The sequence below is a fragment of the Barbatula barbatula genome (genome assembly GCF_947034865.1).
Source record: "Barbatula barbatula genome assembly, chromosome: 6".
Taxonomy (NCBI): domain Eukaryota; kingdom Metazoa; phylum Chordata; class Actinopteri; order Cypriniformes; family Nemacheilidae; genus Barbatula; species Barbatula barbatula.
In genome coordinates this window covers 15,181,489-15,325,667 of record NC_136765.1, presented here as the reverse complement: position 1 = coordinate 15,325,667, position 144,179 = coordinate 15,181,489, and the positions used below count along the sequence as shown (strand labels likewise).

The window sequence follows — 144,179 nt, the reverse complement described above, 5'->3', positions numbered from 1 at the left end:
ATTTCAAGATTTATATGTTCTATTGGTAATACTTTGTGTACTTTCTGAGTATTTGAAAACGGACATAAAATAAAATGTAAAATAAAATGTGTTCTTTGTAATAATAAAAAAAAGTTTATTGAAATCATATCATTTCATTTTTCAATTACACTAAATGAAAAAAGTATATTGAAATGAGAGAATTTAATTAAAAATTATTTTAAACAGTTTATAACCTTTTAAAAACAGCAGATTTCAATACAGTATAAGCAATAAATAAAAACATCCCGTTTTACATCAATCAGTTATGACATCCTGCTGTGCGTCTTATCAAAATCACTCGACTTGTGAAGCGCAAATATAGTCTATGCAATATAGCTGCCAATTCCAGTGTGTCAAACGATCTTTTAATTAGTCCTTTTCACTTGTTGAGAGCAATTAAAATGAGGAAGACATCCCGCCAGTCAATCTCTGAATCCCTCACCGAACACAGCGCTGCTCTGGGGGAAGTCATGGCACAGTTGGACAATGCAGATGTCTGTGTCACACCCCAATTAAAGCGTTCTCACACGCTTCAAGTATGACAGTCTTACCAAAACTGTGTGCCTATCGCTTTGTGTAATTTCTATGACATCACTGTGCAATCTACATCGTAGCGCATGCCAAGTCATCCGCTGAAGCCTCATTTGAACAGAGTCAGCATCCTGCTGAACAGCTCATAAATAAACTGTGTTGAGTTTTATTGCCAGTCAATTGCTTGTGTTGTTCATACGATCCATCTCATTTGAGCTCTAATCCCTATAAGGAGGATATTAGCGGTTTCTGACATGTCTGGTGAGATCTCATACCCCAAGGACTATCAGAAGGCTCTAAGGGTGGTCCAGGAGGTCAAGGTCAAGGACCATGCCACTAACAAAGTTCACGCCTTGAGCATAGATGGGCGATGGGTGTTTCAAAATAGGCCCACGTGTAACACGTCACTTCTTTGCTCACCAAATGATGTCATCGCTGTATGTTCAGGACAGGATTAAATACCTTTTGACTACAATCAAATTTGATCACAACACCTCTACCTCAGTTTTCCCACGCGACTGCTTTGTTTGATGAAAGTGCTGAGCTCCATGTAAAAATACCCCTTAGTCTCGTCGTGCGGCAAGGCGCTTTGGGAGCTGCTAAAATTAAGCGATGTCACTTCTCAATGACACTTTAATGATACCGGAGCTCAATGAAAGAGTTGGGATGCTTTGGAGCATCTGCTGGAGATATTCAAATACACACACACATATGCACACGCATCCAAATGACAGAAACTTCCTTTGTCCCTGCTGCCGTGAGACCGTGGGGGACGAGGCCGGTCTAATTAAGTCAATCCGTGGGGAGAGCCGGTGTCATTTCTACTTGGCATCACCGCCGTGGCGCTGGCAGGATGGTTGGCATTGAGGATCTCGGAGGAGAGATGGAGAGACAGATTTGAGGAGATAGATAAGTAGGAGACATGTAACTGGTTTGGCACGCGCCAAGCGCCTTGGCATGTCTTTGGTTCGACGGCTCCTGTAACTCTCCATCTCCCCGGGCTCCTCAGTGTGTTTGAGTAAGCACTTTGTGTTTCTGCAACCCATGCCAGCGGAGCAGGTACAACATGTCTTAATTGAGTCAACAGTTTGGCCAACGGGAAGCCTGATGATCCATCAAAGACGACCATCTATTAAAATGTCAATGATTTAAAAGCAATGGACCTTATTTATGAAACAGTAGCAGAGCAAATTGATTTTACAACCTTCATTGTAAAAGAAAGATTGTTAAGTGGAATTAAATTGGTGTTTTATGAAGACCAAATGAAAATATACTTAAGAACAGAAGCATCCACTTAATGAAACTTAAATGGGTTTGCTCACATTGGTAGATGTCCATGGGCTTTTTAAATGGAAAACAAATTCACACTATAGCTTCAAAACAATATCTTATTTTTCCTTACCGAAAGGTGGATGCCGTTATGTTTGTTTCTAGGGAAAAACTCTTTTAAAAAGGTCAGTTTAACCAAGAAGAAAAATAAATGATGTTCTAAACCCTTAACCTTCTTGTGAAACTAAATATGAAGTTAGAAAAATGCGGCCTCAGTCACCATTCACTTTCATTGCATGGAACTAAAATGGAAATAAAATGGAAAATACATGTCCTCCTTTTAAAAGAAAGCTGTATTGGAAACAACACAAGGACGAGTAAAAGAAAGACTTTTTTTTCATTTTATTTCATTTATTATATAATTAATAGTTTATATTATTGCTGTCCTTCTGAAACTTCGGATATCCAAATTTGCTGTTTTCTTGGAAATTGAAAAAACGATTTCTTTTTAATTATTAAATACTGTGTTGTCAAACGTTTTAATACTTTTAATTGGTTGGATATTTCCAAAACCTAGTGACAAACATAAAGGGTGACTGATAATGATGATTTATAAAAATATCACGAAATTATGAAATATAGAGATACTATGTTTTCAGATGGACAGCAGTAAAATATATTTGAATATATTATTACTGTTATCATTATTAATAACAGTTATTATCCATAACTCATTTAAATTTTTGGTGAAATATCCCTGAAACAACATTCTACAGAGATCTGGTTTGTAACTTCTTTTCTGTTGGACGTGACAAATTTGTTTTTTCAGAGTCTGAAAAAAACTTTAATATCCAGTGCCACAATGTGCATGATATCCAACAAGAAGTCAAAGTGATGTATATTCCCCCTGAACGAGTATTAATAAGGGTGTAAGTAGGCTTGACCCCAGAGTGCACTCATATGGTATCTACCCGATGCGTGGTGAATGAAATAGGAAAGGGAGGGAAGGCTCCTGCCAGCCTGATAACATGAGGGTGTTGGGCAGGGTGAGCAGGGAGCAGGGCCCAGGGGCTAAAGCAGGCCAGCAGCCTGGTGGATCGCACTAGCCCGGGGAAAAAGGGTGGCACGGCCGAGGTGCTGTCCAGCAGGAGATGACAGGATTGGACAGAATGTCACAGCCAGAATGCCTGCCTTCATCGCAGCGATTCTTCTCAATCTGGCAGCTGGCCCGCACAGACACAATGTAAAGAGACAAGCCAGAGATGTTCTCTTTTCTAAATGTCACATGAACTCGCGGACAGAGAAAATCGTGGCCTCCGAGTCCTCGTGTCACATTTCGTGAGTTTACGCATACACAAACACTTCGCTTTTCTGCGTTTTGAGGCTTGTCGTCTCCTTTTTCACATCTGTGCTAGTGTTGTGATGGCAGCGCTACAGGTAGAGTATAGCCAAAAGCCCTTTTCAAGGCTCCTTGCGCCGTGGAAGTGGATGTTAGCTTAAACTGTTTGTAAATTGAGAGTTCAGATAAGATAAAGGCAGGGGTGCCGCAAGGGTTTCTAGGCCCTCTGGCTAATTTGTACTCCGGGCCCCCAAAGAGTTATTGCATAATGCTTTCAATAAGAGACAAAAAAATGATACATTTGAACGGTTTATTACAATAATAATAAATAAACAAATAATTATAACTGTCATAAGTTATAAGTCATTACAAATGTTGTATCCTCTCCCTTTCCTGCAATATCAAAACTGCCTGAAAGTCTTTAAAAGCAGTCAACTTCTGGCCATTTCTTATTCTTAAAGTGCCAAGCACCGTGTTTTTCTCCCAGAAAAATCTTTGATCAGATCTTTGAAATCAATCAGTCTTGCTAAATCACGTTCAATAGATAGCATGGCAAAACCATTAAGTCTTTCCTGACACATTGTGGATCTGAGGTAGTTCTTCACTAAATTGAGCTCACTTTCTCTCTTAAATAAATTATTGGCCAAAGCTTGTATAGCTTTTGTTAGTATTATTATCATCATATTCATAACAGGTGTCAAGCACCAGTAGCTTCAGTAAAGCAGAAATAACGACAGATCATCAAATCGGTGAACTTGAGAAAACAGCTATACTCTTAAATGTAATGTCAGTGCCGCTTCTGTGAATGATCTGCTTACATTATTTTAAGGGGACACAAACACAGCATACGTCTTACGGGGACACCCACATACACGCGGGCTCTGCAGGGCCCCCAGTGAAGCAAGGGCCCTTGGAATCATCCTCAAACCCCCAATCTCCCACTTTACGGCACCCCTGGGTAAGGGCAAGGTTGAACTAAACTAAGACGACAGGTAGGGCTCAGGGAGCAATGTGTGGAATCAAAGTCACAGCTTAATTCTCCAAAACACAGACAACAATGCTTGCAAAATGTGCTTAAAAATACACAACAACAGAAATTATAGAGAATAACATGTAGGGGGAGTTATGGTAAGATGTGCCCCTTTTAACCTCCAAGGAGTATTTTTAACCTTGCCAGTGCACTAAAATGTTTATTATTTATATTTTAATACACAGATACTTTAACGTTAAATCCAACTTACTTAAAGTTTTAAAATCATTTTTTTATCTGACAATCACAAGCAGATAAAGTCACAGATAAAGAGTGTGGCACAGTTCACCCAGATTTTTTTGGGGGGGGCACAATTACTTAAGCTGCGATTGCATAGGCCCACAAGTACAGTATACTCGCATCACGCGAACACTGTAGTGACAATGACGCCAACAGGTTTACATGCTCTCATAAAGCATGTGACATTTTTTCAAGATCCCAAAGGCTTTCCCTGCCAGTGGCATGAGGTTACACATTTTAATGGAAATGTTTTCCTTGGGTACCACTCTATCCTCATTTCTATTGCAAAGAAATTTGTCTTTGCATCCCAGTGCGTATAAAGTAGTCAATCACTGAGGGAAAGAATGATTAATTTATGGTCCTTTCATGCCTTTGAATCCAGGGGAGCTATATGAAACTTCCTGGCAGGATGTACTGCTGACCTGAATCTGTTACCGGTATAAGAAAGCGCTCAACAGGTCTAAGACAAAATGTAACGTAACAGTGTGCTAAACAAATAATATTTTATTTATTATTTATTATGATTGCTATAAACAATAATTATTTAGGGTTTTTAATGCTGATTAATACAATGGCAAACTAAGTACATTTGAATGTTGCGGCACATTTAATAGCTCTACAAAGGGAGATTTCTAGGTGAATATGTACAATATGTATGTTTTTTAGTGAAAAAGATTAAATAACTTAATTAAATTTTTTAATGCTGTAATTAAAATACACCATGGACTAATCTCTATGTATATTATTTTTAAATTACAAATACACCTACTTTGACTTTGACTAATATTGATGCAGCAAACTATCGCAAACATTTTTCATGACAGTGTATCAACAGTCCAACCTCTACTATCGCTACATTTGTTTTTAATCACATTTATTGCATGTACTGTACACACGGCCATTGTCTCAAGCATGAGCAAGCTCCAGCTTCCATAGCTGACACGTAGGTTACAATGGGAATTGTATTGTACCCGAGGTGGTCCACAGCAAGCAGTATTTTCAGCTTTATTTTCTTTTTACATTTTTTATTTTAAAAAGTGTTGCAATATATTGTTTCGTGACATCGTTATATGTATCGTATCGCAAGGCCCTTGCCAATACACAGCCCTACTTTTGACAGTGTCAACAGCAAGTGATCTGTGCTGCACCAGTACTGTAACATGACTAAAGTGTTCGATTGACACTCTCAACCTTGATGTCTTCCTAATTTACAGTGGGAGAAGGTGATTGGAGGGGAACAAGGTTTAATGAAACACACTTCACAGGACATGCTAAAAATAGCATTGAGTTTCTGTCATGTTCAGAGGTCAGTGCCAAAGTTATAAATATATTATTAATTATGTTGCCTATTGGCACCCTTCTGCAGTTGAGGAAGGAAACAGGCTGATCAATTTACAGTAAAATACAATGAGAGACGAAACTCACCTTGAAAGGAGTTTGACGTGTTTCTATGAGGCATTACAAATGTAAAGACACTTAATAATGTACTGCTGTTAAAACTGCAATCGCTTGAATATTGCTGTTAGAAACTATGTAAATATATGAAGTAAATGTGACTTGTGAAAATTGTGAATTTCAGTTTAACAAGTCAAAATCAGAATTCATCAGAATTGAAATAGTCAAATTGTTTAAATATGTCAAACGCATTCTAAAGCTACAAGAAATGAAAGATGTGATATTTTTGAACGCTTGTCTGCAGTCTTTGTGTTTCACAAGATCAGTTTCAGGGGTATTTTGGGGCATTTGACTGTGTTAGTCACAAGTGTTCTTTTGAGACTAGCGTTTGAGTGACAGAGTAAAGGACTGTTTATTAAAACATTGTGATCGCTCTGGTTGCTACAATCCCAACGCTTCATCTTTACCTGAAGCCTTCAAGGACACAGCAGTGACACAAAAACTCAGCTACAAGTTACATGGCTTTAGGCCAGATATCTGCTGTGCTCGGTTTCTCTGTTTGTGTAGATTAAATATGACATCTACTCTATTCTCTTTCTCTCTCTGCTCTTTGCACTCTGTTAGATTTGAAAGTTTCCAGTTGTCAAGAAGTGGCCACAGAGAAAAAGCAGAGCTTGTGTTAATTCTTCTTGATGGCTTTATATGGAGTGAACACTTATTATGTTCTTCTTAATAATAGAAAAAGATTTCTGATATTACACAGGGTATACAAAACAGAAAATAACTTAACTAAAAACAAAATAAAAGTTATCTTCAAAACATTTTATTGGATGCTTTCACATAGGTATATCTGTGAAAAACTACAATGTAATAAAATGAGTTTGGTTCCAAAGTGAGATAACACTTTTTGAAATATAATGTTTTCTTGTAGTGCATTACAATTACTAACAATCAAACTGCAGTTGGTTTATTTTGATTTAAAACATGATTTAATTTTTTTTTTCTTGAGGTCTCATTTTGAACCCAAACTCTTCTGATTGAAATGCATTTTTTATTTTCTTATTCTTTTCTTGTTGTATTATTTAGGTCACAGAAATGTAAAATTTCTATGAAGGTAAATATCCACTATCACAAAATTGGTATACGAGTTTCTAAAGAAAACGTTCACAATTTTTAACGTTTAATGAACAAAGTTCAGAAGAAAACTGACATAGATTCACAGACATATTATTTCTCCAGGTTCACCAAAGCATTTAGCACAGATGTTGCAACACGTTGCATTTCAGTACCTTAAAATCCAACAATTTCCACAAGAAATCTCTTACACTTCTCTCGCTGTCTCTCTCTCTCTACAACACCAGTCCAAACTGAAACTTGCTCTACACTCCACACAAGGACGGCTGAAAGTCAGCGAGTGGAGTGTCACATGAAGTCTGCGTTGTGGCAGCTACGCGCAGCGGCCTGTGGCTGTGGCTGCAAGTACAGGCAAAAATAGATTGAACGTGCCGGTGCTGCGTTTGTTCCATGGCTTTGTGTTTGGTACTTTTTTCCTGCAGTGTTAGACCGGGCTGGGACAAAAGGAGAGACAGAGTGGAAAAAGGTGCGATTTTGACGGATGAATCGTGTTGGCTGAAGGGGAGCCCAAAAGAGAGACTAAATCAGCACGGGAGGGAAACGCGGGCGAGTGATTGCTTGCATTATGTTGTAGCTCTGAGCAGAGCAGAGGAGACTCATCTCATACCTGAAGTCATCAGGGAGTCTATATGTGCGAAGCTTTTTGTGGTCACATCAGGGGTGCGTTTTATCTCATTCTGTGTTTTGTGATAACCTTGTACCGTCTACGCAGAACGCCCTTCATAAGCATGCCTCTATTTGACAAACAAACTTTCTTCTGTGATACAGTATTGGCACTTTGTGGTGAAAATACTTGAAACAATAGTTTGAAAAACATGGCAGGGGCAATGTTATGTCAGGCAACGTAAAAAAAATATTTTATGTAATAGCGCCTAAACAATTGGTTTAATTCGTGTAAAAATATTATGCAGTATGGCAAAGTCAACTCGATAGGTAACACTTAACACTTAACAGATCTATGAATGCATTATAAAAGGGTTATTAAAGGGTATGATGCATTACAATTGTTCATAATGTTTGTTGTAATACATAAAGAATTAAAACCAAATTAAAAAGTGTAACAATGAATTGATAAGTGTTACAATGTTTTGACTGTATATAAAATGATTCATAAGACATTAAAATGCATTATAAGGTGCATTACAATTTCATAATTAACACTTGGCTGTGCAATGAATGACTTGTGACCAAAAACACAAATTCTCTCAAATGGACATTAGTCTGAGCTTTTCACTTTTCAAGCAAGGATCACCTTTAAATCATGTCCTAATAACCTTACTGGAAAGTGGAGCGCTCAGATTTAAATGAACCCCTTTCTGAAATATTAAAATGAAATGGGTATTGTAAGGTGCAGTACAAAGTATGTTTATACTTGATTTATATTTGAATATTGTAAGAATATAACAAACTACAAAGTATCTCTTTATATTTACAATATGTTATGATTTATATTTGTGTTTAACAGTGAGTTTAATTTGATAATTTCAAGTATACATTCATTTATTCTTTATCGCGTTTACTGTATCTGCACATACAGTTTTTTTTACAATTTAATGAAACATCGTTTACAGTGTAAATAAAGCAACAGGGAAATTAACCTCAAGCCTGGCTAGTTTGAAAGCACAGGGGTCTTTGACTGCTTTTTATTAGTAGCACGCAGAAATAAAAATGACATTATTCTATAAATTACTTTTTTGAATCCTCAACTTTAAAAAGATGTTGGTCCATTAAACCATGGCAATTAAGTTGCTCAAAACTCCCCCCACATGCCATTAACTGCAATATCTAATTAAAACTAAAAAAGGGAGTAGTCTTTGATTGATTGGATCTCTTTTTACTATTCTGCATTTTAATGTTCATTAATAAACTTTTATTGTTTCGCTAATTATAATACCCCCTTTTAGATAATGACTTTTTGCCTTTTGTTGTAAAGTGCACTCAGTTACATATGGGGATCCTAAAGTAGTCCGAAAAATAGAAATCAACTTTACTACTAAATAATTAACGACTTGTTTTTAGTCAGTATTATTTGTCTCGCATTTCACATTTAGTTTGACTTGCAAATGAAAAGAAATCTTTCTCATGCTTAATCATTCACAGTACAGAAATCTAAGAGCTTGCCAATCACTTTTACAACTAAATAATATATAAACAATAATAATCGACTATGAAGCACTCAACGTTTATTTTTTTGCCTAGCATTAGCTTTACAAACCCCACCAACATTAGCTCATTGTTTGGATTTTGCCGTCTCTGATAATAAGACAAACATTTTCGGCAGTCAAAAGAACCGATAAAAGATGTTTTGCAAGTGCACATGAGTTCTTCTTTCTGTGTTCATGTATACCTCAGATTGAAAAATGTTTAAGTCTTAAAACAGCCAATAACCTGTAGATCATGTCACGGTCATGAACCAAAATTAGATCTATGCTATTATCAGTCGGAGATGGACGGAATTAGGGTGAGGGACATTTTTATCCTAGAGCTTTTTACTGGGCAAAAATGTATAGTATTAGTAAGTGCAAGAGTCATTAATATTTCTGCTCAGTTTCGTCATGAAGCAAAAATCATTTAAAATGTGTCTCTTATACGGGAAAGGTACTGGAACAAACAATGCAACTATTAAACTTCTTTAACAGTATAAAAGAGAACTAAAACAATAGAGGGCCCAGTGGAAGAGTAGATTGATCAGGGTTTGTAAGGGGGCAGTGATAACCTTGTGTAATGATATGTTGCTGTGCTTGTGATTCCTGTGCTGGCTGTGGCCGCTGTGCATGATGGATCACAACGGCGAGCTGATAGTGCCATTACTCACTGACACGCGCACCTGCCTGACACCCATCCCCTCTGGACACAACAGCCCCCCAGAACCCGGTCCATAGAGACCCTTCACTGCAAATTCTGCACTCCAGCAAATCCCACAAAGTTCCCAGGCTACTTCCATGTACCTCTTTTGTAGGACATTTCCTTTTTCTCTCACTAAATAATGTTTTCTCCTGTTAGTCTTTGCCTTTATGACCATCTCTTGTGTGTGTGAGAGAGAGAGAGAGAGAGAGAGAGAGAGAGACCTTTGATAATCATTTCAGGACTTTTTTGTTATTTCCAAATCAACTAACTATAAAAAAACACGAACAGTGATAATTTTTATCATGGCATTTTATAAATATATATTTGGTGGTTACAGTACAGAAGTGCACGAGAAAATCCAGCTGCTGCAGTTTTGGAGAAATTTGCAATGGAAATGTCTTCGTGTGAAGCTGGTGTCTCCAGAGGCTGCCGGCTCTTCTTGACTTCTCCGATTGAATTTGGCTACTCTCTAAGGGGAGCTCTGATACAGATGCACATCTGCACAACTGTTTTACAAAAGTCATCACTCGCTACCACAGCAACCAAGCCCTCCAGCATGGACCTTCACGGTTCAAATTACACATGGGACAAAATGGAAATACACTTCTTAGAATAGACGTTAATATTATAAAAACATGTTTTTAAAGCTGCTTTGTACTAAACCAGAGTTTTATGTCATATTTTGAAGTGAGTCAGGTTTGTTGTGATTTTGTCAGTGTCCTGCTCACAAGAATTAACCAATTTTATTAAAAATTCCTAAAATCGAAGTTGAATATTTGTGACTCTTTATCAAGAAGTGTCCTTATGACATAATCCCAGCAAGGGGTTCTTACTTCCGTAATGTGGCACCCCACCATGTGCCTTAAGCTTGCAAACGTGTTGACCCTCCTGATAACTGCACCCTTGTTAAGCCACCCATACCGCAGCGGCCCCTAGTCTATCAATCATGATGGGCCCGCATAGAGAACTTGCCTCCCCTGCCAGTAAATGATGGAGGAGGAGAGAACCAGCTCTCCATGCATATCATCTGCTGCATTTGAACCCCTCCAAGAAAAGTGAAGAGCTGGAAGAAGACAGAGGAAGAGTGCTGAAAAACATACTTATGATATATCCTCTGAAACAGACGTTTTTGCCGTTTCTAAATCTGATTTTACTTTCTCTTGTATCAGCAAAGATTTGTATGAAACATAATTGCAACAATTTGATCCAACACAGAAAAAATATATATGTATTTCCCTGAAATTCAGACTCTTCTTGCTCATTTTGAATCTCAAAAGTGAAAGTCTTTTAATTTTGATTAAAGCAAAGTTTTGAAAACAGTCCTTGTAGGAAAGTTATTAAGTCTACAGTAAGTTACTGGCAAAACTGATGCAAAACTACAGAAAAGTAAGGCTAGGGCTAATCGATTAATCGTTTTTTAAAATGCAGTCGTTTCAATATCGATTCTAAAAAGCTGTGAATCGTTTTTTTTCTTTCATATTTCAGCAAGCACTGAACATTCATTAACGTGAATGTTACTACTACTACTATCCACTACAAGTCACTTGAAGTGGATGTTACAACAGGGGGATATCGTTCAATCAGTGCTTTGTTAACTTGGCGGATGTAGGTGTCCTCAAATTTAACAACACCTACACATAAAAGGTTCATATGGTTGCAACCCGTCTATAACAAAAAAAACTTCCCAAAATTAGCTGTAAACTTAAATGTAAAATAACCTGTTCTGCTTCAATATACCCAAGCATGTTTAAATTTTAATATACAGGTTTGTGGTTCTTCATTTTATTTTTTAATTCACCATTGTAATGGGATATTTACTGATCTTTTGGAAATATCTATAGGAATTTTATTAAATCTATTCTCGAATCGAATCAATAGCTTGAGTATCGGAATCGACAATGAACATCAGAATCGATAGCCTAAGGCTCCCCACTTTTGTTTTTACCCGACAGTGCGATCAGGACACGACGAGAAGCGCGTAATATTAAACTGTGCCTGTCGAAATGAATTTCAGCACTGGGTGTTATTAGTTTTGAGCGGTTTTTATCTGGGAATATCAAACCTTGGAACGTGGCGATTGGCCAATCAGAATGAAGTATTCCAGAGTGCCGTGTAATAATATTCAATAAAAAACAAATATAATTCAATAAAACTTTTTGATAATTTGTACCTTTTTACCAATTTATTTATTTTTGCCTTTTTAAGTGTAGTTAGCAGATGGGTTATTATCTTTACATAGATCCACATTTAAAGGTAAAGTTGATTAAGTTTATCAATCCATTACATCTGTCAAGTCAAACGCTTAAATCCTGCATACTTTAAGGATAACTACAATAATAACCACTGCCCATATTATTTAATACCCAGAAGTTCTCACTTAACTGAAACTCACTGCTCAGATTCATGGCGTTTCTAAATGTCAAAACATTGTGCTCATTCTCTCTTGCTTTCACACTGGCAGTGTTAAGCCAGCTGCGAGCCAGACAAGAGCAGGATTACGTTTTATTGGGTGAAAGCTGGGAAAATTACTCGAAAACTGTTGGCAAGCCATCAAAAACTCCTCCAGAAGAATTACCATATGACTCTTCAGCGCTGCCTGCCAAGTGAAAATAGCTCCAGCGGAATACCGAAGGAGTGTTTCACATGTCTGAAGGCACATGCTACAACTGCTCGGCTCCATCAAACACTTGAATAAGCATGCATTAGTATGCTTGTTTTAATCTTGGATGGCTCCGCGGAATTCCCAGCACCTATTGTGAAAATGTCAAGTGGTGAAATTTAACCGGGTTTCAGATATCTGCGGCTGTCACAAATCTGTCTAAGCGGGTTCTGAGATTCTGGAAAGAACCGTTTACCATCTTGGCTATTGACGGCTTAAATTACATCTGTCAGTATAAGTCAGATAATATTTGACTTTTTTGATGACTTTCATAAGTATATGTCGGGGGTTGACTCTTGCTGTTAATATGAAAATGATATTTATTTCAGCTTTCATAATGGGACAAGAAGCTAAAAGGAAGTGACAATTGTCGAGGTGAGAATGATACCCAAAGACTCCGGCTGGAGAATGAAAGTGTGCTGTGATATAAAGACTGTCTGCATTTCCTAGATGTCTTTCATATATTAAGATCAGTCTCAACTCTGCAAGTCTCAGTGGTTGATGCTCTTGCAAAGTGAAATGTTTGTGAATATCTCGCAACAGATTGTCTGTTGATGGTATGTTTCGCTGTAACTAATGTACGACTGCGGAGAACGTTCAAAAAGAGTGAATAACGTGACACAAATTGAAGTTTAGTGGCTAATTAGCTGTAAATGGGCCACTTAATTGGTCTCGAACGCAATGAGAAAAACATCCACATTTCACTTTGTCTTCATTAACACGGTGGAAAGTGCTCGTTTGATTTATAATAATGAAGTTAAATAGCATTTATTTATTTCTTGGCTTTAAACATTTCCCGAAGCATTTAACAAGATAAACCGAGGAAACAAACATGTAAATACCGAAATGAAACGTTGCCATGTTGAGTCCACACTGTGATAAGACTTTATATTCTCATTAAGCTATTAAAAGCCTTACAGAATAAACAGCATTCAATCACTCCAAACCTGTCATATGTCTGTTGCCAGATGACAACTCTGGATGTACAAGTACATCCAAAAACAGTTCTGGGAGAGGTTTGAGAAGGCCTTGGAACTAGAGGTCTTCTCGGGTCCAAAGATATTTACCCGACCCGAAATGACCCGAATCACTTTTTACCCGAACCCGAGACAGACCGATAAGGTTTTTATTTTAAAGCCCCGACCCTAGACAGACCCGATAACGTTAGACCCGAGTCCGACCCATCGTATATATTTTTTAAACCCGACTAGACCTGAATGTAAACCAACGTGTATTAATGAAATTGATATGGCAATGAACACGTTGATCCTCTTATTTTGCTCTGGCAAAATTGCGCAAACTGAGGCTAAATGGGTTGTGCCAGTTTTAGCTGAATCAAATCTAAATAAGTGACGACATGGCAACCACTCGCGCGAACATTCTGTCTCAACAATGTGTCCCAAACCGCGTAGTACTAAAATATTGTGCACGTCTTTAAATATCTACTTCTGGTCGCCTGGTGGAAGTATGTTTTTCCTGAATACGATGGTAACTACATCGAGTGCAAACCCCTGCAGCGTTGGAAACTTAGGGATTACAATTCTTAGGTGATTTCAGATCACCGCGACTTTCGGTAGATTTGTGTGGCTTTCAACCGATCGGCTGAGGGTTGGAGGAGAGTTGGTATCTACACGCACACACACAAGCGACGTGCTGTTATTGTACAGGATAGTTCGGGTCTTCCTCGGGTCAATTAAGCAAAACAATTTTTACTTTATATTACCCGAGACCCGAAGACACTAATAATATACCCGACCTGTGTCCGAAGCTCCTGTGAATCTTTTAGACCCGAACCCGCTCGGGTCTCGGGCCGGACCTCGGGTTTTCGGATCTAAGTGGACCCGTGAAGACCTCTACTTGGAACACCATTGAGACTGGATCGTATAAAGGCCTTCTTAAAGATCACACCAGGGGGATTTTGGCCATATGTTTAAGCCTTGTCTTGTCCTAGTTAGTCCGCCCTTCATCATGCTTCATCAAGTAAATGTTCGCTACAACATGAAGAATATGGGATACCAGAGAGTGAGAAAACCCAAAGATTTCTTCTGGCTGCGTTTAAAGAGGGTCAAATGCTGAACTGATGGCACAATTAAAGCAGTAAAGGCGTGAGATTATCCACCTGGTTATGTGCTCAAGACTCTTCACTAATAGAGCAAATGAGAAGCTCCAGCTTGCGGGCTCGAGCCAGACGCACAGCGAATTAATTTGGTTTATTGAGATCTGTTAAAAGCATTATGTAAAGACAGGAGCAGTAATTCGTCATGTTTAAGAGCAACAAAATTAAATCATATCAGAGGGAAATGAGCATAGATAAAGCAAAAATGCTCTTTTAGAGGTTACCTGTTTGCAAGCCGAGTACATCGTACCCCTCCCCTCCGCGAGCCTCCTGGTGGACCACTTTCATTCTCCTTTAAGTGGGTAAATTGGAAATAATTGCCTCAACCGTAAACAGAATTTGATTAAAGGACAAAAGATACCTGGGAGAGCATATGAGAGGGAATAAAATTTGATTTGCGTAACTGCTAAGTGTGGCAGAAGCTGCAAAGCTCACTTTCTCATTCCCCCTCACTCTCAACACTGCTTGATATACAGCAACATTTTCATAGGACACGCTATACACGTCTATTATTATTATTATTATTGAACTTGAACATATTTGCCCTTCCAATATGCTGCATTTTATTTGTGCAGTGTAGCATGCTTTATAATATAGACCACTTCCGATGACATAAACAACGCTGGCTCAGAAGAACTCCCGTTTCATCACTGCACATGTTTACACACAATACAACCAACGGAATATAACCGAATCAAATTATTAAACAAATATATTTAAGATTATCCTATATGTTAGATTTAAAAATAAGAAGAATAAAAATGAAACCAGAAGTGCTTCTGGATCAGTGTTTACATCTTGCAAAGTGGTCTATAATACCATGAAAAATATAAGTATATTCCTATTTTGCCTTTCTGACTACACATTGTTACATCTCTGCATTCAAGATTAAAAAGAATTAAGCACCAGCAAATATTAAATATGCTCTACGACATTACGTTGTCCCACTTCTGACATCCGAGTGACATCCCTATTAGGGAGCCCAAACTGGTAAAAACACAAAAGCAACACTGAAAACAATTGACTAGTTATTCATTTACATAAACATGTGCAGCACGTTGTAGCCTTGCCAGGCATGCATGTGTTATTTTACCACAGAAGAGAACAATGCTTAATCTTTAATGGAAAGAGAACCTCACAATTAGATTCTGAAAGACTGCAGTAACTGCATGAAATATAAATGCTAGAAGAAAGATCGAGTAAAAGTTTTTTTTTATTGTCCGAATCAAATGTCATACAAATGCCACTGATGTCTCTGGATTCTGTATCGGTATGTTACCATAAATACCAACCCTACTACAATTCAAAGAAGAAAATAATGTGATAATACGAAGTAAAACTGATTCTGTAGTCAGCATAACTGGGTTAAAAGTGGTCTGATTAGTAGAAGGACAAAACTAAGGCACATGTGGTGTGTCGTTTTGAAAGCTTGCATATTTTCACTAATTAATTTTCCAAGGACAAAAGACAGGAGTTTGCTACACTTCATAAATTATTACAAAAGACATGATAGTCGCAACATGCTCTTAAACAACAGTTTTGTTTTTCTGAATTGCTTCTGTATTCGAGGTGCTTAAGGAAAAACTTCCATCTCATGGTAGACGGGGCCATCTGCTGGTCATATTACACAAAAGATTTTTACAGTTCATCTTGATCCAAGTATACATTTGGTTTAATAGTTTTGTAACATTTAATGTAGGTAGATTCTGTGCCATGCATATTAAATGTATATTATTAGAGAATTTAGAAAATAAACTTTCCGTAATGTCACCAAATGATTCAGAAGTGACTTAAGAATGACGCTAACAGTCTTGCTCTAAAAAAAAGATCCATACAGTAGCTCATTTCATGTGTGTGGACTAAGCTTGGCTGTATGTGCTGCTTGTGTGTTCAAACACAACAGCTTTTGTTTGTACACTAAAAACAAAGAGGAGGTAACTTGGAGGAAAGTGATGAATAGGTGTGCTGGCGCCATCGCTCGTACAATGGAAGTGCCAGGGCCAGGTGAAGAAATGTTCAAAGTCATTGTTCCCCTGGAGACGGGTCAGCGTTTTGGTCAAAGCCTGATGCGACTCTGCTGTACTCTATCCTCATGTGCACCCAACCACCTCGATCCAGAACCAAGCACTCTTTCATTTGTTTAATGTAAATTCTCTCTCAACTGCAGCGTTTGCACAATGTTTGCAATGCGTTTTCTGATGTTCCCCTGGATAAATAAACGCCTTTGGGGTGCCTTTGCAGAAGAGATCATGTGTAAAATGTTATTCTGAATCCGATAAATCAGTAGTAGGGTAGAATAGTTAGACTTGGCATTATGCACCCTGTCTGATTGTCCCAGTAATTCATTTATTGATAGGATAAAAGCTATACTTTTGCTTTGGTGACGGAAGTCTGGTTTTAAATCATCAACACTGGGAAAAGAAAGTGTGCGATTTTAACTAGAAGGATGTATTACTACCTGGTCTAACCCTAATTAATTACTTTTGTATTTTTTTCAGATTAGACATTATTTGAAATAAACTAGTTCATTTAAGCCATTATTGTATTCGTTTATTAAATGAAACAGTATTATTCATGTCAAAATAATCTTTAAAAATACCCTCATAGATGTTTTTATTTGAGATCAAATAGAAACAGTTTCTTAAAAAACAAATGCAGTCCAAGTTTTTAATTGATCATTCTTTCACATGCAAAAATTGTTACAGGAGTTAGAATTTGTCACTGAGTAATGCATCTAAAGCAGTGTTTCTCAACCAGGGGGCCGGCATAATTTCAAAGGGGCCTCAAGATAATCTAAAATGATTTGTATATAAAGCTCTAGAATGTTTTGTTGGGCAGGAGGGGGCTTCAAAGGGTGGTGGAAGATCGGGGAACCTTGAAGAAGTCAAAAAGGTTGAGGACCACTAATACAAAGACACATTAAAGGGCATTTAATGCATCCATCTGATATTATAAAGAATTGAATATACATATTTAATCAAAATGGTGAATTGTAATACAACACTTAAACATTTTTGGTAAAAGTCGTTTAATTGGAATCCAATCTGAATCTCTTGAACCTTTCACAAGTGGTGAAGTCCAGTTATCGATGACATTTTTCATATGGCTCGACTAACCTTTATAAATGCAGTCTCCCTTTAAAACTCAAACGCGAGGAACAGAAATTAAGCGGGTGTGCGCTTGTGCGAAACTGTCAAAGACACGGCAAGCGCTCCGCGAATCCCAACGCAAGACACACCTTATTAAACACTGCCTGATAGGGTCAATAGCCCGCTCTCCCAACATCACCCTAGAACAATTTCAATTTTAATAGCTTTTACTATGTATTTCACAGGCAAGCCCTCATTGAAATAGAGCCATCAAAAAGTCCCGGCGACAGATTCGAGCCCGGGAGCTTGGCGTAATTATCCCAGCGGACGCGCGCCTGTATAAGGTAGTTCAACCTCGTTCATCATCTCCAGCAGGCCCCGGACCCTGCCTGCTAATTTCATCCCTAGGATTAGCTTTGCTCACTTGTCTATCTTGTTATATTTCTTGGGGGTGAAATATCGCCTTCCACTTTTAATAAGGCTGAGCGGGGCCACGCACCGTCGCCTGCGCGTGCCGTACGCGCGGAAAACGGGGCAGAGGGGGAGAAAAACTTTGCCGTGCTCTTCTGGGGAGTGACCGGAGAGAAAGAGTGAAGGTGAAAGCGTATGCCTGCGATACCTGCGGGGCAATGCAAGCTGTTTTCTCTCCGAATAGAAAAGAAAAGAGGTGCGCGAGAGCTCCGGGCCGTGCGCGTTGATACACCTCCAGAGAATGCCCGCGTGCTCCGAAATTAGCAGACGCTCGCGAGGCGGAGAATGAGCGTGACATCTTATTAAACTTGTGGATCAAATCCGCGTATCCCTCAGATCATTTCCCATCCGCTCGTCACCTTCACCCTCCACCCCGCGCGCCCTGTGCTTAATTACAATGTATTGTGTTTAAAGGGGCAATTAAAGCCATCACACCAATGGCGTGTTGGACTTTAATTACCCATTGACAATAAAGCAGACTGCTGTGTGGTGCTCTTCTAATGGCTTATATGCCTCATTCGTGCACCGCTTTACTCTTGGTGTGTTGCCCATTTTGCAAGTCTTGAAAAGTAGCTTTCACAAATAAAATTAAAACTATATAAAAAGAATGCATAATGTCGGCCACGCGTGTGGCTTCAAAGTGCATTTTGAATCGGTCATAAGTGATAGTTCACCCAAAAAATACATTTCTGTCATCAATCGCTCACCCTCATGTCATGTCATACCTGTTCGAATTATAAATAACAATTATAAATTGTTCTGATGAACACGGAGAAAGATGTTTGGAAGAATCTTAGCAAATTTCAATTCAGTGACATCATTGACTGCCATTGCAGGAAAAATGTAATGGTATTCAAAGGGGCCCCAGAACTGTTCCTAAATTATTCAAAATATCTCACTTTGTGTTCAACAGAACAACAAAATAAACAACATTTTTCTTCCCTACTATGGTAGTGGATGATGTCACCGAACTGAAAATCGCCAACGTTACACAACTGAAAATGGCTTGTTAATATTAAATGTATATAGGTTTGAAACAACCTGAGGGTGAGTAAATGATGACAGAGTTTTTATTTTTGGGTGAACTATCGCTTTAAGCATTGCATATATTAATTAAATGGTTGATTTAAGTTGAGATTCAAGTATTACTTTACATACAGTGAAGGGAAAAAGTATTTGATACCCTGCTGATTTTGTATGTTTGCCCATAGTAACAAAGAAATCCAGAACAATGCATGAATTTAAAAAGATATGAACTGAATTGCATTTTAATGAATTAAATAAGTGTTTGATCCACCATCAATCAGCAGGATTTCTGGCTATCAGGTGTCTCTTATACAGGTAAAAACTGAGATTAGAAGCATAAGGGAGTGGTGCTAATCTCAGTTAGCTGTATGAAAGACACCTGTCCACAGAAGCAATCAATCAGATTCCAAACTCTCCAGTGGGCAAACATACAAAATCAGCAGGGGATCCAATAATTTTTTCCTTCCCGTTATATAGCAATGACCATTGTAATGACTTGTGTCTTTGGACGAACGAAAATTGACTTATATATTTAACCCTTAAATAGCTAGAACATATTTGCAGATGTTGTGTGCCTGGCAGTCAAAGCTAGAAAAAACTAGACCTAATTACATTCCCATCACACTGACATGAGGTATTTCAAAACACTGCTAGCTATTATTCTGTTTCTGCTCACCTTGAAAAATTCAAGAGCTCACATATCACTCATTCATCGAGCAGAAAAATTGAAAAGAGAGACTGCGAAATATAATTAACCTTGTTACAGCCAGGTCAAACAACCAATTGTTATTCCTTTCATATGACAGCGCTTTGAGGCAATATTTTTCCAGGGAGACTCATGCCATACTACGTAAATTGGGAAAAAATGAAAACAAGAAACCTGAATTAATACTACTGTACTGTATCAAATGAAAAGCTTCTTGGCACCTGTGAGATACCCTTAAGCAGTTTAGAAGTAAATCACTATTGAACCTGATCCCTTTAGCTACCCAAGTTTATTGCTTTAGACTTTCATCACAGAAGCCGGCTAACATTTGATACTTCATCATCGGCCCGTGGCCTCACCAGAGCCACTGAGTGAACCTTACACACATTGCTTACGGTTACAATATCTCAATTCTAAAATAAAAAGCCACTTTGCAGTTTTTTTAACAAATTGCACAGATATTTAGATATGGTGGTTGAACTACATATTATTTTTTCTCTGACAGGGCACTAATTTGGGAAGCTAAGTGGACCTAGTACACTATATAAAATGTCTTGTCAGCTAACCTGAAAAGAAATTCCTTAATGTGGAAGAATCAAAATGAACGTGTGTTATTTACGTCAAAATTTGTGTTAGATATTATAATATGTCCAATCAATATGTTCTACATGTACAATATTTACAAACACTTGAAGAGATGAACAAAAGTCATTAAAATGAATCACGTATAATGTGTGCGTTGCTTTTTTTGCAGCAATATATCAATGCTATTATTTTGAATGAAGGGATGAATATGCATGTATGAGTTTAAAGATGGTCAGACGCATGATTACTTGGTGTTATTGAACGGTTTCTCTTGGTGGCTACTACTTAAGACTAAACTGTCATGTTGTTCATTATATTTGCAACCTTGAATTGCCTCCGTCCAATTAAAAGCCTAATATCTTCTTTACTCATTTCAGCCAGAGAAGTCACAGCAATCAAATTATATGGCAGATAATTAAAAGAATAGTTATGAATGGTCAGCAAGGTATGGTTCATATTTCATAGATGATTGTGTATTTATTGTACATTTTTCACGGTTTAAACATAGTTTTATGCAAATAAGACCAGGGCACTCTTAAAATTATCAATGATGAGGGGCATTATGAGCGACCTGTTTGTAATAAAACATTTTTGCATTTATCATGCATCCACTCAACAGCACACAGAAGTATGGGTTAAATATTATGCATCATTATCCTAGACATAGTATTACCTTCATTTAAATTCAATTCATTAGCTCTTCGTATTCATTAGCTTTTATAAGTAACAATAATGACAAGCCTTTTGTTTTAACTCTCTAATTGACATTAGTGTCATTCAGATTTCTGATGAATACTCTTGATGAAACAAGTACATCATCATAGATTCTTTCAATTATACAAACGCAATCCATAACAGTGATTTTATTTGCACCATTAACATAATGTATCTCTCATGCTATCCCATATAATCTGCCACGCCTTACCTTAGATGTTCATTAATTGAATCACGTTTTCCTCACTGCCTACCACAAAAGGCCACTTGCAACTTCAGATTTGCTGAATAATGGGGGATTATATTTATATCCAACAATGCCAAGGGCAGACTTTGATAATTGTCTCTTCTGAAGGTAAAAGTTAGATAACCTGCCTTTGGCATTTAATCAGCTACTTGTTAAATACTCTTTGGGTAATAAAATAATATAAATTTGATTGCCTCTCAAATAAGGCTCTTTTAAATTAATTTAATGACTTTAAGGCTTTGCCAACTGCATCTCTACTTAGAACCAGTGTGTATAAGAAATAACGCTATGCTTTACAGCTTGCAAGAACTCTACGCAATTCATTAAAAAAACTTTGGTAATCACTGTGTATATTAGATATACCTGTCAAATCTGCAGGCATTTAAACTGATGTTATTCTGCTACATGTTATTTAAGAACTGAAGGATTTATGCTTTAAAAATAAAGAATAGAAATAGACCGTAGACTTTTGTTGTTCTAAAATAAAGTTTTAATTTGTTAATCTATGTATGTTATTACATTTTATTAAAATTACATATAATTTGCCTGTATTGAAGTGTACTTAAAGAAAAACAATGGCAAATTGCTAAATCAATACTGGTACAGGTATCAAACGGTCAAATTAGCGATGCACAATTAATAGAATTTTAATCATGGTAACGATTTCTGCCTCCCACGATTAATTGAGCATAATCGTGGGGATAATAATGTCTTGATAGCAAGCACAAAACATCATCATGATAAGATCAGAAATTATGAAAGGTTTAGAGCGGAGCATAAAGATGAGTGCTTTGAAATTGAGCGTAAAGATGATAGAGCACTTTGAGGGCTGCACAATTAATTCGAAAAACTAATCGGGATTACAATTACGGTAAAACAATTACATAATCGGCAAAAGCCTCAATCACAGCTGTCCATTTCCATAATTTCTGTGCATTTTGGCAGTGTGTGGGGAACCGGGTACAGTGGCGAAATGGAGACCTTCAAATTAATTATCCTTCGTTTTTTTACCAACAACATAACTCCCTTACTTACTTAAGAATATGGCATGCAGCAGCTTCACAGAAAGTCATAAAACATTTCAAATCTTCAATATAAAATCTATCAATCAAAATAATAATTGCAATGACAATATCGAGGTGCATAATTGACGATTATGATTTTTGTCATAAATCGTGCAGGCCTAGCAGAAGTTAAACAGCAGCAGATTATATCTTTAAACTGTAAAGAATATCTGGAACCAAAATTAAAAACTGACTCGCAATAATGAATCGTGATCACATTTTGGAGCGTTATTGTGCGGCCATACATCTAATGTCCCAAAAAAATATTTTTCCTTTCTCGAGATTTGTCTAGCCTGCCCTTCAGAGTCCAGATATGGTCATGCTTCCTGTCCCATGATGCCCATATAAATGACCTTATTATCTCCCCTTGAAGTTGGGAAACCTATGGCCTGGCCCAATGAATCACTAGCAAGACCTCCTTTGCTGGCCCAGCTCCAGCTCTCGTTTTCACATTAGAAGCCGGTGCCTATTAATGCCAAAGTAACAATAACTCACCTGGATTAAAAGCCTAAACCTCCAGTTGAGTGACAACATGACCAGCTAATGAGGTGCATTGTTGACCATGCTCTTCATAAAAAGGGGGTATCTTTAATTTAGAAATGCCATGACGACAACAGAATGAGCAAACTCACGCAGATGAAGATGAATTCACAGGTTCGGTCCCCGGAAACTTTCACATTAGTCCATGACAACCTAAAATGCTCTTGTCATCAATGAGCGTCAGATTCGCCTTCAGGCACTTAGTGGGGGAATAAGAAGCCGTCAGGATGACAGATTGCTAAAGAGGGGGACTTGTGGGAAAATGAAAATTGAACATAAGCAGCAGCAGAACCACCATGATAGGCGACAGTTAGGTGATACGCTCATGTCAATTTAATAATTCTGTCACCAAACAAGAGGAAATAAGGGAATGTATCAGTAGTCATTAATGTTATACGGGCCTCAATATTTTGCAAATACTTATGTTATATCAACAACCCTGTAAAAACTTTATGTAAACAGCTTCATTACATTTTTAAGTTAAATCAAATTATCTTAATGAGGCAATTCAATTTAAATTATATTGAACTGAGTTAATTGTAAAATATCAATCAAGAATATTTGTTTTCTTAATACTTAGCCCAAAGATTTTTCCTTTACTCAGTTATTTTTAGAAAAGTATTGAAAAATAAAAGAATCATGAATAATCATTAATAAGCTGGTGAATTTCATTGTGATCTTGGGATTCTTAACTAATGTGGTTTAGTAAAAAAAAAAAAAATTACAACACAAGTGAAGTTAAATCTTCCAACCCCTATAGGACAGCAGATGACTGTTGTTCTGGGGTATATCATAAGAGCAACTTTAATTTGTCAAAGCACTAAATGCTTTTATTGTCTGACATCAGTCCTGATACTTAGCTTGGCCATATGTCATAAATAAACACAGGCAACCACAAATACCAGAGCACAAAACAATTTTTCTTTATTTGATTTTTGTTTCTACCTCTACCTAAATTTCGTGTGGCCCTTTGCTTAGAAAATGAATACATATTTGTTGTTTTAATTCTATTTGCAAACCTCTTATCCACAAACTGTGTTGGAACTCTCAGTGTCCAGCAGGTGGCAGACTTGGTGAAGTCACGTGAACAGCACAAGCAGGAGTTTGTACGCCGCCTATAAATAAGAAAAGACGGTCATGATATTTTTCCATTTCGTCCACATAATGATGCTATATTTGGTTGCAATTCTCTCTTTATCCAGCAGATGGCGATAAAGATTTGATAGTGACACAAACATGCGTTTGTAGGCATGTTGAATGTAACATGCGTTTGTAGGCATGCTGAATGTATATTGTATATGTACTTATGTGTTTGTAGCAAACGTGTATAGTTCAAGAGGAACCGCTCAAGTGGGTCACTATATACACAATTAATCATTTTACTGTCCGAAGTACCGGCAAACTTACAGAACACATCACTTTTTTCGCAAAATGTGGGTTGAATATTCAAAGGGTACGCTTTAAAATATATATATTTAAAGCATATTGACAATAAATTCTATAGTTAACAGTAGCACCTTACCTCTTTATCCAACTGACATGTTTTAAAGGCACATTCATGAACACGTTTCAACAAACTCGAGCAGTTTTTGCGCAAAAACGCTGCTGTGATATTGGGCGATACCACATTTAGAAAGGTCGGATGGGGGGGCGTACCATCTGCGCAGAGTCTGTAGGGGTGTTCGGTTTCTTAAAACAAATCTCACATGCTTCCAGTCTTTCACAACAGGGTCTAACCGCACGCATTCAACCCAGCCGGAGGAATCGCGCATTTTGGAGATATGTAGATATACTGATGCCATAAAATCACCTTTGGATTATCTGAGTTTGTTTCACTTAATTTAAGGTAAATTCTTACTTGTCTTTAATGTATTTCTATAAATTGCGCTTATTGCAATGCTCGGTTACATAGACAACATAGACTGTTGTTATCATAAAGGGTTACATAAGTTACCTTGATCTCAACATGTATTTAAAGTTAAAAAACGATGTCTCTTTTTCTTAATAACAGTTCTTTATATTGAGCCTTAGAAGGCTTTTATTAACAGCATTGCTATAAGATCCAATACACATTTTGTCACAATGTAACTTTTGTCAGGGAAAGAAATCATTGAAATCAAGGAAAGTCAAAAGTCTTTTATTTGTAATTTGTTGAGAAAAAAAGCGACTACTAAAATACATTGAATTATATTTGCTGCAGGGGAAATATACAGGATACATGTTTTGGATATATATTTTTCAGGCAATGCATTTGTCTTTTACTCTTTAAGTTTATACATTCTGGCAATTTATTAAACAATGCTCGCTTAACCTGTTGGCAACAGACTGTTGGTCTCTGCCCAAGAGTTAAGTTTCCATGTAATGCTTCATTCTGGTCCTAGACTGGTCCTGGTCCTTTTATTCCTGACAGCTTACAATCCGTGATTATTTACATTTGATCAAATTATTCTATACGTGTACTCGATTACAAACTTTTTGCATTGCATCTTTTTGTATTTTAAGCAGTGTCCAATACAAGTGCAGGTTATGACTGTTACGTATATATTATATAATACAATATTGTAAAAGAGTAAGTTAAAATGTACACTCTGATTATGTTTTCCCTCCTTTTCCCACAGCAGACACAAACAGACACTTTATCTCTTTATTTCCCTCAAGGACAAACATTGCCTGTTGCTTTCACAGTCCGACAGTTTCCTAAAGTATAGCTGTAAACAGCAGTGCAATTTGCAGCGAAACGAATTATTGTCGAACGTAAAGTCTGCATCTTCCAAAACCTTTTTGCAGGCACCATTTATTGTTTTTGACTTTTTACATATAAATAAGCTAAGTTATACTTGTATAATTATACTTGTACAACTTATGCATTATATAACAGACAGATTTTTCTCTAGTAACTAAAAGTGGAAAATAATCACAGACAGATTGTGTGAAAGCTGAATTTTAATATGATTTCATGAAGAATATTTTGTCTGTTAAGATGTTTTTGTTACTAATTATTACTACTAATTTGTGGATATAATTTGTATCCAATGTAACAGAATATATAGCAAACATAGCGATACATGATACATAATACAGCTATATCATGATAAGAGTTTAGTACATAATTTAGGGTTTTTTGTCAATGGTTTAAATTTATATTAGTTAGGTGTTAGTATGAGTAATCATCTCTATGAAAGCTGATTGGTTTATTGATAAAAAATCATGTTGATCCCGATCCTCAAAAGGATAAAACTGTCAGACTTAAGCTGTTATTATTAGAAATACGTAACAGGAGCATCAGGTGTTGAACAGAACAAAGGGCATCTTGAATCGCAGGACTGACCACTTACTCAGCTGTCAAATATGACCATGTATCTTGTAAGAAACCATCATAAGAGAGGGTATTTTTTGTAAAAACAGCTGGTGCTATCTGACTGATCGCAGTGTTCATGACTAGCGGGTATTTTCATCACACTTTACAATGGACAAGTATTAATAATGTAGGACTGAGGGCATTAGTTGAACTGTATGTGGAGTTATTTACGACGAGTGGCCTGTGTACAGACTAAATGGGTATTAAACACGGCTCGGGGGAACAGAATGTGAAAATAATGCTTCAGATATTTACAACATTGTGGCAAAAAAAACCCAGGCATCGAATATATCATCGAAATCTTATATATTTTATAATATCCAGAGATTTAGAGACCATAGCAGTTGTATTAATAAATTTAAGAACCTGAAGCATTTGACATAAACGGAAAGCGTGGTTTTGTTATTTGCTCTCATAAGGATAATTTCTTGTACTTACTCCTCAGGCCAAAAAGATCTGTGAATGACACCCAGTTGACTGCTATGTGATAGGCTATGCATTGCTGTATACTCGATGTATATTTTTTCATACAGTATTTCCCTAAAAAGCTTATATCATGCACGTTTAAAAAAATCAAGCAAAATCTTCCCGTCAAGTCTTCAGACTGGACAAAAAGAAACCTATCTGAAAGCAACTGGCCATCCTTGAAATGTGATCTCTCGTAGGGGTGCAGGGGTCAAAGGCTAGAGGTGATGGGAAGAATGGAGCGCTGCTATCTCACTGGCCTTCTCAGCCTCTTTGTGTGCATTCAGCCTCTGGCTGGACCATGCCTGAGCACATCAAAGCACTGCCCAAACATTGTTTGCCAGCCCTGACCTTTGGCCTGTTGCTATGTGCCGAGCTCCACGGAGGAGCGTGTTTGTGTGTGCGCTGGTAGAAGGACAGTGGGCAGAGACTCAGAGGAAACCTGCTGTGTCACCCACTCGCTGCTCTATAAGTTTCCTCTCTCTTTTTTAGAGGAACTTCTGCTGCTCGTCTGCTAGGTTTTATTGTATGTGTGAAGCAAGGAATGACAGAAGGCCCAGCCCCCTCTTATACACACAGCTCCCAAGGCTAAAATCTTAAAAGCTGACAAACTCCTCTTCATTCCTCTTTAGAGAAAAGTAGTGGAAGTTTCATTCTGGCTTCAGAGGGTCATTTTACAGACAGCGGGAGTGACTTTGCTGCCAGGCTGTACTGATTGAACAGAAAATTCAAATTATTTACCCAAACGCCTGCCTGGGATATGGTTTGGGGCACTTTCATTCTTAGTTTGGCCTTTACTTTACTTTACTTGCACAATTTAATGAATACATTTTTTAAAGTTATATTTCTCAAAGTTTCAAGTTGATGCAGAGCAACTGTGTCTGATGTGTGAAAGATGATCAATAATCAGGAACAATATGAAAAAAAATTTAAATTATATTTTAATATATTATTGAATCGCATACCGTACATCACATTAGTTGGCAAGTTACTATAACCCTAGTACATGTTTATAATATTTTTGTTAACTTATAATGTTGTGGTGGATTGTTACCAATTACCACTGTAAAATAATCATTCATTTATTCTGAAGACATTTTCTAAAGACAAACACTGTAGCTTTTAGAAATTGTTTTTATAGCAATGGTAGTTAAAGGGATAGTTCACCCAAAAATAAAAAGATTTGTCCTCCTTTACTCACCCTCAGATTGTTCAAGAACTGTATAAAACTATTTGTTCTGTTGAACACAAAAAAAACTATTTAGAAGTATGTGGGTAACTAAACCGTTCTGGGTCACCATTGACTACCATGGTAGTTTTTTCCTACCATGGTAGTCAGTAGTGCCCCAGAACTGTTTGATTACAAACATCCTTCCAAATATCCTTCTTTGTATTCAGCAGAACACAGAAATGTATACAGATTTGTAACAACTCGAGGGTGAGTAAATTAGGACAGATTTTTCATTTTTGGGCAAACTTTCCCTTTAATTCCACAATACCACAGTTACTGTAGTAACCATTCCTGTAGTAACTTTACTGCGTTTTTAGCTTAATAAGGTTTACCGTGGCATTTTTTTAGAAGTAGGCACTGACTTTTGGGACAAATGTGTCTAAGCAATAATATTCTCTACACGTGATTGATTGAATTGTAGTGTACTGAGATGTAGGGAAGAGAAGAGGGAACGTATCTTTAAAAAAGAAGGCCATAAACATGGACAATAGCCGGGTGATGTTCTCCCGGGAGGAGATCAGGAAAGATGAAAGCCCTCATCACCTCCTTGTGGAAGCTCTGTTCAGGAGGAACGTCCTCCCTGCTATCACGTCTTGAGCTTTTATCTCCTCAACTGTCTGCAGAGCCTGCCTGCATTAGCATTTGTTTATTTAACTGGCGTTTTCTCCCAGTCAGAAGAAAATGCTAATATGCTATTTACGGTAGTGCCTTTGACTAGCTACAAATGTGCAAAAAGTTCTAAAAAACTGGCTGACAGTATTGAAATAAATGCTTTCAGATCGGAGTTTTGAATTTTGTTTCCTGGCCGAAAGCTTTTGTTGGTTGGTCCGGTTGATGTGTGCCGATTGCTGCTGGTTCTGCTCAGTGTTTTCGGGTGTAAACGTGTTTTCAGCTTGTGGGATGTGAGTTGTTGCTGAGAGAAGGAACATATGGCAGAGAGCCTTTAAATGAGGAGATTATGTCCAAAAGGGGCTTTGTGGCCCAGGTTTGTTCTGCCAGAGAGCGGATCAGTTTGTTGCCTTTCACACATTGTGCACATTACATTTACCAGTGTGCAAAAGCTACAGAGTATTTTATATATTGATTTACCTAACCAGTGCCTTTGACTTTGCTTTAAAAAAAAATTGTTCACCCAAAAATGAAAATTCAGTCATCATTCAGTCACCCTCTTGTCATTTCAAACCTGTATAAATAACTTTCTCATGCAGAACACAAAAGAAGATATTTAGAGAAATGTTAGTAACCGAACAACAACGGTAGCCACTGACTTCTATTGTATGGACAAAAAAAACAATGCAAGTCAATGGGTTTTTGTCAGATTGATTACTTTTTGTATTGCCATAGTTTTACTACAAATGTAATGGTTAAAAGTATCATATAATTATATAGAAATAGACCATAGTTCATTTGTTGTTACTGAGGATGTACTACAAATACAAAAGTGTGGTTATTGTATTTTTATGTATTTAATTTTTATGGTTATCTTATGATATGTTTTTATATGATAACAACTATATAAAAAAATGTAAGAGTCAGAAGCTGCTTCTAAAATACACTAAATGTATACATTTACAGTAAAAGGTCATCTTGTCGCTGTCCTTCTGATACCCCAGACAGCCAAGTTCACTGTTTTTCAGCAAATGGAAAAAAACACTTTTAAATGATCAAATTATCTGATAGAACTCAATGTGTCGCTGTAGATAATTACATTTCATCTGTGTTAACAGTCAAGATGGGTGTCCCGCAAGGTTCTTTACTGGCACCCCTTCTTTTTCAATTTTTTGTATTAATGAATTAGGGCAGGGAATAAAATCCACAAAGCTTTTTTATGCTGACGATACAATTATTTATTGTATCGTCAGCTGCATCCTCTTTGTCACAAGCTATTAAAATTCTCCAGGATTCTTTTGACACTTTTCAGAATAACTTATTACAATTTAAACTAGTTTTAAATACAAAGAAAACCAAGTATATAGTTTTTTCACTTAGTCGTTCGATGACTGTTGTTCCGTCTATCCTTACTATTGATGACGTGCATATAGAAAGAGTTACAAATTTCTTACATCTTACAAATATCTAGGAATATGGATTGACGAGAAGTTGACATTTGATGTTCATATTGATTACTTAGTGCCAAGATTGGGTTTTCTCTTTCGGCAATAAAATTGTTTCCTTTGGAGCCAGAAAGAAAAGTACTTTTTTACCTATTTTAGACTATGGTGATATTATTTATACGAATTGCTTCTATATATTTCCTGAAAAGACTACATTTTATTTATCATGCTGCATTGCATTTTTATAACAAATACTTGCTACCATACGCATTATTGTTTGTTATAACTACATACGTTATAACTTTGTAGGTTGGACCTTCTTATATCAGAGAAGGAAATCACGTATATTAATATACACGTATATAGTAAAGGCATTGCTGGGAATACTTCCAAATTACATTACTAGTCTTTTATGTCTGTGTGAAAAAACTATAGCACCAGATCGTCAATTGGATTTAAATTAGAAGTACCTAGTGTAGATTCAACCTTACTCCATGGTTGTGGAAGTCATTACTCCATTAGAAACAGTTCATACTTTAAATATGTTTAAAAGTATATTGCGGTGTAAAATGAACAAATGTTGCTGTTTTAATTAGTTTGTTGATTCATGATTAATGTTTTTTAGATTTGTCTGTTTAGAATTTGTTTTGTGTTTTATATTTTATAGTTTTTGTACGGTCATCTTGGCCAGGACATCCTGGTAGATGAGATTTATTTTAATCTCAATGGGACCTTAGGTTAAATAAAATAAAAAATTATGTGTTGTCAAAGTTGTCAAGCACTTTTTAATACGTTTTATTTGTTAGTTATTTGCAAAACCCAGTGACAAACATTAAAGGGGATTTATGGTAAAAAATTTTAAATCATGAAATATGGAGATACAGAAGGACAGCAGCCATGTAATGTTTAAGTAAAAAATAAATTTAGTTTAAACGTAATATCCTGATGAATAGAGCGAATCAAAAACACATTATTCATCTTTCATAACCATTATTTTTTTCCTTAGAGCACAGCCTTTACCAGTTTCCTGCTTTTTGTTTATTGTCAGAGGGAGGTCATTCTCTCTCTCGCTCTCTGTCTGGGTCAGGATGCCCTGACATTGGCTTGTGGTGGCTTTATGAGGTTGCAAATTGGACACCGTGCAAAAATCCACGATTTCTTTGAACTTCCTCTGGGGAAGCTGTCTCTCTCCGGATCCTGTCAATCACACTAATCACAGAACCATTCTTATTCCAAGAAAATCACATTTACTGATCAGAAAGAGCTTGACTGTCTGCTGAGTCACTGACTCAAATCAGATTAAAGGAGGCTCTATAGACATACAGTTGTGTGTGTATAGTGGTCCCATTATTAAAACTTATTATTAAACATAATAAATCATGCCATTATGATTTGAAAATGTAAAATGTGTTAAGTGAAGGGGTGTCATTTATATAGTTTGTTTAGTATTAGAATAATTATGTCTATAGAAATTCCCCACATTGTATAAAAACAAACGTGTGTGTTTTTTAATAATATAAAACAGCATAAGAAAGATTAATTTTTTGCCAAATTTTTGCTGTCACACCACAGGGCAGATTTATGATTTATTTATCAACTAAACATATTGCATTTTTAGGACTTTTTTATTATTCTGCCAAATTGATGATTTTAATAAGTCTAATTATAGTAAAGGGGTTGAACAATTATGCATTGAGCAGGCCTTCACTCTTTGCTTATGAATCCTGACACATCCTCCCTCTTATATTAAAGGCCATGGGGAATTCACACACAGGCCACCTTCAGAGCACTCGGTTCGAGGAAATGCTGCATAACTCCATAGAGGCTTCACTGCGGTCCAACACAGTAGTGCCTAGACCTGTGTTCTCTCAGCTGTACCTAGAAGCAGAACAAAGGCCTTATTCCAACGACGGTGAGCCTCCATTTAATATTTCTGTGGTAATTCATCCGGTGTAATGTTTAATAAAAATCACCCGGTTATGTGCGCACATACGCTGTTAGTTATTCAGGATGTTGCTACACATCTGTTCCCTAGCATGAAAGTGAATTTTCTCAACAGGTCGATTAGAGGAGGAAGATGATGAAGGGGATGGCTCCGATTCAAACAGCCCTCCAGTACCATATCAAATGAAGCCACCGCCAGAGGGATCTTGTACCACTGATGGTGAGAAGATGTAAATCTGATAAGATGTGACATTTCTATCCTATGGTGTCAATGGCAAATATAATTATATACCTGTCAATATTTTTCACATCTAGTGACAGAACAGCATTTAATACCCTTTCACATGAATAGTTGTAAACATAGCAGTAAGTCAGTAAATTGATTAATTGATAAATGATCAGAACATTTAATGGGCTCGATCGTACCCTCGGCCAGTGCCAGGTGCAACTCAAGTGTTTTTTGCTTATTTAAGTCCGAATCAGGTTTAATTTTCTAGCCCGGTGCCATGTTGTTAAATAGCAAATGTATTTGCGGCCATTTTTGTGCCCATAGGTGTGCTGGTCTGAAAAACGAGGTGTGTTCAGGCACATTGTTGGCACGTTGCTATTTTGAGGCAACTGAACTTATTTAATGAGTGTGTTAGTAATATGCGCCTATAGGCGGGTGCACAGCGCTTGTACATTCTGCTAATTACACACAGAGGGGCACGCAGCAGCACACAAACATGCCAAATATAAAAAATAAATGTCTTACAATGTAAAGGATTATTATTGTGTAGATAAAGATAGAAAATCCCGCTTGTCCTGTAGATGGTCGGCTCACGCACTTTAACCTTGCGCACAAGTAGATGCGTTTCCTCTCTGGTACAGTCTTTGCGACTGGTTGACTGCACGTTTTGCCCAAAACACACCCATGACTCGTTAAGAGAATAGCGACAACCCTTTTAGACCATGCGCCTGGCGCGCTGACCGTTTTTCCCATCTGCAAACTAACAGAAGTGGATTCTAAGTCCCCTTGCCGCCATGCGCTTTAGATAATGTGCTTAGATCGTTATAAAAGTGCCCATAGATTCACTTTATAGACAAACTTGACCAGATCTCTGCCATTCAGGATTCTGTCAGGCAGGAAAAGACTTGCGGTTGTCATCCATGGCCACTGAGTCCTTAGAAGTCCCTCCTGGGTTCCAGCTCGTTGGAGTGAAATCTCCCAGTGTTCCCGATCATATTCTGGGGTGTGCGGTGGACCTGCGTTTCCTTCCAGATGAATGCGGACGTAATGCACTTTTAGGTAAGACGCTCTGAACCTCACGCAACCTCATGCATTACAAGAGAAGAACCAGAGAGAGAGAATTAAAGAATGGGAAAGCCCTGAGCACATAGCCAGTACCTGGGTCAGGGTACACCAACCTCACAGAACCAAATTTTCGGTTTGTCAGAGAGACCCTCTTAGATCTTTAATTTTGGTTGCTATGGCCCCCACATCGACTCAGCGCCCTCATCGCCTGTAATGGTTGGTGGCTATGGAAACTGAGCGCTCAGCTGGGTGGGGTTTAAAATGTGTGTCCATTTCAGATAACAGATCATGGTTTACAAGGCACGTAGACAGCTTCTGTGTACTCAAAGACTTCCACGAAAGAAAGCATGTGATGTCTTTCCTGTTTATTTCTTTTCCTAGGTTTCTCTGGAAACTGCATTGGCTGTGGCGAGAAGGGTTTCCGATACTTCACAGAATTTGCCAACCACATCAACCTGAAGCTTACTACCCAGCCCAAAAAGCAGAAGCACTTGAAGTACCACCTGCTCCGGAACGCACAGGGTTTATTGGTCAAGGGACCGGCAATCTGCTGGAAAGGGATAGGTAGGATCTTCATGAATGGTCATGTTCTGTTCAACTTATGCATTTGGGATCCTTCTGTATTGGATAAGTGACTTAGATGGGTGGTTAGTGGCCTGACACAGGCGGTTACAGGCAAGAAGGTTGACTTGACCCTGTTTAACCTCCTCATACGCTGGGCCAGACTGATCTTTTCATTGGACAGGCCAGACCTTGCCTTCCCAAGGTCCAGATGGCCAGCACACCTTGTTTACTTCAATGCTGCCATGGTAATACGTCAATATTGTGTCCAAGAGCATGTGTGCATATTTAAATGGTGTTCCAGCTGGATGTTTTAACAAAAGCATTTTCAAATCGAACCTAAATGACTATTAACTGTGTTCCTGAGATGAAGTTTAGATAACAAAATAATAGATATACAGCTGTGGAAAACTTTCACAGACAACTCCAAAGTTATTGTAATTTTTTTTATTTAAGATTTATAGGCAAAGATTATTAATATGGATATTAACAAGATGCCTTACTGCCATTGAAATAAATGGGGAGGAACTCAATGCTCAATATGTCTGCCCTAGAGAAACTTTGCGGATGCGTAGTAATGTTTTTAAGCACAATTTATTATAGAAAACAAACGTTATGGTACAGTTTACATCATTTTTAAATGTTGTTCTTCAATATGTCGTTTAATTGGGATTTTAGCCTGCGATTGTAGAAATATCAGTTATGCAATATTCACGTTGCAAACATGGCCGCCAAAGTAGCACGACTTCCCTAAATGAACTTTGTTATAGGTACATGTTTAATTAAAATCATTTTTGTTTAATAATGTGAACTGGTGACAACATTTCTCCCAAATTGTGAATGAACATGTTGTTTTTATTTGCATTTATTTGCAGTAAATGAAAACGGGACAAACTGGACAAAATAACAAACAATATGTGGGCAGATCTTAAATCCTGCAAAGAAAACAATTTAATATTAATGTTTAAACAACACAATACTAATGTTTTATTGTCTTATGGGATCAGTTAAAAAATGAAAAGTTTTTTCACAACTTTTTTAATGCGTCTTTGAATTCTCTCAGTCGTTGACATTGCTGTTGGGGAACTTTATACCATTCCTGAGGTTTGTTTCTGTAGAAATTCTAAAATTGATGCAATACATGCAGAAATGCCGGAGTGCTCTCTAAATTTTTGTAAATAACAATAAAAATTAACCTAAAAAAAGATTGATCATAGAAAAAACTACTATTATTGGACTGGAAATGTGAGTTTAAACTTTATTATTCAGATGAGCAGTGATTATACCCATAGAACGTTTTTGATTGACCAATCAGAATCAAGACTGTCAGAGAGGCATCTTATAAATGTGTTCAATATGTCATCCTGTGCTGTGCATCATGTTTTCTTAAAATGGCTGTTACTCATGTTTTGTGCAGATAGCAGAATGAGACATTCTGTGTCTAACGTAGCAGCTGGACCAGAGGAGCAATCGGGCAATGGACCAACTGACCTGCTTCCTAATTCAGGTCACACAACCTTAAGCACAATTAATCACACAGGTACACAAAAGTGTTCGGACATATGTAATGTTCAGATATGTGTTACATAAACCTTTCAGTCAACGTGTATATTTTAAACTTTGTGTCTGTCATTGCCATGCAGATCTGAATACCCATCTCCAAATATCTGAGGGTTCGCCTCCCTTAACCAATGGCAGCCATGTTCCTGGACCACAGCAGCACGCATCACAAACTGGAGTCGTGGCCAATGGGCCTGGAAGGCCTGCAATAGGTATCTCAAAATACATCCGTAATGGCAGATTAGGAGAGATAAATGTAAATTATATATAGGAGTCCATTTAAGTGTATACTGTTTTATCCAGTTGTGTTTATGTTTTTATGCATTTTAGAGTCATACTCATATAATTTGCCTGCCGTGTGTATAAAAGGATCGTAAATCAATAATGGATAATTTTGTGGGCTTTGCCTTAGGACGTTGCTACCTTTAAAGTAAGTAGAAAGCAAGGCAGTCTCCAAGTTTTGGAACAGAACTAGGGTTTATATTTGAGTCAAAAAATGGAAATTTTTATTTTAAAAGGCAGTCCCACAACTAATCCCTCTTGTAGACTTCACACCTTCAATGAAAGACAGCACCCAGCCCTCTCCCCCTTTGAAATGTTTAGATGCTTTTAAGAGCCATCTGTATTGTCTGAGCCCTTTCCTATTCTTTTGTTGTTGGAGTCTGTCATTATTCAGCACTTGGGGTTGTAAAAGATCCCGTCTTTTATTTCAGCACTCTCTGACTATCACCTCTATAAAGTGCTGCTGTAAAGTCTCTCTCACTGTTTTTTTGTCTCTAGTCCCTGCTCTCTCTCTCTCTGTCTGTCTGTGTTGTAAAACGTGAGACTTCCTTCCTGATGCTTTGGTTTTCATTAGGATTTAACACATCTCTTCTCTTCTGCTTCCCGGTGCATATAAAGTGACATGTGTGCTCGCATTTACAATCTGGTTAATGCGCAACATTACAGTTACTTCCTGTGACACCGAAAACTTCTTACATTGACATTTACATTTATTCATTTGGCAGACGCTTTTATCCAAAGCGACTTACAAGTAGTTTTTTTACAGTGGCACATTACTGCAGAGCAATCAGGGGTAAGGTGCCTTGCTCAAGGGCACTTCAGTCATGACCTGCTGGCACTGAGATTAGAACCGGCAACCTTCTGATCACAAGCCCAACACTCTAACCCTCTTCTTGAAAGCAAGTGAATTAGAAAATTATAACTGTAGAAATTTGTTCGGAAAAAAGTGTATCTTTGCTTAGATTGTTTATAGAGCTTTTATGGTTTGATTGAACTAAACAGAGAGCTAGGTGGTTGCTAGGGTGTTCTGCTAGGTTGCCATAGGGTATTTAAAGTTGATTATTGACCAGTTATGACATTTTTATTTGAGGCTCCATGTCAAATTCTGGGCCCCCCAAAAAGAGACATAAGGGATGGTCCCCAGAATCTTCTGCTATAACAGACGTCACCCCCAGACCCGTTCCCAACAGCATGACCAACGGAACTAAACCAGGTATACATAATCATATCTCTATGATTGTAACGTCACATTAATAAAAATAAAATTTCACATGATTTCCCATCTGTCTTTTGTCGCTTCTCACACCAATTATACAAATGTCTAACTTGAACTTTGAATTTACTAATGGAGTATTTGCATATAAAGGACACAGGAAACACACGGGGTACTTTCTTTTTGTAGTATCACTGTTCTACCACTACATTTCAGTGTAAGCATGCTCAGAGGTCTGCTTATATTTACATACAATTCTACGTATTCAACAACTACAAGTTGGTAGATCCCACACTTTGCGTGACACAGTTCTTACGCACTCACTACACACACATTTGTGCATACGCACTGTTGATAAATGAGCCCCCTGGACCTCTTGAATGAGTGTTTATCAAGTGATGGATGTATCGTTGTTTGTCTTTAGCTGACAGCGGTGCATCAGGGTGTTTGTCTCTGGGGTCCTCGCCACCCCTGGCACCTGGAGAACATGTTACAGTGCCTGATCACCTGCTTCAGACTTGTGGACTGCGGCCTGTCATTTATAAAGGTGAAAACCTGATTACAATGAGGCTAGTTTGGGTTGCAAGGTCAAATCCATGGCCATTGAATGCATTCCTTGTATGTTATTTATTTTATTTAAATAATAAAGAATAAGGTCATGTTTTTTATTCACAGCTTGATTACCAAAAAAATAAAAGCAGCCTGTGCCATGTCTCACTCAGAACTCCAAACAATGTATGTCAAAATATTTAGTGTTAGTTTATTAGAAATAGCTTATCAGTTCATGTGATGAGGCAAAATATCTGTTAACTCCTCCCTTCCAAGTGCTCAGAGCCAATGAGAGAGTCGTGACAACAGAAGTAAAACAATTTCCTGGAGCCTTCAGACAAGTTGTGTTTTTTCTTTTCGTTCTTTATTTTTTTTAAGTTTAGCTACTTCCTGAAACTATTGAAAAGCTCCATGGATTGCCATTGCTGTGAAAAAACTGTTCCACTGGAGTCAGCGGAGTTGAAGCAACTTTCAATCTTAAAGGCTTTGAGCCTGCTGCCAATTCCTTTTCGTAATACAACGGCAATTTTAATACATCCAATTTGCAGTGGAAAACAAGCCAAGCATGCTGTTTTTCTCATCCAATATATAATTTCACTCGAAAATGCGTCCGAATACACAAGTCAAAACGACCGCAACTTCAGGTTTACGGGGACTTTATTTGAGAATAAAGCTTGTACTCCAATAAAAAAAGTACAACTTACATGCCCCAACAGAGTAAAAGTAGTGCAAAGTGCAAACAAATCATAGTGGAAACAAGCATACTATGTATTCTTGTAAATCTTTTTATGATATGCATAAAATTAAAGAGTGAGCAGAATTGCATGAACGTATGTTGCATTTATCTCACAGACAACCAAAGTAGCTTCATTTTTATGTATGACAGTTTCTCTTCGTACAATCTTGATGCCAATCTCATATCACTGTATTCTGTGCTTTTCCGGGCATCATGTGACACACTATCTAACAGCAGTTCCCACAACTTCATCCTGTGTCAGCTGTTCACATAAACTGTGTGTGTGTTTGTCTGCAGGGCACGGGACACTGCCACATTTAAGTGGGAATCTTGGGGATGTTCTGGTGAGCGGACTGCTGCAGAAATGCTACCGCAGTTCCCAGAATCTACCTCGCATCTACGAGCAGTACGGCACCGCTCCCATTCAGCCCATCTCCACTGAGATGCAGATACTGTTGACTGTCTACTATCTTGTGCAGCTCGGTGAGAAGAGCAGTGCATCTATATACCATCATCAGAGCGAGGCTGTTGAACTGTTTACCCTAAAGTTCCATAAACCAATTTTAGTCTTGTGAATAAATTCAAATTATAAAGTTTGACCTGTATGTCTAACTTTATTGTGATAACTTACCACAGCTCCTGACCAGGCTCCTCAAATGGAAGACCTGGAGCAGATCTTCATGCGCTCCTGGCGCGAGTCACACCTGACAGAGATCCGGCAGTACCAGCAGACCCTTCCACAGTTCCCTCCTCCTCTTCCCTGCTTAGCTCAGCCACTCACCCCCTCTCAGCTCCCCTGGCTAGCCAAACTAGCCACTAGCTCATGCGGGGAAGGAGTCCTGGTGCTGGACACAGCGCCCTCTCTGATGGAAGCGCTGGAGGACACCTTTCACAGACTGATGGAGGGCAGACTGAATCGGACCCATTATGTGGTGATCATCTGCATGAACAGGAGCCAGGAGATAGAGTCATGTGTGGTGGTCACGGGTATGTGGATCACTTTATTTCCAGAAATATTTATTAAGATAATATAGATTTGTGTTTGGAGTTTACAAGGGTATTAACGCATGACACATATAAATAGAAAACGAAATATAACATACGTTTTTTTAAACAATACGTATTTGAAAAATAGAAAGTATTTTTATTGCTATTTATACAATGGCTGTGTAGAGGTAAAGGATAGGTCTTCTGGGCAAATAGGCACAATAATACAACACAATAAAAAATTTACATTTACTGCTTTGTGCAGGAAGAAAATATACATAAGTATATTGAAATTGCACATTATTGTTTAGTATATATATTTATTTTATATTAATATGATGATCTTGTCATAAATCATAAATGGCAGGGAATGGAATTTATTATCTGTTTCTACACAGGAAAGCACCAGACGCGTGCTCTATCTGAGAGCCTTCTCTCTCCAAATGATTGTTCGAAAGAGATCGCCCATGAGTTGTCTTCTGGAAGCGTGGCAGAGCTCGCATTCTATTTCAGCTCTCTGGGTCCGGGTAAGACATTTTTCAGGTTTGCGTCATGAATGTACCCTCAGTGGTTTAAATGCATTGGTGATAATATATATCTATCCTATTTTTCAGATGGAGATGTGGAGGCTTTGCTTGAGAAAGCCAGTCCTGAGAGCTCTGCCTGCGCTCTAGAACCGTCCAGAGACAGCCCTAAACCCACATGTGCCGGTAAACCTTGTTTTTGTGTGTATCCTAACACTCTTCGACAAATACCTTACGAATTATGTGCAAACAGTTAAGTTATGTTTTTAAACAGAGTACTGCGTGGAGTGGCACGAGATTCGGCCCATTCAGCTGGCTGTGGCACGAAAGCTTCTCTCTCACGTTTGTGCCATTGCGGATTCCAGCACACAGAACCTAGATCTCGGTTCCTTTGACAAGGTTGAGTTCTTGATCTGCGTTCCACCCTCGGAGGTCACCTTTCATCAAGTGGTCCTTCACCTGTGGAACTCAGGTAGAGCACCACCACACATTACCCAGTAGTCTCTACTGCATATATACAGGCAACAGTGCCAATTTCAGATATCCTCTTCTCGATGGTGTATTTTCAGGAGTGTTGCGGGAGTTAGGGCTGGACCAAGACTGCTTGTCTCTGAAGGATGCTGAGCAGTACGTGGTAAAGTTGAACCAGAGCGCAGTGGGGAAGATCAACGGTCTCATTCAGAAATCTAAGATGAACCCATATACTCTCTTCATACTGGTGCATGATCATGCACACACAGACATCAGCAGGTATGAGACCTCACCCGATTCTCATGTGAACCCATGTGGCTGTTGGTGGAACTGCAGTTTAATATTTTTTTTATTTATATCACAGTGGACAGTACAGTGGAGGAGATTCCAGCTTAGGACTAGTGGACAGTTTGCTCAACTGCAGGCAGATTCGAGACGCACCCAACATCTTGACTCTCCACGTGACCTCATTTCCCTTTGCCTTTCAGACTCAGTACACACGCATCAGTCCTTACAATGAGATCCACTGGCCCTCTGCCTTCAGTAACGTAAGCATTGGCATACCAAATATATACTTCTCTATATAAAGCAATGACACAAGCTATTTGTCACTTTTAGCAATGAGAAAGCTTCAACGCATTGTCAATACCAAATGCAACTAAGCACATTTTATATTTTGCCAAACACTGTTTTATGTTCCAAAACTTTGTGAATTTTTTGATACATCAAATGTAGTAATAATATGTAAAACATGGTTGTTTTAGCTTTTTAAATGTTTTTAATTACAATTACATATAATCTGTAATTGTTCACCTAGGATGTAGATCTCTATAATGAGAAGACAAAGTATTTTGGTGTATCAGAGCTGTTAGAGACCACCCGCTCTGGCAGCGGTCTTCCTCTGCTTCGATACGACAGCTCATTTGAGAGCATGGCTGCTGCTCTAGAGGAAAGGTATGTTATTCTTTATTTGATTCTTATTTGATTTACATTTAGTCATTTAGCAGACGCTTTTATCCAAAGCGACTTACAAAGTGTTCAGGGAGCAATAAGCGATATGTCATACAAAGAGCATATGATTTACTGCATATTCTGTTATAGTCAAAAGGAACTTTGAAAATGTTTTAAATCTTTAATTTTATGAATCAAATATATTATTAAGACGTTGTGTCAATGTTGCATAAAAGTGCTTGAAGTATAAACTAAAGCTTAACTTTGAGAAGAATTAAATTCTTCCTCGATGCTTATCAAATAATTACACACAAAACATGTCCAAAGCTTACATGGCCCAGGAGAATGACTACAAAATATGATAATATACTGTATGTATAAATTAATATAAGGATCAACAAATATTAATAACTAATAAATGTTATTCTGTGTATGGTTTCGATGCAGTTTTTGCATATTCAACTAAAAACCATGTTCCATGATATGTTGTAGTTTACCATAATAACTGATACTTTCCATTTTGTACCAACCACCTTAAATATTGATGGTTTAACCTCACCTGATGGGGAAATTAAAAGAAAATATGTAGAAAAAATTTAATTGAATATCTCCTTAGATTCCCGAAACTTCAAAGTGCGGTGATTCGCACGCACGTTCTGATCCAGCATTACTCAATGGCCCTGATGGCCACAGCGGGTGGTCAGACCTTACAGGCTCTGCAGAAGCACATCTCAGTGGAGACTCTGGAGATGGTCCAGTGTCTCCTCAGCACGTCCCAGCGGTGTCCCAGCCGTCACGGTCACATGCTCCTCCTGAGGATCCCCTCACCCGCCCTCGCTGCCCTCGCTCACCAGCGCCTCTGCCACGTCCGCAACAGACTTGGTCTCCACGAGCAGTTTGAGATTATCCTGGGAGATCCTGCGGCTGCTCTTACTGTAGATAAACACTTCCTGGACCAGCTTAGAGTATGTACCCTACCCTGTATACATGTTATGTCAGTTTATTTGATTACAAATCAAATAGAGCATTGTTTTTGATGTCCTTCAATACTGGTATATCTGCAGGCTTGGTTGAAGATCTTGGATCCAGACTGGGCTCCTCGAACATACCTAGAGCTTGAGGCTTTACCCTGTATCCTTATTTTAACTGGCATGGATCCACTCGGGGAATCTCTACCCAGGTAAACCAGGCGAATGTAACATTATTTATGTTATAGGATAGATTTGATTTAAAGTCCTCCTGTAGTGAATTTTTTTATATTGTTTTATGTCTGTGAAAATGCTGTGATCATTTATTCATCCTCATTTCATTTCAAATCTGTATGACTTTCTTTCTTCTGCAGAACACAAAAGAAGATATTTTGAGGAATGTTGGGGACATAAAACCATCGGTACCTATTGACCTATTGGTTTTGTGTACATACAGTAGAATTCAAGGGGTACCAACGGTTTTTGGTTCCAAACATTTATTTTTATAACTGAATACTTTTTCTTAAAATAATCTTGCCAAAATGTTGTTGCCAGTTTGTCCGACTAATAATTCAGTGACTTTGTAATGAAGTCAGCATAACCCAGTGTTTATATAACAGCATAACCCCTCAAAGCCACAAACCTAGTGTAGACACTGTAACCTTTAAAATAAAAAATATAAATACTGAAGAAATACAAAATGATTTCAATAATTTAACAATAATAAAACAAAATATATTTATTTTTAGTAATAATTACCAGTACTCAAATTTGGGCAAATGATTTGTCATTTGGTCCAATTTTCAAGTAGCATATTCTCAAAAAGTCAGTATATCAAACACATTTATAAAACATCACAATCACAAAACAAATGCGACTGAGGCAAATGTATAAAATATCTTTCATAATTAACATCAAGTATAAGTGATTCAGCGCATGAGAGAGTCGTCTGAATGATTCAGACTGAATCACAAACCAATTCGGATAAAGTTTTTTAGCCCGTTTTGCAGATTCATGAAGACCACTGACTCGAAATGTATAATCATCTGAATCGGACTCGAAACAGCTGACGAAAAACTGCATCCATGGCATTATTTTTGTAAATGTTGAAAATGATCAAATGTTGTGTGGTAGCAAGTGAGAGTACTAACCCTACGGTTTTTGATAAAAAATATAAGCAGTACCTTTCCTTACAACTCACCCAACACCTGTGTTTTACTTTGTCTCCAGATCTCTAAAATACTGTGACTTGCGTGTGATCAGCTGCTGGTCTCTGCAGCGCACGGCTCTGGAGCAGGAGCTGGGGCTCGCCGCATACCTACTGAAGGCTAAAGAAGACGCTCCGCATGGGTCTCACGTGCCCAGCGACCTGTCTGAGAGTGACCCTGAAAAACTCAGCAGCACTGACAATGAGGAAGAAGAGGTTGTGGTGGATGGTCAGTATTGCAAACATGAAATGCAGATCAATATTCATAAAAATGGTATATGCCATTTAATAGAGATAGATTACAAACCACTGATGGACACTTCCTGACCCAAATCATGTTTTCTTTGGATATTTTATAAAGCCAGAAAGAAAGATCTTCAGCAAAGCAGTTGGGTGGATTCTCTCTTAAGACTGTTTTTGAGCACTTAATGTGAAACTAAGACGAATCATAACAATAGACAGTTTCTTCACCCACAGACATATTTCATCAAAACCTTTATATTGTTTGTAAAGGTGATGTGTGTATGTTTTTAGTATTTAATTATACTATTCCACCGTAACATGAAATTTAACAGAAAACTGAACTTGTTTAGCCAATTTTCAAACTGGATTATGAAATCAAATCCTTCCTAACGAAAGTTTGTTTTTGTTTTTTACAAAATTGCGTTGCTGTATCACTTTAACATGAAAAGAATGTCTCATGAACAACAAAAGGAGAGGAGTTTCACTTTAATACCAATAACAAGTCTTGGCATTGTGAGTGATTTGGGATGTGATTTGTATTTGTATCATATAGTGTGTATGGAAATCTCTTACAATAACCTTACACCTCTTTCTGGTGGTCTATAGTAAACAACGCTAGCCCGGGTAACGCCTCCCCACCTGCCACCCAGCCCCCCCCGTCTGACTGGACTCCTCTGGACCCAGAAAAACAACCCAACCAGAGGCGGCAGTCCAAATCCACCTCCTCTGGCTCCTCATCCTCTTGGGCCTCCGCTCTACGGCAGTGCTGCTCCTGGGCTCGCAACCTCAGCCGCCCGCCCGTGGTGCTGCTCCCTAAAGCTGTCTATGACCTCATCACCACTGTGGACTCCAGCGGGCTTCCCAAGTCCACCTCTTTCCTCCCTCACTCCTCTGTAGAGTGGGTCAGCTCCTTCAGACCCCTCCTCAGCAAGATGATGACCTGCACTGAGCAGTCGCTGTACTATCGCCAATGGACCGCCCCCAAGCCTGACCACATGGACAGCATTAACCGGGCAGACGGACGCAGCGATAACTTCCACCCACGGAGGTTGCTTCTCAGCGGCCCACCGCAGGTAAATAAGGATTCTCAGAAACTAAATATTGAGTATTAATGTCAATATTTGAGTATTGAATAAAAAATGATTTGTTTGTGGGGTCAGGTGGGGAAGACTGGTGCATATCTGCAGTTTCTGGGTATTCTTTCTCGCATGTTAATCAGACTTATGGAGGTGGACATTTATGATGAGGAAGATATAAACTGCAGTAAGTATATACTATTAAAACTATTAAACTTCTTATATATTTATTTTTTATGTATAATTCATATTTATGTAAACATTATCTTTAATTTATTACTGTAAAAACGATCAATCACGATTAATCGATTCCAAAGTTATTTACTTTGTCTGGCTGATATATCAAATCAACATACTTTTGTACAAAAGGGTTTTTATTTAAATTGTTATGCATAACTCTGTTTTACATTTTTGTTTTGATAGTAATGACAAATTAAATAAACTAATGTTGTTATTTGTTTTCCCAAGATTGTAAAACAGATTTAGTACGATACCATCAGTCTGTTGCAACATGGCCCAACACAGAAACTATTAGTAGGATGCCCTTTGATTACATCATCCATGACCCAAAATACGACGACATCAGCACAATCTACTCACCAGACTTCAATCCAAATGCAGATGGTGAGACTGTGCAAAATATTACATACGTATTTATATATTATTATGGTTAATTTTGAGCCCAACTGTTTTATAGTGGAATTTCTGGACATTAGATTAATATTCCTGAGAATCGTTGTTTTCTCTTTGCTGGTTTAGATGGAAAGTCCAGACGGCAGGAGGATGTGTATCTACGCAGGCGTACAGCACGAATTAAACTCTCCAAATATGCAGCATACAACACTTACCATCATTGTGAACAGTGTCATCAGTACATGGGTTTTACTCCACAGTACCAGGTCATTCTTTATGACATTTTTACTATAATTAACTGCATGACTGTATGTTTTCTGTCAAACTTCATTCTGATTGGACACCTTTTAAATCTCATGCATAGAGTAAGTGTAATGTCTGTGTTTCCAGCTTTACGAATCCACCCTGCATACGTTTACCTTCTCGCACCTTCTATTGGGAGAGGAAATTCAGCTTTACTTCATCATTCCCAAATCCAAAGAGCATCACTTCTCCTTCAGCCAATCAGGAGGACAGTTAGAGAGCATGAGACTGCCCCTTACTTCTGATTGGGTACAAACAACAATCAAATAATGCACGAAAGTTGTCAAATGTGCCAGTGGGGCAACAAATACATGATCATTTTATTATGAGAGTTTGGTTTCAAAATGAGAGAAGTTTAAAAATCCAGTTTTTTTATTGTGCATTTCAATCAATATCAATTAAACTGGAGTTGGTTTTGATGGAAGCCATTATAAAAAAAGATAAAAACATTATTTTAATAATTGTTATTTATTTTTTAATGGAACCAAACTCTTCAAATATAATTACAGTCTATAAATAATTCTGCATATTTTAATATTAAATTTATTCACATTCATTTGTTGATTTTATGTGAAAACATAGAAACGTTTTAGTAAAGGAGTGAAATTCAGGTTGAGTTACATTTTTTACAGAGTCCTGACACCATCAAAAGCCCTATATTCACACCCACCACCGGACGCCATGAACACGGCCTGTTTAATCTCTATCATGCCATTGAAGGAGCCGCCCACCTGCACATCCTAGTCATTAAAGAGTACGAGATGGCCGTCTATAAGAAATATTGGCCCAACCATATAATGCTCGTCCTGCCGACCATCTTCAATGGAGCTGGAATAGGTAATGTCACAATCTCTTGTCACAGTATGTCCGTTTACAAAATATGATACGAGTAATGTTGATCTTTTGACCTGTGAGATCTTAACTTTATTTCTGGGTTTTGGCTCAGGAGCAGCTCATTTCCTGATTAAAGAGCTTTCTCATCATAACCTGGAGCTGGAGCGGAGCAGAAGAGTGGATCACGGCAGCCGGCCACGGGACGTCTGGCCTTTTATCATTCTCGCAGATGATTCGTGCGTCATGTGGAACAGCATCGATGTCGACCCGAAAAGGTGCTTAGTTAAAAATCTAAAACTAAATATGGAAATAAAGTTTTGCTATTTGCAGACTTAAAGGAACAGTTTTCAAAAATGTAAATTCTTTCGACATTTATTTACCCTAAAGTTGTTCCAAATCTGTATCAATTCCTTTGTTCTGTTGAACACAAAAGAAGATATTTTAAAGAATGTCTTCTTTCTCTGTGTTTATCAAAACAAAGACATTTATACAGATTTGCAGCAATTCGAGGGTGAGCGAATGATGACAGAATTTTTAGTTCTGGGTGAACTGTCCCGTTAATGTCAGTTGAAGAGTTACAGGAAAGGTTGTAGCTGAAAGTGTTTTGTAGTTTTTAAACTTTATCTTTATCTTTTTTTCAGTGGTACTACAGGGGCAGAAAGAAATGTGTCCTTAAAACAGGTTCTTCAGCACATGGAATCATCTCCAGACATCACTCAATACGGCTTATGTGGGATGAGGAAGTGGTCCAACTGTGGGGTTGGAACCGGGCGTCAGAAAGAGCCGTTCTCACGGGGACACCTACATGACTTTTTGCTGCTCAACGTGGACCTGACTAAGAATGTCCAGTACAACCAGAACCGGTGAGTTCTTAATACTTCAAAATATTAGTTTAAAATCTACAAATCGGTCCAAATGTTCATTTGTGGTCACACTATTCCCAATAGTTTCACATGTGACGATGTGGACTTCAACCTACGAGCCCACAGTGCAGGACTCCTCATCTGCAGGTTCAACAACTTTAGTGTGATGAAGAAGCAGATCGCCATTGGTGGATACGGCACCTTCATCATCAAGACTAAAGTAGGTTTTTTATAAATAGTCCAAAACAAACAATTTACTGTATAATTTTTCAATATACAACCCCTACTCTAATGCAAACACTAAGGCAGAAAAACGTGTTTTTCTGAATTCGCTATAGATGACGGATGTACCCACCACAATCCAGCCATCTCAGTACATCTGTGCCCCAGACAGCAAGCACCTGTTTTTGGCCACACCAGCTCAGCTGTTGCTGGAGAAATACCTCCAGCACACCAGTCATCGGTTATTCCCGCTCAGTGCCCGAAACTACAGTTACCCGGTTCTCTCTGTTGACTGTTACCTCAACCTCGGCCCAGAGGTACTTCAACATCTCAGTCCAAATTCGGGAAATGTCAATACCTGAATATCTATCAATGGTACACTATATGGTATTATAACACAGGGCTTAACTTTCAGTCATTGCACACCTATTAAGGTGTTCCAGGTCCACCGGGTTTTACAGTTTCATATCACTTTGCCAAGTTTAAACAACAGAAAGGTTAAAGTGTAGCCTACAGATTCTTTTGACTGCTGGTGATACAAACAATACGAGGAATTAATCATGAATTTTCGGTCACATTACTGCAAACACCCATGTGTGGGCACGAGCTCTCTCCCTCACTCACACACCACGTAGCACAGTAGCAGTGTCTCAAGCCTCTAACGGTCGCTTGAAATGAGATGCGCAAGAGAGTAGTCCTACCATCAACAGCATTTCAAATACGATAAAATGACAAACGTGAAATGAAACATTTGAAAAATGTCCTGTGGTGTGTAACCGTGGTATAAGCAGAATAATTGACTCTGGTCCTTTCAATTATTCAAAGTTAATTCACACCGCGAGGCGGCCCTTCAATTATTCCTTACATATTATGGTCCATATTTAAATAGCAGGGTACTAAATGATAACTGTATTAAAATGTATAATGTTAGAAGGCAATGCTGTGAATCACTTTCAAGCTAAAGCATATCATCTTTTTGTGGGTTTTTTTGTGTGTCTAGGTGACGGTTTGTTTTGTTAGCTCCAGGCCTCACTCCATTAACATTAGCACTACTGGACTGCTCTTCAGCGGATTGCTCTTGTATTTCTGTGATTCCTTTGTGACGCCCGAATTTCTCAAGAAGTTCCAGTTTCTGAAAGGTAAACTTCAGAAAGATTTCTCATCGGTGTACTCTGTGTCTTACTGTTTATTTACACTTTGTGTCTCGGAGATGTCCTTGTAAATGTTGTGAAAAACGAAATCGAAAAGTGACTCGGTCTTTCACAAGTATTTGCTCTTGGCTGTTGCAGGGGCAACTCTGTGTGTGATCTGTCCCAACCGGAGCTCTCTGCGTCAGACTGTTGTTCGGCTGGAGCTGGAGGACAAGTGGAGGTTTCGTCTCAGCGATGAGTTTCAAACAGCCAATGCCAAAGAGGACCAGCCTCTATTTTTCCTCACAGGAAAACACATATGACTCTCAGAGACACAAAACTGCCTTGTTTGTATATAACATTTGCTTTGTATATAATGCACAATGTATGCTGTAAATTTGCTTTGCCTACTTGTTTTTGTGTGTGCTGGTTTTATTACCTTAAAAACAGTGTTTACCTACGTCTTTAAAGTTGTTTAAAATGTATTTATTTACAGTGACCTTTTTATGTTTTTATCTTTCTGTGTTTTATTTCTGTTTTATTCTTTGCCGTTCCTTGTTTTTGTCCTTACTGGAAATGTTATCATCAGCTTGATACAGGATTGTGAAGTGTTAAAAGAGGAGATTCAGAAGTATTTTGTAGAAAAGAGTATTTTTGTAGCTGTGTTTGGTGTGTTGTGAATGAGGACGTAAATTCATTAAAGTACTTATCTCATACATTTTAATATGCGTTCAGTGCTTTTTGTTGTACCATTGTATGAACACTAGATGGCAGCACGATTACATTTTTTATATAGCAAGAAAAATCTCTTCACAATGAATCAGTTACATGTTGTAAAAGAAAAAGTGGCCTTTCATGATTTGAAAATGAATCGTCATTATGTGTGTTGTGGGGAGTTAATATATAATTGAAACCTGCAAATTAGTTTTGGTTTATCAAACTGATGTCAATCTTATCAAATACATTTATACATTTGGTAGACGTAAGTATATTTATCCTGATGTTTTTTATATAATATATATTACTATGGCTAAAAAAATGTACAAACAGATAAAGTGAATCAAATGTATACATGTTTCAAGGACAGCTCAACTCTGTGCTGCTCCGATATTAGTTGACAAATGTAAGTAGAAGGATGGATGGAGGCCTATTACCTGCTGCTAGACAAGAAATGTTATGTAACAATATGTCTACCATCACTAGGTCACAGGGTATGTTTACAGTAATCAGAACATGATTTCATTTTATAATAAATAAAAGGTCCCAGCAGGCACCTTGATGTTGATAAAACTTCAAATTGACATCAACTATTGACATCAAAAAAGTTAATCAGAATGACGTCAAAACCTGAATGTCGGCTTGACATTCAAACGATGACGTCAGAAACGGGTCAAAACCTGAACATCAGCTTGACATCAAACAATGACGTCAAAAAACAGGTAAAACAAACAATGCGCTCTCCCTGTCAAATTGAAAAAGAAAATGCAATTGGTTATTTGACATTTCATTTTCACCAAAATCTCGAGACAAAACTCCCAACATGAAAATAAACAGGCAACTGTGTTAAAGAAATTGCAAAAACATTTTTAAAAAGGTGTTTATTAAAGGCTCACGCAATAATACTGACACAATTCAAATTGAAATGTAAAGTTTGATTGTCATGTGATTTTCTCTTTTGTTTCATTTTAAAAGTCATGCAAATGACATGAGTTTTGCCTCGAGATTTAAGTGAAAATTATATGTCAAATCACCAATTGCATTTTTCTTTTCAATTTGACAGGGAAAACGCATTGTCCGTGTAAAATCATAAAATCATTTTATTTAAAATTTTGGCACATTTTGTGCGTGCAGTTGTGTATTATGACATTTTTAATCTGCTTTTCATTTTCCTCGTTTAATTTATTTATTTAAATTTGGCAGGATTTACCTTCCATAGAATGCAACTACCAAGTAAAATAGCGGTGTGCTATGATTAACCTCATACACAGACAAACATAACAATAACAAAACAAGCGGTCCTGTCTCACGCTAATGTAAAATTGTATCGCACATGTGCTAATTGTAGACTGTTTTTTTGTGACGTAGCAAGTGTGCCATAAACAGTCATTATACAGAATGACATATTTTATTCCTGTTTAAGTGTTAAGATAACTTTCACATTTCACGGAATGTTAACAACACATTTACCCACCAGAGAAAAAGTAACAGAATAAGAGCTGGACATGAGTTCACAGTTTGCTTTAGGATAGGCCTCTTTCACAGCATGACGTGTACAAAGCGGAAGTAGGGCAAACGCTTGTCCGGTCAATGCTCTAGCTCCGTTCACTACACGGAACAGAATGGAGATTAGAAGTTCTCTTTATGCTGATTTGTCAGACCTTGAAAATAGATAAATCGCTCAGAAAACAATGTTTTTGTAATGTTTGTTTTCCCTAATCACTAATGTCAATGTGATGTACACCATTTTGACATTTAAATCATCTCAGATAGCAAGCATATTTGGGCCACATGTAAGAAAATATGGGCCATTTTCGTTTTGTCATAACTTTAGATATGGTGGGAATGTTCAATTGGTATTGGATCTTGTTTTGGGGTATATAGCCCGGATAACAGATTTAAGACATGGCATACAGTGGTTAAACCTTAACTTGTGGTTGACATTTGGATTGTACTTGGAAAAACACGACATTTCCTGCTGAAATCAAGTGCACCCTACAGTCCACACAGCACCCTTCTGTTCTTTCCTCATAACTTTTCATGTTAAGTTAAGTGATGTTTTGACATTTTAAATGTATTTTATTGAAATATGTAGCATTTTGTGTCAATATAGCACGCGATTAAGGATTTCTTAAATCGGTTCATTGATAAAGCTGTCGAATTCACAAAAAAATCCTCAGTGATAATGGTTTAATGATGAAATTACGCTCATTAGAAACATCAATCCAGACAAATTAAATTTATCATTCAAAATTTATACATATGTTTACAGTTTTTGTCTTTTAATTGTTGTTTTAATTTCTAACGCAACATTTTATAAATGAGGCCCCATGTTAAGGAAATACTTGGATCAAAGTCACCAGAGAGGTTGATTGTAGGAAATGTAGGAAAAATATTTTAATATAAGCCTTTCAACTTTAATCATACAACTATTACACAGTTTGATCATCTCTCACACACTATTAGACTGCAAGGAGGTATTATCATGTGAATGACATCGTATTTGAGGCGTGTGGAAATGGTGAGTCGTGTTGCAAGTGTACAATCTGGGAGTTTCTTTTGGAGAAAGGGTCAGTCTGACAGAAACACACAGAAGCACCGGCCGGTCCTTATGTGACATGATCTGACGGCTCCCTGGAACTGTAACGTATACATTAGCATCAGCTTGTTTGGTTGTTTGTGCTTGTGTATAAGGATATGGGTGGAGAAATGGATGGGCCTTGGAGATGTATTTGTGTATACATACATGTATGTTATCACATTGGATATTTCACCCAAAAAGAAAAACAGGTCATTGCTTATCTCCCTTCATATTGTTAAAAATCTGTATTTGACTTTTTATTCCGTGAAACACAAAATTAGAGCTTCAAAGACATTTCTGGTTTTGTGTCCATAGACATCAAGTGGGGCCAATGTCGTTTGGTTACCAGCATTTTTCAAAATGTCTTCTTTTGTCTTCCGCAGAAGAAAGAAAGTCAAACAGGTTTGGAATGACATGAGGGTGGGTAAAGGATGAAAGGATTTTCTTTTTTGGCTGAACCATGCCTTTAACAATAAAAAGATATACTTTTCAAATGAAAAGCCATAGTATTATTTACTCTGCTTTTGCAGAGAACAACGTTTAGAACCCACATACAGTATATACACACATATACATATAGATATTGTTGCATTCAGGGAGGGTCTGTCCGCTAGAGGTACTTGATGCCAGGGACTCTCATGTTTCTCCCGTGGACACCATTCCAAGAACACACTTGGTAAAATTAGTACAAAAACACCATCAAGTCCAGTATATAGTTCACTGTCAGCATGGTCACTCAGTCGTTGGCACATGCGATTTGCAAGGACTAGTATTAGCTTTATAGAAAAGGGCTTATATTAATATCATATGAGTGAGCGTTGTGCTCCAGACGGATAATGGAAGCATGATAGCTGAGGATCAAGTGGAAGAATATGATGAGATATTCAACTCGAATGAGACAAGTTGGACATGGGTAATTCACTTTCCTCTGCTCTTCTATAACAATAGTTGACTAACACCCTTGAAATGTGAATTAATATACTTGATACAAATGAATTGGTTTATTATGAGCTTTTAATGTATCGTTTCTATGCAGCTTTTAGAGGTTCTTCCTCATTCTCAGACTTTCTTTCATACTTTGTATATCATAGGGCGATACTATATGCTTAAATGGTTACGTATAAATGATATTCAAAAACGAATCACCAAGATCCTTTATAAATATTATCATATAAGAAGCTGTACAGTATATGCATATAATATCCATGCAACAGTTTGACTAAATGTTCCAATAGACTACAATCGGTCATATCAATTGAATATTTATTATATCATTATGTCAGTAATGTACAGTATTAGTCCGCGAAATCTGCGGATCGTTTGCAGAACATAAAGAGTGTCAAATGTCCATGGGATTTGAGTCACTGGCATGTCTGGGGGAAGAGTCATTTGGCGGGGACACCGTGAGCTTGTCTTAACTGTTTCTAGAGACTGTTTTGCATGTGTTCTGTGACCTGCAACCAAAGAGCATGCACTGCGTCAGGTTACACAGACGTTTTCAAATAGACAAGCTGGGTTTGTGCTGTCAATGTGTGCTTATATGGCACCTGTACAATGTTCGATCTGGTACACGTATATATGTACGTGTGTATATGTGTATCACCATCTTATTTAAAAGGTATGGTCGTGTGCTGTCAGGTGTTGTGTAATAAGTGCTGCGGTCACTCATGATTAAATATACTTAAAGCTATTCTCCTCAGTACACCTACATTACCGCCACTGTATGTTGTGGAGGTCATTTGACTTTTGAAACTGAGCAACAAGTCTGTTGTGAAGTGAAGTACAAAATTTGGGTAGAACTCAGAATGTTAAAATGTAAATCTGTAGGAATCATCATTATACATTTAAAGGGATAGTTCACCCAGAAATTTATATTATTTTATAATTTGCTCACCATCATGTCATTCCAAACCTGTATAACTTTCTTTCTTCTGCAGAACACAACATATATTATGAAGAACTTTGTGCCCATTGACTTCTATTTTATGGACACAAAACCACTAAGACATTTCTCATAATATCCTCTTTTGTGTTCCAGAGAAAAAAGAGACATATGCAGGTTCTGAACAACATGAGGGTAAATAAATCATGACAGATGGGGTTTGGTTGATGGGTGAACTTTCACCCTTTAATGTGAAAGTCCTAATCCTAAAAGTAATGTCATTATTTCCGGCATTTACTAAGGTTGATTCATTGCAAATAATTAAAAATATGGGCAGAACTTAAAGCAACTAATGTTTTAAACTGATGTTAATGCACTAATATTGAATACCCCTGCTGAGATGGGAGAAACTGTTCTGCTGTTTTTTAAGAACAAGGTTTTAAACTTGATTGACTGGAAGGATGATCTGCTCGCCAAGCTTGTTGTACAGTCTCCACACCACTTGTGCAGTACTCTGTAGATACAGTATATCCCAATAGTGCATTTGCCGTGGTCTTGCAATAGGCATGTACCTATGAGGTGCACTGGACCGGTGTATGCACCTGCTTTTCCCATGAAATCCATTGACAACAAAAAAATGTCATGTGTTGAAATATTTCCCAAATATGAAATTGTGAAAATATGAAACAACACGGCAAATTCCATGTAAGGGGACCCGCTGTGTATGTAGATAGAAATAGCTCATTCAAAGGTAATAACAACATAACACTTCCTTGTGTAAGGTTTTTATATGCTCCTGAAGAAATAGCTCTTTATATTATATTGCATTTATTTCAATAGATCCTTCAAAAAATGACACATTGGGCCTTTAACAACACACTGAGCAAACAATACCCAAATGACAAATCGGTGGACAAGTAGTGGACGCTTTTGCTATCACACAATACTTTGGGATCTGAAAGCCATCAATTTCAAAACGTTGTCACCCAGGTAATTCCTTAAAGCAGTTATTGTATGTACAGTACAGCACATCTTGTTCAAGTTCATCACATACTTAGCCATGTCCTTAAAATCTCATTTTCTTTATTTTAATGTTTAATTTTGCTACGCAATGGCCTTTTTGCAAAAAAAACACGAAACAGAACTCATGGTTATTTTTACGTACAGTATCACGTTTGTAAACAGGTTCACACACTTTGATGTCCTTGTTACATAATCAATCTTTCAAGTGCATTTTCCCCCATGTTAGCAACCCCAATGTGTAGTACAAACAGAGGGTCTCACTTTACTTATGGTACACACTGTCCTGGTACATCAAAAATACAATGAGTAATGCCGAAAAACAGGCCCCACCTCTCTGGAGTCTCCGTCACTCTTCTGTCCTACAATAGTAAGGTCAGCAGTTTAATCAACACATGACCCACATGCCTTCTGTAACAGCCCCATCTTCTCTCTGATTGGTGGAGAAAAACCATCCCTGGTGACTCCCCCTTACCCCACGTGTGTGTTTTCTTGGGAATGAATTTCCGCGAGTCACATGCTGGCTTACTGACTGAAATGTAAAGAGCCCTATAGAGGCTATATGGCCTTTCGGGTAGATAAGATCATATTTACAGCTAGTCGGTGCAGAGACACATTTGATCTTCTTTTTGCCAAAGCAGATTATTACAGATGAAATGGCAAACAACAACAAGTATAAATAAAAAATAAATACATTTAGGGGTAAACTACAATCACACAATAATCACAACGGCTTGTTGTGTTTTACGGCTACTTAACAAATACTTTGACTATTTGAACGTCAGTGAGCATTTAATGTGTCCATGGAGAAGTGAATAAACTCATAGACCCCAGACTTTCTAAACTACATTGTCCAGTTCCTAGAAACTCACCCGGTGTATCTGGAATGTACTCTTGTGCTGATTTATCCTGTGGAGGAATCAACAAATCATGATGAAATCCTGATGTTGTGTAACCAGAGAGCTGGCCAGTTCTTGCAAAGAGTTTCATTTGGGCAGATTCTCTTTAAGTGGTCATTGCCTGAATAGCGCCACACAGAAACACACACTCCTACCCATTTACCCCCCCAGCCGTACATGCCTTTGTCTTTTTGTTCTCTTTTCTGAGAAATGGCTGCAGTTTCCCAAAGCATACACACATTTCCTCTTTATGGACACTGGGGTAACCGGAGTGCACCCTACAATAAATCTAATATACATCATCCAAGTTAGATCTGAACACAAAGAAATAATAGTTTTGCGGAATTTAAGTTTTTGTGCAAATACTATATAAAGGTATCATGACGCTATTATTAAATAGTAATGGTACTAAATGGTATTAAACAGTAAGCACACACTTTATTCGGCAGGTTCATTCAAAATGGCTCAGTTACTCAAAACCCCAACATTTCCAATGCATGTGATGGGCATAATAATAACTAGCCTACTGGATGGAAGAATAACTGGATGGAATCACATATTTTCCCCAACAGTCCTGCAAAAGTCACAGCCACAGAAATGCTTTTCTAAACATTTCACTGTCAGTTGTGTTGGCAGCTTTCCCTGCCACGTGAGCATATAGGGATCTTTGTGTACGCGCGCGCGCTCGCAGCTCCATGCATTGCGTGCCCATTTTTATTTCACAACCAAAATTATTAAGAAAAAATACGCAGGCCGACGCGTCTTGTTTTTAATTGATGCAATGAATAAATAATCATCAACGTAAAATAAAGAGAGCATACAGAAAGCATTTCAGACCATAAACGTGGACAAAACATCTAAAGAAATGTGTTAAATAACCATACTGACAAACGGTGTGCTGTTCGCGTTACATAAACAAAGTGTTTGATTGGTCAACGTCGAGATCCGCAGCGCTGAAAGACGCGACGCTGGCAGTGAACGCGAAGGGTTAACTGTGATGCCATGCGCGGAGGCAGGGACTGCTACTCACTGCAAGCAGTTTCCACCACCCTGCTTTATAAACATCAACACACACAAGCAGTGAACACACTGTGTGGGTTTAACGGGAGAAGCTAAATTACACGAGTGGAGATCCGCGGACATCGCCCGCGGGCGCGTTCAGCTGTGTGTGGGGATATTGATGCTCTTCAATGGCTGTGACATCGTAACGCGTCTTCCGCATCCCACGTATGTATAACCGAGAATTTCAGCGTTCTGTGATCTCACGTCGTTATCTTGTTTATTTTCATTTTCAGACGAAAGTCAATTCGTATAGATAGTTTCTATTTTAATGCACGGTGAATGTTTGTTTATAATTTAATTCATTGAGGGATCCGTCTAGGTGTCCGCGACCTGCGGTACGGTTTCTGCAACAAAATTCATGTTACATGCATTATCAAGTACATTTAGAGACATCTGTTTACCTATTTGCTTGCACATTTATTTGTGTATTCATATTTGATATTCTTCACGTGAGTTTCATTTAACATTTACATTTACATTATTATTGCAGATTGCAGTTTAACTATTCTAAACTATCTAAACTGCATTGGTCGTGTTGACTATGCATTATAAGGTGAACAGATTATCAGTGTATACGAGAGAATGACCATTTGGACGGTGACCTCCCTGACTGATTTTGAATGACTTTTGGTTACAATGAACCTTCAACTGTTCTTTTGTGTGTCCAGCATGGCCAAATTATGCAAAAGATGTCATGACGCTCGAGTGTCATGACATCTTTTGCTAGATCTAGTAAAGCGCGTGATGCATCACTGTACACTTTGATGCATGTGCTATTACTGAAACCAGCAGAACCGGTTGAATCATGTAAGTTGCGTGGCCTATACATAAACATTTTGAAGGGTATTTTTCTTTTTTGTCCTTATTTTATAATGAAAGACGGAACATTGAAGATGCATTCAAACAATTTTAAACAGCCCAAGGCTTACATCTAGGAGCCTGCATGTTAGGTTGCCCTTAGAACATATATAAAAACACGTTTGCCTGTTCTGTCTTGTCTAATGTACACAAGTTCCTGCCTGCATATCTTAATGTACATGAATATCATGCCAGATGTTTTTTTTAGTGCACACACTGGCAATTATCAGCTTATTTTGAGAGTATAGGTTGTGTGCTATACAGAGAGGTTTTGACTCTGTGGGCTGGGAGCACGATTCTGACATTTATTAAGCACTTGGCTATGCTGTGGAAACAATTTTTTAGCAGTGTGTAGCGGTTAATGGGGTTCAATGATATTCATTTTACCTTTCACCTAAATGGCAAAAATATCTTTGCTTGAGTTACGCAAGAGAGCTTGTGTTTTTTTGCTCTACAGGTTTTTCCTTTACGTTTAACCCTATGTTGCGCAATGTTTGTTTACTGTACAGTAGATATACTGTACTGAGTTTTTTTTTTGAATCTGCATATTGCTATGGTAACACGTTTTTATACATTGTGGGAATTTTCCATAGACAAAGTGACTTGACTGTACAAACTGTATATTCTATCCTATAACCATCACAAAATATGTTTTAATGTAAATATAAAAAAATATTGCATACATGATTATCAAAAGACAAAACCGTTTTGAGTCACAGACAAGATGCTAATCTCTCACAGAGCACTGTTAAATTCAAATAGTTATGCACATCTTGTCACCTTACAATCTACTTTAATACTACTGATATTTCTATACATTTCAGAGTCAGACCATGAACTACGTGGGTCAGCTTGCCGGCCAGGTGTTTGTGCAGGTGAAGGAGCTATATAGAGGCCTGAACCCTGCCACCCTGTCCGGCTGTATTGATGTCATTGTGGTGCGTCAGTCTGATGGCTCTCTGCAGTGCTCCCCTTTCCACGTCCGGTTTGGCAAGATGGGCGTGCTGCGCTCCCGGGAGAAAGTAGTAAGTACCGGCGCAGGCATGTTTTAGAATGACGGAGTATAAGATTCTTTTGAATCTTATCAATTCACTTATTCTTTTGGTGTGTTCAAATAGTAATTCACCTTAATGGAATCAATGGGGTTAAACATTTTTGGAAGGACCTATTTCTCAAATTAAGGAAATCCCATCTAACGTCAGCATTAAGTTATATAGCCATGGATTTACAAATAGACATTTAAATTGTACTAACTCTTAAAATGCTTGAGGAGGAAAAACGGCCGCTGTCTGACTCTGAAGATTCATTCTATGGTCCTTCTCTCCACAGGTTGACATTGAGATAAATGGGGAGCCGGTCAGTTTACAAATGAAACTGGGTGAGAATGGCGAGGCATTCTTTGTTAAAGAAACAGAAAGTAATGAGGTGAGTAGTGCACCCTGTTCCAAACAATAAATCCCGTAGTGTTGTTTTTAGCAGACGAGGGTCATTGTTCACTGAGAAATGTAACGCAGTTCCCTCGCGAGTACCATACCATGAAATTTGAACTTGTTTACTGGAAACAATCTCACAGCGCACATTCTGTTACCCGAGATGTAACTCTTTACTCTGGAACAGACCCTCTTGGCTAGACCACCCATATGCCCAACTTCCTACCCGACAGAGAAAGCTGACTAATCAGAGCAAAGCACAAGACAAAAGCCGACTGCAGAGATAAGAAAAGCAATGTCCTCATAATGTTGTCGTCCTCTGGCTAAGTCCTCCAAACCTTCCTCATTATATTTGGACCACAGATGGTTACTTGCTAATCACAGGCACGGATGCCTGAGATGGATATCTGCTGAGGTACACTGCGTTCTGGAATTGCTAGAATCATTGCCCCGGTCAGTCGGCAAGTGAAATGTTCTGGCACTTGAAAGATTGTGACAGTGTCTGAAAGAGAGTTACTCTTGCCCGGGCTCTCTCTTTCACACCAGACCTCACCAGAACTCAAATAAAATATATTGTCATATAAGCAGTTCTCACAAGACCCTGAAATTATGTTTCTTTCTTTGAAAGCTATTATTGTGACAAACACTATAAAACCTTAGATGGTCTCTCCTATTGACTATATTCAGCAAATCAATTTTTCTTCTGTTGATGAGACTTATGACAGTTACTGTTAATAGTCATCGCTTGTCTTGAGGGAGAGAAAATCGTCTTATGAACGTCTTATGAGTGTTGGCAGGCAACCCTGACATAAACGGCTGAACATTATAACAGCGATCAGATATCCGTGTGGCTCTTTTTGATCATTATATCACGGCTTTAGGACAGCTGAGAGCTGCAGTACACGTGCATGTGTTTGAATGTAGATGCAGGGATCTATCACGTGGCATAAAGGTCATAGTGTTGTGCAGCTGACACAGTTACACCAAATCTACAGATATAGTGTGATATCTTGTTTGTAAGGGACTTGTAAGCCTATAACATACCTTATTAGGGTACAAAATAAACATGTGCCACAATATTTTGTATTACTTTTTATAAACATATATAGGCCTATATATTATTCCAATATTAGTTGGAACCGTCATTGATGTTGATTTAAGTGTTAATACTCACGCTTATTCTGTCATCTAGTCTAGTCTGCGATTTTAGGATTTGATATAAATCACTTTCATTCTTCATAAAATAATTAATCTAGATTTTTTTCTCAAAACTATCAAAACTCTTAATCATATTTCATGCTGTTGTTACTGCTCTCTGCACAGGAGATGGTGCCATTCCACTTGGCTACCTCACCTATCATTTCAGAAGGCTCTGCCTTGATGCAGGCCCAAATGGGAAAAGGCACGTGCCGACGACAGTCTGAGTCTGGATCCGTAACCTCCATTCAAACCCTGGGCCCAGGACAGGCCTCTGGTGACAGTTCCATGATGAAGAAAAGGAGAAAGAGGAGAAGGAAATCTAAAATGGACAGCATGAAGCGAGAGGATAATGGGGATTTCTCAGAAGATGATGACATGTTTCAGATAGACTTGAGCTCTGAAGATGAGACAGGGAATACAGGAAACAGGTCAGAACAAACAAAATTTCCCTTAAGCCCAACTTCTTTTTGGACATTGTACATACTGTAATTGTAACTGCAGTATATACTGTAGCTGATATTTATATTTAAATCAATTTGGTTTAAGTAAAAAGTATATAATACTAAAAATGTAGGCAAACTGGTACATTGACAAGATTTCACACCCGACTCCGGGAGTTGAGCTTGGTCAGCACTATGAAGCTCAAGTCATTTGCTGTTGTACTGTAGAAAACACTGCAGGACAAAAATCATTGCATTCACAATTAAGACATACAGTTTGCACTGTTGATACAGGAAGATGTACTCCGCTTAAAGTGATGATCATATCAATAATGATTCCAGTTGCATAGGTCTTGTGATGGGTGCTGTGTCTGTTTACTTGCTTTCTGTATGAGCTCGGAAATAGAGAGAGAGAGAGAGAGAGAAAGAACAAGAGGCAGAATGGAGAAAAGAGGTTGACGGTCCTATTGCTGAAGTAAACAAGTGGCTGAAACAGCCCCTCCAATGTTTTTCCAAGAAATTCATGGAAACGGGCCAAGATCTGCCTCATGGGGAGTCCTTTGTAATGCTGGACAGACTAACATTACCCCCACATATCCAAGCAAGGCATTTAGATTTGAAATATAACAACGAACACATACTTTTCTGTGAAAGTTCTGTTTCTGGATAAGCTAAAAGGTCAAAGGTCTCTCCGTGAGTGCACCACATGTGCTGAATTACTAAGAATCAGTTTCACAGTTACAATTAATAAATGTAAATAAAATGGCAGCAAAGGGCATTGGGAAAACAGAAGGCCAAAAAGAGTCAGCTGGGAGCGAATGTCAACTGAAGAATGCGTTGTTCTGCAAAACAACAGTTTGAAAAGACATTCAGAACCTTGCACGTTAGAAATCCCACAACGTACACAGTTCTGGCCACCATTGACTACCATAGAAAAATTGCTTTGTACTTTGTTCTGTTAAACACAAAAGAAGATATTTCGAAGAATGTAGAACAGCAAACAGTTCTGGGGAACTTTTGACAACTCAAGGCTGAGTAAATGATGACATCATTTTTATTTTTGGGTAAACTGTCCCTTTAAGACTATACCTGCCTATATTTATGTTTGTTTATGTACTATATGTTATATATTTACAGAGCGATGTCACACCAGCTGTTTACTGGGCAGGTGAAAGGAAGCTCCAGTAGCACCACATACACAACAGAAGGAAACTGGAGTGGTGTTCAGAGGTATGCTACAGGTATTCTATTTAGAGGTTGAGACTTAATAGCAACATGTGCATCTTAAATATTCTTTACTGACCCACAGAACAGGGGTGGAAAAGACTTGCTGTTTACCCATTCCCATTAAAACAGGATTGTCCATCTCCTGTCCTCAACAAACAGCCATGTTCCAGTCCACAAACAGGTGACTACTGCAGTGCAGAACATAATGTATAAACAATGTGTATAATGTTGAAATAAAATGTAATCGCTCGTCCAAAATAAGCTGTTTAGCTATTAAAAGGTCAAATGCATTTCCCAACAAGCTACTTGTTTAATAAATAAAAAGTTGTTAAAAGACATGTTGATTTCTCACTTTAAGCAGTCCAAATGGCTCTTTGCCTTCTACACCAAAGAGTGACTCAGAATTGCTGAAGAATGAGGGCAAACCAGACAACCCAGAGATGTTGTGGACATGGGGAGAGCTGCCTCATGCTGCTAAGGTACAAAAATCCCAAGAAGTGACACATTGCCACATGTTCTGTGTATCCTATAACAATACAAGCTCAATCTAGCATTACAAGTGTCTTAAGGGGATAGCAAACCCCAAAATAGATTAAACGTTGCCCCATATCTGTATGATTTTCTTTCTTTTATGAGAAATAAATTCACTGCATCTTATTTCTGTACAGTGAAAGTGAATGGTGACTGGGGTCAGTCACTTACATTAATTCGAGGATGTATTCTGCTTGTTGTTATGCTGTGCAGAAATATCACAAGTGTTTCTCTTTCCACAGCCATCATTTCTACAGTCCATGACAGAGCCTATGGTGGTTGCTCCAGGGTCAATTCCACCATCTGACAGTACACACTTCAGAGCCATCACTCGGGGTGGGATGATGGAGTCTCAGGACAATGTTCTTCATGAGTTTGTACCAGATCTCAGGGCTGGAGAGGGGGCATGTGGACCTTCTGTAGAGGTGGAGGCCATCAGTGCAGCCGCCCATCTCATAACAGACTTAGAGGAGGGCCGTCATTGTCCTGGGGCTCACGGTATTAGCAAAACTGACTCTCCGTCCAAGAAAAAAGGTAGAGCAGTGGGTGCCCAATGCATACAGTACATACATTATATAATCGTTTAAATAATAATGATATTACATTTCTAGACAAAAGGAGCCGGCACCTTGGATCAGATGGTGTGTACCTGGATGACATCACAGAGCTAGAGCCTCAAGTTGCAGCCCTTTACTTTCCAAAGAGGTACATTTGACTTACCCAATGAAAAAGGGTGCATAGTTCATTTATGATCAAGCTGTAGTGCCTTATGTAAAAGTGAAAAAAATAAAATGTACTTCTGTTGATCAGTGATGGAGCAGCTTTATTGAGGGGCGGGACAGATTTGAGAAGTGCCAATCAGTCTCCTCAGTCGGTGGGCAGCAGTGGAATGGACAGCGGAGTGGAAAGCTTTTCTGACCAGTTAGGAGACCTGCCTCATATCGCCATCTCTCTGTGCGGAGGGCTGACTGAGAACAGAGAGATCACTAGAGGTATGAAATCCAGATGTTCAGCTGTTGTTGTATTCTGTAGATTTCTTGATATGGAGAAGTCATTAAGCCATTACACATTACTTTCATTCACAGAGGAATTTGAGGAACGAACTATTTCTTATCAGGAGTTTGTAGATAATCCATCCATCATTGATGATCCCAACCTGGTTGTAAAGATCGGAACCAAGTATGTGAGGAATATTAGTTTTTACTCCATATGTGATTCACCAAATGATTTTTCCTAATCCTAAATTTCGCATACATTGGTAAATTTACTTTTCTTAGGTATTGTAACTGGACCACAGCGGCTCCTATGGTACTGGCTATGCAGGTTTTCCAAAAGCCCTTGCCAAAGGTAAGGACTGTGTCAAGAAACACACACATAGATACAAATCTTTAGTTATTCAAGCAGCACTGCTGTTATGACTTTACAGTAGACTAGATTTAAGCAATATCCCACAAGCAACAGTCCTGTTGTTCTGAACTAGAACAACAGATTTTTTACACATTTATTCACTCTCATGTTATCACAAATCTATATGACTTTCTTTCTTCAGTTGAAAACAAACGATTTTTAATTGAAATGCCATCATGTTATCTTTAATGTTGCTCAAAATAATGAAGCAACATCTGTTTGTTTTCAACTGAAGAAAGATGAGGATGGGAGTTGTGTGCCCCCTGCTGGTGGGTTACAAAACATTATTAAACGCCAAAATATACAAATAAAAGTGTTTACAATATCATCCACTTGATCTGTCTCTATTTTTGGACATTCGTGATTATATTGATACCGGTGTTTAATACGTAGTCTGTTCTGATTGTATTGCAATATTAGTATGGTTTAAAATACAATGTTGTAGTATGAGATGCTGTTTTCTTTCCGGATTGTTTGTTTTCTCCCTGCAAGTGTTTCATGGCTTTGTGAAGTCCCTGTGTATACTGGACCCGGCTGCCATGGCTCACCAGGGCATTTAAATTTGTCTCTTCCCTCCTCCTTGTTTTTCCTTCTTCTTTATTTATTGATCTCCCCTCATCCCAAGTATTCCTGTTTGAGTTATGTCCACTCTGCTCTTGGTTTCGTCACATACTGTTTTCCTAGCGTGTTTGGCTCGAGTCCTGTACGTCTTTCTGTTTTTGTGTTGATTTAAAAGCAGCATGTTCAGTCACAGTCATCCTGTCATTTGATTTTGAGTTTTGAGTATCAGGGCCTCTGTGCGTTTGCTCCAGGCTACGGTGGAGAACATCATGAAGGAGAAGATGCCCAAGAAAGGAGGACGCTGGTGGTTCTCGTGGCGGGGCAGAAACAGCAACTCCAAGTCGGTACGTTGAATCATTGGAATTCATTTTGCTTGCAGATTTGCAAAGAATCGTGTATTTATAAGAATGTATGTCTTACGTTGACACAGGAGTCGGCATCAGACCAGACTGAATCTGGAGATCTTTCTGAAAAAACAGACTCTGTGGGCAGGTAATACCTTTAATACATACAGCTCAAGTTTTTCTCTACTGTACCTTTAAGACATCAGTTGTCACAGATAACCAATCTTCTTTAAAAGCGGGATAAAATAATTATTTAAAAGTGAACTCACTGGTGGTTTTTCTAAAAGGTTAAAGGACGACACATCCTCCAGTGATGACGACAGCTGTGGTGCTAAACCGAATTCTGTTCTCAACCAGCTCGAAGTCCTTCACAGCTCCGGAGGTCACTGGTACAGGAAAACTCTACGTCTCTCCTCAGAACAACTAGTGAGCATCTCACTTTCATATTAAGCCCTTTAACATAAACGCTCATATGCATCATAACAGGTGTTCTTCTGCTAAAGGTCAGTCTTAACCTAAAGGATGGTCCAAATGATGTGGTCTTCAGCGTCACCACCCAATACCAGGGCACCTGCCGCTGTGAGGGCACCATTTATCTGTGGAACTGGGATGACAAGATAGTCATTTCGGATATTGATGGCACCATCACAAGGTGAGACTTCACAAACTCATTTTTGAGAGGGGGAGTTGATCGCAATGAAGTCTAAATCTTAAATTTTATCTTCAGATCTGACACCCTGGGACACATTTTGCCAACTCTGGGAAAAGACTGGACCCATCAAGGCATCGCTCGATTATATCACAGAGTCAGCCAGTGGGTTGCTAACAACATACAAATCACAATATTCAAATATCAAATATTAACTGGCACAGCATGGCGCTGGCAACACCAAGGCCATGGGTTTGATTCCAGGGGAATGCATATACTGAAGAAAATGTAGACTGAATGCACTAAGTTGCCTAAAATACATCAAAGTAATCTATTGTGTAACTTCTTGTCCAAAAGGAATGGCTACAAGTTTATGTACTGTTCGGCTCGGGCGATTGGGATGGCTGACATGACGAGGGGTTACCTGCACTGGGTGAATGAAAGAGGCACTATGCTTCCTATGGGACCTGTCCTGCTCAGTCCCAGTAGTCTGTTCTCTGCATTTCACAGGTTTGTACACACTGTCATTGAGACGTGTACTGTATAGAATTGTACAGAGTGTGTGTCAATACCATATAGTAATGATTTTCTTTATAATTTCAGGGAGGTGATTGAAAAGAAGCCAGAGAAGTTTAAAATTGAGTGTCTGACAGACATAAAAAATTTGTTCCTTCCAAACACAGAACCCTTTTATGCTGCTTTTGGAAACAGGGCAACGGTAAGTAACAATAAGTAGCAGCAGTTATCGCAAATATTAGTCATACATACGTCGAGGTTTACAAAACCCCATTTCTCTTCAGGATGTTTATTCATATAAAGAGGTGGGAGTGCCTTTGAACAGAATATTCACTGTGAATCCTAAGGGAGAGCTCGTCCAGGAACACGCAAAGACCAACATATCATCGTAAGTAACGATAATACAAATATTTGTGTAGTTAGATAATCTCAGAAACTTTCCATCTTATGAGTCAACCCCTCTTTCTCATGTCTATTATTCTTACTCACATTAAGCCTAAGACTTGTTTTTGAATGTGAAAAAGATTTTACAGTTGCTCTTATATTATTGTATGCACTTTACAGGTATGGACGTCTGTGTGAAGTTGTGGACCATGTTTTTCCTCCTCTAACCAGGGGGAACACCACAGACTTCCCTTGTTCAGACACCTTCAGCCAGTTTACATTCTGGAGGGAGCAGATACCAGAGGTAGACAAACAGGGTCAACAGGCCGAGAGCGGTTAAAAGAGTGTAGTCAGAAAGGCTAAATCGTCTAGGTGTTCCTCACATACGAACTCGGCTCTGATGCTGCACTGCCACAGGTATTACTGTACGCACAAGCAATTTAGCACTTTGGAGACAGCATACAGCCCTCTGCCTGTTCATTCATTACTTCCAACAAACATTTATCATTTCTGTGTGTTTTATTGCATTGTTTTACTGACTAGAGCAGCTCATATTAGGAACTTGTATGAGTTTTAACAATTATACACATTATTCTGTCACATACAATTGATCATTGGTTTTACAAGCTATACGATTATTTTAGTTCACAGTATAAACATATTCTCAAGCACACAACACAACAAATTTAAGACTAACAGTAAGCCAGCACTTGTATATCTCAGGTGTAACAGAATTTACACGAGTTAATAATAATAATAATAATAATAATAATATTAACTCGACCATTTTTCTTTGAGATCTAAATTACTTTACCACTCTTTCCATTTTACTACATCAAAAATGTGAGCAGATATTTCTTAATTGTAAAATGTCTTTCTACCACATACAGTACATATACATTTTGCCAAATGTTTATTTACTATAAGCCTACATGGCGAATTTCCATTCCTATGTAATGTGTTTTATGCAAGAAACACCTTTCTCACCAGCATATTTTTATAAATCATGCAAAAATTTATTTTGTCATACTTCAAACCAATAGCAGTAGAAAATGAAATATACACAAAACTCAACAAACAAACAGCAATGCAAAAGATACTCAGGTCGTGAAGTATTCCCTATATATACTATTTTCCTTGATATTCTAAATCTTATTTTATTAAAAATACATCAGAGAAACATATTTTAGATACATTTTGGTTTAAAAGTGATTCGTTTTTTTAATCTGCAGAGGTGCATGCCATCCTTAACTTTAGGATGTTTAACATAAAAAAATTTATGTATTGCCAACATCAACCTAACATTTCTTTACAAATAGTATTTTGAAATGTTGTTTAATTCACGGAATTGAGTGATTGTTTTAAAATCACTGTTGTAGGTCTCTAGCAGAATGTTTTAGGATATAAGTGGAAAATATGCTTATGCAGGTTGCTGCTCCAACCACTTTATTTAACAGAAGTAACGTTTAGTCCATTTTAAAGTCTTCTGTGGTTTTCCAAGAAGCGCATTGAACTGGAATTGATGTGAATGCATGGATGACGAAGGACTTATTAAAGCACTGCTTGTTATAGACTAGCTCATTTGAACAAAACTGTGTATTTTATCATACATTGTGTATTATTATTCTGCAAGAAAATATGATGTAAGTGATATAGATGTATGCAACGTTAACAGGCAATTTTTTGTGATCTCTCAATGGCGCTGCCTGCAAACCAGATTTGTTCTCCTAATATTGTGACAGAGCACTGCGACACTGTGAATGATCAAATGATATTGCTGTAGGTTAATTCTGATCTTTGGTCCTGGTTACAGTCTTACACTACTTAACCATTTTACTCAGCCCATCTCCTTTTAAACAAGTCCTGTGAAGCTAATAAACATAAGTGTGGTGCAACAGTGTTTTGCGTATATATAATAAACATCCAAAAGTTGTAAGAGTGTTCCATACAGTCTGTAAGGAATTTCTAGATTCTTTCTGTGAAAGATCTTCTTGCCAAATTGTGGCAGTTCAGTTTGTGTCTTATGTTTTGTGCTAAGATGTATAAACTGGTGTTGTGTGTACATTTTAAAATGCCAAATCTGTAAATTAAAATCTCACTAAATTATCTCAAAAGCGGTGTTTTCCTGTTTGTCTGTAAAAGACGTGTGGCTCTTACATAAATGCACATGCATAATGCAACAATTATGAAGAACTTTATCTCTTCAGATATGATGAACCTCATTTATCCTTTGCGCGTAGATACTCAGCTAAAATGCATGATAATAAGCATCATTATCATCATTAAAGGTCATTTAAATCATTAATCGTTTATAAAAACAACTCACGGGGGAAAACTTTGAACAAATAACCTACCTAGTTTCTCCACTGCTTCCACACAGATACTGGGATGCATGTTCTGTGAGTATGTAGCAACTATCACAAACACTGCTGTTCTCACCAATATCAAACCACCTCCTTCCTACACAGAGAAGATGACAGGCTTTATATTCAGTCACGACTGTACAAATAATTGCACATGTACGGTGTCATTTAATATTTTAAGAGATTTGGGTGGATTTACACACGTAAGGTGTTAGACAAAGTGTGCTCACTCGCACCAAGTAGGTTTACTTTTCATCTGGAGTATTCGATTTTTTTTAGATTAGATTCAACTTTATTGTCATTACACATATACAAGCACAGTGTAACGAAATGTAGTTTAGGTCTAACCAGAAGTGCAAGTACAGAATATACAGTGAATAAATATACAATATTAGAAAATATTATACAGGACTATGGAAATATTTTACAGTAGGTAGCTATGTACTATGAACAATACATACAGATGGCTATATACTATGAACATTAACACTATGAACATTAATGTACAGGTGGCTATGAACAGATAATAATTTAGACCAAACAATAGTGCAAGTGACTTAAATGTGCATAAATGATTGACATTAGCTATTAAAGTTGCAGTGCAATAGGTGAGTTAATGCACTTGTTGAAGTTACAGTGCAGTGGATGAGTTATGCAGCTATTAAAGGTACGATGCAGTATTTAGATTTCCTGACACGTTTAGAGTATATAATTCAAACACTGGGTTTGTAAAGTCGCTTTACTCACACATTTGGAGTATATCGAGTGTTTGTCAGCCCGTACACAGGTGTAGAGTTTGTCTTTAAAGCGAAGTCCTCTCTGTCTCGTTACGTTCACGTGCTCAAAAGCGTCAACAAACACCTCCGCTTGTCCCGGACAGACCTGTTACATGTATTAAAGTTGCAGCGTCGGATATAACATCGCGTATATATTCTTGCACACCTAGAACAATGTAAATATACAACACAAAATATAACTGTTTGGGTCATTGGAGGTGTTGCAGTAAACTTACTAAAAAGTTTTCGGACGCAGCCGTTACTTCAGCACTTTTAGCCACGATCATCGCCGCACACTCTACGTGTTTCGTGTCAAAGAGACATTTATCTAGTAAATGTGGAAAAGGGTTCATAGTTAAATCGGAAAAACCGTGTAAGATGTCGCACTTTTACAAACTGTTCAGTTGCCCTTAACAACCAGAAGCAGCAAACGATTTACTCATTAATATGAATTACAGGAGCGGTTTCCATTGGTGTTCGTGCTAATTAATATTCATTATGATGACGTACTGGCCGCACAACGACGTTAATCTGCTTTTTCGCAAGGGAAAATAATACATTTATATTTATAACAGTTCAAGTTTTATTTGCATTTGAATTATTTTGCATATTTGTGCACACGCGAAGCTGTTTCTTATACATTATCACAAATATTGCTAAGTTATTGCTACACGAATAAACGATTAAACAATTACAGATATGGGAAAACCGAAAAAAATACAGAACATCCAACAGACTTTATTCAATTTATACCTCAAACTAAAACTAACAAAAACCTTAAGACACCCAGTCGCCTGAGTAAACGTCCATACTGTTACAGCTCAATAATACAGGTGACAATAATAAGACCTTCTCCGAGTGCTCCATGGCAATCCAGAAATATTGGGCATAAATTAACATAAATAAAACTCAGTCAAGTACACAAAATCAACAGTGATTAGACCAAAAAATCACCCCTTGTTAATCACCTCATTTGTACCTTTATGAATAAAACTATCAGCAAGCTCAGCAGAAAATACGTTCCTTCCATGTCAGACTATACGATGTTCAGAAAGAGGATTTTGAAAGAGGATAAAATGACTGGTGCAAATTAATTCTGTAACAGTGAAAAATTGGCAGATATGACAAATAAATCTCAACCGTCTCAGTGTTCTGGGTGAAATTATTCAAGTTTAAAAAGTCACTTCAAATTAAGGCCATTTACGATTCTAGAAATATAGATTTCAGTACAGTAAGTTTAAAGGAAAGCGTTCCTGAGATATCTTTACATCCAGTGGTTAATCGGGCAATAAAACCCTCAGGAATTTAACCAAACGTTCCCTTTTCCTTCCGTTGTCACTTCATCAAAACACAAAAACTTGGCAAAGTTGTGAACGCCACCTCGTCTTTCCAAGCCTCATACATTCAGTAGTGCTTTCCACAGTAGTTGAGAGCATTAAGCCAAGAGCAAGGACAGATTTGTGGTTGAGGTGCTGTTATAAAGGGAGGAGGTCAAAACAGCTGTAGGTCAAGGCGAACCCAAACTTCTCCAGTGGGAACTTCATGAAGCAGGAGCCTCCTTGTGGATGGACCTTTATTCTCTAACTCTTTCTTAATAGTGGCCACGGGAACCTCGGTGCGTCCTAAGAACTCTACAGAGTGAGAAGAAATCATTAAGCCTTTATTTTAGCTATGGTGTAGAATTAGTAGTCGTCCTAAAGTGCTGTTGGTATACTAACCATCTGGTGAAAACTGCTCCCGCTCTAAAACTGTAATGCAAATAACATCTTGATACACGTCTTTAATTTGAAACTGACAGTTGAAGTTCCACTTGGGGTTGACTGTGTCATTGATGGTCCTGGAAGTGTAACACTGAGAGCCCATGGTCACCTCGCAGAATGGATTACTCTTTCCTACAAGAAAAAAGAAACAATCAAACCGTAAGACACGGAAGTGGTGTAGATCAAAGACCTTGAGGAAGAAATGCTTTTAAATAGACCATTCACCGTTTCCTTTAAACGATTTGAGCTCCGTCGCCTCTAAGACGGTGACAAGCAGTCGTCCGATTCCGCTTCCTTTCATTGAGCGAGCTGTCAGATAAAACATAAGAGATTTGAGCAGAGCATACGTCTCACCATGAGCCAGAATTAAGGCAATGATTCATTTGTTTTATAAGACTGAATTAACTGGAGTTGAAAATGTGTCAGAGATGTTTAATGTGAAAAGATTTACAGTGAAAGGTCTTTTCCCGCTTCTTCTTCTCCTTCTCAATAAATTCTTCTGATGCTGCTTTGATCTTCTGAACCCATGCCGTTCTAACAGGACAAATACGACACACATGTTGTTACATTTATGTACTTTAATATTAACTTAAATTATATATACACATCATGTAAATTTTGTATGATAAATTTCCATATGCAATTTAATCTCTCAATTCCTCCTACATTGACATTGTGAAAACCTGGCGTTGTTTCTTTTGCCTTACAGACAAACATTCCATTTACGGTTCAGGAACCGTCCAATGTGTCCTGTAAACAGGTGCGAGCTGATAAAGCCGACGAAGTGTGCGACCTCTGAAACTGACCTTTCGTTAATGTTTTCGGTCTTGAGGGTGTACACACGGTCAATGTGGGAGATGTGGAAAACAGGGTCATCGCTGGACGGATCTGACGGATGTTTCACTAGAACTTCATTGAGGAACACAGGCTGGAAAAATACAAAAAATCATTACAATTCATACAATAGGCAACGAATAAAATATATTATTTGAAAAAGTTTTAATATGGGAAAAGTAACAGTCTATAAATAAATAGGTGTGCAACCATACCGTCTTATACATCTTGTATTGAGTGTTGGACTTGGGGCTGAAGAGCCTGTCTGTCACTGTAGAAGTGAACTGCCTGACGGCTTGAGTAAACAGCAGAAAGTCGCTGAACAGGAAGGCATATAACTCTTTATTGCTCTTGGTCTTAAACATCTTTCCACTGTGCAGAAGTTTCCGTGGACCCATGCAGTTTGTCATAGAGTTGAAGGTCAGATTCTAAACAGGTGACAGAGCGGTAATTATGTTATTTTTACTGTATGTTAAGTCATAACTTTGTTTTGTACAAGTTAAGTTTCATCTCTTAAATATGTTTATACAGAATGATTCACAGAGAGTTACAAAATGTGATTTCATACCTCTGTGATTCCCTCACACTGCACGTGAGACTGAATCCACTCCAATCTTTCGGAGTTCTCCTTCTCTCGGACGCCTTCATTCACCTGAGAGCACAGCAGCTCTGCCTTCACCAAAGCCTCTTGCAGCTGAACATGGTCCACATGACCCTCTGGAGTACTTTCAAGGATCTAGACACACACAATTGGGTTACAACACAATTTACATTCTTCTCAAAAATATCCAAGTTTTCAAGTTATGTGGCAGTACTCACATTTTTAATATGGAGGGGGTATCTGGTAATCATTTGCATAGGTTTAAGTAAAAAGCTGGACAATGGCATTCCTTTGCACCGGTAGTCTGAGGCGATTTTCTGAAAGATATACAAAGGTGTGATGTTTCACAATTTAAAAACAGACACTTCCGAGTCAATTGTTTACTGGGGATGTAAATATTTAGCTTATGACGTGATATACGGTAATTATACCACGGTAAAAATTTTACTGTTTTAGCCTTGAGTGAATGCGTGTGTTAGCCGTCACCTTCATAAAGGTTTTGAAGTCAGGTTCCTGATCAGTTCTCTGTTGTATCAGAGCAGCAGCGTTCAGCTGGCAGCTGCAGAAGCGGATGTAGGCCTGCATGTTTGAGAGCTCAGACGCCAGGACATCTCCGATCATGTGAACAGGCTCTCCTCCTGGTTTCTTCCTTGTCTTTAGAGCCCTGACAATACACAAGTCATACATAAATGTGGTACCATTACATTAATAAGCGAATTCATAATCAGTTTTTTTTTTCTTTTCAAAAAACATACTTGAGCATCTTGCTGTTGCACTGTATAAGTTCTCTCCAGTTGACAAAAATCATGTTCATTTCAGCCTCCGTCAGACGGCCTGACTCAGACATGGGCTTGTAGAAGACCTTACAGAAGATAAACTTGAAATGTCACATGCCACACTTCAAAACCAGAAAAATTGGCTCTATTGCGATGAATGTGAAATAAGTAATCTGTAGTTGCGTACCTCCAGGACCAGCTGTAGGTCTTCTATATATTTATCTTCCGTCTCAAGGAGCTCATCGATGTAGCCTTGTCGTTTCCTCTCCTGGGACCCTACGACAAGAGGATACATGTGAAGTCGCACAGACATAACAAACGCACTACGAGCAAAACCTAATTCACAGCTCCTTAAGATCCCTCAGCGTTCAACTATGTGCAAAGACCAAACACACTCAAGTAGACTCGAGAGCAAGCAGAGAAAAGCGAGAAACGTGTTGAGGGCACTCCAAACGCTCCGACGTGAATTCTCACCTTGTGATGGTTGGTCAGTTTGACCATCCAGGGAGCTGGAGTCTTTAAAGGGGCCTTGATCGTCCTCATCCCATAGCCGTAAAAAAAGCAGTTTACCCCCCAAATGATCACTCATGTTCCTGAGCTGTGCTTAGTAAAAGGCTGTCCATTTACTGGGATGAATGGTATAAGCATGCTAGCCGAATTGGTTAATCTGTTTTCACCCATAACACTGACACAGACACTAGAGTATTGCAGATTAGTATGATTATTACCGTCAGTACTGACGTCAAAGTTCAGACACTAGCTACAGCACAGCTACTTCATGCATTTTAAGTTAAGTTATATTATCATAATAATAAATTGCTTAATAACAATCACAAAAGAACAAATCTCTATTTTGAATGTTACTCATTTACTTTTTGTAGGTTATAAAGTATGCATTTAGCATATTTGTTCTTTTTATAATCATGTCCTTTTTATAATAAAATAAAATAAAAGGGATGACAAAAATGAGCATAGATTTTTTTCCCAAAGACTTTAATGTCTATATATTTTTTAGAAGAACAAGTGGTTTGATGTATTTGAAAGATTAACAAGAAATTGATATTAAGAGAAACATTCGTCATCAACTATTTTTGCGCTGTGTCCCGTATAATCTACTTGTAAACAAATCTGTTTATACAGAAGGGAGTCATGCACAAACACGGCATAAAACGCAGTAAATATGTAACACCACCACCCAAGGCGAAAGCGTTGTGCTTAAAATAGCAGCTTGAAGACACCACACAGAGTATGTAGTAATACAAATTGCGTTTCCTTTTCATTGTTTTTACATGGTTTACAAACTTTTGAACAATAGAAGCTAAATAAATAATAAACCCCAGATTTAAAGTGTCATTTAAAACCATTTCAAGACTACAGATGAAACAAAAGACAAATTGTTCATTAAAAGCTCAAAATACCTGCAGATATTGCATCGCTTCCCTAAATGAAAGCTCTAAACCCGTACTGAGACGGTTTCACACAAAGTGCAGATTAGTGCATCCTTTAAATTGACCAAACAAAGTGGCACCATCCTAAAAAGAGTATATGTCAAAGCAGCAGTCATCAAGAAGCTTCAGGGTGCTCCTGAATGACTCGTATCCCCTTTATAAATGTCACCCAGACTACCAGTCACGTGAATGAAAAGCTTTGTCGTAGTTTTAAAAAAATGAAGAAATGAATTAATGAGTAGAGAGAGTTAGAAGGGGGTCATTAGATGTGTAAATGCTGGTTTCAGTGCTAGCACCAGCTCTAAAAAGGGGGGATAGTGGAATAGAAGAAATGTGTTACCACCCTACAGAGAAACACAAATGAAAAAAGAAACCAAAATGGGATTAACAATAAAAATATTCAGGTGAGTCTAAACATGGAGAAAAGAAAAGAGTAGCATTGGATGATTATTATTTTTCCATCAAATGTGTAACTGGCAATAATAATTTATGATTATTATTTTCCATCAAACATGTGTAACTGGTAATAATCATTTATGAAAAAAAATCTTCTCCATTCCAACAAAAAATGATCAATAGAGCACCATACAAATGAACATCAAATATTGATAACTGCACTCCAATATTTACAGCTGGATAAAAACAGTACTGCCGTAAATACATAATATCATGTCATACAAGAAAAGAAAAGAACACAACCTCTTAAATAAAAAAACACCTCCTATATATAGGCACCAGGTTATCATTGTAAATATTTATATTCATATAAGGTAAATGTTACTGTGGCCAAAGTTACCAAAAGAGAAAAGTCACATTTTTCAGTCTCTACTTACACTGCTGACTGGGGTCAGAATCTGAAGTGGTCATTTTCACATAGTTGGTAGGAATCAAGCCTGTGACCCCATTGAGTTCTCCTTTCCACCAATCAGGATTACTTTTGTCCAACACATTAATGATCTGGTTCTGGGAGAAGCTGAGCTCATCCTCGTTGGCTGCCGTGTAGTCGTATATGGAGATAACTTGGCAGACTACAGTGAGACACATCAAGAGAATCAGATGAGAAGAGATCACATCAAAATTTTACAATGACTTTATAGGCATCCCAGACAATCAGAATATAAAGTCAAAACTATCTGTTCTTACCAGCTGCAGGCGCAGGTGTGGATTTGCCGCTGTTTGACCCCAGGAGTTTGACATGTGAGGCAGGGAACCAGGCCTTTTGACGCTTCTTTCCCCTTGCCTGCACACACATGGACATACTATGATACACTTCTTCAAATCAATTATTTATGAATTTGTGGTCATTAATATAATAGCATATGTGAAAAATGAAAGAACCCATTAATGGAATCCAAGCTGCCAAAATGGGTTGTCCAGAAATCTCCATTATTTTAAAGTGAATAATATAAAAATTTAAATTCTGTCAACATTAATTACTCTTCGTCATTTCAAACCAGTATGACTTTCTTTCTTCCGCAGAACACTGAAGCAAATATTCTGAAGAATGTTGGTAACCGAATAGCACCATCACCCATTCACCAATTCAGCTAAAAATAAGTCATACAGGTTTGAAATGACAAAAGGGTTTAGTAAATGATGACAGAGATTTCATTTATGGGTGAACTATCACTTTAATGATAGAAATATGACATATTTACTATATTAACAACGCTACAGTATTAATCAACTTGGCGGGTGTGTGGTTTCCAACACACAGAGGTTAAACCAAGCAGAATGCAGGATAAGTGTAAAAACCGTCCCCTTTAAATTGACAGATCTCGCTCACTTGCAGTTCCCCGAGCCACCAACCGGAGGGGTTCTTGTTGAGGATGAGGATGAGCTGACCAGGGCACAGATTTAACTGCTCTGCACTTGCAGCTGTATATGCAGTGGTCACCTGGGCCACTTCTACAAACACACATAACAGAAAACAGCTTCATGTGCATAAAAAAATATGATTTTGTATATAACATTACAATTGTTTATTATTAATAAGTTATTCATCTCTTTAACATGAGTTACCTGGCTTCTTCCCAAGTGCTCCAGGTTTACCAGAGAGACTCGAAGTCTAATGAGAAACCAAACACAAGTTGTAGCATCCCAATACAAAAACAGCAGACAATATGCAAGCATACGTTTTCATTAAATCATGTTTTTCTACATAAAATGTCATGTTATTTATTTGTTAATGCCATATCAGCACTTAAAATATCACGTTAAATTGAAGTCATAAAAGCAAAAATAAATTACATCGGTTTCCTTTGGCTTGACGTAATTGGAGGGGAAAACACCCGATCGGTCTCCTATGCTCCCCTTCCACCACTCGCCCTCTCTCTCCGCCACCAGGATGGTGTCTCCCTCAGAGAAGGTCAGGTCACCAAGCTCAGGACTTTCATACGTATAAAGTGCCACATACTCTGAAAACAAGATCCACATGCAAATGATTAAGGAAAGTTCAACTGGACGCCGACGTGGAATGTGGATGTGTAGAATGGATCATTCAGGAATGCAAATGTAAAAATATGTTTTACCATCATAGGTGGATCCATCTGTAGTATCAGATGCATCGGTAGAACTACAAAAGAAAAAATTACCCCTTCAAGCACCACAACAAGACTATTAAATCTGTCAACACTAAACATATGTTACAAATAGATATTTATGGTAATTTACAACCAAGACAATAAAAAAACAGTGACTTAAAACAAAGGCGATAAAGCAAATCGAGGTTGTTGATTTCTTTTGAAAACATAGGACAAGAATAATTTGATTTAGTACCACATCACATTGACACCTTCCACAGACAAAGTACATGGAACATTCACAGCTACAAATCTATCGTCAAAAAAGACAAGCACTTATTGTAGTTATGTGTATTATTTACTCTGCTGACGCATCACCGCCGCTCAACACGGTTACATAGGTTTTGGGAAACCACCCCTGAACCCCGTTGAGTTCTCCCAACCACCAGTTCTCTTGCTGCTCCAGAACTGTGATGACATCATCTTTGGAGAAGTTAAGATGGTTGTCCGTCTTTGCAGTCCAAGAGCACAAAGCCCGAGCTTGAACATTTCCCACCACCTTCAACACAAATACAGCAACATTAATTCAACATGGAACAAAACGCAACGTGGATATTGAAACCCTGAGTGCTGGAGGAATCCTGCATACCTGAATGTGGGTGGAGGAGGCGGAGCCTGATGCCTGGGTGGGAGTGAAGGCGGAGTTTAGCCGTGATGCGCTTGGCACAAAACCGTCACTCAGTTTGCTGGTGGAGAAGCGTTTTTAGAACATTCCAGATATTGTATATTCACGTATGACAAGATTGTAAACCATTCAATACTCTTATTAATTGTTTGTCTGGCAAACAATTTCTTCAAATTAAATGTATACGATTTAAGCGTTTTAAATAACATGCTTGATCGCTCTTGTATGCAGGAGGTGTGAACTACATATTTACGGAGAACATATTTCACTCCTAACATATTTTTGATAGGAAGTTTATAGCAGTGAATGTTTTTTAAGAGATGGTTCTGTACCCCCATGCACTTTGTCTGTGATGGTTTATTGGGAAATCGTGCATGCAAAGGATTGATACAGATGAACAGGAAACAGAATGAGGTATTTAGTTTGGAGGCTGCACCTGGCGGAGATTGAGACCTGTGGCTTCAGGGCTTTTTTGGCTGTGGGCGGAGCCTCAGATTTGGTCTGCCTCTCCACGTAGCTCTCGGGGAACCAGCCCATCTTCCCCTGGCGACTGCCGTACAGCCAGCCCTGCTCTCTCTCTATGCTCTCATCCACCTATACAAGCATACAACCCGTTGAGCAATTTATTATTACTGTAAACAGAAACTTTTAACACTAAATACTCCCACAAACCCCTAACAAACTACATTCTACTAATAAGGTAGTTTCTATCAAATGTTAGTCAACGTATCCCTTATGTCCAGCGAGTTTATTTGTTGGTCTTATGTTTTTTTTCTAATATACAGAAATGCATATTCTCTTATACCCTGTGGTTTTGCTTTCTGACACATCGTTTTGTACAATAAATACCTTTTGTCTGTTTTGTGGCGTGTACATTTCTATATATGAATACACAAACATACATGTGTGTTTATGTAAGATATATGTATAATATATAGCTACATTTATACATCATATATATATATTACACACAGACAATTAATCGTGTTGGCAGCATTATTTTGTTCTATGTTTGACCATTTTTATTTTCTTTTCATGTTATTTAATGTAAAAAAAATATATATATATTGTATTTATTTTATGTTTTTTACACCTAAAAGTCTAAAATATTATACTAATATAATAATTGTAAAAAATGATATATCTGTTTAAATTTATAATATACTCTATAATAAATCGGATAATGTAATTATATTTATTTTTGTTTCTTTTGTGTTGTTAAATATGACTGAAAAGTCAGTAAAACTGACCTCAATTAGGTCATCAGTTTCAAAGGAGAGCTCTTCATCATTTCTGGCTGTGAAGGGATACAGAGCTTTAAATGTAGTCAGTGCAGCTGATCTTCGGTGCTGTGTACCAAGCGGCTGTCTGGTGCCTGATATCACAAAAACAAAAATCACATAAATATCAAACAATTGCAGTTTTATTTTTTTTAATTCTGTTCATTTCTTCTCTCTTTACCTTTCCTCTCAGCCAGGCCGCGCAAAAGAGCGGCCACAATATCTGTTTTAACAGTGTTCTTCTTGTTCTGTTGATTGTCTCTCAGCTGTGCGGATGCTGCTTCTTCCTCCTGCTGTTTCCTCTTCCTCTCCTCATCCTGTTTCCTTTGTTCCTCCTCCCGACGCCTCCTATCCTCCTCTTCCTGCCGTCTCTTCTTCTCCTCCTCCTCTTTTCTCCTCCTCTCTTCTTCTAGTTTCTTTCTTTCCTCTGCGTCTCTCATGGCTGCACCTTGTGCACGTTGTCGCCTCCTCTCTTCGTCCTCCCGCTCCCTTCTTCTTTCCTCCTCCCGTCTCTCTTCCTCTTTTCTCCTCCGCTCCTCCTCTCGTTTTCGCTCCTCCTCTAATCTCATCGCCTCCTGCCGTTTTCTCTCCTCCTCCAATTTCCTTCTTTCCTCCTCAAGTTTTCTCCTCTCCTCCTCCAATTTCCTTTTCTCTTCATCTCTACGCCTGCGGTCTTCCTCCTCCTCCCTCCTCCTTTTCTCATCAAGTCGTTTCCTCTCTTGTTCTCTCCTTTCGTCCTCCTCTCTGCGTCTCCTCTCCTCCTCTTCTCTGGCTTTATGTTCCCGCTCAGCCTGTTCTTTTGCAGCCTGTAAACGAGCCAGTCTTTCCCGTTCCTCCTCCTCACGAAGTTTGGCCTCTCTCTCCTCCTTGAGCTTTCTCTGTCTCTCTTCTTCATCATGCTGCAGTTTCTCCTGCCATTGTCGCTCCTTCTCTAGTTTGATACGCCTGAAACGCGAAGCAGATGGTAATAAAAGCTGCAATGTTGGATAGGTTTTAAATGTTATGCGCCATGATGTTTTGGATTAAAGATGGGAGGAACTGAAAAGCGTTACACGGGCCGAGTGCACATACCATAAAGTTGTTGTATTGTCTTCTAGCCATTAATCTGATAAAAATTACACTAAAGATAAATTTGCAAATGCTGCCTTTTTAAACTTTGAAACATTCTCTCTACATTTTGTTTATAAGGCGATAAGTGAAAGAAATACCCACTTTACATCAAGCATATCAGATGAGAAATGTAGTCCACATGACGTGGAATCAAAAATCTGTCCGAAGATATCACAGTTAGAATCCTAGTAAATCCTGATTACTGTCTCGCGTTTTTATTAAAGACCATACAGTGTTTTGATGATCACATGAATCAATTTGAACTCCCTTTTAAAACGCTCTTTCAACTAGGAGCACATTCAGTCTAAGTGATGTATAATGTTCCTTATCTATTTGCTTGTCAGCATTTTGTCCTTGATGTGTATGTGTCTTTTTTACAATGTGAATAAGCTTCGCCTGGTTGTGAGTGCAGCTCATCAGTTTCGAAAAAATGTGTTTAATAGATTACCTCATGAAACCAACAGTAAACATGGTCTCATTTTCTGTCTTAAGAAGAAGTTATTCAGAGTGGAAAACACTACTTCTGCTGCTTCACCGGAAGTTGTTCCCAAGTACATTTTTATAGTAGTGCTTTCTGGAAACTTGTGGATAATACATGAAAATATTATATCATACTTCTGCTCCTCCTCTTTCCTTCTCTTTTCCAGTTCCTCCTGCTTGCGTTTCTTAAGCTCTCTGATTTTGTCTTCCTTGATGGCACGCAGTTTTTCCAAAGCAGACTGTTGCATCCTCTGACTCTCTCGGAGATCCTGATAAACAACAACAAGACGATGACCACACATGCAAAATCAAATGAAGCCCCCCCAAATAACCTTAAAATAATGTTTGAGTTTATTTTAAACTTAGTGTCTATGAAAGACATCCCTCATATACATCCAGCAAGTATGTAAACAGCACCTCCAAGTAAATAAATACATAAACAAATATGAAAAATATACATTTAATTATTAAATATAGTTACAAATGTTTTCAAAAGCATACCATTATCTCATTAAACATGACACATTCGAATAAGACCACGTTTGAATTCCTTACCATCCATGTGCGTTAAATAAAATCTCAATATTATGACTAGCTAAACAAGAAAACTTAAACTGTCATAAGATACCAGGAAGAAACAAGGAAGTATCAAGACGAAGGGGTACATAAAGCCCTGTATACCTGTGGCATGCTGTAATAGTCACAAAAAAACTTCATCAAAACTTTATTTACAAAGAATTTCCCCTATAGGGATAGTTCACCCAAAAATTAAAACACACTCACCCTCTTTTCATTTCAAAACTGGAAGAAATAAAGTCATACAAAGAACACAAAAGAAGATATTTGGAAGAATGTTGGTAACCGAATAATGGCTGTACCCATTGACTTCCATCCTTTTGTGTCCATACAATTGAAATGAATGTTTACTGCATTCTTCAAAATATCTTCTTTTGTGTTCTACATAAGAAAGAAAGTCTTACAGGTTTAAAATGAAAAGAGGATGAGTAAATGATGGCAGAATTGTCATTTATAGGTGAACTATCACTTGAATAGTGTGAATCAATTTGAACCATTTTTAAACGCTTGCATGTTTGATTTACAGGGTCGACATTACAATCTGTGGTAAATGACAGGCATGCCACAGATGAAGTACAGAGGTTTAAGATACCACATTATACAACCGAGTTAAGAAAGACAGCTTTCAGAGATTGAAGCTGAGAGATTAAGAAAAGAAAGAGATTTGAAACCTTCAGAAGGAAGAAGAGATTGCTGAGGCAACTGAGTAAAGAGAGCAGGCCTTTAAGCATGCAGTCATCCATTTCCTCAAACTGCAGCGAAAGCCAGGGAGAGACAGACAAGTAGACAGACAGACAGAAAAGCTCTACAGCTAGTGATAAAGACACAGGGACAAAAGCATAGGGGTTATTTGCATTAGTGTAATGTAAAGCAGTCTATATGCTCTTAGCACTGAATGGTTAAGATTGGCTACAATGAAATGCTAAACCACAACAGCTACGAAATGATCCACATTGCTACTGTAATATGACTTTAGGGGTCAGTTCACACAAAAAGGAAGATACAGTCTTCATTTAATCACCCTCCAAATCTGTGTAAATGTCTTTGTTCGGTTGAAAGACATTTGGAGGAATGTTTGTAACCAAACAGTTCAGTTCATGTACTTCCATAGTAGGAAAATTTGCTTTCTAAATTTCGTAGTGAAAAGTAACCCAGAACTGCTTTCCTACATTCTTCTAAATTCAACTGAACAAAAACATGTATACAGATTTGGAACAACATGAGGGTGAGTAAATGATGACAGAATAACATTTTTTGGTGAACAATCCCTTTAAGTCCTGTGGTTGAGTAAGTTTGAATCCTGCGAAGAGTCCGTTTGCTCTGTTCTGATTGGTTCACATGAATTATAGCGATGATTGAGTCATATAAAGGGTTACCTGGATTTCTTTCTTATACTGATCCATGTCTACTAATTTTGCTGCGGTTTCTGTCTCCAAAACAGTAAGCTGTTCTTTAAGCTTTCGACAAGTGAGATCTTTCTCTTCCACGTTCCTCTTCAAAGTGCTTCCAGTCACAGCTATGGCAGGAAAATCAAAATCTTATTGGTTGGTGTTCTTAAAATAGCATTCACAACAAAATCTTTATTCAGAAACAAATTCGATAAATCAAACAATGAAAAATGTTACAACATATTTATATAGACTTACCAGGGAGGTTGTTCAGACTCAGATTGCGGAGTCTTTCGTTTAGTTTCTGCTGCTCGCTGGTCGACAGTCCCAACTTTCTCTTGAATTCCTGCAAAAACCAAACACAAAATCGTTGAAAACAACTATTACCTTCCGAGGTACGTTAAATTGTACATTTTTCAGTTTACAGAAGGCTGTGTGTGCACGTGGGTTGCTCAAACCTCCAACTGCATCTGCAGGGAGCTGATGTCCGTAATGCAGGAGTCTCTTTTCTGGTTGATCATGTCCAGCTCATTTTTCTGTATTCTCTTTTTGCCTTGTGCATCTCGGAGCTTGTCAGAGATCTGTCTCTGCTTGTTTCCCTAAAAGTAAAATGTGAAAACTTAAATCACCTTCATTACAGAGCCAACTGTATTTTCCAAATTAATGTCCTCATCCCACAGGTCTCACCACAGCTTCCAGCTCCATCTCCAGACTCCTCTTCTTGGCCTTGAGCTTGATGATATCCTCCTGCTCCTCACTCTTCTGGTTCTGGAGCTCCTGTTTTCTCCTTTGCTCCCACTCAAGCTGACGCTGGCGTTCCAGCTCCTTTTTCGCTGCCTGTGAAGAGCATCACAGCTGAGGTCAGTGGAAACTACAAATTCTACTTTACCTGTATCTTTATTATCTTCTGCCACTGACATTTATTCATTTTGCATACTTGTTTAATCTGTCTTTTATTTTTATTATTACACAGGGCTCCAGACTGAGACTAAAATGGTTGCAACTATATTATTACCAAAAACATTTTTTTCAGAGATCACCTAGTGACCATGCAAATTTGCTAGTTTTTAAAGTGTTTCCGAAGGAAGCGCAGCATTCAGTGTACGGAATGCCAAAGAGAGAGAGAGAGAGAGAGCTGTGCAGGTAAACCTCGCTTCCCGACCCCAAGAGGTGCAACAGACACTATAGAGGCTGCGGTCTATCCTCATAAGAGCAACTGACTCTCATGCCTCTTAGCAGGACCGGTGCGACTGCCAGATACATTAGCAGCTGGGCTTCTTTCCGCATGCTCAGCACCAGCGCTCTGCTCTCAGTTTTTTCCATGCTCAGCGCACCAGAGCCTGATGAGGCATCACGGAATAGGTGCCTGCAAATCTCTACAGAAAACTCTGCAAACACAACATGACCGCATTAATACAATACGCTGTTTGCTGTGACACATTTTAAAGCAGCCCTAGGGAGTTTTTCGACCTTAAAATAATATCTCTAAAATTATTTTTGTGGTAACTGGACGAATTTTACTTCCGCTGCTATCTAAGCAGCCCTCTATCGGCTAAAATCACACATGTAACTTGTGCGGGTAGGTACACAAGCCCCGCCCATCACCTGCTTTACAGCATACGTCACATTTAGTCTGAAGCCCCGTATTACAATAAATAACTATTATGAATCAATAATGTAAATCAGTAAATGTTCTCTAAGGTGCTTTGGAGACCGATAATGGTATGTTCACCTCTTTCCTCTCTAAATCTCGGAGTCTCTCCTCTTCTCGTTGTCTCTCCAGCTCTCTCTGTCTCTCCAGCCTCTCCTCCTCCTCTCTCTTCCTCTTCAGCTCCAGCTCCCGTGCCTCCCTCTCCCTCCTCTCTAGCTCCTCTCTGGCCTTCTGTGCTCTCCTCTCCTCCTCCCGGCGCTGCTGCTCTAGCAGGGCCTGTCGACGCTTCTCCAGCTCTGCCTTTCCTTGTTCCAGGTTCTGCTTGAACTTATCCTCAAAGGTCACTGGATACAGACACATGCACAAATCATTACAATCACTACACCTGCTTTTGGCACACCAAAATGTATGAGACAATCTGCAATCGTTTATTCTGGCATCTGATATTGCTGTATGATATTTTAAGAAATGTCACAGTGTGTTCATACAATGGAAGTCAATGGAGGCCAATGTTGTTTGATTACCAACATTATCCAAAATAGATATTTTTGTGTTGTGCAGAATAAAGAAAGTCGTATGTTTGAAATGACATGAGAGTGAATAAATGAGGAAAGAATTTTCATAAAATCCCTTTGAAATGCAGAAATTAATTACGTAACAAAATATAAAAGGAAACAGTACCATGGGAAACGCATTGTTTGTCATTATAACTGTGTATTGTATCTTATATTGTTTAATCACTCATACCACACTTACAGTATGAGTGTCACAGGATTAGACAAAACAAGTCTGATCCAGTTTAAATGTTAGTAAAATATACAAACACTGGGTGACTGGGAGGGATAGCACAGGCTTAAAATCAGTAGTGTGCAATCGCAGTCTGAAAAACACAATGGGCCTCATTCATGAAACATGAGCAGGAAACATTTATCTGTTGTTAATCTGTTGTTACATGTTAATCGTTCAAAAATTCATCGCATTTTCAAAATGTGAGTTGGTATGAAATACATTTACACCTCCTCCCTACCACGTGTAAATGGTGAGCAAGATATTCAAAGGTCCTGTATTAATTTAGACAAACTGATGACACTGTGTTTTGATGCACTATGTATCTTAATGATATTTCACAAGTTTTTCGCTCTTTAATTTAGGCTAAAACCGATATCAGGTCATAGTCCCGTTTTACACAGCCGTCCGATAGCAGTGGAGAAGGGCCAGGACAAAGCACCAGACATTATTTTTACATGGCTACAAATGTTTTGGTGGAAAAATGTTTTGGTGGACACATGTTAATTCATTAATTTATTGCATATAGTCTATTAGTACAAGCCAGCGGGGGAGTGGTGACAATCGCATTAGGGCATAGTTCAGGGCACGTCATTAGATGCAGGGCTCTCCAATTCTTTAGTTTGTTATCACAGATGCAGAACACCACAAAGCAACTAGGTATTGCAAAAAGTCAGTCGTAATCATTTCAAAGAGCTAAGACCAATCGCCTAACAAGTTCTACACACGTTTATTCGAATGGTTTGTTTTCCCCACGGCATAAAAGGATATTAAATTTCTGTGGGCATTCCTGGTAGTTCAGACGATCATCTACACCCCCTGATTAACATGTAATTTGCATGACTTTGAAAATGAAAAATAAATAAAAGAGAAAATAAGATGTTTTTCCACATTTGCCTTTTCATATTGGCAGTCTTGCTTTGATATTCTGGTGAAAATTTAATGTTAAAATCACCAACTGCATTTTCTTTTTCAATTTGACAGGGACAACACAATGGCAGAGTAAAAATGAAAATAAAACAATTTTATTTTGGCACATATTGTGTGCGCAGTTATGTATAATGAAATTGTTAATTTGGTTTTAGTTTTCCTCATTTTATGTATTTATTTAAATTTAGCAGTATTTACTTTCTATAAGAAGGCACTTGTGAAGCGTTTGAAAAGTTGTGTAAAGGTGGGAAGTGTTTCTGTTGAAAATCTGAGTCATAGATGTTTGTATTATATAATGATAGGTGGGGCCCTACAATTGTTCCTTGATTTCTGTAGAGGCTCAGTCTCGTAGAGGTCCTCAGCTTGAACAGCGTAGATAGAGGGAGTGGTTCCATTAACAGAGTCGCCAACCTTCCCCCTAATTATTCCCATGGACAAAGAGCGAAACATATTATTAGACACTAATTCAAAATGTATTTGACACTCATGACATCATTACTAAATTATCAATGCTTGGTATATAATGTAAAGCCAATCAGACAGCGATACCTTAAAGATGGGGGCACCAAATCTGAAGGGAGCGCCAAAGGCAAGGGTTGTCCCATTTTAGCCATGTCTACCAGATGCATAGCCAAAATAAACTCGTCAGCTTTCAGTTTACCATCCTTATCAACATCAGCCAGATTCCTGACAAAAGCACACAAACAATTTGCAGACAACAATAGTGATGCATGTTTTATCATTTTTGATCTGGCTTACATCGCTATATGCACACGTGCATTTTCTGAAAACTAAAAAAAAATGTAATCCCTGTGAGTGACATTTCTTTTCATAAAATGCTTCATTCAAATATTTGGGGAGGGCAAATTCATACCATATGGTAGCCAACTGCGTCTGAGTAAGCAATGTTGTAGCCATTGCATTTCTCACTTGAGGGCCTGCAGACGTAAATACAGATTAAATTTTTTTTTATCCCAAATTAGCATATTCATTCAATTCATGAATCATTTATCATCATTGTTACAAAACAACAAGATACCTTCAGAGCGTCAATCGACAGTGTATATACGTAAAGTGCAGATGGATAAGAATGTACAACAGCGACAAAAGGCACAATATTGTCAGCAATGGCACAATAAACAGTACAAAACGACATGTGGCAGGCAAGGAATACAGTGTATGAGGTAGAGAAACCAAGTTGTAACCAAGAGATGTGTATCATTGTGTGTGCTGCAGTAATGCAGGCCTTTGCTGTACTAAAATAACTGGTCTGACTGGAGCTGGCTGATATTTCTAATGTCAATGACAGCAATCTGCTCAAAATATCTTATTATACAAACACAAAGGGGAACCTTCTTAAATTATGCCTTGCTAACACTCAAGGCAGGTGTAGGCTTGAATTTAAACAATATATAAACCCTGTGAACTACACTGTATGTTGACACAATACAATGTCTTTTCTGACTTTCTCATTCTTTAGTAGATGTGTCATGTTTGAACTATGCAAGTGATCTCAGTCAATTCTTGACAAACCTACCGCAAGCATGGATTGTTACTATTTATACCTTCATCTAAAGTGCCTAATACTATATTTAACACTAAGATGACGAAAACAATAAACACAGGATTTTTGAAAATCTTATCCACAGGGATCGTTCATAGAAACCTCACAAATCCTCATGAAGATTTTAATGACACAGTTTTGACACTATTAAAGGGATAGTTTACACAAAAATGAAACGTCTGTCATCATTTGCTCACACTCTCATTTCAAATCTGTGTGACTTTCTTTATTCCGCAGAACACAAAAGATGATATTTTGAAGAATGCAGGTAACAGAACAACGGCGTTACCCATTGACTCGCATTGATTTTGTGTTCATCATACAATAGAAGTAAATAGGTACAGCCCATTTTTTGGTTACCAACATTCTTCAAAATATCTTTTTTTTTTCTGCAGAAGAAAAAAAGTCATACAGGTTTGAAATGAAATGACAAGAATGATGACTACCCCCTTAAAAATAACTATTTTTATTAGCACCTTGTTGTTTTTTTTCAACAATAATTCTAAGTACCTGTTAGATAACCGGTCATTTGCTTATCCAGGCCATTGAACAGCTGCCTGTACTTGAGCCGTGATGCCTGTGGGACGGCCCAATCAGAGGGGCTGCCCATAGGAGAGTTGCTGGCCAATGATATGGAGGGGGAGGAGTTTGAGCTGCAAACAGAGGATCACAAATCTGTAAATTTGAGTGTGGACAGCTCTACTGCACAGAAGGTGCTGTAGATTGAATAAACAACAGGTTACAAGATGCATAAAGATACAGCACAGGGTTCCTCACCTGCTCGATCCCAGGTCCAGCAGGGATGGAGTAGTGTTGATGGGAGGGGCCGAGAAGCCCAGTGCAGGGGAAGAAAATGAACTTGACAGAGGGAGAGCTATGGAGAAAGACAAACAAACATGTCCATAAAAAACATAGCCGGTGAGCTCTTTCAAAGTATAATATATATTCAGAATAATGAAATAATACACCACAAGCAAACTAAAACCATGTTTTAAAGCATTTAATAATAGCTCAACAATCCTACTCTTGAAACAAATAAAGAGTTGCTCATTATATCATCACATCCTGAAGGTATGAGCTGACCTAGTCCTGAAACAGGAAGACTAAAGCAAAAATAACTAAACATATCACTTCACCTCTAGCACACTCAAAGAGACTATTTATTTATATCCATATACACAATGACGACATATATATCTATACAATTATATATATTTATTTATTTATGTATTTATACAGCAGGGAAAATAAGTATTTGCACATCAGCATTTTTATCAGTAAGGGGATTTCTAAGTGGGCTATTGACACAAAATTTCCACCAGATGTTGGGATCAAGCCAAATATTGAATTCATACAAATAAATCAGAACATTTAAGTATACAAGTTGAGTCATAATAAATCAAGTGAAATGACACAGGGAAAAGCCTTTGTTGGTGATTACAGCTTCAAGACGCCTCTTGTATGGAGAGACCAGTGGTCTGCATTGCTCAGGAGTGATTCTGGCCCATTCTTCCACACAAATGGTCTATAAATCTTGAAAGTTTCTTGGGCCTCTTTTATTAACTTTGATCTTCAGTTCTCTCCATAGATTTTCTATGGGTTTTAGGTCAGGTGAATTGACTGGGCCATTCAAGCAGCTTGATTTTCTTTCTTTAAAACCACTTCATTGTGTCCTTGGCCTTGTGTTTGGGATCATTGTCTTGCTGAAATGGCCACCCTCTTTTCATTTTCAGCTTTCTGGAAGATGGCAGGACATTTCTCCATTCATCCTGCCTTCAATAATATGAAGTCTGCCAGTACCTCTTGCTGAAAAGCAGCCCCAAACCATGATGCTTCCACCCCCAAACTTAACTGTTGGTATGGTGTTCTTGGGGTGGTGGGCAGTGCCATTTCTTCTCCAAACATAGTGTGTAGAATGACTGCCAAAAAGTTTAATTTTGCTTTCATTTGACCATACTATAGTCTCCCAATAATCCACAGGCTTCTCCAAATGCTCCAAATGAGATTTCTTTGCTTTTACCCATCATGAAGTCTTTCATGTGTGCCTCCTAGGTAATGAGAAGCCTAAAGGACTAAAGCAGCTGATATCAATACTGATAGGGGGCAGAATATCTCTCTCAATACTGACAGATTTCAGGTGAGCTCCTGGCTTTATATGCCATTTTGCACATTGTTATCTTCATGTGTTCAATACTTATTCCCGGTGTCATTTCACTTTATTTATTATGACTCAACTTGTATACTTAAATGTTTTGATTTCTTTATATGAATTAAATATTTGGCTTGATGGCTACATCTGGTGGAAATTTTGTGTCAATAGCCCATTTAGAAATCCCCTTACTGATAAAAATGCTGATGTGTCAAATACTTATTTTCCCTGCTGTGTATATATATATATATAAATATATATATATATATATATATATATATATATATATATAAATATATATATATATATATATATATATATATATATATATATATATATATATATATATATATATATATATATATATATATATATATATACACCATTATGCTATTTAACACTAATCTAAATCAAGTACTGGAGTTAATCCTAAAAACTGATGCGCTAAATCTACCATTAGTCATTATATAATTCTTTTATTTAGTTTTTTGAGATAAACTGAGGTTTGGAGAAGGTCCCTAATGTCATATCCATGTAAAGGACTTAAAATAACTTAAGCGCTTAAAGATCCCCAAAACATTATTTAGGAATGATTTTTATTTTTAATTTATAAAATCATGGCAAGTTTTTTTTATTCATATTTAATTATTTTTTTAATATATTTAAACTTTTTTTATAGCCAACAAGCTTTAGCTTGGTCAGCCATTAAAAGTGGTATCAAAAAGGGTCAATTGATTGGACACAAATCTGTTTAGTGCAAGATGAGTCGTTCATGTTTTTGGCCCATTTCCCAGGAAGAGAAAGACTACAGCATTAATATTTAATGTGTATATCCGCAAAGTGAACTTGGTCAATCTGCTTGCGTACGCCTAGATATAAATTAACTCTTACACACAAAACCCCAAACTGGTTTCATAGGCTCAATAAACGCCCCGAAGATTTGACAGGTGTGTAGATGTTAAAATATATCTTACTTGAGTTGAGAGAGATGGGGGTCGGTTGTAGATAGGCGATAGGTCCGTTTGGCAGAGCTGGAGTGCTGATCATTGGAACGGACAGGCCTGTGCCCATCATAGGACTCATGCCCAGCATGGGGCTCATAGTGGTCAGGGTAGAGGTCATTGGTATAGGCGTCAGAAAAGGAACGTTGGGCATCATGGGTACGTTTGGCATTGTTCCTATACCTGCAGAGGCAAAAGGGCAAATTTACTAAATACATCTGGACTGTCGGAGCATCTGAGAAGCCACAAAATGCTTTTTGGTTATTCTTCTTATAGTGGGAACAATAATTTTATGTAATGCACAATTAAATATAAAAAAATATTAAATGTGACGAATGTGACAGCCTGCAGACACGTTTGTTTCTCTCTTGTACATTTTGAAGGTCGTGGTTATAGCCACCTGCTTCATATTGCGATCAAGCTGTGCACCTGCTGTCCACCTGCATAACAAGGTTTCCTAGCAAGTGAGGAAGAAGCTTAAAACGAACATGGTCAAGATTTCTTGAACCAAGGGCCATTTCGTTCTTGCATCACCCTTTTCCATACTCTCTGATCTACTGAATTAAAATCAGGCCGCTTTTGGTCCTTAACAAATCTGTTTAATATCTAAACACAAGTTTTCACCCGCTTTATCTTTTGCCAGGGGAAAAAGTAAGCTTTTTAACTTTGATATCCATGGCCTTAGCCAAGCACGAGTAACACTTACATCAACACTAATCTGTAATTACAATAATCAGCTGTGTACATATAACCACAATACCGAATGCCATATCAGATCACCACTCTACTGGTTATTGTGTAAGCTGGCAGCGTACCAAGAGGTGTTACTGGCATGGTTGGAGCTGGCACAGGGGGCTGCTTCATGATGATGGGCAGAGCAGGTGGAAGATTCTGTCCCTGCAGTTTCATCTTGATCAACTTCATGGCTATAGAAAACTCCAGCCGATCCATCTTACCATCTTTATTCATATCAGCCAGGGACCTACCACACAAAACACAGGCAACTATTAGAGCAGGTATTTGATCCAAGACGACTTTCATCAGGGTTCCAGTTTTGTTTTGAAAAAATACTGCTTGATCAGGAATGACTGCTCACCAGATCTCAGCTAGCACAAGCTGAGGAAGCCCAGACTGTATGAAGAAACTTCGTGCCTTCTCAGCTACAAACAGAAAAAAATGGTAAAAACAGATAACAGAAAATTCCTTAAGACAAATTATGTTGTGACCATGTAGTAAAGAAAATTTAAATATAAAAACATGTTGGTGGCAAATTTATATTTGTCTGCAATGTAATTTGAAGCATAAACCATTACATGGACCTATTGAGAAACTCTGACATTAAAAATGGATATACATTTTAAGGGATAGTTCACCAAAAAATGTAAACGCTGTCATGTGCTCACCCTCGGATTGTCTGTATACAGATCTTTGTTCTGCTAAACACAAAGGAAGATATTTGGAAAAAAAGGCCGTGACCGAGCACTCTCATCCGCATTGACTCCCATAGTATTTATTTTCCCTACTATGGCAGTAAATGGGAGACGAGATCTGCTCAGTGACTGACATTCTTCCAAATATCTTCCTTTGCGTTTAGCAGAACAAAAACATTTATACAGGTTTGGAACAATCCGAGGGTGAGTACATGACATAATTTTCTTTTTTGGGTGAACTATCACTTTAAATGGAGAAAACATTCTTTGTGTCCAACTTTAACCATTTCTACCCAGCAAGTGAATGGACTGAAAGCATTAACCAGAAAATGATTTAAACACCAATATGAGATCTCTGATACATACCCGTCACAAAGCCCTGCACTGGGGAGAGGGTGTCAAACTTCTGATCATGTTTGTCCCTCTCATCTGGAGTTATAGCCCACATACTTCGACCACCTTAAGATAAACAAAGAAAAGGAGGAGGAAGGTGACTAATAACTAGGATAAAAAATATTATGTATTAAACGTAGCTAAATCACATGCGCCGCCCTAGATGCACTGTTATTCGCTTTGGATTCTGCATGCTAAATCAATGCCACCCATTGACCAAAGGTATTAGGCTAAAACCTGTTCATGGGGGTAGATGGCAAAATATTCTTATGGGTGCAATGCAGGAATAAAATGTAAAAAAAATACTCATGATCAACAACCGAACAAACTTTAAATAAACAAACAAAACTTTAGATATACAGAACATGTACTGCATAGACTATTTGCAGCTGGGATGGTTTGCTTATACCATAAAAAAGCAAGCCTTTATACATTTAGATAGAAGATCCAAAATACAAAGTCAATGCGTGTTATAAGTTTTAAATGGTGACGTGTCTGTTTGACAGATTGCCTGCTGACAGGCAGTAATAGCTGCAGTGTGTGAGAGACCAATGCAGCTTGTGCTGTATCAATGCGCACACACACACACACAGTCACCTGCGTGCACGCACGCACATGCACACGCACAGTACAAACAAGAACTGCAGATGATGAATAGGAAAGACTCATGCTGTAGTGACATTACAGGGCTAAAGGTTCTCTGTGTGCACACATATTCTATTGGTCAGAGCACGTGGGCAAACACACACACATAGAAATATAAAGCAGAGCTCTTACCATTCATGGCTGCAGGTGGCAGGGATATGAGGAGAGCGGTCCTGATCTCCTCGTCTCAGCTGGCTAGCCCAGTCATCTGCACAACACACACACACACAGAAAGGAGAAATGTCCACCCATTAATAATGCAGGCAAGGGAGTGCAGAGCTGTCGCTATCTCCATCCTGCACTCTCAGAGAGAGAGAGAGAGAGAGGGGGGGGGGGGGGGGCGAGAATCCAAAATAAAGACATTCAAATGCTTTCCGCTGAATAATAATAATAATAATATGTATCGTGCAACCACATTGTTACACTGTTATGTATTACCAGCCTGATCTCATTGTTCATACGTAGGTATTTTTTATAGGTTAAGTTTACAAGCACAAATAGTACATTTTTGCAAGTGTTTATTGATGAAGAAACGTAAAATTTGCACGCAAAATTACTGCATATTTTTAGCTAAAAAACGCAAAATATTTACAATTCTTGTATCTCATTAAGATATTTGTATCACTGCGTTTCAATAATTGTATCGATAAGCAATTTATTTTTAGACCCCTTAACCTACACCCAAACCTTAACTTAATAGCGGATATAAAAAGATATAAAATGTAACAGATCAGAAATACCAAAAGTAGTCCAAATTACGATGCGTTGCAGTCGCAGTCCTCTCTGGTGGAATACGACAGTTTTGTGTGAGGCACAGAGCAGAATTTTGGTTTGTTAATCACTGAAAATATCTGATATAATCCTGATCCACTTGAAAACACGCATTTGTCCTACAAACACACCTCAGCAGAAACACGGGCTGGGCGGATATTTTCATCCTGAAGTATCGATACTTCAGATACTGAGGTTGTATCGGAAAGGATCAATCCTATCATTGAAATATCGATACAAGTGTGTTTTTACTACCGATTTTATTTATTTACTAATGTAGCTAATAATTGTATAATGACTAAAAATGATTTCCCATACACCTAGTTTTGCACACGTCCCTGCCCTGCTGTGTTATGTAGTCCACTATCATGTGACTCAGCAGTGCCAAGCACAAGCACGCAGATGCTGCTGCAGCCAGCGAAATAAAGAGGAGCACCGTGTTGAGTTTTCACCTCGGTGAATGAAAACACTGCGAATTGCGATGTATGGCAGTGGGCCTTTTGGGGAAAAAAGAATTTAAGTACTTTAGTATTTAAGCTTCTCAAACAATTGTGTGCACTTTGTTTATAAATTCACTTGTTCACTTGGGAAACGTGTTAATTTGTTCAATTATTGTGTCTAAACATAACACTGAACAAAAACGGAAAAGCAGTTTTAAAATCTTTTGTTCTTTAGTAATAATTTTTCTCTAAGCTAGAGAAGTAGAACTGGGATGGGAGAATTTATTTTGTTATATATAATTTTTCTGTTCTGTTAATCTGTTATTGTTACCTATTTATAGTAATAATTTGGTGCAAAGTTCATGTTTGCAAATTCTATTACAGTAACAAATAAATATATAAATATTTGGTTTAAACTATGTCCCGTCAACATCTACATAATTACATGAGCACAAATCATCAAAATATTTTAGTGGTTATGAACATTTATTCAGATATAGCATATTAATGATGATGATTCCTAATGATTTAATCTACAGGAAACTAAATGTAAGTTTAAGTGAATGTTTCTTAAAGTAAAAAGTATTGGTATCAATATCGCATTACGCAATCTGTGACCAATCCAATGAGGCGAGAGCCTGTCGTAATGGTTTTAACTGACAAGCGTGTGAGCATTGCTGCTGCTAACGGTGGCTGCTCAGAATGGCGATGACCATCGCCAAATAACGGTTCTGTTCCTCACAGCTGAATGGATTCTGAAGATATGGATTACATCTGACGAATAAAATTGATTCCTTTTGTAATTAGTTTGTGTTTTGGTGTATTTTATGGTTCACCGCATGTTGGAGAAAACGCCTTCCATGACAAACAAAGCAAAGATTACATGATAAGTAATGGTTAAATGATTGCAGAAATGTTAATCATTTTAAGAGTTAAATCTTGTTTCTTCTAAACGAGTTGGCAGCAGAAACCTCACAGAACCAGAATCATTTCATAAGTAAACTATTAAACTTTAAATGCCAAATAAATACAATATAATAAAATAAATATGAATGCAGCTAATACGATGTGCATTAGGATTGATTTATACGTCTGTTAAGTTATTCATATGAAAACAAGTAAAGCCTTATGTATCCTCAATACTGCGATTAGATGATGTAAATACGTCAGTGTTTTCAGTTTTATCGTATGTAAGTAAATATACGTTTTGTAGAACCACATTTTACACAAAATACATATGAATTCTCATGAGATCTGTATTGTACAGCTATGGTGTTTTTTAAAACTAAGAAAAAGAGATGACAAACATTTGTTTCCGTTGTTTCGTTTCTGGCACATAGTGAACTGCTAGTTGTATAACTAACAAAGTTAGCTAGCATACCCAATGCGTTCAAAAGTAAACATTACATGGAAAATAACCTTGTTCCCCAGTTTCTGATTTGGGCATACGTTTTTAGACACAAATCATAATCCATAACAACAAAAGAAAGTCGTTTTTAATCTCAAGTGTTATGAAGTGAAATGCGAGCATTTTTACTGATGGTTTATGTTCAGTCCGCTCTTTGCTCAAGTGTGTGTTAAAATATCAAATTGGAGACTGTATTCTGTCAATTCTGGCACAACATTATTTTTTAAACTCCTTATGTAGACGAATCTGTGCTGTTTTGTATTGGCCGCCTACAGTTTTCCATATGTTTTGCCTCCAGCTAATGCCGTGACACAAGCGGGCATTTGTGGCGCAAAAGGGGTCTATTAAACCTTGAATGCTTTGTAACAAATTTAAGTATTACTTTAATTTTAGAAATGGTTCATGTTTGGGAAATTAAACTGTTATTTTAATATCCATTTCATTTTTTACATTTAGTTAATGTTTTTGATATTGTCTAGTCAAACAAGCATCACATATTTTAAAGAATCGTGAGTCTATTGTTACATCCAAAAATACAAAAGTATTTTTTACTTTTTAGAATATGTCTGACAATAGATATTTCACACATTTACTAGAATATAATTCTAGATTGCGAGTTAATTGATTATATAGGGCTGACACGCTATTCCACCACTATATATTTTATGGTAGGTTATGTTTACGTAAAAATATGTATGGGAACAACTCTTTGCATTTAAGTTTTGATCAACCTGTTGGCTGCAAAGCTCTCTACACAGAGCTGAAATCCAAACACACAAAAAAAAACATTTACAGGAAACAGAAGTTTTACTCGGGAGAAAACAATACAGTGTTGTTATCTACAACAGTTCACAAATATCTAACCACTGATGTCACCCTTGACCAACCAGAATAAATCACCTTCAGAGACAAGTAATACAGGCCCCATGGTAGCAATACAAACCAGTAGTAATAGATTTAAATCACACAGAGTTGCTGACAGGAAGTGATGTAACTTGCATTGTTGCAGGTCTGTGACAGCAGGTCTATGGAAGAGAATGCAGTCAGACGGGACAACCTTCCAAAATACTGCCTGGATGGGGGATGCTTGTCGTGTCTCATATCGCCATTTCTTACTCTTTAACACACTGGTAGTACTCACTATTTGTGGGTGAAAATTACAAGACTTCCACAGTGTTACATTTATTTTCACTTTTTGTTTACATGACAAATTATTGTGGTTAAGATTAATTAACATAAGAAGCTCCAATAAATACAGCTGCCATAAGCAAACATTGGCGCTGCAGTTTTTGCATTTCGCAGATTTGCAGTTTTCACACTGACTATTATGACTTATCTTGCAAAAATGAAGAGCATCATGGTTGCTTAGCTTTCTGAGAGCTAGTGAATGCGGTCAACTGCCACAAATGTTGTTAAACAGTGGTTAGAACACATCATACAAGTCCACCATTAGAGTGAAACATTATATAATACAGAACTTTAATTCTGCCATCTACTTTCATCCACATTAAAACAACCTGTGACACAAGGGCTGCAAAGACAGACCATGAGGTCATATCTGGGCTTGTCCCACCACCTCCTCCTCTACCCTATGCGTGATTTAACTACCACAAAAGAACGCAGGAAGTGGGAGGAAAGCAAAAACGAAACAGGATGTAGAAAAGTCATAAACAATATTGTACAATGCTTTGGTACCATGAACGTGTCAGTAGAAAGGATATTTAAGCCACACCGAGACCAACAAAACAAGTGTCAAACCCCTCCCACTGAATTCTCACTTCTGTGAAAATGAAAGCATTGATTGAAGAAGAATGTGTAGTCCTTTGATTAATAAAAAACACACTAGGCCAAAAAAGCTGAGGATCCCTTTATGCGTATATACGCCGCATTTGTATTCCTTTGCCGTTTTTTTATTTAGGCTTAGCAAAATGATTCATTTATGATGTAAACCAAAAAAGCCATTCGGTTTTCTTTCCCAGGGAAAAAAGTCCTCTCTGGCTTTATCTGCAGAAGGCCATGCAGGTCACGTCATTGAAACCTGAACAAACAGTCAGACAGCTGTCAAGACATCGTACACACACTGTTCATAAACAACACAGAAATGCAACATCGCCAAGCTTCACATAATAATGTATTGAAAGGGATAGTCTATTGAATGCAGCAATTATTTAACTTGATCTTATCTTATGTTATTTCCATAAACCTGGGTCAGTGGGCTTTAAAAATTAAACAAGCACTCTCAAAACAAGGCTGACAGGATAGATCATTTCTGGCCTGTATCGTTTCCATTTGTGATGAATTTACGAACATTGTCAGCCTATGATCAAACGCATCTGATGTTAAACAACACTACATTACAAAAACTGAATCTGGTGGATGAGAAATGAACACAGAAGCAGCACAGCCATGCCTCCATTGACCACAACCTGAAGCACGAAAGACAAAACAAGTCTTAATGGTTGTTCTTGTTTAACTCTCATTTAAAAATGTAAAATCTGTCTTCATTTAATCACCATTGAGTTGTTGTAAATAAGGACAGAATTTTTTGGGGTGAACTCAACATCTGTGGCTCAATTGCGGTACAGGACATAGGTCGTGGGTTAAATTCTCAGGGACCACAGATACCAAGAACAACAATATGTGTAGATTAAGAGCATTGTTGCTTTAAACAAAAGCGTCTGTAAAATGACAAATGTAAATGCATATCTACATAGGACTGTGCACGCATATCAACCGACTAAACATGATCCATGGCATTGAGAGGCTGACAAAAGAAAACCACTTGAAAGATTTTAAACACTGACCTCACTCATGGATATCAGCCAGAGACGTAATGCCCAAAACTGATGCACACGCCTATGGTGCCCAACAACGCTGTCGGAGAAGGCAGCACACGACGTGTCCCGTTGTTATAACATTTATGAATCATTGCAGTAGAGAAACGAACATAAACGCGAACAAAACTCATGTTTACGCTTCATTTCTGTAACTTATGTGAAACCCTGGCAGACGAGTTTGGCAGGTTTGCGTTAGGAACGTGTGCTTGAAGGCTATTTGAAACAGCACTTGAAATTAGACTTGTGTTTGAAATCGAGTTCATGATAAATGTAACGCGAAGCTTTAAAAGTCTTTGAAGTGTGAAACTGGACACTTCCAACACCGACACAACAGAAAGTTAAGAACCGAGAGAGCTACACAAGAAACGTTCAACATGCATTGAAAACAACCTCATAGCCGAGTATGTAAACGTTGTTAAAGCACACACGCAATTAAACTATACGACATTCAAGTAAGTTAGTATTACATGAGGTACTCACATTACACAACAGTGGCATTATAGACTTTGCGAAATCTTCTCGAGAGGAAATAAATCCTTTTTCATTGTCGTATGAACTAAAGTAACCGTGAACGGGTCTCGGGGTCTCTGTAAGGAATCCGAGAAGTGTTTAACTGAGAATATTTGACAACCTGTTGCTGTGCAGCGCTGTCACACAAACAACATGGCCGACGACCGTGCGACGTGAGCGAGCGCGGAGCCCGGATCAGCCTTTAGGCCGATGGGAGGGGCTTTCAATGCAATTCTGTTGTCTGCTGCCCCCTCTCGGCTTAAAAATAACATTACATCGAATAGGTCTGCGTGTGTGGGTGCATACGAGTTGATTTACAGAAGTAATCAATTAGTAATTCATAATGGGACTTTAAAAACAGACGTAAGGCGTTGTCTCATAAACGAATATGTTTGGAGTCCGAGGACGTAAACAGCTGTAGGTCCCAATAACGTGTTGTTCTTCTCGGACATATTTTGAACGAAATGCAGGCAGGCATGTACACTTTTCAATTTTTAAAACCAGCCTCCAAAGAGAATCATGTACAGGCGGGACGCTGGGATATCCACACACATTCAGTTTGATATAAACTGAGAGTAGCTGTCTAAGTCAACGGGAACATTTTGTTTTTGCACAACAAACTGACTCTTTGGCCGATGGAGTGAACATGAACGTATTCATGCACGCGGCGTTTCTGGACACCTGCTTGCCTGTAAGTTAATAGGCGGATAGTATTATCATAATTAAAAGTTTAAGTAAAACGCTAATATAAATAAAAACAAATACATCAGTGGAGGTTTCTACACTTTAAAGTTGATCTCACATATTTTATGCCAAACGCCACAACGGGGCGCACTTCACCCGGTTGTTTCCATAGCCTACAATTACCACATTTATCATTTGCATTTAAAAGAAATATATTTATATCAACATTTGGCAATTGGCATTGAAGTTGGTAATTAAGCAAAAATATATGATGGACGCTACATTTAGCACAAATATGTCAGAGTATAACTTCATCTTTTTACTGATACTGCGGCATTGACCTTCGGAAGAGTTTGAAGAGCTGCTCATCTCATCAGTTGTTAAAGGTTGTTGCGCAAAAAAAGATATTTAGCCTACTTGTTATTTTTTCATTGTTGTTTCTGAATAGCTAGTTGTAAGAAAAAATTATGAATTATTTACGTAATGCTCCTTTAAAAAAGTATTTATTCTATTTTCGCCATGAAAGTTTTGCGCTGTTCACTAGTGTGAAATCGGTTGAAGTTAGATCCACGGGCAGACTCCTGATCCTATTAGAGCTCCGGATTCCGTCTTTTGAATGTGTCCCACTCGCTCCCTGATAGGAGAAAGTTCAGAGCTCTTCTCAAAACAATAAGAACAGCACTGAACCACGAGGCGGGATGTCAAGATGTTTGTCTCCCGAATGCATTGCACACCCTGGCACTTTAAACGGACCGGCAAACTAGCATGAGAATAAAAACTGGATATCACCGCTGAAAATGCCTTTTTATAAAAGAATAGTGAAGTCCCGATGTCTGTGCAGGTTTACTAAAGAGGGATTGGAAGTCGGTGCTGGTGCTTGTGGTGTTTTTAATAGAGATTTATTTCCCTCCTTGGACGATGTGAACTGTAAAGCGTTGATCAACATACTCCATCAGTTATCCGATCTCTCGCATCACGCCTGCAGCATCTTTCAGGAGCTCCAGACTGAAGCAGCCGCCGTGGTCAATAAGGCTTCTGCGCTGCAGAACAGGTTGGATTCTTTGCAGGAGACCGTAGCGGATCTTAACCATAAGAAAATCAAAATCCGTGAGTTGTTTACCTCGCATTCATTTACGACTTTTCAAATCGGAATTCAGATTTCTGTCTATATGCATTGGCTGGAAGTGAAAGTTTGGAGTTTGTCGCGTTGTTAAATATATTCTTTACAATTGGTAGAGTTAGATGCTTGTTCATTTTTAACTCTCGTTGCCTATTGGCACCTACTTTACTATCCTCAAAGGTAGAACTGCAACTCCATTTAGAAGAGAACTAAATGGAGGTTATTGGGGCAGATTAGGCTGCTGTGCCAATTACTGGTTGGCACACTATTTAGTGAGAGGCATTCTAGTGGGTAAAAGTGGTTGTGATTTGTGATTTTTCATATAGTATAGGCTTTACGTGGTAATGCATTTTAACTCTAAATGAATAATTTGAAGTGAGATAGCGTATAAGTGGTCCTGGCTTCAACAAACGTGTCTCCTTTATTCATTGTCTTCACATACTTTTGTACATCTCTGAGGGCAATATGTCTCACGTTCCGTTCGCCAATTCCCTGCAATGCTTTCTCTTACAAAGAAAACAATGGGTGTTTTTACTGGCCCTGCTTGCAGAGCTAAACCGAGAGTAAGGTGAGCGCAGTGCAGGAAGCGAAGGATAAGTGGATACATGTGTGCTCCACCGAAAAAGATAGTGATTCTGTCTGGCGTGTGCTATGAAACAGAATCTGATGACAATGGTGTTTTATAAAATAATGTAGAAGAAAGTCCAGTGAGCAGAGTTATTTAACTCTTCTTATACCTGCAAGAATAAAATGCAAATCTCAATTTGCTTCTGTAGAGGTTTAGAGCTGAAAGTGTTATCTCAACATTGTTGACAATGAAACGTACTCATATTTATTATTATAAAGTAATTATGTTTCTCATCAAATTCTACGCGGGCTAAATTGTCAAAACTATACAGTATGTAGGCATTAAAGGGATAGTTCACCCATAAATTTCAATTCTGTCATCCTTTACTCACCCTCAAGTGTTCCATACCATCATGTCTAAATTTTGTTATTCTATTGAACACAGAAAGATATTTGTTAGAATGTTTGTAACCAAACAGATCTATAGAATTCCATAGTAGGGACAAACTTAATGGTTCCTCAGAATTGTTTTGTTTCCCAAATTCTTTTAAATATCCTGTTTAACAGAAACAAAACACGTGTCAAACTGACACTTGTGATGTCAGAATTTTCATTTTCGGGTGACCTATCACGTTCACTTTATATTTTGAAATATTTATATACGTATAAAGTCAGTTGTGCTACCTTTCAAGGACATTTTCAAGGATCTTCTGAGACAAATTTAAAACGACACAATTATTAAATTGAAGGAGACCATTCTTTATGCATAGCTGAGAATTCCATTAAGTAGCGACATATTATGCACAGTCAATTTTCTGGCATACTCTTTTAAAAAGGTTCTTTGCAGCGATTCCATTCCAACTTCTTTTCATTAGAAAGAACCTTTTATGGAACAGAATGTCTCTTTGCATGGTAAATGTTCTTTATGAAACCAAAAATGAAGCTTAATTATTTTACTGCGTCATGAACCACTTTTTAAAATTGTTTTTCATTTTGAGGTACAGCACCATTTGCCAAATATTCTGACAATAACAACTATAAAGTAAAATATAGTCCATTATTTACTGTTGGAACTGAAAATTATAAGCAACACACCCATGGTGTGACTGTATGCAATCCAGCTGATTTATTCCAACCCACTCCTCCCTCACTCCCTCAGAGAGCGGCTCTTACCCATTCCTCAGAGTTTGTCTTGTGGGGGAAAGCATGTCGAAACCAGATGTTGGTCCAGCCCTCATGAATCCTTTCACTAACAGTATTTGTTATCACAACAATACGAATACATACCCTCCTTTTTTGAACATCACGTTTGAATTGTTGTCCCTAAATGTTTGTTTACATTCTCCAAGTCTTTCCATATTCAACTCTTCTTTGCCTCCTCTGTTTTCACCAGATGGAATAAATATTGATCTGTTGTTCCCCCCCCCCTTGTGCTGAGGTTGGGAATAATGGAATATGGCTGGAGAGCTTTGAGGTTGAAAACTGGAGACGTGATGATTGAATCTATTTAAATTCCTGAAAATCTGTTATCTGTTTAGAATGCTCTGAAGTCCATACTGAAGGAAATATTGCACGCTGAAATCTGGCCTGCAGAGGGCTTAATGCGCACGGTGTCCAAAATGGACTGACCAAAAAGGTATTTATGTTTCTTCACAAATGGGCCATAATCGCATCAGGAATGCTTTCGTTCAATATTGAACTTCAGCAATAAACTGAGTATACGTTTAATTCTGAATTCAAATGACTTGCCAAAACTGTCCACAGGAATTGTTTTGAAAATACCATCCAAGATATGCTAATATATTCTGGCGCATGTAGATAAGAATTTGTAAACTATGCAGTTACTCTCGATGTTGTTTTAAAGTATCTGGATATCATGCAGCCAATGGAGCTAAATTCTTGTTTTGATATATTCCAACACATTGACTCGTGATCACTCTGCAGTTTCTCCCATCTGGGAAAGCTATGCACTCTTGACTCTGTTGTGACATCATTTTGTTTAGACAGTTGTATCACATATCCCCCTCATCCAGACAATGGATGAGTCACTCGGGCTGCTAAGTCCATCTTGGTGGGCTTGTGTTTTTATGACAGATTGTTTATGGACCCTTAGGACTTACTGTATTTCCTCTCTGCCGGTTGTTGGGATTTGGTTGTGTTTTAAAACTAGGGGGACACATGGAAGTGAAAGAGGGATTATATTTTTCTGTTTATGCAAAGAAACTAAATTAAAATATGGTAATAATTTAATGTGATCGAATGAAAGTAGCCTGTGTGTACATCATGGTCACATCTGATGAACGTTGGTAACCGAACAATGGAGAAGCCCATTCACTTCAATTGTACATACCCAAAACCAATGCAAGTCAATGGGTATCGCTGTTGTTTTGTTGCCAACATTTTTCCAACATATACATCTTTTGTGTTCTGCAGAAGAAAGTCATGCAGGTTTGAAATGACAAGAGGGTGAGTAAATGATGACAGAATTTTCATGTTTGGGTGAACTACAGTATCACTTTAAGCTAAATAATTATAATTAAATTGTATAAATGATAAAAAAAGAGTGGTTCCACAATGATATTTATATCTTATACATTACTGTTATATTTCTTTGTGAGAAACACTATATGTTAAATAGGTTGGGTAGTTTTGTTTTGCTCCATCAAGAAACCTCTCTCACGATGATTTTAAAAAGTTTAATAAAATGATTTATGAGTTGCTAAAAGCATACTCCCCATGAAAGGTTCTAGTATGCTGGGATTAGCTAATGTCTGGTGAGATTTTTAACTTGTTTTATTTTTTCTCAAAGAATCTAATTTGACGGATTGAGAGAGGTCTAATATAATCATGGTAATGGAAGGAGAGCAGTAATGCTGGTATGAATGGAGTTCCATCACTGATGCAAACGTGCATGCGAGTGTATCAGGTCAGGTCACAATAAGCCATAAAACGTCTCTGTTTAGACTGAAACCTGCACTTCTGTCTGCCTTTAGTGTCATTAGCCGAGGTCTGTCGTCTTTTCCGCCCTATGGCGGCTCTGCCTTAACAATAGGTGCCTTGTGCTTGGATGCAGGGGCCCTGAACTTACATCCAGTTTGGCACTGAGAGCAGTGTAATTGATGCACTTTGGTTATTGAGTTTATGTATGGAAGAGTTGGAGGAAAGGACTCTTACGGGTTCATGGCAACAGCTCACTGTGACCTGTGAATTACAGAGGTCGATGTTTTCATTGAGTTTGGTTGTCTCAGCCTTTGGGATTTTCAGTGTGGCTCTCGGTCTCTCTTGTTTTTAAGACTTCTGTATTTGGCTTCAGTCCAGGTTTCTGTGGGTTTTCTAAATGAACAAGGACAGAAGAATGGCCAAGGTGTTCTAAGTTCACTTTTACTGTGAGTTAAATATTTAAAAAATAGTTTTTAGTGACTTCATTGCTAAGACTTTATTTAGTAATTCAGATTTTATTCTCACAATATCAACAACTTTATTTTCATAACTTTGACTTTATTATCCTAATACAAAGTTAATAACATTTAATGGAATAAAATCGCTTTTGTAAAGACTTTTATAAAAAAATTCAAATGCACCAAAAGAGTATCATAGTTTATATAGTATGAGTTGATTTCCAAATCTTCCAAATGTGGATTTATAAAATGGCAAACAGAAATGTGTGGCCAACTTTTATTATTTACCTTTCTAACCTTTCTGTCTTTGTTTCCTTTTGTTTCCATTTCTCTTAATTGCTATATTTTGGGAATTCCAAAAGTATTCCTTTAGGATCTCTTCAAAACTGTATTGTAGGCATTGTTTTCCAAACAGCATTATCTGTGAATCTCTCTTCTCCAGTCTGTGGGTGTCTTCAGTGCAGATTACCCTTCACTTTGCCCTTCACATCACACTAATTAAAAGGTCTCGTGGGGATGTGGAAAAGTAGGTCAGAGTAGGATGAATATTTGGGGAAGGAAAGAAATATGATTTTGTGCGGAAAAATGTAGCATATTCCTAAATCCCTCAGTCGCCCAGCACATTCACACATGGAAGCATGGAAACAAAGAAGCCCCCCATCTCAGAGCAGTTGCCGGTATTTTGAACTAGAACACACACACGCGCACACACGCACACACACACACACACACACACTCTCACACTCTCTCATTCTCTCACTCACACACACACAGAGATAGAAAGCAGCCTGTGGTATTAAAATAAGCTAGATTGGTACATTTTTGTGTGTAAGACCATCTAAAAGCAGCAAAATCATAAATGTGCTTTCAACATTCAGCTTACCACGCTGGAGGTCTTTGTCTTTGCTATTCATGTGTCACACTTTGATTCTCTGACAAAGGTTCTTTCTTTACAGGTAGGTCTACACATATTCATTTACCTGGCTTCAACAAGGAGGTAAAGTTGATAAGCAACTGACCCTGTTTTTCTCATTGACATCAGAAATAAAACAAAATTGGTCAATATAAAAGTACAAATTTAAATTCAAGATATTCTCCAAACAAGTGGGGCTCAAACTGGGGACCGTGACACCCCACCATCCCCCCGTGGGGACCAAGATGAATCCAGGGGATCACCGATTTTGTGGCATTTCATAAAATATAGAAATGTATCATAGATTTTATGCAGTCAAACATCAGACAAGTAAGATCAACAAGCAAACAAATTGATCTTCCAGATCGGATGACATATGTTTTTGGTTTAATACAAATTTAAAAAAGTTTAAGATTCTAAGAACACAAAGGGCCTTACAACAAAAGAGTTTGAGAAGTACTGCTCCAAATTATACTGTATTACACTCGCAGTTGCTTCTTATGTGCAAATATTTAGACATTTTACTACAAAAAATATTTTATAAAACGCAATATTTGTAATTTTGTTTGTGTTTTTATTTTTTTTCCCAACATATAAACAGTTGTCTTTACAAATGCTACATTCGAGAAATATGTGGTACTAATGTGATCTCTGTGACAACAGATTTAATGCTGAAATAACAGTGATGATGATGACTGCAGGTTGACATCAAGTAAGATAGAATAGTGACAAACATCAGGAAATCCTCCTGCCACTGAGAACATTTCCTCTATGATGTCTGTCTGCCAGGAGAAGCTTAAGAAGAATCTTATAACCACTGAAATACCTGCCAGTGGCAGCAGGAAGTAGAACAAACATGCTTCAAGTTGAATAATCAAGTACAGTCAGCCCTTTGTGGGGTTACAGCATCCGATTGGTCAAAAATATATCGGACCTCATTTTGGTTGGCCTTTATCATTTAAATTATTTCTTTGCTCGAATATATAAAAGACAATAACTCTTCAAAATATATATACCCAATGGTTTTTGTTAATAATTTTATTAAGATGCACAGCATTTTCCAGGGTGCATTCAGCTCAGATTGCTTAATTCATTATTTAATGTCATTAAACTAGGTCAGAATTACCTTTAAATTCCCCAAAGTATTTTTGTTTCAGCTACTGAGCTTCTTCTAATAAATGATGCTGTGTGTGTGGGTCTCATCTGGTTGTTTGAGGAGTGGATGGATCTTAAAGGAACACTTCACCTTCAAAATGAAAATTGTGTCATCATTTACTCACCCTGTAGTCATTTTAAGTCTGTGTGATTTTCTTTCTTCAAAATGTTGGTAACCAAAAACTGTTGGTCCCCGTTGACTTATGGACACAAAACTAAAGCAAGTCAATAGTGAACAACGGTTTTCATACAATATATATATATTTATTAGTTTGTGTTCTGCAGAAAAAAGAAAGTCATACAGGTTTGAAATAATAAGGGGGTGTGTAAATAATGACAGAACTTTTTTTTTTGAAGGCGAACTGTTTCTCTAAGAAGTATTTCGTCTTTTTGCTCTTTTCTTCTATAAAGATCAACCTTTGATGAATAAATCAATTCATGTTTTTTAGCATGTTACAGAGGCAAAGTCTCAAGTACAAACAATAATAATTATATACGAAAAAGTGCTATAAATCGCTGATAAATCACATTGTACAGTAGGGTGAACATACATGCCATTTTTCCAGGATACGTCCTGGCCAGGATTTCCGGTGTGTCCTCCGGAGGTCTCGTTTGTCCACTGCATATGTCATAGTGTTACAAAATTAACATTTATTTTTCTTAAGACGTAGACTATAATCATTGTAGTTTTATTCTTTCCTTGAAATATTATGCTTGCTTTACTGCAATAAAACCTAAAATAATAAACCTTGATGATATATGTGACCTCCGGAGGACACAGCCAAAATCCTAGCCAGGATGTGTCTGGGAAAAATAGCACGTATGGTCACCCTATTATACAGAAATGTGAAGTTAAATGCAAATTTTAACCGATTGAGAAACTGATTGTTCTGTGTAACCAACAAGAGCTGTTTAAATTCCTTTCAGGCCTTTATCTGTATCTGTCACATGAGAAAACTAAACGAAACTTCCATTCAAGGCTTTCTTGCATTTTTGCACGAAAACAAACAGAAACAGCCAAGGGAAACAAGAACACACGTATGTTGGGTGAAAGCAGGGCTAACAGGGTAAATGTGTCAACTAGGGTCATCAGCAAAGGTCCAGCGGTTTTGGAAATTCCCCTTAATGTGGTTTCAATGGCTTCTTGGCTTTCCACGGCCATGTAACCGGACCTTATAGTTGAAATATGTGACTCCACCACTGTTGCTGCTCCCTTTTTCCAATTTAAATCTAATTGAAAACATCTGATTCTGGGGTTGTTTAGAGCTGGTTTAGTGAGGAAAGCACGGCTTTCAAAATACCTCCCACATTTATCTGTTGGAATGTGTCTGGAGGAGGGATTTCAATTCTACTGGTTTATTTGGGTGGAGTCGAACAGCTCATAAGTAAAACCACAGTTGTGGCCTTTTGGAGGAGATTGCATTTCCATTTCATTTTGGTTATGTCGTGAGCATGGACTTCCATTTCATTTTGGTTATGTCGTGAGCATGGACTTACTCGCAGAGATTCCAATAGAAGTCATAGAGAATAATAAACTTTGCAAATGTTAATTAAACTAGTTTTTTTTCGTGTATAGGCCATCTCATCGCATGCGCGCCTAGACTGCAACTTCCGGTCTGTGTTTGGCTAGTATCTAATAATATAACTTTGTTTTATTTAATTTATGTTAATATTAATTAATATTATTATTTGATTGTAATAATAATAGTATGAAATAAACGACCAGTTTTTATTTAGTTATACAGAGTTATATGGAGAGACAAGTTTAGCCAATTAATTTCTGATTACAATCAAAAGAAACCAAGAAGAACCTTTCTTGCGCGTGCACATTAACGTTTCTTTAAGTTGTCACTTTGAAACTGTCTATAATGAACAATTCTTGGCTAAATAAAAGTTTGCTGTTGTCAAAAATACTGTTGCCCAGTAATCAAATAATGTTTTCCCATGGTTTGAAATTACACATGAGACGAGAGTAATAAGTTCAAGGGCACTGCGTTTGTTTTTGCACACTAGGCTCAGGGGTTTACACTCCCCTGAGGAAAATGTGGCACAAAACAGCATTAAGGAAGACTCGTGTAAACAGGAAGGTAGCCAAGTGTGTCCGATAAGCTTCTCTATCAGATCCCTTGGCATCTTGGTGGTTCGCTTCACTTATTTTATTATGCTTTGTCTGCTCGTCTTTCACTTGAAGGCATATATGTCATTATGAGCAATGTCTGCATGTTAGGAATGTAATGATCTTGAGTTAGTACTTGAGTGGCCTTAACACGTTTTGTAATCGGATACACATTTTAGTATTTTCCTTTTGGCCAAGTCTGTAAAATGATTGGATTCATAGTGCCCTCTTGTGGTTGAAATATGCTGCTTCCTTCACTGTCATATGTCCCTGATGCTCATGACAATTAAAATGAAGTCAGTGTGAATGGATATCGCATACTGTTGTTTGGCACTGTACAAAATTCTGACATAAAACTTGGAGCTGGGTCAATGAAGGTTTTAGGGTCAGTCCGTTGCATCCAGATGAATGCTATGTAAAATCTAGAACACTTGGGTTGATGTGATTTCAAAGCTCATTTGGAAAACGTTTGACTAAAGGCGAGCCGATTGTGCCAGCTGGCAGACGTGCGCTCACCATATCAAACATTTTCTCTTTGGTGGCGGATCCAGTATGGTTCAATGGCAGGAACGCACAACCCAAGAAACTTTCCACACATAAGAAAAATGACAGATTAATGTGATTTCACTGTTTGATGGCTTCATATAAATAGACATTTAATTATACTTGATGGCACAAGATTTATGAATCGCATAATTCATCTTTTCTCTGTGGATTTTGGGCCCCTTAACAAATTTCAATAGAGATACAATTAAAGAGGTACTCTTATTTTATAAATGTTAATAATCAAATGTAGGATTCCTGAATGGAAAAATGATGTCATCATGTACTCACCCTTGTGTAATTTCTTCTGCAGAACGCAAAGGAACATATTTTGAAGAATGTTGCTAACTGGTACCCTTTCACTTGCATTGGTTTTGTGGCCATACAATAAAAGTGAATGGGTGCCGGCGCTGTTCGTTTACTAACTTTCTTCAAAATATCTTCTTTTGTGTTCTGCGGAAGAAAGAAAACCTTAAAGGTTTGAAATGACAAAAGTGAGAGTAAATGATGACCGAATGTCAATCACTTTAACTCTCTTGTAATATTAGATTACATTTATATAAACCTTTGCTGTACAGCTGCATCTCCCATTGACTATCAGTCTTTCTCATAGTCCACAGTGTTGTTTAGAGTCTTGCCCCTGTCAACTATAATAAACTCAAAGGCGATTAATCTATTTATAGTGCGTGAACCACGCTGAATGTAACCTTCAGAAGAGGAGACATGCTTCTCAGTCGTAGACATATGAAGTTTAATATCACTTAAATTGATTTTATTTGAGCAGTGTAACACACCATATGGGTCAATGCAGTTTATTTTGCCCTTCCTCCAACTAAGAGAAGAGGGTTCAGAAGTCCTCCTGCACATGAGCACTCTCGCCCACATACACAAACACTCACTGACGCCATCGCAACAACGTGTCACAGCTGGGGAGCGAAGGAAGTTCCCCACTTTGAGTCTAGAGTTGTTGTTAGGATTTCCTGAGAGTGCACATTTGCTTGTTTGGACACCGAGAATAATGTCGTTTTGAAGACGCTTTGAAAATCGACATTGCTTCCAGAGGACGTACGGATGCGTTCAATGTAATTCTCTCAACCATGGATGTTACAGGACACGCCTTCAGTCTTTGTAAACATGTTTATAAATCCACGTTTGAGTAATCTAAGCTGCGGTTTGCATTCCGTGAGGCGATGTGGGGCATTTGGAAAGGTGCCTGACTCTTCAATTCAAATCAGGCTCTGGGGAAATGAGTTGGCTGGAGATGTGGGGAGAGAAGAACTTTCCGAGGTGCAGAGGGGAGTGTGTAGAGGGCAAGACTCGCCCTGTACCCCGAGCCTTCAGTGCTCTGGGTCTTTCCGAGCAGCGTGGAAGGTTCTTTCCTTGCCACAGAGAGCAGTTGGATACTGATGAAGACTATGATGAGTGGGTCTACGCGCCTCTCCGTCGCCGAGGTAAGCAGTTAGATAGTCTGAGAATAGTCATCGCAGATAATGTTACTTCATGCTGTTGTTGCAATTAAGCTTTCAGGGTTTGTTTAAAGGGATAGTTCACACAAAATAAAATATGTTCTAAACCTGTACATGGCCGTTTCTTCTGTGGAACACAAAAAAGTATTTTGAGAAATGTCTCTGCGGTTTCTGCGGTTTTCAATACAGCCACCATTGACTATCGTAGTAGGAAAAATTCCTTTGTTCTGTTAAACACAAAAGAAAATAGTTTGAAGAATGTAGCATTCTGTTACAAGCATTCTTCCAAATATCTTTCTCTGGGTTCAAGGAATTTCAAACCTGTATGACTTTCTTTCTTCCGCAGAACACAGAAGAAGATATTTTGAAACATGTTGGTAACAGAACAGCACCGCCTCCCATTCACTTCCATTGTAACCAATGCAAGTGAATTGGGGGGGCTGTTAACAACATTCTTCAAAATATCTTCTTTTGTGTTCTGCGGAAGAAAGAAAGTCATACAGGTTTGAAAGGACAAGAGGGTGAGTAAAGGATGACAGAATTTTCATTTTGAAGGTGAACTACTCCTTTAGAGGTACAGTTCACCCCCCCCCAAAATGTGTCGTCATTTACTCACCCTCTTGTCATTTCAAACCTGTATGACTTTCTTTCTTCCACATTCCAAATCTGTATGTATTTGGTTCCTTGAACACAGAGAAAGATATTTGGAAAAATGCTTGTAACCAAACAATTCTTGTTCAGCATTTACTACCATAAAATCAAATGGTAGTATAAAAGTACCCCAGAACTGCTTTCCTACATTCTTCAAAATACTTTCTTTTGTGTTCAACAGAACAAAATATTTTTTCCTACTACGGTAGTCAATGGTGGCCAGAAGTTTCATTTTAGGGTGAACTGTCCCTTTAATGAAGCTTTTGGGGAACTCTGGCATAAAAGTTTCAGTTTCCAGCAATGTGGTTTTATTTACCTTGAAGTACTAAAGGATTAACTTGTTAGACTTTTATTTAGGCAGAATTGACATTGGGCTTAATTGTGGTTGTTTGGTTATTGATAAATGAGGCTCATGAAGTGTAACTGTAGTTTTGCTATCACAACTGACTTTACGTGACATGATTTGAGACAAAGCGTGATGTGTGTTCTGCTTATTATGGCTATTAGTCGAAGCATTAGCGGTCGATGACAACCTCGGACAATGACCCGGCGTGAGCCATTGTTGTTATTACAAACAATCGAGTCTATGGGATTTAGCTTTATTTAACTTGTTGTGTGTCAAAAGCCAACAACCACTGAACTGCTGACAGCCGGTTGATGAACAATCGGCAGAACTTCAGCTGGGGATGAAGTAAAGATAGAGTTGATCTCTCTTTCTCTGCTGCAATCTCTTCACCGCTCAGTCCTTTGTCCTGCAGTAACGTAAGTCCCGTGAATCGCCAGTAGTCTGCAGATATTGGGTAGCGTTTTCCTAGGGCGCATGAGCTGGCATGCTTCCACTGTGTAAGTGAGTGTGTATACGTGCGTGAGCGAGAAAGAAAGAGAGAGAGGGAAGGGGTTAGAGATAGTGCCTATAAACCTGAGTGTTTCTGCTTGGGTGGAGAGGGGTGGGGGGGAGTGGTTGCTCCGACCGGGACACTAGGCTGCGTGAGGGCACAGCTTCTTTAAACTTACTGACACACTTCCCAAACACCAACACACACCGGGAGAAAGAGGAGACCATGTTCTGTGTGAGAGGTAAGTTTTGCAACTTCTTAAAGTCTCAAATAAACACAAGTTGCGATGTCAGTGTGTAACAGGAGCCGTGATGGAGCACACAAAGGGAGGGTATCGGAGCTCGGCTGTTTGTTAAACGTCCTGCTCGGTTTCAAAGTGCTCTTTTCCTCTGATTCCTTTGTTTTCATGCTGGGACGAGGAGCGTGTAGAAATCTGACAGAAATGTTAGGCGACCGTGTCGGAGTTATGATGTGATGAGGGGAGACTTTGCTGAAGCTCTAATAACATGGCAACTGTATTTTTATAAAAGTGTCCTTTTCTGTGGATTTCGGCTCTGTGTGTTGGCACTTTTGTACTTTATTTGCTCTTGAAATATTTTTATAAATTCTGACGACTCAAGAAGGTTCGTTGTTGTCAGTATATTTGATCTCCGCAAAGCATGATTTTTGGCATCTTGTGGCACTGTTTTGGCTTGTAGAGTTTGTTTTGTTTTTCTTTGAAAGAACTATCACTTGAATGATTATTTAGGTTGTGAATGTTGTATTATCACTATAATTAAGGACAACAATGTCTTGTTGGTGCTGTGTCTGTCAAACAAACTCTATATTACTACAGTAGTTTGCTTTGGATGGATAATCAGGTGGCCTTTGTTCTTGTTCACAGGTCTCTCTCTCTCTCTCTCTCTCTCTCTCTCTCTCTCACTCTCACTCTCACTCTCACTCTCTCTCTCTCTCTCCTGTATTTTATGTTCAGCCTGCTGACCTGATTTTTTTTACATTGGTCACCTCTTTAATTTACTGGTGACCTGAAGGTCAAGACTATGATCAGACACTTTTTGTTTGCTTTTCTTATACTTGGTTAGTACCAGCATTTTCTGACCTTTAGTAATACTTTAATTATGGGATTGGATAAAACGCATTCATCATGTTGTCTTAAACTGACCATCCGTTCAATCCAAGCACTTATTACAGTGTTTAGGTGGTTTGACTGATCATCATCATTTCTAAATATAACGTTTTTGAGAGAATTAGTAATTACTCTGCCTTTTGCTGTTCACCAAAACAGTCAAACAATGTAATAAATATACTCCTTAACATTAGCGTGTCAATTACTAGAAGTATTTATTAAAATATTAAAACGTTTTAAAATAGTTTTACATGTTGCTCAAATTTTTCTATAATGTCAGATCAGTAACATAGCTTATATTTTTATATTTTAGCATGGATTTGTTCTTTGAGAACTGGCATTGTTTACATAAGTACAGCAGTCCATCTTAACAGCACTGTAAACTTCAATCAGATCAGCCAATAGCTGAGTGCTCTGTACAGGTTAAGACAGGCTCCTGCTTTGAAAGGGCTTTCATATCAACACAAGCATGACCTGGTTTTGAAGCTCCTTTATTTAAAGGTGTTCTATTGGTTTACCATTTGCCATGTATATAATTATCATATATTCCATAAAATTCCATCCAATTTCCATTATAATCATTAAATTCATTAAATTTTCTATTGTGTTTTGGGCACGGTTCTGTTCTTTTTTCAACAGGGTTCACTTTGCAAACTAGCTTTATGGACTGACTCCTGTTGCCAAAGGTGTGATGACCAGGTGTAAATCTGTGCGGTGACCCGTAACCCACAAGCTTTTCCGTGTGAAGCGTCACATGATGAAAAAGCAGTTTAGTGGCTCCCTAAAAAGCAGCAAAGGGAGCATTTTGTTAGTTATCTGCTCCTGCAGGAGGAGCGGAGACAAGTCTTGTGGGCGGCACGGACTGTGATTTAGTTATCTGTAATACGCTTTAAACCCCTGAAAGACCTTCTCTGTGTGTGCGTTTTTATTTTTTTAATAAATGAAGCTTCCTTGACCTAGATAAAGAAATCCGCCCCTCTCGTTCCATTTCACTGTTTTCCAGAGGAGCTGCAGCAGCTGATTGGAACGCATCCAGTTATTGTCTCGCTCATTTTACCGGAGGTCCAATCATTCCTTTATATCAGAAGTAAGAGAAGCGCATTGTTTCTGTTTGCTTTGGAATGAAGATGCAGGAGATGGAATCTCACAGGCTTCCCAGCTGTCAGAACAATTATTTTTCCATCTTCACCTCCATCATTACACACATTTAATTGTTAAAACACCTGGATTTGAGACTCATTCTCTTTTTACTTGAGACGTGCACAGTTCCTGTGACAGTAATGAGTCGAGATATTAGCATAGACTGAAGAACGATGGTCATTCCAGATATTTCGACCCAGCCACGGCCCCCTCTTGAGCACATACTGGAGTCTTACGCGACGGTCTTAGTTTCTAGGCGTGTACCGTGCTGACCCTCCCTAGGACATTAGTGGAATTCTGATTCGGATCCCTGTAGCTTTTAGTAAAAAGCGCTGTTGGGTTTGGCCAGCACGTCATTATAAAGAATGGGATAAAAAAACAAAAAGATACATTATTCATGACAGATGATTGCAACATGAATCTGTTCAAAGGTTTCATTGTTGTTAATACAAGATCTCAGGGTGCTAATGCATTTTTCAAGACAAAGAAGAATAAAGGACAAACCCAGGGAGATTGACAGGTGGGAGTATTTGGAAACGTAGTCCAAACGGAGCCCACTGAAGCCACAAAATGATCTCCTCCTACAGAATGTTTCCCTGGAGGAGGTTGTGATTAAGAGCATCTGTAAAACTTGTTTTATGGGCTGCTTATTTGCACTGTATGGCTGCCGTTTAAAATCAGTATATTTATTGCTTAAATAAATTACAATAATGATGTTGATGCACCACTGTGTTTTGGCTGTGATGTAAGACATGAGTCAGAAGCAGAAGGCAATGAGCTGGACTTGTGTTGGGTGTGCTTGGCATTAGGTTGGATGCAGTGGCATGTTAGGGGACATATATAAACAAGTATAGTGGTATGTGAAATATGTGTATGATGTAGTAGTGATTGCGACTGTCATGTGTTGCAATGCATCAATATTAACCAGTGGGACATTTGCAATGTATTGTTTTTTTTACATAGCTCAGTGAGGTTCAATGGAAAGAAATTTTTGAGACTAACAATATAATTAAATAATAATGACAATGAAATATTGAATCTGGAAGTTGTCTCCGTACAGACCCATTAGAAAGAAAAATCCAAGATGAGATCTCTTTAATAAAGTATGTCACTTCTTTTATAGACATTGGGATTTAAATCATCAAGCAAGTGGAACAATAAATGTAAGCCAAGTTTGCAATCACAAGTCGATATTTATGAAGATTTCTATATAACTTCTTCATACAATTTACCTGAATTCAGATTATTTAGATGCAATATAATCTAACTTCCTTTTACAGATCAATTCTCTCTTAATATATATTATCAATTTATTCCTATTTATGTTCTGCTACAAAGATTTTAGAAGAAACATCTGTGACTAATACTTGCCTGGAAATGAAATGTGATGGAGAACATCATTGTGTGATCCCAGAGCAATATTTTATTAAGTTATCACTTTTTAAAACATGTTTTAAAGGTCCAGTGTATGAAATTTAGCTAAATCTAGTGGTGAGGTTGCGAATTGCAACCAACGGCTCACTGAACCCATCCCTGTCATGATTCTGACCCCCCGTGTGGGAAGTGTTTGTTTTCAATTTTGTACTTTAGTTTTGGTTAGTGTTTTACCCCCATTGTGGGTGTTTGTTTTGTGTTTTATCATTAAAGTCTTGTTAACCCCTTCACCAACGCTGCCTGCAATTGGGTTCTTCCACTACGTTCCTGACAATCCCTTTTGAAGCACTACGGTGGCTGACACATAACCAAGATGTCGTCACGTTTTCACTTCTTCAGAGCAGTTTGTCTGTTTAGGGATAATGTAGAAACAACATGGCAAGTTCCATACAAGAGGACCCATGGTGTATGTAGATAGAAAAAGCTCTTTCTGGTGTAATAACAACATAACAGTTCATTATGTATGTTCTTAATACATCTCTGAAGACAGTTATGTATATTATATTGAATTTCTGTAAAAATAACCTTAAGAATAATACACTGGACCTTTAAAATCCACCCATTTATTTTTAGTTTATTTCTGTAAATTATTTTAGTTTGGATAGCAGATGTCAAAATTCAGAAGCGCTATTCAATATGCAAATCTCTACAGTGAAGTTATTAGTTAAACTATTCAACTATTTAAAAACTTGAAATGAGATAAGAAATAACATCCCACCCAACAGTGAAGTCCGAGGTCACGTCCACTGAGTCAGGAGCAACAAAAGCACAGAAATGAGCCAAATGGAGACAACAATGGAGCTGTGCACACGGATCTGAGCTCTCTGTCTGGTTCAGCAGGTGCCTCTGACTGGATTAGAGGAACTCCATAGCAACCTTTGTTGAGACCTTAAAAGCATGTGGTTCGCCTGCCCCACTGCACCCAGTTCAATCAGACGAGCAAGCAACAGGGGCTCTGCTGGTCCAGACTGGAACACAGCGGATGGACACAATGTCTGTTCAGAGCCACTGGTTTGTGTGATTTGTTTAGGAACCAAACTGAGTTTTTTCTGCAGGTTGAAATTGGAATTCTATTGTCTCTCTTTCTTATTCATACAAAAATGATTAAACCTGCTGCATCGTGTTTCTTTTGTCACAGTGCTCGTGAAACCCCAGAATTGCTAAACTTTTACAGTGCATCTTCTCAGAACTGCAAAGTTATTTTTTGATGAGTCCAGATGTTCTGCACACCAGTGAGCAATGACCACATGGGCACTCCTCTCAAAACGTTTCTCTGAGGTTTCACTGCTCTGTACAAAAGAGAACAAGAAAACCCTGTGATGGTTTTCTGCAAGACGCTTTTCTGGTCCTGTCAGCCCTCAGAGTGGCCACGTCACAGACACATTTGAATGTTATTCATCTATGTTAACAAAGTAAGGAAAGACATGTATCCAAAGTTCTCAGCCATGGATGTTGACATTAAGCTTAGATTTATGTTATGATGCGATAGCTTTTTTTCGAGTTTTTAAAAGCTGTGTACGTTTAAGCTTTTTGGCAGCGCGAGGTGAGGGTTGCTGGAATTCTCATCTGGTCCACTTCTCGTCTTTGGCAGTCAGCCAAAGAATTGAGCTCAAGGGTTTGGATTAGACCCCAGATGGAGGTTAATCAGATCTGATCACGATGAAATGGACGATTATATTATATCCAGCTTGTCTTTGCATTGATAAAGCGCACTAATGCGATATTGGCGTGTATGGTTGTTCTGTTTGGGTGAACGTACTCTTTACCAGATTTATGTCCCCCCTGCCAGTTGTCCTTGGGCTCAGCACATTATTTGGACTTAGTTCCATTTGTTGGAGGTAACTGAATACAATACTCTTTCTGTATAACTATCTGTGTCATTCTGTTTATTTCTCCCTCTTTAGTTCTCACAGATTTCACTTGCGATACTGCCCAACCAGCTGCTGTAGTCATTCAGAATGTGTTTTTTTTGTTGAGAATGTGCAGTGGCCGTAAAATATATTTTGGTGGCTAGAGCACACTTAAACTAAATGTTAGAAGTGTCATAAGGGCAATTCCATGCAACTTTAACCAAAAATACAAATTTTGTCATCACTTACTTGTCCTCTTGTCATTTTATACCTTTCTTAAACCTGACTTTTTTCTGCAGAACACAAAATATATTTTGAAGAATGTTGCTAACTGGCCCCCATTCACTTGCATTGGTTTTGTAAAAATAAATGGGGACCAGTGCTGTTCGGTTACCAACTTTCTTCAAAATACAAACACACATTTATTTTGTGGTCTGCGGAAGGAAGAAAGGAAGTCATAAAGGTTTGAAATGACAAGAGGGTGTGTAAATGATGACAGAATTTTCATTTTTGGGTGAACGATCCCTCTCGCTTAAGGTTTTTCTGTTAAGAGCCACCCCTTCTCCATTTGTTGGGTAGTTTTTGCTTCTGTTGTGTATTTAAATTCACAGAATTCTCAAAAACTGTCACATTAATAACGTGTGAATTTTTCTCTCTTTAAAAATAGAAAACTTGTGTAGACTGATATTTTTTCAGCTTTTTTTGGGGAAATCTAAACAGACAATTAAATATTTTAGTAGTCAATACATTCTCTGAGAATTTATATTTCAAGTTTTTACTGAATATGTTGAATCTATAACTCTTAAATTGCCCATATTAAACCATTTATAAACTTAAAATTGTTTTATTTTGCCATTGTTTTATCAAGGAAATAATGCAAGACCCTTTCATATTGTATTTTTCTGCTTAAGCGCTCTAGTTGCTATGATACGGAATATCTGTCAAAATAATGTTATTAGTATCTCATTTCTCGAATTGTTTGTTTAATCAACACATTTTCATATTGTGGTAACCCAGAATATAATCTGGTACCGTAATGAATACTCAGAGGAGTAATAACCTCTGCATTGATTTTAGTCGCTGTACACAGACAGACGTGAAAGCAGGATGTGCTGGTTGGCTGGTGTGGTACTTGTCCCGGCCCTCCTGCATTGTAATTGGACAGCTGAGTAGAAAATTACTTTTACGAGTGAAGTTTTTTTAACAAAATTGAAGATTTTGTCGAAGTCTTGGCAACCGGACAAAAATGCAGAGTGCCGGTGCTGAATGCGAAAAAAAAAATGCCTAGCGCCTCGCCATTGCAAAGTTTGATGCTTTCATTGCAAACAACAAAATCATTCTCAGAAATAAAACACGTTTGTGGACAGTTCAACAGTATTATTCACATTCTCCCATCAGGTGACCATCTGCCTCCCTCACAACACACATGTGAAGGGATAATCCTGGTTTACAGATTACAAGACAGGTAAACTTGGGTAGGAAAGGACACTCTGAGTCTAAAGCTTTAGTTAGTTAGCGAGAAGGCAGCAACACATTAGTTCATATGACTTGGCATTGTGGGTTTTTTGTGGACTAACATGGATTCCAGCGATGAACCTTGAATCAAGTGCTTTACTTTGTTTTCGTTTAAGAAACCAGATATCCTCCTGCAGACCATTAGCTGAATAAGGCTCGATTAATGACATTCCTCTGGAGATTTATTGTTTATGGAGGTGTCTCTGAACCTTGAAGCTTAGATCTTTTACCCTTTGGAGATAAAAGGTGGACGTGGGATCTCGTGCTTGGATGACTCAAACAAGCACAGAATGATTGCGTACGTAGACTGCCTCTCCACCGAACCGACTGCGAAATGCTGGAATAGGACTTACTGTGAGGATGAAGATGAACTTCTTCCTCTTTACACCCGCAAGTTAAGCAACCTCCAGCCCAAGACAGAAGGCAGTCTCCGGCGCAGACTCCTCACCTCCAAAATCCACCAGCAGCAGGATGCCCTACGGGCTCCCAAACCTTGGGCAGGTCCTCTAGCACGAAAGGTGGTCTCGCTACAGGGACAGCCCAATTGTTCCTTCAGGCCTTCAGTACAAGACCGGAAAGGTAGCAAAACTACTTTTCTCCTTTTCTCTTGTAGACTATTTGCAAAGATTAACTTTCTCAAGTGGAAAAAATTTTGATTGTTTCTTATGCTCTATTATTGGCTAAAGAATAGCCGATGGTATCAACAGGTGTTTAAACATAAGGGTTAGACCCTTAAAGCTGATGAGTTTCGGCAGGTTTTTGGATCAAATGAAAACAAGTGTTTGAAAAGAGATGATTAAAGTACAGCTTAACATGTTGCCCAGTGTTTGAAGTTTAGCATGAGACAGGCCATGACAAGAATAGTACTGCCATACAAAATAATAGCAAATGTTACAGTACTAAAGAACCAACGTCTGCTCTATGAACAAAGTACAGACATCTTTAATGAGACGGGAGTTCAGAAAGATTCGATTGGTTCATAAAAAGTGGGCGGTGCTCAGCAGACTAAAATAATGATTTTTTCTAAAATAATATAGCTATATGTCTGTTTGCAAATATCCTCACATTCTCAGTTCAATACTATTTCTTTGTGGTATAGAATTTTAACACATTGTCTGTTTCTTTTACACCATTTTGTGTAAAATAAATAAAAGGGACAACACATGGTTGAGTTACAAGTAATAACATTTATTGTCCTCAACAACTAGACACAGAGATGTGATCAGGTAGGGACAGATTGTGTTGTTTTTTAACACTATGGTTTTAAAGTGAGCCCTGTAAAAATGCCACCGATTTCAACTTAAAAACTTATTTTTTTATTTAAATCGACTTAGCTTTAAAATGGACTTGTACTTCAATTATTTTAAACCTAGTGGCATTTTGTATATATATAACTTCAAATAGTTTAACTAATTTCAACTACATTTTGTAAGTCCAATATAATTCAAGTTCAAGTGACTTATAAAGCCATTTTGCATATTTCCTGCACTGTAAAAACATTAAAAAAAGTTATACTAAAGTTAAATCAGAGTAATAAATGAGGTCCATCTTAATATCAGCTCCCTCTGACTGTAATTAAATATTATGTAATAAGTATAGTAAATACTTTTTCCAGAGGAACGGCACGGGCCAGTTTGCTTAGATTAAAGCCAGCAGAGCAAATGCTACTTTTAAGGCTTATCTAAACTTAATAGGGTGAACAAGTTGACTGTAATATTAATGCTTTTCCATCACTGATCTTATTATCATCATGTATTTGTCCAGACTTATGTAAACCGGCATTCGAAGAGAGTTTAAATTGAAATTTGCATGTATAGAGATGAAGAGTTTATAATGTTGATTAAGTCTCAGGTTCTTGGCAGATTTCTTTGGGTTGTGTGTTAAAATCCCAAGCTGCTTTACTCACTACATAAGATGTTCAGACAGATGTCTCTCAAAAAACATTTGACCTACTGTTAATACTTTAATATTAGAAATATTGCTATTGGAACCATTTTTTAAGAGGATGTGTGATTTAGTTGCATTTCGAAAGTGTAAGCATTCAGTTTACTCAGAGAAGGGCCACAGTCCATACGGTGTGGTAAACACCTCTAATGCCGTGTTATTAAAGTAATTACTTTCAAATAGGCTTTGTGCCTCACACAGATGCTCAGGGAATCTCTCTCTCTCTCACACACACATACATCTTCTCCGTAAGTATCACTTAAGCAGTTGCCTGACCAATACTTCATAGAGTTATAATTAACAAACTGAAATTTTGGGGATTTGAACAAGGCTAAGTTACTGCACATTGCCAGGAGGTGGCACCATTTTTACATTGCAGATCCTTTTACATTTAGTTTTTTTGTCCTGTGGCAGTCTGAGACATTAAAGCAGGGGTCCCCAAACTACGGGCCGCAGGTCGATTGTGGCCCACCAACAGATTTGGAACGGCCCATGAAATTCTTTGTTCTGATGAACACAGAGTAAGATATTTGGAAGAATGCTTGTAACCAAAATTCTTTCCTAAATTCTTCAAAATATATTATTTTGTGTTCAACGGAACAAAGACAATAAAGCAAATATAAAGTACTATGTTACTATTTTACCACTCGGTTGTAGGACATTTTCCATTACATAACTTTGAATGTAAAATATCTTCGATCAGATGCCGGTCAGTAGGCCGGCTGTCTGGGAATAAGTCCAATAACTCTTCATTTGAATTTCATGAACCAAAATGAATTAATAGTGCAACATATGGGCATTAAACATTCATTTTAGCATCCATACCATTTAAATCATTTCTGTGTTGTTTAGAATCTCAATGTGAATTTTATAAAAAATTAAATGTTACCAATGAACTGTCTTGACAGACTAATGCAACAGATACATAAAATACAAATGTACAATCACTACATACCTATATATAAGAGATTTATTTTAATGCCAGAAAGTAAAAATACCACCACAAATCCCAATGTGGCCAGGGTAGTATCTGCTGATGTGCTGTAGGGGATCACATTTCTCATTGTGTTCAACTGGCCCAGTTTTCTGACACAGATATTGGCACACTTTGTAGCCTGTGCTGGGGCAGACGTATTACAAATCAATATGCCACATATGTCTGAGCAGACAGAGTAAGCTAATGGCTATCTTCTGTATTATTTATCAGTGCTGTCTCGGGGTGAGACTTTCAATGCTCCACATTAGAAATGTGAATGCTTATTCTGCTTTAATATTTTGTAGTGATATTAGAAATATATGACGATTTGTATTCACATATAAATCTGATGTGTTCTCAGTTTAAGGAAGCAAAAATGTACTTCTTGTTGTGTCAGAGAATAATTGGTCCATTGTACATGTATGCAGGTGTGTTTTAGGCACGTGGTGCTTGTTTTTAGTGTATAGCCTAAGACACCAATTCAAAATAAGTTCAGTTTTTCTGAATATACTATTTATAGGTATGCGTTTAGATAAAATGATCATTTTGTGAACTACTTACAATATTTATCCTAAATTTCAAATACAAATATTTTCTATTTTCATTTATTTGTACAAAACCGGAGAAACTGCAAAGAAGTTCATATTCACCTTTAAGCAATACAACAGTAATGTTTGTTTGTTCATGCATTACACTTTTTATGTGATAACCTATTCGGTGGTTGTATATATTTATATTTATTGTGGTTGGTTTTCTGTGTCTGCTGACACATGGGCTTTTCTGGCCCACCGGTTTACAGCTAGATGTGAACCTGTGGCTCTGCAGTGGCTAAGGTGACTCTGACCTTGTTGCAGCTCATGTAACAGTCAAGTGATGTCACTCAAACCAGCTTGGATGAAAAACACGCAGCTTTTGAAACGATCAACAATTGGACTTTAAGTCAGTGCGCATATTCCCTTTCCAATACATTTTTTAAAGCACACTTGAAAATCAGTGGACCCTCTTCACATGGGCCACTCGAGCATTGACACACAAGATTTAGGGCGGATTTCATTCAGACGGGGGCCAAATTCACACACAGCTACCCTAGTAACAGCAGCTGGGTCATGCAAGAGTCAAAGCCCTGGCTTTTGTTAAATGTAATAACCAAAGAAAGAGATCTAAGCTCCTGCAGGGTTCTACCTATGCATGTATTTTTTCCTCATTGGTGTTATTTACATAACATAAATACATTTAACCAATTTGTAATAAAGCGAATAGAGGCTGTGACAATATTCCACAAATAGTAACAATGAGCAATATATAGTGTGTCAAAATTAGCTAATCTTAGTTAATGCATGTCAGTAAGTTGTGCATTAACTAATGTAAACAGTTATAAAATGTAAAAAAATGAATGCTGTTGACATATTGTTCATTGTTGGTTCATGTCAACTCATGCAATTAGTAATGTTAACAAATACAAACGTATTGTAAAGTGTTTCCATAATTACTTCTTGTATTAATAGGACTTGTACTTGCTTGGTAGTTTTTTCTGCATGTTTGTTTAGACAGCTGATAGGTGGGCAGGGTTTCTTAACCTGATGACTGCAGATGGGGACGAGTGGGTCCATTGTATGAATGGCAGGATGAATGATAAGGCTTGTTGTGCAGGTGTTGTGAAGTACCCTCTATTTCCTCTACTGTTGCTAGGGCACACATTTTTGGATTCTCTCTAATCATCCATGTTTTTGCACACTATGAAGGGCACATTTTCAGTGTGATGCTTTGATTAAAGCTGATAGAACGGCGTAACCTTTTCAGCTACTTTTATCTACATTATGAATACATGAATATTGGAGTGATTGCAGCGAATATTTATTTGCATATCTAAAGGGTCTGTAATGAGAGAAGAGCGGGAATAAACTTGGGTTTTAATTTTCGGCTAATGGAACTCCTCTGAACACAAACACTGAATCTTTTTATCATGCTTATTTAGACTGAGAGGGCACATGCGAGTTCTGATTTTATAGGCAAGTGGATTTTAAAGGAATAGTTCACCAAAAATAAAGACGTCTAATTACACACCCTCACGCCATTCCAGATGTAGGCCGAAATGACTTCCTTTCCTTATAATGATGTCATATTACAACTTATTCGACTTAGCGAACTTAGACCTGGTTTCACAGAAAAGGCTTAAGGCTAGTCCCAGACTAAAATGAACGTGTGACCCGTCTTAACTTAATATAACTTGCCCAGAAATATCTTAAAGTATATTAGTTCCCTTGTTTTGTCTCAAGAAGCACACCAGTAATGTATTCTTCTAAGGCATTTTTATAAAAGCGACAGAAATATCTTAATTTAACTAAGACATAGTCCTGGCTACAGCTAAGCTGTGCCTGTGAAACCATTTTTGACACAAACATTAGAATTCTGTCATCATTTCTCTTGTCATTTCAGACACTTATGACTTTCGTTCTTCTGCATAACACAAAAGAAGATATTTTGAAGAATGTTGGCAATGTTTGTACTCATTTGACCCGGATTGGTTCATACAGAAGAAATCAATGGGTACCGCCGTTGTTCGGTTGCCAACCTTCTTCAAAATATATTTTATTGTGTTCTGCAGAAGAAAATAATTTTTGGGTGAACTATTCCTTTTCTTTAATTTTACATATTTTATTAAATAAACTCTCTGTCATGGTTTGATGCCAGGTACTTTTATTCACTAAACTATCCTATCTTCCAGTCGTATTAATAAGTTGAAAGTACTCAAAGACATTTCTTTGGCACCAAGTGAGCCAGGTGCAGGACAGCCCTGCACATTTGAAGCAGTTTTGTTGTACATTTGTATAGATGCAGAGGAAAGCCTGTAACTCATTATATAGTTTGAGTACATTCTTCCTTTTAGTCTATACAAGTGCACACTTTTTTCTGTCCGGCGGTTTCACACAGCTCCACACAATAGCTGAGCAGTCTGTGAGGAGGTCCACTGAAATCACTGCTGGAGTTTTGCTCGGAATGGCTTGTTTGTCTCTTTATGGCTGTATTTAATGTAATTGCATCAGCACGAAAACAGTGTTGATATCCCAGCCAGACTGTATTTTGTAAATAGCTATGCTGGATTTGGTCATTAAGAGCTGTTTTCCTCTATAGGTATTCAGTTTGCTGTATGCTCTACGGTGTGTTAATTGAAGAACATAACATTGTTTTCTGTGTGGGTTGTTAGGCCGTTGTCCATCTCCTCAGGCTAATGTTTAATAGGCATTTTTGTTGGCCTTCCAGCTGCTTTGCATGGAGTGGTTTGTCTTCGGTAGTTAATGTCTTGTCTGAGACACGGGGAGGTGGTACGGGACTGATTTCGCTGGAAACCAATGATACCACAGGATCAGCCAGGCAGAAGGTTTTTACTCAAAACATGTTTTGAGACCTCCCGCCGTCTTCGGAACACAAATAAAGATATTTAGGTGACATCCCAGATATTTTCCAGGCCGCCTCGTAGACATCATGGTTATAGTTGTTGTCAAGGTCCAGAAAAGTACTAAAGACATTGTTAAGTTGGTCCATCCACTCATAGTGGCTCAACTTAATTTTTAAAAAGAGAACAGCTTTCCAATTAGTATTATTAATAATTTTATGCAAATTATTAAACATTTTTATTAATACTATATAATGTATACAGTGTATTTTTATGTATGTATATTTATGTATGCGTGAATATATATATATATATATATATATAAATATGTTTTCAATATTTACCAAAAATGAATTTATACATTTATATTGAAGATAAACAATTATTTGAACCCATATCATACTGTAGGTAAATGACAAAAATTAAACATATAGGGTAAATGGGATAAAGTAAACTATAACGTAGGCATACATTTTTATGTATTTATTTATTCAACAAACCAAATAATGCTTTGGGTCCACTAGATATCCAAAACATGGATATCTAGGGGGTAACAAAAACATGAACTATACAAGTTAAAATGTTCATTTAACACCGTAGCACGCTTGGTTTATTCTACATTCTGATTGTATCATATACATGCAGTAATACTAAGTAGTGCCGAGTCTTCGTGCTCTATATGATGGTACATTGGATCATTGTCAATGTATCATGGCCATCTGTGAGTTATGTGTCTTCTATGTTGAATGGAGGGATGTAATTTACATCACAGAAAGGTGCACACGGCTTTTTACATCTCTCCTATCTCCTGTGCCGCAAAGGATCTTAACATCGTCATAGACATACAGTGATGCAGAAAAGCGACAGCTGTGAGCTGTGTGCACAGAATTCAAACGCAGTACAAATGCAACTTATGACCAGCGTCCGGTGAGAAATTGCTGAGTGGCCATTTATGGTATGTTTAATAAAAAAATACAAAAAAGCGATGGGTAGAAAGAATCACCGGTTCGAAAGTAATGAAAAACTACAGCAGCGAGCCCCCAAATGCAAGTGGGTGGGTGTCCACCTTAATCCATCCTGAAAGCTCCAGGATCCTTTTCAAACTAGTCCTGGGTTTAAAAGAAAGGGAGTGAGGAGAAGGGGGGCTGACAGGAGCCGCAGTGCTTTAGAGAAACACAATAGGCTGATTGTCAGTGATCCATAGAGTTTGGCGTGGGTCCAAAATGAATACACCTCTACGGCAGTAAAGCAAGGTGAGAGAGCCTTAATTCACAATCCAATGCGACACACTAAAGGGAAGCTAGAGACACAAGGAGGGGAGGAGAGACACAATTGATGAGTTGAGGAAGGAGGGAAAGAGAAAGAGAACAGCAACTGAATATCCTCAGGGGTGGGTTAATGTGTGTGAGCGAGAGACATAGACAAAGAGAGAGAGAGAGAAAGAGAGCTGTATGATGCTGTGCCAGTCAGCGTAAAATGAGTAAGGGGAGAGCGTCGCATGGTAGCAGCGGTTTCTCTCATCGCCCGTCCTCCACGCGCTCACTCGCTACGATGGAGGTCTAATACTATACATCCGTGCTCGAGCATCTCTCTGAGGATTATTCATCCGTCACAATGGTGTTTATTGGGACAACACTTAAATCCATAATTAAGTACTTCAAAAGAAAGGGTAAGACCTTCCTGCACAGTGCCGTTTTGGCTTTATCTTATCACTCGTGCAACTCAAGGTCAAGTACCGCTCAAGTAGTTTGGGGTGTGGGATATTTCATCACTGCCACTGTGGGCTGCATGCGTCTGATTCAGAGCAGTGTGCTACATTTGTTTGCCAGTTTCTTTTATAGCCATGCTTCGGTCTCCTATAGTGACCTTGTTGTTGCTTAACTTTGAGTTTGCAGGTAAAATGCTGTATGTTGGTGGTTTATATGGGGAGTGTAAAGGTCTGGTGCAGTCACCCGTGTCTGGTGCATCAGTAGTGTTCACCAAACAGTGCTGATTGATGCATGTTTGAGAGCTGCAACTTGTATCTTTAACTTTTACATTTTTAAGCATGTTTAGACAATGCTTACATTTTTGTAATGCTTTTACAGTATTGCAATTTAAAATATGAATCACTGTAGATATATTGTTTTAAATATGACGGTGAAAATTCTATTTATATTGACGTAGGTTTAGCACTTTTAACACTCATAAAACTGCATTTTTACACATTTTTATTTGGTTTCTGGTAGAAAGTTTGTGATGTTTTGAGCTCATGACCTACTACCTCCCGCACGACCCCTGTGCTCGAGGAAACTGTGATTGTGAATAATCTATGTTCGCTGACATGCTTTGGCGCGGCATTGATAAACCTAACCTGCTAAAGCTTACCCGGAGGGTCCTGGCATAATTGATCGTTTAATCTGGGTTGTCAAGGCACCAGCCAGAGACAAGCATGTCTCCTGTGTCTTTAGACGCAGTGGTGCAGAAGTGTTTGATTGGCCCGACCCCTCATGCAGTTCTTCATGTGTTCTTTCTAAAGGAGCCTGGGGGACTGCACATGACTGCAGCTCCCAAATCTTAAATGCCCAGGGCTGCAGCTGAAGTTTTTCGTTATGCTATTTTCCCTTATCTGAATTGTATTTATTTTGGCTTAAATTAGAATTGAGATGATTTCAGTAATTATTTTTATCTAGCCTGTGAATAGAAAAAAAAACTTCTCATTCATTTACCATATGGCATCAAATATTTAAGAGAATATTTCATATGTCGTCATTTCTGCAGTGCACCTGTAATCCTGTATGGTTGTAAGGCAGTTTTACACAAACCTTCTTCTTTTTTTCTTTTTGTTGTAGCGGTATCGAGTCTAGATGAGGAGAGCAAGTGGTCGGTGCACTACACAGCCCCTTGGCACCAACAGGAGAACGTCTTTTTGCCAGGGAGCCGACCAAATTGCGTGGAGGACCTTCACCGGCAGGCCAAAGTTAACCTGAAAACAGTCCTCAGAGGTCAGACACAGATGATCTACTCTGATCTTAAATCAAAAACACATGCACATGCACACATAAACATACACGCAATGTACATATCATCACAGTACTTTCGAAACATCAGATGTCACTTATTTAGGAAATGGTAATAAAATGGTACTATTTTAATGATTAAATTTGTCAAAGTGGACAAGCACTTTTAAATTGGTTAAATACTTGCAAAACCCATTGACAAACATGAAGTGTGACTAATAATAAGGATTAATGGCAAAAAAAATGAAATCAGGAAATATAGAGAGGTTACAGAGGGGAAGCAGCCATATACAAAATAGTTTTATTGCATGTATACATAGATGGTTTTCTGTTTAGTCATACAATAGCTGCAGATTGAACTGGAATAGAAGAAATTAAGTTTCTGGTTTGTATGCTTGTATTTTGTATCTACTGTATAACCGTATTTAATGCATATAACGCATTTCAAATTAATTCTTGAGCCAGAGCCTATTGGGAGACGTCCTCACCATCTGGCCTTCTGTTTTACTTGGGTATACTGTTCTAAACCTGAGCATCACAAACGTATTGTGAAACCAGATGCATTTCTCCTTTATGGCTGTGGTTAAGTTCCCTCACTTGGTGACTCATTTGACCTTGCTTTTCTCAATATTTATTCCTCTGAGATGCTCTGGAATGCTGATTAGTTTATGTGTGTGCGCACGAGCTGTCTTGGCCTCAGCGGGGGCAGCAGGTGGTCCACCAAATGTCTGTTTCCTCTCTCAGGGTCGTGGCTGTTGTCGCTGTATTAGTTGTTAGTAGCTATGAATTATATTATTTTCCAATTCAAATTTATTCTTTTAATGCACAACATTACAGGCAAACCCAGTTACAGTACAAGCATGTCGGGTACGATTTAAAAAAGCAGTTCATGCTAGAATTTTGAGGTGAATGTAATAGTTAAGTTTTCTCAGTTGTAGGATTAATTGGTCATCTGTTACACATGCTCTGTGATTCACACTCTTTTGATGTTCATTCTTTGAGTTAACATACTGGACTTTACCAGTCGCTGCCGAATAATCATACTAGCTTGTTAAAGTTGCCTAAAAATGCCAAAAGTAACAAATCTCAGAAGTGTTTGTTTAAAATGTACCTCGGTTTCGTTGATCCTTGCCTGAATGTGTGTTTTTAATGCGTTTACCCGACCCGCGAAAGCCAAAATGCTTGTATTGGCTCTTTATCTCACAAATATTTTTTTCGTTATGACATTACCCCAAATATTCCATGGATGTGCTGTCAATATTAACATAATCTCATTCTCTCAGCCCATATGTCTAATATTTTTACACATTGAAAATGCAGGTCAAGCTGTTTCCAGGCTTGCATAACTTAACTGCACCTGCCCAGTTCCACATACTGTGTGTGCACCAACACATGGGGACTCGTGTCAAACTTGAGGTCTCCATGGCCAAAAAAAAGCTTAATCACACAGAACAATATTTTTTCAAACTAAAAAAAGTTTTCTATGATCCGGAAAGTATTCACAGCGCTTCACTTTTTCCACATTTTGTCATGTTACAGCCTTTTTCCAAAATGGATTCAATTCATTATTTTCCTCAAAATTCTATAGACAATACCCCATAAGGACAATGTGAAAGTTTGTTTGAAATCTGAAAAGTTATTTTAAAAAAGTACATGTACATACGTATTCACATTCTTTGCTCAATACTTTGTTGAAGCACCTTTGACACAAATTACAGTCTTTTTGAGTATGATGCTACAAGCTTGTCACAGCTATTTTTGGGCATTTTCTCCCATTCATCTTTGCAAGATCTCTCAAGCTCCATCAGGTTGGATGGGGAGCGTCGGTGCACAGCCATTTTCAGATCTCCCCATAGATGTTCTATCGGATTGAAGTCTGGGCTCTGGCTGGGCCACTCAAGGACCTTCACAGAATTGTCTTTGTTACCTTGGCTGTGTGCTTAGGTCATTGTCCTGTTGGAAGACGAACCTTCGCCCCAGTCTGAGGTCCAGAGCGCTCTGGAGCAGGTTTTCATCAAGGACTTCTCTGTACATTGAATCATTCATCTTTCCCTCGATCCTGACTAGTCTCCCAGTGGAGCTCTGTCAGAGTGACCATTGGGTTCTTGGTCACCTCCCAGACTGAGGAACTTCTCCCTCGCTCAGTTTGGCCGGGCGGCCAGCTTTAGGAAGAGTCCTGATGGTTCCAAACTTCTTCCATTTACGTATGATGGAAGCCACTTTGCAAATTGGGATCTTCAATGCAGAAATGTTTCTGTGCCCTTCCCCAGATCTGTGCCTCAATACAATCCTGTGTCGGCGGTCAACAGACAATTCCATTGACTTCATGGCTTGGTTTGTGCTCTGACATGCACTTTTCACCTTAGGACCTTATATAGACAGGTTTTTCCCTTTCCAAATCATGTCCAATCAACTGAATTTACCGCAGGTGGACTCCAATCAAGTTTGCGAAACATCATAAGAAAGACCAGTGGAAACAGGATGCACCTGAGCGTCATTTTGAGTGTCATTGCGAGTGTCATTGCAAAGGCTGTGATTACTTATGTACATGTGCTTTATTCGTGTTCTATTTTCAATACATTTTCACGTTGTCATTATGTGGTATTGTTTGTAGAATTTTGAGGAAAATAATGACTTGAATCCATTTTGGAATAAGGCTGTAACATGACAAAATGTGGAAAAAGTGAATACTTTCTGGATGCACTGTATATACTATATACAGTAGATGAAGTATATAATGTGAAATATTATTATTATTATTATATTAACTGTCTGCTTTGTCGGATATTGAAGTCGTATTTATTTACAGCTTGTAGAAACTGCAGTTGAATTGTTCTGGGCATAAACCGATTCATTTCTGTTTTCTTCAGCAGGCCTTGTAGACTAAAGCTTTGCTACAAAGCTAAATAATATAATAGATTATAAGACCAGCAGAGATATTGTGTTTAAATATGTTCATACAGTGTATGGTAAACTATGCTTCAGGTGCTGCTGCATTTCATGAGCTGCTGCATTTAAGATTAACTGATTAAATTGAGAGAGAGAGAGAGAGAGAGAGAGAGAAGGGGAGAGAAAGTATTTGTCAGTGTTTCCAGCGAACATTTAAGATGGAGGATGCCAGACGAGGTGATCAGCTGAAATAAATGGATATGTTAGTGGCAGTAGGTGGAGCCCCACAGACATCCATAATGTCCATCCGCATGTAATTATTGATTTTTCTCACATTCTCTGCTAGTAATCTATGCTTATGACTTCATCGGACATACCTGATGTTTTAGTTCACGCTATTCTGTAAAACATTAGCTAAACATCTGTCAGTCTGAACTCCCCCTCCCTCCACTAAGGGCAAATGGGACACTCAGACTCTGCAGTGGTTTGGTAATCTGCTGAGTGTGGTATAGAAGTCATCAACGTCTTAATCTTTTTGCGGTAAGCGTATCGTCATGCTTGTATAATGTTTGATGTATAGATTCTGTTGCTGCTTCTGTTCTGGTACAGTACATTAGATCCAATTACAAAACATAATGTATATGTACAGCAGGAATATTTCCGAAGAGACAGTTTTATATATCTAACTTTTTATTATGGCTTTATTAGGTTCTTTAAGCTTAAATGGACCTGGACCAGCAAAGATACTCATGGAGGTCTAGGCTGGTCTTTTTTAGCAGGATGGTTGGCTGAATGTAATAAATTGTCTTTACACACTCATTAACATTACACTTTATAATGGGATGGTTATGCTTGCCTCTCCAGAGTGCGACAAGCTCAGGAAAGATGGCTTCTGCAGCTCCCAGAACTACTCGCAAGGCCCCGCTTTCTCTTCAAGCAGCCAATGTGAAAGTGTGCACCTGGACGAGGAGAAGACGGAGAAGAAAAATAAGGTAAGGAGTACATAACCTTAAAGGAATAGTCCACCCCAATTTGAAAATTCTGTCATCATCTTACTCACCTTCGAATTGTTTCAAACCTGTATGACTTTATTTGTTCTGTTAGCAACTGAGGCACCATTGACTACAATAGTAATAATAATAATATATTTTTGGCACCTTTAGCTACCATTTCCATTTTTTCTGCTGTGGTGGTCAATGGTGTCTCAGAACGGTCAGCTGCTAACATTCTTCCAAATAGTTTTGTGTTCAACAGAACAAAGAAATGTATACGGGTTTGGCACAACTTTGGGGGGAGTCATTTATTTTTGGGTGGTCTATCCCTTAATTCACATATATTTGACCACAGTATTTATTTTGCATTCACATGTTTGTTTTTCAAAGCTGTGCAAAATAGAAATGGTGAAAAAAAATCACAATTTAAGACCCTCATCGTGTAGCCTAATCTGACCATTTACATGCATTTCAACCATTCAGACTATTCAACCTACATGGTACAAAGCTAACAACAATAAGCATACTGATGTATGAATAAAAACAAGATTTGTTTTTGTTTTGTTTGGTTGGTTCTTAATAGTAAAAGCTAATACAGTATGTTACAGTGCTCAAAGGTGCATTCAACAGACAAAGGCCTGGTATTCTCACGTTGTAGCTATACTAGATTCTCTTGTTTTGCACTGCCCCCTAGTGGCGTTTTGCATGAAGCATGTAATATCCAGTTTTCAAAACATTCATCAGTCCAGTCAAACTAGGAAACACATTGTTTACACTTGAAGGAAAGTAATGTTTTGATTTTGTTCTTTTTATTTTCAACATTTCTTTTATTTTCATCAAGCGGTCTAAAGTCCTAGACTGCCTATCACAGTCTTGCCTCTCTCTCTGCTGTCATTTGAGACCTTGGAGAAGAAAGGTACCGCTCTCGCTACAGTTGCTAGTCAGTGGTAGCGTTGTGCTGTGAGAATGCTTTAAATCCCAAAGAAATCCTCATAGCGTGTTTTTCGAACAGAACCAACTAGCGCTAGTCACCTGTTATGAGTGTGTTTCCCCTAAGAAGACATTGAGTATGCTAGATTATACATAATCATTTACATGTTATTGTGTATTTCCATTAATCTGGCAATCCTTTTCATTCCAAGAATAAAACAACGATTTGTCTTTTAGCAAAAATAAAATGGAGACACAATATGGTTGACTATTACACTGATCTCAAATGAACATGAATAATTTAGAGACTAGCTCTCTTCCATTCAGTGCTCCCCTGGGTTCATTGCTCACAGACATATTGTTACTGGAGGAAAATGCACCCCATGAGTCTTCAGGGAGAACACTTTATTGGATGATTTGTTAAAATGACCAAGTATCAGACGATACCCATTCCTGGCCATTGGCCAAGCTATAAATCGCAGAATCCAGAGTTCATCAAATCGGTCTGTTTATGTTGCGTTCAGGGTTCAGAGTCGCTTGGCGAGGAGGAAAAGCTTGTATACTCGATGCCACCTCAGACACCTCTGCTGGAACATGCCTATGACATGAACATCGAAAACAGCTGGACCAACTGTCTGCCTTTACCCACACCAGAGGAGAAGATGCGGCTACAAGCCCAGACGGTTGCTGCCAATATTATTCCCATAAACATCACAGGTATTTCCATTACTGTTAAATAAATGATCACTGGTTATAAAAAGTTGTATATTTATGTATGTGTTTTAAGTTTTGATATTCTTATAGTGGTATCTAGTTTGTTAAAAAATATATTTTGTGTAAACTTGTACAAAACAAACTGGTTTTATGGTTGAAAGATTTGTAGAGTGGGTTTTCTGAAGGGGGTTCTTTAGCTTTTTTAGAATCTGCTGCGATACAATGTTGTGATCTACTTTTTGCACCTTAAATCAGGTGAAAATTTTGATCGCCAAGCCAGCTTCCGTCGTTCCCTAGCAAACACTGATACTATAATTCGAAGATCCAAGAGGGTGCAAAGACGAAAGACAATAACAGGCGTTCCTGACAACATCCAAACAGAACTAGGTATGACTCCTGTTCAGTGTCTCATGAATTTCCAAACTAAATTTGCCTGTTTTTGGTCTTTGTATTTTCAACATTTTCGAATTAAATTAAATTCAGAAAAAATATTTTTTTTCCTGTCCAGTGTCCTGTGTGTAATTTTTGCGACGATCTATTGATAGAAATCCAATATAATATACATAGCTATGTCTTCAGAGGTGTAAAAAGAGCTTACACAATGAAGCGTTATGTTTTTATTACCTTAGAATGAGCTATTTCTATCTACATACACCGCGGGTCCCCTTCATGTAATTCTCCATGTTCTGTCAGCCGTCATAGTGTTTCGAAAGGGAGAGGGGTGGAGTGAGCAGTTGGTTGCAATTTGCAACCTTGCCGCTAGTTTTCACTGACTGGACCTTTAAATACAGATATTTTGGATATTATAATTTGACAATTTCATACAGTTGAAAAGGAAAAATAAGTATTCATTTATATACACCAGTATGAATTTCCTTGTGTGGAACAGAACAGAATCGAAAACATTTGGGTAATTGAGTTAAGGTCCGATGTGTATGATATTTAGCGGCATCTAGTTGTGAGGTTGCAAACTAATTGATCACTCCTTTTCAAAGCACTACATAGGCTGACACAGGGCAAGATGCTTTCACGTTTTCACTTCTTTGCCGAAGTAGATAACGTAATCATAAAACACGCTCTTTAGAGCAGTTTGTCCATTTAGGGCTACTGTAGAAATAACATGGCAAATTCCATGTAAGGGGACCTGTGCTGTATGTAAATAGAAATAGCTCATTCTAAAGTAACAAAAACATAAACCTTCATTATGTAAGGTATTTATACACCTCTGAAGACATAGTTATGTATATTTTTATTTCTGTCAATAGATAATCCAATAAATTACACACAGCACCTTTAAGGGAGACATTCAAGTCTACAAAGGCATTATTATACATTATAATGTATGGACTATATCTTAATTTTTTTTATTGCAGCAAATAAAGAGCCAGATGACTCCAGAATGCAGACCCTGGGTATGGCAGATCAGTACTCTTCCCTCTGTCGAGCAGGAAGCGTAAACTCCACGCTGAGATGCTTGGATACCCATGACTTTAGTTGTCAAACAGAAGAGATGAGGATTGTTCCTCCCTCAGTACGCAGAATCAGAGCACAAAGAGGCCACGGCATTGCTGCCCAAATGGCTAATGTATCCCCCTCCTCCTCAAGCAGTATTTCCACCATGAGTGATTGTATTGGCATAAGCTACACTCAACTTAATGGCAGTGATCAGAGCTTTCACAGTTTGCCACGACAAGGTGCCTGCATTTCACATCAGGATTGTGAACCTAAGTACAGCAGCACCCCCTACGTGGTGAATTCTGGCTCTACAAGCTCCTTGCCTTATCAGCTCGACATGCAGCATGGCTCTTCAGCATCCCTGCATATGCTGCCGGATTCCAAAAGCAATACATTAAACGGCCCTAAATCTGGTGCATTTCAAAACCACCATCTTAATGCAAGCCCAAGTTACCCAGGCTCCGGCCAAAATAGCAGCCTGATCTTATTCAGTCTCAGTGATGCATCACAGAAGTACGTTCATTCAGGACAAGACATCCAATTACCATATTCCTCATCCCAGTTGTTTGGTTCTGCCGATGCCTCGTCCGCTGTCTCCTCCTGTTACGAATCCACCACTTCCTTGTGCACAGGGACAAGTACAGAGACTGAGTCCCAGTGCAGCACGCTTGATGGCAGAAACCACAGTCACAACTACGTTCGTAGGGATTCCAGCTTCTCCGAGAGCAGCAATCAAAGCTGTAGCACACTAACTACTGACCAGTGGACATACGAAAATCCTCCAATTGATTCCTCAAGCTGCTCCTCACCTGTCAGTCACATATATAACCATCAAGAACATTCTCCAAGCAAAACAGACACAAGCTCATTAATCTCAATGGACAATGACAGGTATTACACCTCCATGTGTCTTGGTTCCGGTTTGAAGTCACACAGTCACGGTTTCATCAGTAAAGCAGCAAATGCAAGGCACAGTATGTACGAGTGCAAGGACCACCACAGTCAAGGCGATCGCGCAAGTCTACATAGCAATCGCTCGCTGACACGCAGCATTTCCCTGCGGAAAGCAAAGAGGCCTCCGCTCCCACCGACAAGGACAGACTCTTTAAGACGCAAACCCCAGAGGAAGCCCCATCACACTGGATCGGTCCTTAGCGAGCAATTGATCTCCAGCCTTCAACAGTCCTTAGAACTCAACCTGCAAACGCACAGTGCATCCTTGTCCGGACAAGCCCCTTGCGGTGAGTTTGAAGATCCTTGGGTGCTCCGGCTCAGAAGCCAGAGCACTGTCAGCGCAACAAGTAGCGGGATGTCGGCACCAGATGCCATGTGTCGAGTCACATCTACACACAGTGACAGCAGCAGTCAGCCCTCAGACTATGCTGAATCATGGGACTTCTACATGGATTACCAAGGTCCCCGATCTGAGCAAGGTCTGTCTTCTCAAATAATGAGATCTGCAAGTTCTGAGGAAAATCCAGGGGTCATGAGCAACGGATCATACAACAATGGATTCCTATCAGCACACTGCAAAGATAACGGGATTAAGTTGAAACCGGTGTCATCACCTGACAAGGTTCATCGTTTGACTTCACCATCGAGTGGTTATTCAAGCCAGTCCAACACTCCAACGGCAGGCACCCCTGTTACTTCTCTAATAAGAGCAAAGTCTCCAGCAGGGAGGCCAAAACCAAAAGTGCCAGAGAGAAAGTCCTCCCTGTTATCTTCTGTGTCCTCCTCCTCTACATCTCTTTCCTCCAACACCTCAGATTCCATTAAGAATATCCCTCTACCTTTACCTGACATAACTTCTCAATGTGTGACACCCGGTCCCGATTTCAACTCATTTACAGCAACCACAAAAGAATCAACCACACCTCCTGTTCCTGATGTATCGTCTGCTTCTGAAGAGAATTCATCTTCATATTCATCCCAACCTGAATTGTGTGAAAGCCTCCTTAATGACTCTCTAGATTTCACCCCTCCTCCGCCAAAGGTTTCTGCATCTCTGTCATTGATTGGTGGTTCAATTAACACCCCACTTCTTTCTCCCACACCCTCATCATGCATTCCCAATCCTCCTCCCCCTCCACCACCTCCGCCATTACCAGAGGGTCTTCAAACCTTTTGTCAAACAGAAACCTCTTGTACATCATCTAAATGTAAATCTACAGTGCCTGTGGAGATCGAAAAGGGACTTGATCTCAACGAAGACTTGCAGAGGCCTCGGAGACCAAAAATCACTGCCCAAGCTCTGCAGATGGTGCATCTACGACCTGTCAAGCTCAAACATATTGAAAGTATTTTTACAGCAGTCAGTGTTAAACGTTTTGATGGCCAAGCACAATGTGACACTCAAAAACGCTCAGGGAAATCCCAGAAAAAGGAGACTGCAGAGCAAACAGTCACTGCCAATTGTGAAACAGAACATCCAGTGAAAACTTCAGTATCTTCAGTGAACAAATGTATGCAAAATCTCCCTGAAGCATCACATTGTTTGTTAACCCCTGGCCCAGATGACCCTGTCAACAATACTAAAATGTGTCGGAATGCTCCAACACCCATGGAAATTCCAGAGCCTTTTAGCACATCTTTTGATTTAACTTTTCATGAGATTCAACAGTGCACAAACTCCTCACCTACACCACAAAGTACTCCCTTGACACAAAAGCCTCCTATATCTCCCAAGAAGCTCAATTTCTCCCTTATTATTCAACCTAACAATAACGTTTCAGCCTCTGATGGACTCCAGCTTCCACAGGCTCAAGAAAACGAAGTGACCCCTCAGCCAGAGCTAGTGAATGGTACATTCTCCACAAATATGATTAATTTGCAAGAAATGCCATCAGATCTGGAGGGAGAGGAAGAAAGCAGACTGTCTCTCAGTAGTGAATTGTCATCAAACAGTTTGCAAGACCTGGAACTCTCTGATCCCATTCTTCATGATCATGAGTTTGAACTGAACGACTTGGGGCTCAGTGATGATAAAAGCACATCAGATGATGGTTCAAGCAGCAGCTCGGGATCCATCAGCTTTAAAGAAGAGGAAAATGAAGACAACAGTAAGGACTTTTAGTACTACAGTAGTTTAATGTATAATTTTGTATATGGGAAATAAAACTAGTTGTCGTAACATTTTTTCCTGTTTACAATATACTTCTGCAAAGCTATAAACAGGTGCACACGAGAGCTATACATCGAGTTTTACTTTTTTTGGTGTATTTATTACCAAAGGATAAAATTCCCTTCACTAGGTTGCATGAATCGAGTGCTATTCTGTTGACTATCTATCTCTCTGGCTACTGATACGTTGAAAGAAACTAGTTTGATGTAGTTCTCTATCAACACACCCCCAACCCTCGCATGAATCCTACTGAATGCCTGTTCATCACCACCCCCATAGTTCCTGGCCATGACTATAACTCTTTAACTCTCTGTCCTTTGGATTCTTTTGTATATGTTGGGTAATTAGTTGCCCTTGAATCTGTTGTGAAGCAAGCTAAACGAGAACCCTCAAGCATGTGATGGTTAGCGGGTTCAGATTGTAATATTCTCAAGCCTCTGCAGTGCCTGCCAAAGTGCAGTTATTGCACAACGGTAGGACTACCAAAGGACTGTGAATAATTTAAAGAGTTGAAAATGTGTGTTGCAGCATACTGTAAGTGGATGTCTTCATGATGTGAATCGACTTCGGCTCAGTCGTTTCTCGTCATTTTGAGATTGTGGTAAGCGGCGTTTGTTTGTCTATGGGATTTATTGTAGGATCTGGGTTCGACTTGAGTTTGGAAAGCTCATCGGGTGAGAACACTAACGGAGTGTCTGTGGAGGAGATGGTGACGCCTGTTCGGCCCCGCACTACAGAGGATCTTTTTGCTGCCATCCATAGGTATGTTTTTCAGTTTGCCTTTGAAAATCTACTTTGCGCATACACATTAAAACATCACATCAATAATTGTTTATTTAGATAAATAGCCTAAAAACTGCTGAAAGGTCGGTTTAACTAGATAATAATATGTAGTTTACGGCCGATATTATTTAATTGAATGTCATTTTTATATTAAGCACATCAATATTTACATTTCGAAATTTAACAAAACATACTTTTGTCTTTTATTAAATATTACCTTTCAAGTTTAGTAAATACTGTAAATATTTTGTCATGGAAATGAAGTCATGCGCTTAAGCATTTCTGTTGAATTTTTTGTTTGAACTTGTTCTATCTGGAGCAGTCTACGTAGGCAGAACATGAACATCCAATCACAGGTGTGGATTGGATTGGCAAGTAACCAAGTCATTGACTGTTGTTGTGTCCCTGTAGTTTGTTGAGGGTCAGACAACACCCATAATACAGTACCTCCCTTAAAAAAATAATGCTGTTTATATACCCTCTAATCCCCTAAATACATACAGCTGTACTTTATAATGTATGATGATTTATGTATCTCTGTTTATTTTAATCTAAAAATAGGCAAAGTTGAGTGAGAAATAAAATGATGGTGATAACGGGGTAGTTCACCCTAAAAATAATTAATTTACAAAATTAGTCTTTTACTCAAAATGGTTTTCTAAAAAGTTCTGGGTCGCCATTGGCTACCATATAATTTTTTTCCCACTCCGTACACAATACTGCCCCAAAACTGTGTGGGTACCAACATTGTTCCTAATATCTTTCATTGCATTCAGAAAAACTAAGAAATGTGTACAAAACAAGGTTTTGTCATTTTCATTTTTAGGTGAACTATCCCTTTTTGGTCCCAGTTCTTAGGGACTTAACTAAAGAGCGCATGGTGCTGTTTTTAGTTTGTGTGAATTAAAGTTTAATATTTAGAAAGAGCTGCCATTAAAATTTTCCTTCTTAAGGCGTAATGGTCTGAGCTCTTTGGGGAATATGGTAGTAGTAGATGTCAAATAATTTAAATGTTAATGTACAGTGGGGCAAAAAGGTTTAGTCAGCCACCAATTGTGCAAGTTCTCCCACTTAAAAAGATGAGAGAGGCATAGGTACACTTCAACTATGAGAGTCAGAATAAGAAAAAAAATCCAGAAAATCACATTGTCTGATTTTTAAAGAATTTATTTGCAAATTATGGTGGAAAATAAATTAAAACTGCATTAATCCTTTGTTTGTGACCATCAGACAGTACTCAAAAATAACACTAAACATTAATAAACATACTTTGACAAATCGTTTATTAAATACAATTATTTTACAGTAAAATAATAATACAAATTAATATTAACATAAATAAAATATAAATAGTTATATTATTAGACACTAGCCAAACCCAAAAAGTGGTAAATCATCCTCTAAAAACTGTTTTGTAATCAACAGGTCAAAGAGGAAGGTTCTGGGTCGTGGCGACTCTGAGGAGGAGCGCTGTCGTAATATCCCCCCCTCCCCACCTATTACCCCAACTGGCTCCTGTCCCAGCCTGCCATCCTTACCTCGACAGACTAGCTCCATTCAGCGCAACCTGCGTCGGTCGTCCACCAGCAACGACAGCTTCAAAGCTCTGCTGCTTAAGAAGGGCAGCCGCTCCGAGTCGAGCTTCCGTATGTCAGCTTCTGAGATTCTCAAATGCACAGACCCCCGAGTTCAAAGGGCCCCTGAGTCCCCACAATCTGATGGCCTGTGCACTTCTCCGACACAAACCAGAAGGGCGCAAGAGGAATGGGCACGTAGTGAAGGTACCCTTCCCCGTCTGTCCGCCGGACAAACGTGCTTGAAATACGGGCGCTCGCGTACACCGCCCTCCGCGGCCAGCAGTCGGTTCAACAGCCGCAGTCACATTTCCAGCAGGCCAATGACTGCTATCTCTGAAAGAGAGGGAGAGGTGGCAGAGTCGCAGGACTGCTGCGTCGGTGCCGACAATTCTATCATGCTGCCGCCGTCCTCCAGCAGTACAATCTGCGCTCAAGGCAGCACTTAATCATCAGGCCTTATATTTAAACTGAGGATATACATCCACTAATGGGTCGGAAGAGCACCTTTTCAATCCAAAGACCACTTAAAGGTCGAAAATTGACTGGAGGGCCATGCTTGTGCTGGCCAAATGTGGCATCTAAGGATTTCATAGAAGAGAAAGAATTGGGGAACGCAACTTTTACGTTCAGATTGTTTGTAGTGAGTTTTATATTTCAAATAAGTCATTAGAAACTTAACAGAGGGAACTTGTTTTATTTGAATGTAGGGAGTACAAGGGAGTACTTTTTCTTTTTTGGTGGAAAGATAAATGGAGTGGAATCAGAATGTCATCGAGGGATTTTGTGAATAGTGGTCAATGCTTAGACAATGGAAAATACCTAACTAAACATAGCACTTAAAGAAACAGTTCAACCAAAAATAAGAACATGTTTTATTTCATTTTATCGAAGATCCTAATTCTACTGATTATTTTAACATTTCGAACAAACGACATGAGGGTGAGTAAAAGATGACAGATTTTTTTATTTTTGGATGAACTGTTCCTTAAAAATATGAATGTTCTATACATCCATATCACCAAATTGGCTGATGTCAAATCCTAGTATGTCAAAATATGAAAGCAGTGTGAAGGGGCAGATGTCTGTATGGATAGAGCGAAGTCCATAAAGTGAGGGTGGAGATGTTAGTTGTTTGAGAATGTTCTTTTCTGTTGAATTGTGTCCAACAATTTTCAGTTAGCAAGATGGCTGTCACGTTTGTAACCAAGATGAGAGTATATTTAAATAGAATGTTATTCAGAAAATGCAAGCCAATGTTTCTCTATCATAGCTATGTACGTGTAGACAACAATAATAATAGTTCTCCATACTCTACAACTGTAAATATTTTTAACCTTTACAAAAAGCCAAGTATCAATTTTAGTGATATACCAACCATTCTGTTCTATTTATAGAAAGTTAAATCCTCTATTTACGTCTTTTTATTATTTTAAATTCCCAGTCTCGCACTTGCCCGGTATGGGAATTTGTACATTTTTATGTTTCGTATTGAAAAAAAGTACCCTTTGGTGTATTTACTGCTGCCCAGATGGTCTTCCCGTGTTGATGAACACCAGCAGAATGGTGCTAGAGAAAGGGTGAAGCTCCTGGATAAAGGCCATGAGAGACATGAGGGTTTCAGTACAACAAATAAAACATGGCATTAATGAAACCAAGCATCGTTTGTTGTGTGTTATTTTACCAAAATAGGTCATACTGAATACTGATCTGTCATATCCGAAAGATTCTTGGTTTAAAACGGCAACCAGTACAGTTAGGTTATGATACTCAGTTTACCGTTGCACTCCATTGACGTCATAAAGTGAATTACCAAGTCTTATTCTCATTATCCTTGCTGTGATTTATAGGGTGTAATCGAGGCTAAGTTCTCATCTGACCAAATAAAGGACTTAATCTGCATTTTGCCCTAGAACAAAGTCTACATGGCCTTTTTACATGTACTTTATACTTAATACTTAAATATACGTAGTTCTGGACGTGCATGCTGATTGGTCAATAGCTGTGCTATTCTCAATATGCATCAACATCTTAAGTGAATATTCCTGCAGCAGGCGGTGATGAAAGAATAACAATTGGTTTGCTTAATAAATACGCACATTAATCAATATCAATAATATAAAGTATACTGTAACCTTCTTAAATGCTTTACTGCGTATCTTCAAACGTCAGTGCCTGTAGGCTGTGGGCCAGTGAGTCAAAGACATGCCCTAGACATGTGACCCCTTATGCAATTAAATCTCCCTTTAGATTCAACAGCCTCAGTCTGGAGCGATCACTTATGTTGGATGTGGAGAAACTGAAACAAGGACGCTTAATGTAATGTGTTTAATGCAAGAGATATGCTTTTTTAATAAGGATTGATTCACCATTGCTGAAGCCCGCAA

At 38.2% G+C, this 144,179-nt stretch overlaps 5 protein-coding genes across 11 annotated transcripts; 3 read left to right on the top strand and 2 right to left on the bottom strand.

Moving 5' to 3' along the window:
- Positions 1-24,741: 24,741 nt before the first annotated feature.
- On the top strand, positions 24,742-49,404 carry greb1 (growth regulating estrogen receptor binding 1). Its single transcript, XM_079459330.1, has 32 exons — positions 24,742-24,869; positions 31,884-32,043; positions 32,191-32,295; positions 33,187-33,363; positions 33,751-33,933; positions 35,348-35,470; positions 35,574-35,702; positions 36,863-36,985; positions 37,410-37,532; positions 38,568-38,753; positions 38,907-39,257; positions 39,656-39,784; positions 39,872-39,967; positions 40,056-40,253; positions 40,351-40,531; positions 40,617-40,800; positions 41,070-41,206; positions 41,820-42,168; positions 42,268-42,383; positions 43,402-43,607; positions 44,228-44,694; positions 44,782-44,884; positions 45,166-45,321; positions 45,457-45,596; positions 45,721-45,882; positions 46,266-46,470; positions 46,580-46,742; positions 47,109-47,330; positions 47,415-47,550; positions 47,669-47,869; positions 48,553-48,691; positions 48,842-49,404. Exons 2-32 carry the CDS (start codon positions 31,887-31,889, stop codon positions 49,003-49,005), a joined length of 5,511 nt encoding a protein of 1,836 aa, XP_079315456.1. The 5' UTR covers positions 24,742-24,869; positions 31,884-31,886; the 3' UTR covers positions 49,006-49,404.
- Positions 49,405-52,699: 3,295 nt separating this feature from the next.
- lpin1a (lipin 1a) lies at positions 52,700-68,500 on the top strand. The gene is made up of 21 exons (XM_079457854.1): positions 52,700-52,893; positions 58,526-58,726; positions 59,031-59,126; positions 60,455-60,759; positions 61,909-62,001; positions 62,081-62,179; positions 62,357-62,477; positions 62,772-63,063; positions 63,141-63,234; positions 63,340-63,521; positions 63,615-63,708; positions 63,807-63,876; positions 64,749-64,841; positions 64,928-64,989; positions 65,129-65,267; positions 65,345-65,493; positions 65,569-65,655; positions 65,848-66,000; positions 66,094-66,208; positions 66,291-66,394; positions 66,571-68,500. Exons 1-21 carry the CDS (start codon positions 52,825-52,827, stop codon positions 66,728-66,730), a joined length of 2,778 nt encoding a protein of 925 aa, XP_079313980.1. The 5' UTR covers positions 52,700-52,824; the 3' UTR covers positions 66,731-68,500.
- On the bottom strand, positions 66,894-69,882 carry pfn4 (profilin family member 4; the record flags this gene model as incomplete). Its single annotated transcript, XM_079457855.1, has 4 exons — positions 66,894-68,638; positions 68,745-68,850; positions 69,501-69,635; positions 69,766-69,882. The coding sequence occupies 4 exons, from the start codon at positions 69,880-69,882 to the stop codon at positions 68,610-68,612; spliced, it is 387 nt and encodes a 128-aa protein (XP_079313981.1). The 3' UTR covers positions 66,894-68,609.
- On the bottom strand, positions 69,031-99,702 carry itsn2b (intersectin 2b). Of its 2 annotated transcripts, XM_079457852.1 has the most exons (39): positions 99,475-99,702; positions 93,671-93,746; positions 92,867-92,959; positions 92,167-92,230; positions 91,886-92,052; positions 91,044-91,253; positions 88,698-88,794; positions 88,431-88,573; positions 87,231-87,294; positions 86,906-87,043; positions 86,671-86,774; positions 84,722-84,984; positions 83,677-83,826; positions 83,448-83,588; positions 83,248-83,335; positions 82,978-83,117; positions 81,161-81,294; positions 79,617-80,380; positions 79,406-79,530; positions 78,592-78,749; positions 78,120-78,216; positions 77,833-78,029; positions 77,480-77,523; positions 77,199-77,365; positions 76,971-77,016; positions 76,735-76,856; positions 76,092-76,188; positions 75,782-75,976; positions 73,688-73,776; positions 73,480-73,586; positions 73,211-73,388; positions 72,943-73,041; positions 72,692-72,859; positions 72,339-72,551; positions 72,096-72,217; positions 71,741-71,823; positions 71,515-71,598; positions 71,248-71,421; positions 69,031-71,160 (listed from the first exon to the last, which is right to left on the bottom strand). In XM_079457852.1, exons 2-39 carry the CDS (start codon positions 93,675-93,677, stop codon positions 71,021-71,023), a joined length of 5,472 nt encoding a protein of 1,823 aa, XP_079313978.1. In that variant the 5' UTR covers positions 93,678-93,746; positions 99,475-99,702; the 3' UTR covers positions 69,031-71,020. The 2 variants fall into 2 exon arrangements, with proteins under 2 accessions (XP_079313978.1, XP_079313979.1); XM_079457853.1 differs by lacking the exons at positions 77,833-78,029; positions 78,120-78,216.
- Positions 99,703-100,972: 1,270 nt separating this feature from the next.
- nhsl1a (NHS-like 1a) lies at positions 100,973-143,449 on the top strand. 6 transcript variants are annotated; one of them, XM_079458142.1, is made up of 10 exons: positions 110,839-111,451; positions 129,164-129,316; positions 133,085-133,212; positions 134,054-134,128; positions 134,667-134,859; positions 135,112-135,243; positions 136,230-139,373; positions 140,074-140,197; positions 140,541-140,589; positions 141,644-143,448. In XM_079458142.1, exons 1-10 carry the CDS (start codon positions 111,247-111,249, stop codon positions 141,677-141,679), a joined length of 4,239 nt encoding a protein of 1,412 aa, XP_079314268.1. In that variant the 5' UTR covers positions 110,839-111,246; the 3' UTR covers positions 141,680-143,448. The 6 variants fall into 6 exon arrangements, with proteins under 6 accessions (XP_079314265.1, XP_079314268.1, XP_079314269.1 ...); XM_079458143.1 differs by having other exon boundaries at positions 140,538-140,574; XM_079458141.1 differs by lacking the exon at positions 110,839-111,451 and adding an exon at positions 119,988-120,597 and having other exon boundaries at positions 140,541-140,574.
- The last annotated feature ends 730 nt before the right edge of the window (positions 143,450-144,179 follow it).

Excerpts from the sequence above, each read along its gene's own strand:
- itsn2b (XM_079457852.1), bottom strand. Across the intron at positions 87,044-87,230 it reads ACGCAGTTGGCTACCATATG|GAATCTGGCTGATGTTGATA; the intron begins GTATGAATTTGC and ends TGCTTTTGTCAG. Across the intron at positions 83,589-83,676 it reads AGATGGAGCTGGAAGCTGTG|GGAAACAAGCAGAGACAGAT; the intron begins GTGAGACCTGTG and ends TTTTACTTTTAG.
- lpin1a (XM_079457854.1), top strand. The coding sequence starts at position 52,825 with ATGATAGCTGAGGATCAAGTGGAAGAATATGATGAGATATTCAACTCG. Across the intron at positions 65,494-65,568 it reads ATTGATGGCACCATCACAAG|ATCTGACACCCTGGGACACA; the intron begins GTGAGACTTCAC and ends TTTTATCTTCAG. Across the intron at positions 66,001-66,093 it reads CTGTTCTCTGCATTTCACAG|GGAGGTGATTGAAAAGAAGC; the intron begins GTTTGTACACAC and ends TTATAATTTCAG.
- greb1 (XM_079459330.1), top strand. The coding sequence starts at position 31,887 with ATGGGGAATTCACACACAGGCCACCTTCAGAGCACTCGGTTCGAGGAA. Across the intron at positions 38,754-38,906 it reads CTACTATCTTGTGCAGCTCG|CTCCTGACCAGGCTCCTCAA; the intron begins GTGAGAAGAGCA and ends AACTTACCACAG. Across the intron at positions 39,968-40,055 it reads CCCTAAACCCACATGTGCCG|AGTACTGCGTGGAGTGGCAC; the intron begins GTAAACCTTGTT and ends GTTTTTAAACAG.
- nhsl1a (XM_079458138.1), top strand. The coding sequence starts at position 120,309 with ATGATTGCGTACGTAGACTGCCTCTCCACCGAACCGACTGCGAAATGC. Across the intron at positions 129,317-133,084 it reads CCTGAAAACAGTCCTCAGAG|AGTGCGACAAGCTCAGGAAA; the intron begins GTCAGACACAGA and ends TTGCCTCTCCAG. Across the intron at positions 139,374-140,073 it reads AGAGGAAAATGAAGACAACA|GATCTGGGTTCGACTTGAGT; the intron begins GTAAGGACTTTT and ends GATTTATTGTAG.